The sequence below is a fragment of the Salvia splendens genome, chromosome 15, assembly GCF_004379255.2.
Source record: "Salvia splendens isolate huo1 chromosome 15, SspV2, whole genome shotgun sequence".
In the NCBI taxonomy this organism is placed as follows: Eukaryota; Viridiplantae; Streptophyta; class Magnoliopsida; order Lamiales; family Lamiaceae; genus Salvia; species Salvia splendens.
Genome location: NC_056046.1, coordinates 9814918 through 9927854, shown reverse-complemented (window position 1 = coordinate 9927854; position 112937 = coordinate 9814918). Strand labels below are relative to the sequence as shown.

Here is a 112937-nt window from a genome sequence, read left to right as displayed (position 1 = left end):
TTAAATGAAATGTGGGTAGAATGAGTTAGCGGAATTTAAAACCCTATTTATCGCAAACAAAGTAAATTGAAAAACAAGAGTGATATTTGGGGACGGAGGGAGTAATAGAAAAAAGAAAATAATGATATGTATCATACGGAGTATTGAATTAAATTATACTATATAATTATGATGGTTTTATATGTAGTACATATTAATTACTAGTAATAGTTTCGATACTATGTATAAAGCCTATTCGTGATGGGCCTACTGTACAGAATAGTTATTGGACCTGGTGAAGGCTTTTGAATGTCATCAGCTCGTTAATGTTTATGCTGGTATAAGCCCATATATAGTAGTGATAGAGATGAATCCCTAGTCTTAGTCCAACTTCAATCAGATCAAATTATCTATATATAGCATATAAGCCTTTTGTCCTATATTTTTATTTTAGAGAATGATTAGAATTCTAATTTAATAACTCGTAGTTGTATTTTAAAAAAAAGTTCGTACCTGGGAATACGGTCATTTTGTCTTTTGCTCTCATAACTAGAAGATAATGAGTTAAAGAGTTCCGCCAACTGTTTGCAAGTCAAATTCTTTAATATTGTCTGCTAAAAACAATAAATAAAATTACCTAAATATAGTTGTATTGACTATACAAATTTGATTTAGCAACAGAACAAACATACATGGATAATTATTGACCCGCTGCATATGTAAATATGTGTACATGGATGATGGGGTACGAACTAAACCCTAATGGCAAGCCCAATAACAGTGACGGCCCATCAGCCCAGAGCCCAAGAAAGAGTATCTGTTCGGCACCAAAGAGTTCGGCACGACCAAAGAGTTCGGACTCAGCCTACAGCTCGGTAAAAGCCGACCAGTCAAGCTCTCCTCTCAGATCGGCAAGAGCTGATCGGTAAAGTCCAGCAGTTCGGTCTCAGCATTCGACCGAACTAGGAGTTAGTGGACTCATGAAAGGCCTCCACGACCTCCGCTATACCCACGATCTATTTAGTGGTACGAAGCAGTTATTGAGCAGTTATTGCTCACCCACGATCTTGTTAGTGGGGCTGCAAACCACGACCTTAGTTCAATGTATAAATAGAACTTAGATCAGATAGAAAAGGGTTAAGCTCTCTAGAGATAAAATCATATAGCAAGTATGTGTTGTAAGCTGTAATCCCAGATCAAGCAATACAATCTTGCCCTCCTTTCTTCCCGTGGACGTAGATTTACTTCAGTAAATCGAACCACGTAAATTCTTTGTGTCGTAATCTTCATTCTCTACCAGAATTTACTAACATCAGAAATTCGCGGATCCATCACTGGCGCCGTCTGTGGGAAGCAGAGAACAAAATTTGTGATAAAGCGAATTTTTGATCCATTTTTTCCACCCAAAAAATGCATACCAGATCGCAGAGTACCCGTATTCCTGCCCGTGAGAACCAGGAGGAAGCCAATCCATCCCACAGGTCTGGAAAACAGCCTAGGGATAAATCCACCACCAGTTCTCATGGCGAAGGAACAAGCCGCTCCAAAAATCGTCCCACTGAGTCTTCCCAGCAGCCCGATTTGAATGAGGCTGTCAAGCAGTTTTTGGAGGCGAAGCAGGAGGAATTCTTAACCTTCCTGCGAAAAAGCCAAAAGCAGCCGGAGACGAAAACGGCGGATTCTCCTTCTCCCTCCGCACAAGAAAGTCACTACCGCAGTAGTGTCGCATCTCCCAGGAGAAAGAATCCCCGTCCCCCACATATTCCAGTTCCTCCTCGGTACCGGAATCACAGGAGAACTCAATCTCCTCCATACCGACGAGATATCGGATTCGCCGTGTACGGAGCACTGAAGACTCCGTTCTCGGACGACATCACCCGAACTCCCCTACCACAGAACTACCGAACTCCGTCGATGACTTACGACGGGCTCGTGGACCCTCACGATTTCTTGGGGCGCTATCAATATAACATGGCGAACCAGGGTCTCAACGAGGTCCACATGTGCAAGCTGTTTCCCGAGCTGCTCATCGGGAACGCGAGAAGGTGGTTCGATAGCCTCCCCCAGGGCAGCATCAGATCTTACCGAGATCTAATGGATGCCTTCCACAGGAGGTTCTTTCAGAAAGCGGAAGCCCGAATCACTTCGGCTCAGCTGCTTTCCATTCGTCAAGGTCGCGACGAAAAAATCAGCGACTTTATGACAAGATTCCACAAGGAATGCCTGCAAGTAGACGATCTCAACGATCTGCTTGTCATTTCGGCATTCCAAAATGGAATCCTGCCCGGAGCTCTCTATAGGAAGCTCGTTGAGTGCGGTCCGCAGACAGCTCAGGAAATGTGGGACATTGCGGACCAGTACTCCCGGGCCGATGAGGCAGACCGTCGCAAACGGTCGTTAGACAGCTCATCGTCCCGAGGAGACAGAAGGAAGCCCGATCATAGCGATCAGGGGCATCCTCGCCGGACTCCATTTGAAAGAATTCAAAGGGCTCCGGTGCAAGACAGATTGGGACCTCGTCTCAATCCCGAGAAGCCGCCCGCTCAGTTCGTACCGCTGAACAAGCCGAGAGCGGAAATTTTCGAACTGCACTCTGACCTATTCGAAAAGCCAAAGCGGATGACGAAATCAGCCGCGCGCCGACCACAGGATAGCTACTGCTCCTACCATCAAGACCACGGTCACGATACTGAGGAGTGCAGAAACTTGGCTGCAGGTATCGATGTTCTTGTGAAGGCAGGGACATTGAAAAAATACCGAAGCAAGCAGCCAAAGAAGAATAAAAAGCAGAGTGGTGCGAACTGCGCTCCTCAGGATCCGAAAAGGCAGCCGGATCCCGAAGACGATGACGAGCCGCAATATGATGGAGTAATCCAGACTATTGACGCGCTCCCTGCCGGGAAGACCAAGTCGTCCCTAAAGTCAGAACGCAGAGGCTCCAATCGAGAGGAGCCAACGCATAAAAGGCTGAAGCAGGACGAAGTGATTACGTTCTCGGCTGCTGATCCCGTCCCGGCTATCTCTCCTCACCAAGACGCCATTGTCATCCAAGCCGGAGTGGCAAACAAACTGATCCACAGGGTGTTTGTGGATACAGGAGCGTCGGTTAGCATTCTTTTTAAAGAGTGCTTCGACAAACTAGAAGTGGACCCAGCTCGGCTCAGTCCGGCTCCGCTTCCCCTGAAGAGCTTCACCCAGGAGGACACCCGCCCTGAAGGTATTATCAGCCTTCCGATCACGGTGGGGAAAGCGCCTACTAGCTCCAGTACGATGATTGAGTTTTTCGTGGTGAAAGCTCGGTCCCCGTACAACGTCATCCTGGGAAGAGACTGGCTCAACACAGTTCGGGCCGTTTGCTCCACCTATCACCTCACCATCAAGATCCCTACTAAAGGAGGGATAGCGGTCATCCGAGGTGACCAAAAGAGAGCAAAGGAATGTCTGCAAATTGCGCTTAGAAGTGCCGAGCAGTCAGATCGGCACCACCAAGCATAGCAATCACAGCAGCCGGAGTCAGAGGCGATGACCGAAGTCATACCGGAGCCGAACTCGATGACAGTTCAGCTGTACGAAGACAATCCATCCAGAACGGTTAAGATCGGCTTCGCGGGAACGCCCCTACTTCGGGAAAAAACCATCCAGCTCCTCAAGGAGTATAAAGACGTCTTTGCATGGTCTCCGTTGGACATGACCGGAGTGCCCCCCGAGGTAATCACTCATCGGTTAAATATTGATCCTTCAGTCCGGCCGATAAAACAGAAGCAAAGACTCTTTGCGGCAGAACGAAGTCAAGTCATCCATGACGAAGTCCGTCAATTATTGAAGGCGGATGTGTTATTCGAAGTGAAGTATCCTTCGTGGGTGGCCAATCCTGTCATGATCAAGAAAAAGGAAGGAGGATGGCGGATGTGCATAGATTTCACCGATCTAAATAAGCACTGTCCCAAAGATTGCTATCCCCTTCCGAACATAGATAAAAAAGTAGAAGCTTTGATAGGCTTTGAAATTTTTTGTTTTCTTGATCTGTACAAAGGATACCATCAAGTTTTAATGGATGAGATTGACGCTTCAAAAACGGCCTTCATTACTGATTTCGGCATTTTCGCTTATAAAAAGATGCCATTCGGTTTAAAGAATGCCGGAGCCACTTATCAAAGGATGGTAGACAAGCTTTTTCGGCACCTGATTGGAAAGGAGGTCGAAGTGTATGTTGACGATATAGTCGTCAAAAGCAAAAGCACTTCGGAGTACGAGCACAACCTCAAGTCCACTCTCAACGTGCTCAAGAAAGCCAACCTCAAACTTAATCCCCAAAAGTGTACTTTTTTGGTAGATTCGGGAAAGTTTCTGGGTTGTTGGGTTTCAAAGGACGGACTCAAGGCAAACCCCTCAAAAGTTCAAGTCGTTCAGAACATGGCAATGCCGAAGTCCATACATGACGTGCAAAGGCTAACCGGATGTCTAGCCGCACTGAATCGATTCCTTTCCCAAGCAGCCGAAAAGCAACTGCCGTTCTTCAAGGTGTTGAAAAAGGCACCAAAGTTCGAGTGGGGAGCCGAGCAGAAAAAGGCCTTTGACGAGCTCAAAAGTTATTTAGCCGAGCTTCCTATTCTCTCTGCTCCAACCGAAGCCGAAGTAATATTCTTATACTTAGCGGCATCGGATCAAACCATCAGCGCGGTGCTTGTACGAGAAGAAGGCCTAAAGCAGCTTCACATCTATTTTACAAGCCGAGCATTAAGAGGTCCAGAAACCAGGTATCAACCACTGGAAAAGATTGCTCTGGCATTAGTAAATGCAGCAAGGAGACTGCGGCCATACTTCTATGCTCACAAGGTATGCGTCTTAACTGATCTGCCACTTCGGCAAGTGTTGACCAAACCAGAAGCATCAGGCAGAATCGCCAAGTGGGCTATAGAGTTGGGAGAGCACACAATTGAATATCTACCTCGGAAAGCCATCAAGGGACAAGCCTTGGCAGATTTTCTTGCGGAAGCAAAGTTCGATCAAGCAATTCCTGTTATTGCCGAACAGAAGAATTCTGCCAATGCCGAACTAGCACAGCCCTTGGAATCCGAAGTAGAGCCGCCGGACTGCTGGAGCGGATTCGTAGATGGAGCTTCAAACAAGATGGGAAGTGGAGCTGGTATTCTACTTGTCGCTCCCGACGGACACGAGGTAACCTACTCACTTCGGTTCCTATTCCCCACTACTAATAATGAAGCCGAGTACGAAGCCCTCCTGGCCGGACTCCAGCTAGCGCAAAGTCTGCTCGTCAAATCTCTCAAAGTCCATTGTGATTCACAAGTCATAGTAAATCACATGTTGGGTACAAGTGAAGCTCGTGACGAGAGAATGAAGAAGTATGTGGACAAAGCGCAAAGCATCAGCCGAAGTTTCTCCTATTTTTGGATAATCCGCATTCCCAGAGCGGAAAATAGCCGAGCAGATACCTTAAGTAAGTTGGCCTCAGATCCGAGCTCAAAGGTGGAAGAATTAATGCATCGAAGCATTGATGAAGCCGAGGTACATTCAGTATCCAGCTCGCCGAACTGGATGACGCCGATCTTGAAGTATCTGGATCAAGGACAATTGCCCGAGGATAAGAGAGAAGCTCGGAAGATCACGTGCCGAGCACTTCGGTACGAACTTCATGAAGGAGTCCTCTTTAGAAAGTCTTACCTCCAGCCGTTATTGCGGTGCGTAGGACCAGAAGAGACGGACTACATCCTCAGAGAAGTTCATGAAGGATCGTGCGGTAGCCACATCGGAGCCAGAGCTTTAGCAAAAAAAGTTCTGAGATGGGGATATTATTGGCCAACCATGGTACAAGAGGCAGTGCAGCTCGTCAAGAAGTGTACGAAGTGCCAAATTCATGCAAATGTCCCAAGGATGCCGCAGACTGATCTATACACTATGCAAAGCCCTTGGCCTTTCATGCAATGGGGCATAGACATAGTGGGACCACTTCCTCAAGCTCCTCGGCAAATGAAATTCCTTATCGTTGCCGTGGACTACTTCACGAAGTGGGTGGAGGCGGAACCATTAGCTACGATAACGAGCTCAAAGGCATTGGACTTCGTCTGGAAGAACATAGTGTGCCGATTTGGCATACCCCACATCCTCATCTCGGATAATGGGACTCAGTTCACCGACAAGACGTTCAAGAATTGGTGCCAAGAGCTGAACATTCAACAGCGGTTCACTTCGGTCTCCCATCCCCAAGCAAACGGACAAACGGAAGTAACGAACCGGATTCTGGTGAAAGGGTTAAAAGCTCGGTTAGAACAAGCCAAAGGACAATGGGTAGAAAATCTCCCTCAAGTCCTATGGTCCTACCGAACTACGCCCAAAACCTCCAACGGTGAAACTCCGTATAGTCTGGTGTACGGCACTGAAGCCGTAATTCCGGTGGAGATCGGCGTACCCAGCCCCCGAACTCTAAATTTCTCCTCAGAAATGAATGACGACGGACTGAGAGCAGAACTAGATCTCGCCGAAGAAAGAAGAGAATTGGCGTGCATAAAAGCAGCCAAGTATAAGGAGCAAGTAGCCCGGTATTATAACCAAAGGGTGAAAAAGCTTCAATTTCAAGTGGGAGATCTCGTCTTGAGAAACAACGAAGTAAGCCGAGCAGAAAAGCTGGGCAAACTCGAACCCACATGGGAGGGTCCGTATCGGGTGTCAGAAGTCCTCGGCAAAGGGTCTTATAAATTGACTCACATGTCAGGAGAACAAGTACCCCGAACATGGCACGTCTCCAACCTCAAGAAGTTCCACTTGTAAGAGACAAAGTCCGGTCAGTCTGTCTTGTGTCTAGTTCGGTCATAGGGGTACATGTTTTTATTTGTTTGTTTTTACTTGTACCTTTTACTTGTCGTTTTATAAAAAGTTTAAAGTTTTTTTTCTTTCATCTTTTACATTTTTTCTCTATGTGTTTTGTCTCTATGTGCTTGTCGTCTCTTACAAATGGTACCAAGGTATATCGTTCTTTAAAGACTGATCCCCTTTTTAGATCGATTATTAAAGACTATTGTGAGTCCAAGCTTCTAAGGAGGATATAAGACCACAATTCAGCTTAACAAGCAGTCCGTCTGAAACGAACTGCAATAAGCCAACGATTGTGAGTCCAAGCTTCCAAGGAGGATACAAGACCGCAATTCAGCTTAACAAGCACTTCGTCTAAAACGAACTGCAATGAGGGAAAGTCCGATCCACGCGATAAACCTCGCCGAATTAGGACGACCAAGTTCGGTCAAAGAAGTTTACCTCATAAGACCGGGGACGACCACGTCTAGTCAAAGAGGTTTACTGCATAAGACCACTTCGGTTAACTGGGAAAGTCCGATCCACGCGATAAAACTCGCCGAATTAGGACAAGGGAAAGTTCGATCCCGGCGACAAAAATTGCCAAATTAGAACACAAACCAAGTTCGGTCAAAGATGTTTATTTCATCGGACCAAAGACGAGTCCGGTCAAAGATGTTTATTTCATCAGACCAAAGACGAGTCCGGTCAAAGATGTTTATTTCACCAAAGACGCAGGACTGCTGAGAGGACTGCGTACGAGGATTACATCCGTGTGCGCGGGGGATTGACCATATCAGATGTTCAGAGTCGAGTTGACGAACTGTGGGAGGAATATCATGTATTCCGGAGGAACAATGCGCTGGAGAGCTCGGCTTGCCAACAAGTTGTGAAATCATTACGGCGCTGGGCTTCTCGGTACGACATTGTTCTTTCTCGGCGCCCCTCCATAGAAAGATTCCTTCGGCATATCGTGCCAACAGATGCTCGCACTCCAGATCAAGCCTCTGGTTCCCTTGTTCAAAATCCTACTTCCAGTCAACAACGAACTCCGGAACAGCCGGAAACGTCAAGACGAGAACGGGCTCAGGAGCAACCGGAATCGTCAAGACAGGGACGGACTGAAATTCGCCGAGGAGTTGTGACTATGAGCGAGCAAGATCAGCAGATGATTATTGCAGAGACTCTTCATCGCCGAGGTGTTAGGACTTCTCGGGCTCGGGGAAGAGGCGTTGGGTCGAGGATAGCATCTCGTCGACCTGCTTATTCTTCATCTGCTCGGAACAACCGAACTCGGCTTCCAGAGGATTTTGCAGATAGGTGGCTTAACTTCAGCAACCCTGGACAGTAGAATAGTCCTTTGTAATAGCGTAACGCCATTTTGTAGGGTAGCGGAGTTGTATGCCGAACAAGATTTGAAAAATGAAATTTTGTTTTCGCTTCTAACACTGTATTTACAGCTTAGCGAAAAAATTTCATCGTACTTGTCCTCGGTCTTATGAAGTAAACTTCTTTGACCGGACTTGGTCCTTGGTCTTACGAAGTAAACTTCTTTGACCGAACTTGGTCCTTGGTCTGATGAAATAAACATCTTTGACCGGACTCGTCTTTGGTCTGATGAAATAAACATCTTTGACCGGACTCGTCTTTGGTCTGATGAAATAAACATCTTTGACCGGACTCGTCTTTGGTCTGATGAAATAAACATCTTTGACCGGACTCGTCTTTGGTCCGATGAAATAAACATCTTTGACCGAACTTGGTTTGTGTTCTAATTTGGCAATTTTTGTCGCCGGGATCGAACTTTCCCTTGTCCTAATTCGGCGAGTTTTATCGCGTGGATCGGACTTTCCCAGTTAACCGAAGTGGTCTTATGCAGTAAACCTCTTTGACTAGACGTGGTCGTCCCCGGTCTTATGAGGTAAACTTCTTTGACCGAACTTGGTCGTCCTAATTCGGCGAGGTTTATCGCGTGGATCGGACTTTCCCTCATTGCAGTTCGTTTTAGACGAAGTGCTTGTTAAGCTGAATTGCGGTCTTGTATCCTCCTTGGAAGCTTGGACTCACAATCGTTGGCTTATTGCAGTTCGTTTCAGACGGACTGCTTGTTAAGCTGAATTGTGGTCTTATATCCTCCTTAGAAGCTTGGACTCACAATAGTCTTTAATAATCGATCTAAAAAGGGGATCAGTCTTTAAAGAACGATATACCTTGGTACCATTTGTAAGAGACGACAAGCACATAGAGACAAAACACATAGAGAAAAAATGAAAAAGATGAAAGAAAAAAAACTTTAAAACTTTTTATAAAACGACAAGTAAAAGGTACAAGTAAAAACAAACAAATAAAAACATGTACCCCTATGACCGAACTAGACACAAGACAGACTGACCGGACTTTGTCTCTTACAAGTGGAACTTCTTGAGGTTGGAGACGTGCCATGTTCGGGGTACTTGTTCTCCTGACATGTGAGTCAATTTATAAGACCCTTTGCCGAGGACTTCTGACACCCGATACGGACCCTCCCATGTGGGTTCGAGTTTGCCCAGCTTTTCTGCTCGGCTTACTTCGTTGTTTCTCAAGACGAGATCTCCCACTTGAAATTGAAGCTTTTTCACCCTTTGGTTATAATACCGGGCTACTTGCTCCTTATACTTGGCTGCTTTTATGCACGCCAATTCTCTTCTTTCTTCGGCGAGATCTATGTTCGGAAGGGGATAGCAATCTGCGGAATGAAGACTCCTTTTGAAGAAGCTTTTTCACCCTTTGGTTATAATTCCGCACTTCCAACTTATTTGATGGCAATTCTCGATCCCTGGCTGGGGTCGAACAATTTTTTTATTTTCATTAAAGTTACTGTGCAGAAATTTTCATCCGGAAATGAAATTTTTGATAATTGAAGGACCAAATTGCAATTTTATAACCCACCAACAATCAGTTATTTTCGGTTGTGAAATGAAGGGATGCAACGTTTCATCCTAAACCTCTACATAATCCAACATCCCCGGCTCACTCCGCGTTGAAATGAAGTTCAACGAGCCGTATATAGAGTTTTTTTTTTTTAATAATAATTTTCGGACGTCCGACCCTTGCCACAGTGGCGGACGTCTGCCCGCCCGTCGCCGGGACGTCCGAGGACACCCGACGTCCTCACGGGACGTCCGTATCCGACCTAAACGCCACAATGGCGGACGTCCCGGTCGCCCGTCGCGACGTCCGACCGGACGTCCGCCATTGGAGATGCTCTAAGTGACTCGTTTATCTTTTTAGCAAAAAATTATCTCTCTTACTTATTCTTTATCTACTTTATTCACTTTTCACTCCTCTACTTTTCTCTCTTTCATATTTTATTCTCTCTATTTTAATTATTCAAATATCAATTTCTTAAATTCCGTGTTAAATGAGGTGTTTCACTTATCTTGGGACGAATGGTATACATATAAATTTTGTGATAGGGCAAAAGAAAAATTTGTATTTTTACGCAATATATAGTACTTCGATTCCTCCTTTCCCAATTTTATACTATCATCTTCGATTTCTTCTTAGTCTCTTTTTATTACAGCCATTCAATTTGGAATAAACGTAATTACTCTTTTTAAATAAAAAACCCTGGTTCTTCCATAATGCCTCATTCGAATATGCTCATGTAGTCGTCACTCAGATAAAAACAGCAAAAATCCTTCCAACCACAAAAACAAACAAAAGAACCCCATAAATAGAATGAATGAATAAATATAACAAAAAATAAAATAAAATGATAAAAGTGCCTTTTATGGGCTCACCCACACAGCTGATCCAGTCCAAGCCACTTCAGTTCCCAAAAGAGAATATTCCAGTCTTCAACTTCACCCCACATTTGGATGGACATCTGCTATTGGGCCGTGGAAGTCACGCGATAGCAAGACGAGTATGACAAATAGTAACTGACCCTTAGAGAGAATGAAAAGCCACTCAGTTTTCCGAAGCCAACCGACGAGAAGGCGTGTGAACTCACGCTCTCGGGAAAGATTCCTCCAACCCCTCTGATTCTTCCACCCTCTACAAGAATATTCCGACCTTAGAATTAATTTTGGAGAGAGAGAGAGAGAGAGAGGGAGAGAGAGGGAGGGAGAGAGAGAGAGAGAGAGAGAGAGAGAGAGAGAGAGAGAGAGAGAGAGAGCGAATTTGTTCTCTCTTTGAGGAGGTAGAGAGAGATCTCTAGAGAGCGTTCTCTCCTCTCTCGCTCTATCTCTCGCTCTCCTATCTCGATCGCCTCTGCTCTCCTCTCTCCTCTCTCTTCTCTCCTCGCTCTCTCTCTCTCTCATCCTTCGGCTCTCTCTTCTATCGATGAGCGCGCTAGATGAGAATCCTCGAGAGAGAGGTGTTTAATATTACTCCACTAAAAAGAATTACTCCACTAATCTTGTTGAAAATCTGTTTTATTGAACATTATAGGAAAATATTTTATACTGCATGAAATAGAAGAAGCAAGGTTGACATTTCCAACTTCTCCTTCTAGTGAATAAGTATGTGAATTTTTTCCTTTTAATTCGCTTTTAATACTTTTGCCAAAAGTTTGTTAGTATAAGATAAATTTATTAAAGACTACGCTAATAATTTTAAGTATTTATTTCACATCTGAATATCTAATTGAGTTGGTTGGTTTGGCATCAATTCAATTAAACAATGTCTTTCAATATTTTCAAATTCACAATTCTTATCAATTCGAGTACCTTCGACGAATTGAATTCTCTCAGTTCCACTATAAATATATATACTTATTCAGATGTTTCACTTAAATAATTTTTTTTAAATAATTCCACATCGTTTTTTTTATTTTATTTTGTGGATTCAGCCAATATAAACATAAACATAGTAGTACTATATGCGGAGTATTTTTATTTTACAAGTTTAATTTGTATAGGCCTATAATAATCAGTCGGAGAATAAATTTAGAATTTACAAAAGTATTAACGATAATATTTGTATCATTTCGAATTTTCATTATTAAAATAGTAAAGTATTTTAACCAATCAAAGTTGTAGCTATTTCCTCCTTTTCGAGTCAGATCTCATATTTGGATAATTGCAGTATAATTTTAGAAAAGGTTGTTTAATGCGTTGAAGAAGATAAAAAAGTAGTTAAATGCATTAATGAAAAAAAAAGTAATAAAATAATAATAAAAAAACATAAGGGTGCGGCGTTAATATCATATCATAAACCAATCAGGATTAAGTTGTGAGATTATTTTAGTTTGAGGAGAATAACTATGACTAATTATCTCATGATTATCTATCTAAGATCAAGTAGTGAGATTCAATCTCATGAACCAAATATAATAGTACATATTTAATTATGAGATATAATGTTTCAAACCCGAACAAAACCTAAAGTGTCGTTCATTTGTAGGACTTATTATCATATATTTATCCATCTAGGGTTAAGTTGTGGGATTATTTTAGTTAAATGGAGTGACTATGACTCATTATCATATGCTTATTCATCCTATATTCAATTGTAAGATCAAATCTCATGAACCATACATAATATGTATTCAATCATGAGATATAATTTTACAAATCGAATGACTCCAAGTATAAATATTAGTTAGTGTTAATTTTTTTTTAAAAAAAGAAAGTGTCATACTCCCTCAATCCTAAGTTAGTTGGGACATTTCTTTTTTACACAAAAAACAAGAAATTAAAGTGTTAAATGTTAAAGAGTCAGAGTAAAGTATGAGAGAAAAATAGAGTAAAGTATGCAAAAAAAATAAAGCTTTTGTCACAAAAGAAAATGACTAAATTATATTAGAACAATCTAAAAAAGAATACGACTCAACTAAAAAGAAAAGCGTAATGTCTATCTTGAAATGAAGAGAGTATTACTCCCTCCGTCCCACAAAGATTGTCCCACTTTGACCGGGCACGAGTTTTATAAAAGAGGGAATATCATTTTTGGTCTACAAACTTTGCCAAAGTATCATTTTAGGTCCGTGAACTTTGAAAATATTATTTTAGGTCTGTGAACTTTGAGTTAGTATCATTTGAGGTACTTTTTACTATTTCCAAGTTTTTTTGGACGAAAATACCCTCAATACCTTAAAGTGTATATATTTTTAATAAATTTATCATATACTCATAATTTTTTATAAATATCTTTACAATATATTTTTGACAAATTTTCTAAATATAATTTGACCTTAAATATTATCACTTAATTTTGTGACATGCAAGTAAAATTGCTTTTTCAATTTTTTATATTATTTTTTTTTAAATTGAATAAAAAACTTTTCTTTAATAATAAAAAATTGAATAAAGATCTTTTCTTGCATGTCACAAAATTAAAAGATAATATTGAAGGTCAAATTATATTTAGAAAATTTGTCAAAAATATATTGTAAAGATATTTATAAAAAGATCTTTATTCAATTTTTTATTATTAAAGAAAGTTCTTTATTCAATTTAAAAAAAAATTAATATAAAGAATTGAAGAAGCAATTTTACTTGCATGTCACAAAATTAAGTGATACTCCCTCCGTCCCGTGCTACTCGCACGTTTGCTTTTCGGCTCGTCACAAAGTCCTTACACTATTTATAATTTAAGTTAGAATTAATGCATTTAATTAATATGTTAGTTTAAGTTAAGAGCTCTTTTATTAAGTGATGTCTCATTACACCTAAAATTCTTTTTTAATTACACAAAAAAATCAATCTCAAATTTACGGCCTAAAATGAAAAGTGCGAGTAGCATGGGACGGATGGAGTAATATTTAAGGTCAAATTATATTTAGAAAATTTGTCAAAAATATATTGTAAAGATATTTATAAAAAAATATGAGTATATGATAAATTTATTAAAAATATATACGCTTTAAGGTATTGAGGGTATTTTCGTCCAAAAAAACTTGGAAATAGTAAAAAGTACCTCAAATGATACTAACTCAAAGTTCACGGACCTAAAATGATATTTTCAAAGTTCACGGACCTAAAATGATATTTTGGCAAAGTTCGTGGGCCAAAAATGATGTTCACTCTTTATAAAATGTAATGAAAAGTGAGTTGAAAAAATTAGTGGAATAAGGATCATACTTTTATATATAAGTTTTATAATAAAATGTGAGTAGAAATGCGTTAGTGGAATATGAGGTCCACTATAAAAAATGATAAAAAGTAAAATGAGAAAAATTTTGTGGGACGGACGAAATTGAAAAAATGAGACAATCTTTGTGGGACGGAGGGAGTACATTTGAATTCGATAACGGAAAATGGAGGCAAAAGTCGAGGAACAAAAAAGTCCAAGGACTAAAAAACAATTTAGTCCTAATGGACGCAGAGAGAAAAGGGCCCTCGATCTTATCTAAATTACAAAGAGTTACATCAATGGCAACCCCACACATGAGAATCACTCCTCGAATATTCATCCTCTTCTCTCTTTCACACGCGCCTCACACACAAACTCTCTCTCTCTCTCTCTCTCTCGCTAATGCTATCATTCAAAGATTCGTTTGTACGCGACGGCCCGACCTCGACAACTCACGCACCCCTCGTTTTCTCCTTCCCTTCAAAAACAAAGAAAATGGCAAACAAAAAGAAAAAGAAAAAGAAACAAGAGAGAAATAAATTCGCTCATAAAAATTTTCTAACTAAACCAATTTATATTCCTTTAGGTGATTCTACTTAGATACCTTTATTCTCGAATTTTCATTCGGATCTCTCCATGTTCAGACAAAACCAAAGCTTTCTCCCCCAATAAAATCTGGGTCCCCAGCTCCCTTCTCCCAAACTCACCTCAAATCCCAATTAATCAAAATCACAAATTAAACATGACGATCAACACCCACAATCATAATCACCATTTCCCTGTAAACATGCAGCAGTGCCAAGATCACATCCACGCCTTAGAAGAAGAGCGTCGCAAGATTCAAGTCTTCAGCCGCGAACTCCCCCTTTGCCTCGACCTCGTCACACAAGGTATTTTCGCCAAACCCTAATTTTGCTTATTTCGAAAATTCTGATTTTAATTTTGGGGGGATGGTGCAGCGATTGAGGCATGCAAGCAGCAGTTATCCGATACGACGACGGAGTACAATCTAAACGGCCAATCGGAATGTTCGGAGGAGACATCAAGCGACGCTCCAGTTCTCGAAGAGTTCATTCCTTTAAAGAGGGGTTCTTCTTCGCAAACCGACGGCGAAGAGCTTGAACCTAAGAAGCCAGCGCATAACATTGCTAAAGATGCCAAAATTTGCCAGAAATCGGACTGGCTTAGATCTGTTCAGCTATGGAATCAAACGCCAGATCTGCCCTCAGTAGAGGTGATTTTCATTTAATTAATCTTAATTTTATGCAAAATTGCTGTGATATGAGTTTTTAAATGGGGTGGGTTTTAGGATTCTCAGGCAAAAGTGGAGGTGAATAGAAATGGGAGCGGCGGTGCGTTTCATCCCTTTAAGAAAGAGAAAAGTCAGGTTGAGACTACTAAGGCGGCGGCTGTTGCTCCGGCTCCGGTGAATAGGTCGGTGGCGCCGCCTTCTACGAGCTCCTCGGCGGAGACAGGCGGCGGCGGCGGTGGCGGTGGGGAAAAGAAGGTGGATAAGGAAGGGCAGTCTCAAAGAAAGGCGAGGAGGTGTTGGTCAACTGAATTGCATAGAAAATTCTTACATGCCCTTCAACAACTCGGTGGCTCTCATCGTACGTACTAGAAACTTCCAATTCCAATTTGTGTATAAATACTTTTTAATTTTCTCTAATCATGATTATCTGTTAATTAATTTTTGCTTCTCACTTTTGTGCAGTTGCAACGCCGAAGCAGATTAGGGAGTTGATGAAGGTGGATGGGCTCACTAATGATGAGGTTAAAAGCCATTTGCAGGTAATTAATTTTGTGATTTAAATTTATTTTTGTACTAGTAGTATGCAAGATAAAAAATGGGATAATTCAGATAATTAATTTTGTGATTTTAATTTATTTTTGTACTAGTATGCAAGAGAAAAATGGGAAAAAAAGTGGATGGTAGTACAAATTGTCCGTGGCTGGCTAAAGATTATCTTAGATTTGGTCTATCTTCATTGGGGGTCCTAGCTAGATATAGATGTGATATACCACGAGAAAATTGCTTGTCAAATTCATAATGGTGGGGAATCAATATATACTCGAATAATTCCAATTTGAAATAATAATCGACGAATCAATAACCTTTAATTAGTTCCCTAGAAATAAGCTTCACAATCAAGATTGATCTCTCCTGTATTCTAGCATCCAATGCTTTCAAAATAATTCATGATAAAAAAATTTAACTTTTGATTGTTATTTTTAGAAATGCAACTCCCTATTTACACAATTGGGTCAATTTGTGCAGAAATACCGTTTGCACTCGAGGAGACCTAGTCCTTCAATCCAAAACAACAATAGCTCACAAGCCCCTCAATTTGTGGTGGTGGGAGGGATTTGGGTGCCACCGGAGTATGCCGCGATGGCAGCAACCGCCACGTCTGGCTCCGGGGAGGCGTCAGGGGTGGCCACGTCGAACGGGATCTACGCACCCGTCGCAGCGCTTCCGGCGCCATTCCGGGAGACGTTGGCCTCCCCGAAGGTGAGGCCACTGCCGTCGGATGATGGCCCATCCGGCGGTTGCCTTAGCGATGGCGGAGGACAATCGCATTCGCCTGCGACCTCCTCCTCCACGCATACAACTACTGCCTCGCCAGCTTACTGATCCTTTTTTTTTACTATATAAGTTTGTGAAGAATTTGTGTAATTGTAGAAATATGTTACAGTGATGGGTCGTGTAATTTCGATGAAACTATAGAGGGGAAGAAAAATGAGTCGATTTTTGGGTCACTTTCGTTTCGTCCATAATTTTGCTTGATAGAGGTTGTGGAGGCATGCACTTGATAGCGACAGCCCAGTTAATTTGATTAATTATGGATATAGTTTCCCATTGTGCTGGACCGTAATTAAATAAGGATTATTAATAAATCAAGTGGCTTATGTAAAAGAAATCAAATTGAAGTACAGATTGGGTTTGTGCGAGTGCCATGCCTTTTCATCAATTCTGTGTGCTTTTCATCAATTCTGTGAATGTTTGAAAGCTAACTTCTTGTGGGCGTCAAATACCTTTTTTTATACACACCGTGGTTTAGAAGAGTTTAAATCCATCAAATTCACAATAATTAAATAAATTATGATTCCTAGATAAATTAATTAAATAAGAATTTAACCCCTATTATAAAAGAGAATACAGTTGAGGTATTACTTTTGGTGCATGTAGATTAAAATATAAACATTTAGTAACATTAAGTATAATGATAATAAATTTTACTACTAAAAAAGAGGATAGAGTAGGAGAAAGAGAAAATAAATAATTGTGTTGAATTTTATTCTAAGAAAATAATAAAATACTACTTAACTATAAAAAAATGAAATTTATTATACAAACTTCATTACGTTTCACAAGTTAAGAAACGCTCAAGAATTCAGTTATTGCAAATTTGTGATAGTTGTATAGAAGGCGAAGAACTAGTATAAATAAAACTATAAATAATATTGATGTCGGTGTTGATACACTAATCAATAGCAATGGTATAATTTTACAACGTGACAAAAAAAAGGAACTCCGATCCATCCGTCGACAAATAGATCACAACAATATAGCTAGAGAGCTTAATTTTAGATATATTGACTAATTGGAAATTTAAAATAAAATTAAATATTTGGTGATTGATAATGAATGGATCCGTTTAACAAAATCCTCCTACTACACTCGTGGTTTGACAAGAAAAGCACAAATGGGATGTTGTATTAGTTTAGATGAATTTAGTATCTCTAAATACTAGGATGAAAATTTTGGTGGTGAAAAAAAAACCACTAGTAAATTGACTGGAAATGCCAGGTCAGCTTTTTAATTAAGAGCATCCACAGTAGAACGGATGTCCCTGCGGATATCCCGACGGACTTCCCAAAAACACATCCTGCCACGTCATAAGGACATCCCACTGCACAATGGTGGACATTCCCAAGGACATCCCGACGGACATCCCACAATAATAAAAATTCACAGATTCACCAAATTAAACAATTTACGGAATTAAAATTTTGACACGAATACGGAGAAAATGTAACCATTTTATTTAAAACAAAAAACATACATAATTATTAAAAAAATACATAGTTAAAAAAACAACCTCAAACTTCGACAAATGCGGCCCCCGTCTCACTCCTCGTCGTCCCCGCTGTCAGTCCCGTCAAAACAATCGGGCAGGGGTGGCATCCTCAAATCGCGCCGCATACTGTCGATGACATCCTTCAGCATCAACTTGTATAAGGGGCCAGTCGCTGCAAGCCACTTCTCCATGGTGATTAAAAGTGAATCATGCAGCTGTATGCGGGCGAGTGAGGGGAGCTCGGGATCGATCTGGGAAGGAGCTGCTGATTGGACCTCGGGTCCGGACCCGCTGGCGCTTCCCCTAGCCATCCGCATCGCAGACTTTTGCCCAACCGGGCGACGTCGGCGGGATTGAGGGGTTGGGAACTCTGCCTCAGCGTCAGGGAGTTCGTGGGAACCGACACTGTTGTTGTACTCCCCGGAGGCGTTGATCTTCGTCCGCTTCGGCCAGCCTGCTTCAACACCCAAACTAAACTTGGCGGAAGTCTGCACCACAAGATAGACCTCCTAATATTTGAATTCCTCGAAACCCAATTCACTGTCGGGGGACTGCAGGTGAGACAGAAGCTTGACATCATCGGCGGACATGCCGATGGTTGCCGTGCGAAGGTTGTTTTGGTAGATGCCGACAAATCGGCTGAGCTGCCTCCTTAGCCGCTCCCACTGTTTCCGGCATTGCTCTCCATCGTGAGGCTTCCCACCTGGCGGTTTGAATTGGAGGTAACTTCGGCTAATGCGCCACCACATTCTGTCGATATGCTGGTTAGCCCCAACGTAGGGATCCTCGACTATACTGATCCAGGCCTTCACCAGAGCAACGCACTCCTCTATGCTCCAGATGGTCCTCTTTCTCCTGCCGGCTTCCTCCCCCTCCCCATCAGCCCTCGCCCCACCCTCGTTCCTCGCATGCGCGGACGAGGTAGTGTCTTGTCCTTGCCCTTTCCTCTCCCTTGCCTCCGCGTCCTCCCTGCCGCCGATGGCATCTCAGTGGGAGACTCCCTGACCGGAGATAGCCCTAACTCCTTTAAAGAGAAAGTCTCGATGTCGGTGAACTGAGTCTCCAGAGGAGTACTCTGGGGGTATCACTTGATAATAGAACCATGTAGGGGCGATAGACATTGTCCCCAGGTGATTGGGGGACCGCCTGCCTCCCCCCCGCGCGCAGCGGCAAGCATGCCCTGCATCATCCCGGGCATTTGGGGCATCATCCCCGTTATCGCGGCACTCATTCCGGGCATTTGGGGCATCATCCCACACCAAGGGGGTACATATTGTAGTACCCGGGCATCATCCCCCCATTTGGGGTTGGGGCATCATCGGCGCCATTCCGGACATCATCCCGGACATTGGTACACTTCCGCCGGCATTTCCCCTAACTCTAACGGGAAAAGTCGGTGTTTGTGACTCGCTCGTGTCGGGTGAATCACTATCGAAGTATTTCATTTATCTTCAAAAGAAATGAAAGTAAAAAGAGATAAACTCGTTAAAATAAGTGGTGTGAATGAAATTAAGTTCAATGAGCCGTATATATAGAATTTTTTTTAAATGAAAAATCGGGACGTCCGTCGTGTCACCGCAATGGCGGACGTCACGACAGACGTCCTCGGAATGCCGCGGAACTCCGGTGTCCGCAACGCACGTCCGCGTCCTCCTTCCTGCTGCCTAATGGTGGACGTCCGCCGTCATGGATGATGTGATAATTGTGATGTTTGTGATGTTGTAACATGTTATGGACAGATTTAATAGAATGAGAAATCTGGTGTGCGTTTTTGGAAGCTTCACCTAATTATTTATAGCATATTTTATGCTTTTGAAAATCTAATCAGAGAAGGCAATCAGTGCATGCTATTTTTTTCATTTAAGCGAATGTGCATATTTTCAATTATTCAATTAAACACTACACCAGTTATAACCCAAGCTGAATTTGCCTGTATAAATATCGGCATTAATTCCTAAACAATTATTTCTTGCGAATAAATTAAAAGCGTGACACGTCGATTTATAAAATTTCACGTATTAATTGTTAAGTGCGACATTAGCTGTAGTCATTTATTCAATTTCGATGGATCAACAACCAAACCCCTGGCCTACAGGTACTTAATTAACACAAGGAATATTCACATTAATTTCACCGTCACGGCATAGGAGATAATGCAATGTACATCTATAACACATACCGGTCAGCAAATAGCAAAAATCATATTAATTATTTTTATTTATTTGTTTGGTCAATGCTGCTGATGCTATTCCCACTTTGTGGAATCTATTACTTGACGAATTTCTTATCAGATTATAATACTATAATTTTTCTCTCTGTCTGTGTGGAGAAAGCAAAGTGGCCGGATTAACAATAACGCAACGAATTTATTTGCATTTTATGTCTAGATGCACTACTTGAATAGAAAATGAAATCAGAACATTTTCTTGATTAATTAAGTTTTATTTGAGATTTTAATCTTTTTTTGGGGGGGTGGGGGGGTGTGATACGAGGAGGTTTATCCCATCAGGGTGTTGAAATTGTTTAGTGGAACGGGTGGTTTAGTTGTTATCGGAGATTAATTACTTAAGTCGAATTGAAAATACGATTAATTTCTTTCAAATAAAATTTAAATTGGGATTGATTTAATTTGATAATCTATTTGAGAATGTTGTTAATATTTTCAGATGAAACACTAAGCAAAATACCAGGACGGTCGTTGGACACCTAAAAGAAAAGGTGAAAAAAATATATGGAGTACTAAAGAATTGAAATAATTGGAAATAAATAAATTTAGACATGGAAGCTAGATTTCATTTCACCGTAACGTGAAGACAAATATTTGAAGGCAACATAACGTAAAAAGACGAAATTTGTTGTATATTGGTGATTAGGGCCTACCCAAGAATATTCTGGCTGCAGTAGAAGCATATTATCTCTAAATAATCTTTAATTAAATAATTAATTGGTTAAACTGTTGTTAGTGTGATATTAGTGAGCGATGATTTGATTGGAGGCTGTATTCAGCATTTGTTTATATTATCTTGTTGCTAACAGAAAAAAAGATATTCTGATCCCTAGAGAATCTTTTCTTCTCTAAGATACCAATTTATTGTCGGCTTATATAAATTAATTTTGCAACTTTGCGTCAACCACCGTGTTCATTAATATTCGACCTAATTTTTTTAAAAAAAGACTTTTAAAATTTCTACACACCCACACACAGAACAGTTTAATAATGTAGACACAATGCTGGCTATGGTATATTCAATTATTTTCCAGTATAATAGTAGTACCAAAGTAGATCATACATTTATTATGTATTTATGTGACCTTTAATTAAAAATCGTTTCCTTCTTTAACATAATCAATATATGTAGTATCAATTTTTAAATTAATTTAAGTAAAACATAAATTTTCCGATAAATGGGTTATTTAAATAATGAAAAAGGTAAAACTATAATAGTAATGAACTTTTCCATGTACTTTTATTATTTAATTTTCTCTCGTTAATGCGATACATACAGGCCAAATTTGTCTAGGTACATTAGTACCCTTCCAAATGTAGAAAGAATCGAATAAAAGCCTGAATTTCCATATTGAGATGCATATTTTTTAAAAATATTTTCAAGATCTCAAGAGTGCTAAATCATATTGGCATTCCATGTCAGGCCATGCTCCATTACAATCGGCTAAGCTAACGTGCGCTCATAATAAACTTAGTGTAACACTAGACATGCCACGTTTCGTATATAACCATCCCTATTAAAGTTATTTATTTATTAATCACGATCTATATGATAATTATAAGTTATTTTCAACTTACTTCTGTATCTTAAAATTTCAAAATAATTACATGTATCCGAAATCACCGAATGAATAAATTTATGTACTTCCTAGTTCCTAGGCTTGAAATTAACTTGATAAATTCAAGCCCGTGAGCATAATAATAATAATAATAATAATAATTAAATAATAGACACTAAAACGTGTGTGTGTGTGAGAGAGAGAGAGTCCAACTATAAAGTGGCCTTTGGAGTGGTGGTTGAGACATATGTCCCTTGCTGCCATCGAAACAACAATGTATTTTGAAAAGGACAACTACAAAAACGCCAAAGTTTGGAATGCATGTCTGAGAGCATCCGCAACGCGGTGCCGTCACCGTTCCTATGCCGTTCCGGAGGAACGGTTTCGCGGCGGCACGCGTTGCAGCGTGCGTTCCGTCGCCATTCCGTGCCGCCACCGTTCCCATGCCGTGCCGCGTTTCGTTCCTCCGGAACGCGGAACGAAACGTTCCGCCACGCGCCGAGGCGACGTGGCGGACTCCCATTCGACGCGTGAAGCCCACTCGCTGCCCCGCGAGTGGGCTTCGTCCCGATGACGCAATAATTCATTTTTTTTAAAAAAAATTCGAATTTAATAAAAAAAAATAAAATTTTTTTTATTAACGGTAATGAGACCGTTAATTTTATAGCCGTTTTTTTTTTATTATTATTATTTATTTACTCTATAAATACTCCTATTTCATACTCATTTCAATAAATATCCCCCGGAAGCTCAACCGCAAGTAGTCCGCCTCGAAGTGGAGCGCATCCGTCTATACAAGAACGGTTATCTATTCGTGCAAGGACACGCGACTCTAGCGCCCACACTCAACTCCAACATGATCTAATTGAGCACATTTGGGCAAACTTTGGCGGATGAAATTATTAAAATTGTGTACTTTTATTTTTTTATGATTTTAATTGTGTGCTTTTTATTTTTTTAAGTTTAAGTTGTAACTTTGTTTTAATGTTGTGTGTTTTTTAATAAAATGTGTTTGTTTTTTTAATTGAATTGAGTTGAAATTAAAAAAAAATGAAATTGAATGAATAGTAATTTAAGGAACGGTTAAGGAACGGTTAAGGAACGAGGGTTGCAGGTTCCGTTCCTTAGTTAAGGAATGGAGTAAAAAAGTACAGTGGGGCCCTCAAATAGTGGTTTAAGGAACGGTTTAGGAACGGTATAGGAACAGCGTTGTGGATGGCCTGATAATTCAAAGCTATTTTAGGAGTACAATTTATTTTACTAGTAATAATTTAATTCGACTAAGCTTCCCATGTATTGGTGCTTATCTCCCGGGGTCAACATTTTCCAAATAAAATGGATCTCATTTCTACATTTCCTAGATACTCCCTATTAGTACCTTCATGGCTAAATCCCTCTCCATTCTTTTCAAACCAAACAATTACGTTGCATCCAACTTTTTATGATAACATTTAATTGCAATGACACTAGAGAGATGCTTGGGAATATGCTTACATATTGGGTTTACATTGTGTGGGTCGGCTTATTTTCTTTTTCATACAACGACATGTTTTGAGCTCAAAATTGAATCAATAAAGTATTTAATATCTGGTTGCAGACAACTATTGTATATAGATATTTTATGTATTGGGTTGGTTTGACATTGTATATTTTAAAGTAAGACTCTCACCGTATTCATATAGACGTTTGACACAGGGGCGTAGCCAGAAAATCACGCCACAGGGGGCAAAATTATATCCAGAGTAATTTTATGAATTTTAATAAGGGGACAATTAGTGAAGAAGTTGATATATATTTGGAAATTTGTACCAAAATATAGAAGGATGAGTGGGGATGAGGAGGGGCAATTGCCCCATCTAGACATAGGCTAGCTACGCCCCTGGTTTGACACCACCTAAAAGACTGTATCGTTCTATATATTCTGAAAGACGCATCATGCTATTAAGTTGGCGATAATAAATTATTGGTTGTCAAGATTTAGGATCTAAATATCTTAGCTAACCAAGGATTGGTTCTAACATATGATCGACAGACAGCTAAGGAGTCATTAAATAGTGTTAACTTTGTTGTAGCATATAGTAGTATGACTTATTACATGAATAGACCTTTACTAGCACATCCGTACACATTCTTGTTGGTTGCCCATCATTAGTAATTTTTTCCAAATTGCAAGTGTTAACCTTGTTAGTATGACTTATTACGTGATTAGTATGGCTTTTGATAACTCCTACAGTCACTGTACGAAAAGACCCATTATCACACACATACACATATGTAGTACGTACTTTATCAGAGCTGACTTAGAGAAGTATGTCTCCCTCCATTTGGCTTTTGCAGTACGTACTTTTTCTAATAGCAATTTCTACAACCATCATTTTTTTAATATTGATACACACAGAAAAGTATATACGAATTGCGTAAATTAAACCGTTCATGAAAAATCGAAAGAGAAGTGATCTATTTAGTGCAGACAACAAATTCCACAGGATCATGGTGTTGTTAATTTAACTCGAAATTGTACCAAGAGAATACAAGAATTAGAATACTATAGCTAAATAAATTAATATAGAAGTTATTCAAACTTTGAAAAGCGGAACTACAAGCACCTCTTATAATCTGATATGTTCGTAACTATTTTCATTTAAATCTTTATGGACTAATCTTACAATATTTATTTATAACACGATTTATATCTATGTATAAAAAATTATTTTAACGTATTAATAATCCACTCCTCTGCCAGATGTGGATTGATTCTCATGAAGTCTAATCCCTGGCCCCAACTATGTGGATCTAGGCAAAAACTTAGTCTGATTACTTAATAAAAGTTAATTAGAGAAAATTAGATCTCATAAAGTCTAAAATCAATAATTATTGATTCTCTATCAGACTTTATTAAAATTAGATTTAACAAAATTAATGAGAATTAAAGAAAGGGGTCGAAATCAACAAAATGCAAGAGAAACCATCTCTTTGGTGTAGAACAATTTTCTAGATTTAGAGCATCCATAATGGCGCTCGTCCCGGCGGACGTCCGGCCGGCGTGCCGGAGTTCTGCACGGGACGTCCGCCATTGCGCAGCGGTGACGCGGACACGGACGTCCGCTGCGGACACAGGAGTTCCGCGGCGTTCCCGAGACGTCCGTCGCGACGTCCTTGTGAACGTCCGTCATTGCGTTGACCCCACGGACGTCCGCGCAGACGTCCCAATTATTTTATATTTTTTTTCAAAAATTCTATAAATACGGCTCCTTGAACTTCATTTCATTCGCACCACTTGTAATTTTTTTATTTAATGAAATTTTAATTCCGTAATCGTGGCGAAATTTTAATTCCGTAAATTGTTTAATTTAGTGAATTTGTGAATTTTTATTATTATGGGAAGTCCGTCGGGATGTCATTGGGGATGTCTGTCACTGTGCAGTGGGAAGTCCTTATGACGTGGCAGTGCAGTGGGAAGTCCTTATGACGTGACAGGAAGTGTTTTTTGGATGTCTGCGGGGATGTCCGCCGGACATCCGCACCACCGTGGATGCTTAAAAGTAAGAATCTTATGTCGAACAGTGTTGCATGTCAAAAAACTTACAAGTATGCCATGAAATTCGAGTTGAAATTGAAATATGAAATATCTCTAATGAAGCCCAAATAAATTACATCAATCAGTGTTTCGGCAGCCTGATGATAGTAGCTCACAAAAATATCTAGCTAATGGAGTACTAGCTTCCAGCCCATTTACATGAGTCAAAGATAGAAGTATAACAAAGAGAGATGAAAAAATTGCAAAAGGACGAGTTCCATAATCATTCGAATAAAGCTTCTTGCCCAATAATAGTCCATCTGAATTTATTCTCTTTCAGTTACAGCAATAGTACTAATTTACAACTACTTGATCTGTTCCAAAAATATCCCTATTCTATGCAAGAAAGCAAGAATCTATTGACAAAGTTACATTACCAAACCAAATAAATGAGTCCAAAAATCACCTTACTACTAGGAGACCACATGCTAACTGTTTGACAGATTTGCATGCTCCTACAACTTAAACATAAGCGCTCTTTCCCATTTTTGGGGATGATAAGGAACTGGACTAACAATTCTAACAGCCTGAGGCAGAGGCAGCTCATCATCTACATAAGGAATTTTTTCGTGCCAAACAAAACCATTCTCATGCTCATATTTCTGGAGCAACCCATCCAACTCATCAATCACTTGATGATATACTAATCTCCATGACTCTTCTTTTGGAATTATTTTCTTTGCTTTTGCTAAAGCCCAACGAAGAATTCCAATTCCTATGCCAATGTTACCATCGGTTCTTAGACCTTGCACGTGGTATTTGTAACTCGTCAACTCGTGCACTGTTTTGCAACATAACAAAAAATCCTGCAGGGGTAGCACCAAAATTACATATCTACTATATTAAATATCACCAACTAGGTGAAAGGCAGCAAATATTCATAAACACTTATAGTGACATCTATATCATTAACCTCAGGCACTTTATGCATTCAGTTTGTGAACTTGTTATCATGGAAAAAATGTTAAGAGCTAAACATGACAATATATTGCTTAATAATATACAAAATATTTGATTTGTCTCAAGCAAAGGACATCCTTACCAGAAATCGTGGTGAAATATCCTTGCATTCTTTGGCTGCACCTTGCCAGATATTAATAGCTTCAACTAAAAAGTCTGCCACACCGCAGTGTAATTTTGCCAATAAACCCCCCGTATTTCCATTTTCTTGAGCCTTCCTAGCAGAGACAGCCTATGAAATTCAAGATGAAGTTATAATACAAGACTAAGACTTTACGTGCACACCATTCATATCAGAGGCTGCTTAGTTCAGCAGTAGAGAAGATAATTGGAGCAAAAATCAAATATAACTTTCATTACCTGGGCATCTGCTAAGCAAACAAGACTCATAACAGACAACACACTAGATAAAGCTTCCGGTGGCCTTTCTTGGGTCCAAGATAAATTTGTATGAAGTTCGTGAGCTGCATAGCTATATACTCCAGCGGCTTTCCTGAAGCGAGTGGTAGATTGGACTAGATCTACAGCGACGAACAAGGAACTAGTAGAGTTTCAATACTTATGAATGTAGAATGATAGAGTCAAAGCTCTATGCGGAAGAGGTATGCTTACCTGATGATAGAACTTCAAGAGCATGCTCACGAAGCAACGATCCATAAAGGAAAAGGGACATCCCAAGCTCAAAATAAATATCATTAACCTGATATAACTTTGGACCCTGAAAGTGAAAAAGAGACGGTGTGGAAAGCACACTACTCCATCTCAGCTTAAACTCAGTAATCCAGTACATAACTTTACGGCTTTTGGCATTAACAATGATGTGATGAATGAGGTTATCCAACAGAGGTAAATACTTTTCCAGCTTTTGAATGTCCTGGAGAGTTGCCAACAAATAAACAAATCATGAAATTTGCAAAATATCAACAAAACTGCTTTAGAGCCTACATAGAACTCAACTCAATCAACCATAACCAATACTAAAGTTATCTCTAGCAGTTACATATCAGAACTCCTAACACAAAACACAAATAGAGGGGTCACATGTTCCATCCAGATTACTTCTCAATATTTTTTTTCCAAATGCATTATAATTGCAGCAGTAGATAGTCCGTAAGACGTATGAAGCTTCTTCGACATACTTAAAATCTAGTATACCTGTTCACAACGAGATGTCAGGCCTCCCGACATTTCCCTAGCAATGGCCTCTGTAATGAAGGTGCTAGCATTGATGGTGTCCTCGATTGCTTACGCTTGGAGCTCAACTCTTTAAGTTGTTCTAGTGTGCCAGAATCGCTAGCCGCAATCACATCTTCATATACCACCTAGCCAATTACAAGACGTATTTATCAATCATGAATTGATCCGGTTTTAGTCGGTTTTTAACTTCGAAACACCAACTCAGCCTATTAATAGAGCTAACTAAAAACAAAATGTATGACGCAGAGCTATTCACTAATTCATAGTCGTTTCCCCAAACGAGTTTGATCAGAACAAAACGAGTCTCATGAATGCACTAATATCAAAATACATTATCCTAATAGCTTGAAACATCCTTTATACCCTTAATTCGCAACAAGAATTATCCACAGCAGCATAATTAAACACTAGTATATGAAGATGTTGTTGTACATACCGGCTTAGTTTTCAGCTTTGAAAGGCCTGGATAACTGATCATCATCTTCACCGACAAAATTAACAATCACAAAGAAATTTTCTCTGCAAAGGAAGAGACAGTGCTGATTCCTCGGACGATCCCTATTCAGATTTGTCACTCAGATTCAGTACCATTAAATAGCGTTGATTAGAAAGGTCATCAAACCCAAACGCAATACGACGCCGTATGAAGGGGTTTAAGAATCAGATCATCAGCAATTCTGGTTGGCAGTTGAGACTCAGAACGGAGCGGCAATTTTTCAGGAAACGCCCTAGAAAATTATTAATGAAATATCTTCGCAATGAACTTGAAATTGAACCTCATATATTAATTAGTACCACATATTTTAATCATATCGATTATTGAGAGGATTATTATGGATTTTGGGTCGTTATCAGATTTATTTTTCCTTCTCAGCCAAGAGTTAAGAGTGTGGTGGAATGTGGATATTTATAGGATGAGGCGTTGGGCTCGGATTCTGATCTTATTGGGCTTAGTTTTGTGGCCCATTCCACCTTGTGGTAAACAAATGCATGCTTTTATTCCGATATTATTTTGTCGTAGATATACAAGATGTTTATCGCAATGTTTTATGGATACTATATCTCTACATATCCAACATACAAATTGTATAATAGTTATAAGCTTATTACACGTGTGCTCTGTATAATTGGAACGATTTATCTTTATGTTACTAGTTTATTTTACAATCAAAGTACACATCTTATGTTTCAAAATTATTCGTGAACAAAAGAAACAAACAAAAAATGATAAATAATCAGAACCTTTAATAGACTTAAACCCGACACCTTTGTCATTCTACCAGTAGATCAATGCAATCATATTATGTTATTGTTAATTGCATAAAGAGTTGATATATGTATTCAATTTGAGTATTTATATTTCCATTCACAAGTCACTTATATCTCGAATTTTGTTTAATCAGGTAATATGTGGAAACCCAAGTAAAATTATTTGGGCCTAGGCCCAATTATCCTGTTGTGAATTTCTGCTGGAGACTCTAATAGGGCAGTAACTCTTTTTTTTTTGTTAAAGAGTATTTTATATGATTGGGAGATTCTCTTTATATTTTGTTTTCGTACTTTTATAGTCTGAAATTTCAACAAATACTCTGTAAAAGTGAGTAATCAAGAATCTCAATTTGTTCACCCCCAACTAAACAATAAAATAAAATTCCAATAAAGGAATAAGCCCCTCTACACATCCAAGCCCCTTGGCCTAGCGGTAAAGGGTGCTGGATACCGCGTCCATCCTGGAGGTCTCGAGTTCGAACCCTGGGTGGCATAAAAATCGATATGGATTGTTCCATCAACTCGGAAGCCGGAATCTAATCCCTAATCTAGATAAGCATAATTTTGTTAACTTTCCAAACTGATCATAATTATACTAGCAAAATAAACACTTGTCACAAAAATATTGTTGCAATGATATTTACGATTTAATACTCGCTTTTAAAATTTTTACTACTAGTTTAAAATTCTAAAACCGACTCAATCCCATACAAAGTGTACGGCACATGTGCTGCACATAATCGTATGCTAACACGTGTGTAATGATCAAATATTTGAATGGAGTTAATGCCGTAAATAGTTAAAACAAACGGAATTATTTTTCTGTCAGTCATTAATTAACGAGACCACCATGCAACTTGAGCAAAGGGGCACACCACTTTTGCTATAATTGGACAATTTTCAACCACTAACGGTGCATAATCAATCATGATGAGTCCATCACCTAACTTATTGGTTAGTGACTTGCTATGTAAAGTCCATTCTTATTATTTTCAATTTCGTATTAAAAAAAATTGAATTGATTTGAAATTGAAGAAAATCTCCAATGATGAAAATGTGGTTTTGAGGCCTAATGAAGCCTCGAAACGTCGTTACAACTTTCATATAGTTGTTAGTGCCTAAATTCTTGACCTATGTATAGACAAGAATTAAGAATATCGTTAGTCAACTTAAATAATTAGCGCATTAAGTCTAAAAATCAATTAGTCTTTCTAACCACAATGCTCACTAACAATTATTAATCACCTTTTTAGATTATGTAATCTTAAGTTTTATACAAAAATAATCAAAAGGCGCGAATAAATTCAAAAGGGTTAACCGTCACCTTTACTCCACCAAGATTCTCAGTGCAAAATCTGTCACTATAAGTTTGTGCTCATGTTCACTAATTCTCCAACTCACCTTATTTTTTGTGTTTGCAGCTATGGTTTCTACTTCTCCTCCTCAGCCCAAGGTAATAATAATTACGACTATAGTCCATTTAAATTGTTCCATGATGAAAATCCAAATTGATAGAATTTTAATACTATGTTTTAGGAGGCTCCATATAGTGAAAAAAGTGGCGAAAATCATCGAGTTCGAGAGGCAAAATGGTGGTACTCGACTTTTCACACCGTCACGGCCATGATCGGCGCTGGAGTTTTAAGCCTACCCTACGCCATGGCTTACTTAGGCTGGTACTAAATTGACGATTATTATTATTATTATTATTATTATTATTATTATTATTATTATTATTATTATTATTATTATTATTATTATTATTATTATTATTATTAATTTAGTACAGTAGTAATTTATTTAAATTAATTTTAGGGGTCCGGGGACACTGGTGATGGTATTTTCGTGGTGCATAACGCTCAACACAATGAGGCAGCTGATCCAGCTCCATGAGTGTGTTCCCGGCGTCCGGTTCGACCGGTACTACGACCTGGGACGACATGCGTTTGGGCAGAGGCTCGGGAAATGGATCGTGCTCCCGCAGCAGTTGATCGTCCAAGTCGGGTGCAACGTGGTGTACTTGGTCACAGGAGGAAAATGTCTCAAGAAATTCATGGAGATTGCATGCACCAATTGCACCCCAATCAAACAATCTTATTGGATCGCAATTTTTGGAAGTCTCCACTTATTCCTATCTCAGATGCCAGACATCAATTCCATCTCTGGGGTCTCATTGGCTGCAGCAATCATGTCACTAAGGTTTAATTCAACCCTAGTCCAAGTCTTCGCAAATATCATATTATATTCACCACTACTTTTTAACGAGACGCTAAGTTGTGTGTCAAACTATACCATCAAAGCTTCATAAAATATTCATATTGTTGTTGTCTCAACTAAAATTAGCAGATACACATCAAAGCATCCCAAAAAAACAAAATATTAAGATAATTTATCTTCAACTTAGGGACGAATTATGATTATTTTAGAAAAAATTTAACCGCTAGTAATTGTGTCTCATTTTTGTGTTCTTAAAAGATAAGTTTTTTGTAGTGATTATTATATTTGGAAACTTCTGGCTTTGGCAGCTACTCAACCATTGCCTGGGTGGGGAGCCTGAGCAGGGGGCGGGCCCCGGACGTGAGCTACGAGTACAAGAAAACGAGCGACGTGGATAGCATGTTTCGAGTGTTCAATGCGTTGGGACAGATCACAACGGCTTTCGCCGGCCACGCGGTGATTTTAGAGATCCAGTCCACCATTCCATCGGCCCCTGAGAAGCCCTCGAGCATCGCGATGTGGAGGGGCGCCGTGTGGGCTTATTTCGTCAATGCCATCTGTTATTTTCCGGTGGCCCTCGTCGGATACTGGGCCTTTGGACAGGATGTCGCGGACAATGTGCTCGTAGCCCTAAAAAAGCCGGCGTGGCTCATTGCCGCCGCCAATTTGATGGTTTTTGTCCATGTTATTGGCAGCTATCAGGTCAATATTTCCTAGTCCAACATTTATAGCGATTCAATTACAGCGGGGACGAAGAGAGTATAATTTAATTTTGACTAGTCATTTACTTCAAATCCGCTATAACCTTTGTAGATATATGCAATGCCATTTTTTGAGGTTGTGGAGAAGACATTGGTTGCAAGATTTAAAGTAACACATGGGCTAGGGCTCAGGCTCTTTGTTCGTTCTACTTATGTTGGTAAGGGATTTTTTAACCAATTTATTCATTAAATATTTATAAATCATTTCATAACTTCATATAACAAACATGGTCAAATTCGTATTATTCATTATTTTTTGTCATGGTGTGCAGCTTTTACTTCGTTTGTTGCTGTGACTTTCCCATTTTTTGGCGACCTTCTTGGTCTGTTTGGTGGCTTTGGTTTTTCTTCAACTACTTATATAGTGAGTTTAAGCATATTTTTTATTCACTTTCTTGAATTTTTGTAAATATTCATCCTTAATTTGCAATGTAACTTTTGTGGGTTTTGATTCAGTTGCCCTGCATAATTTGGTTGAAAATTAAAAAGCCACAGAGGTTCAGCTTGTCGTGGACATTCAATTGGGTAATATTTATGTGTTTTTTTTTATCTTCATCTAATATGTATCTCACTCATTTATTATGCAAGAGAGTTTTGAAATATTGATACAAATAAAGAGGCGCTATTGGCATGCTAATATTTGATTTATGTTGGAATTTTCAGGGATGCATATTTTTTGGTGTGTTCATCTTGTTTACATCAACAATAGCTGGAGTGCGAAACGTCGTCGTCGATTCTTCAACCTATGACTTCTACTCATAAAATAAATCCTACTATTGTAGTTCGAATTAAGTCTTTGATTAGCTAATTATGTGTGGTGTTGAAATTTGAAGATCTTCAAGACTTCAAATGTGTCACAGTAATCAAAAGACAACTGAACTACTGAAAACTCCTTTTGTTAGTCAAGAGTAATACTTATATTTTTGCCTAACCTTTGTAATTTTGGAGGTACAAATATATAACTCTGGTCTAATAAAAATGATTTTGCAGCGATATGGTCGATTTGCTCTAGCTTTTCACCGGACAAAGAAAATAATTTTATTAAGTGCCCTCGGTCGTTAAATCATATACGTACGGAGAATATATAATAAGAGTAAGAATTTATTTTTATATGATTAGATGAGGATAAAATGAAAAAAAGTACTCCTTCCGTCCCAAGGTAGATGTCACACTTGAGAGATGACTCAGGATCAGTAGTGTCAAACAAGAAATTAAATTATTTGTATACTTGAATTAATATACCAAATATTATGACTAATGATAATTTAGCCATTTAAAACTAAATAATTTAACAAAAAATTTTACTATTTAAGTTATACTAACTATATACCAAACGAGGCCTTATTGGGGACAAGGTAGTATACGTTCCAAAACAAATGATTTAAAAGTTGAGTTGGTCGAATAATCATATAGTAGTAGTACTTTGTTTTAAATTTGTGTGTTCAAAATTTTGCATATGGAATGCACTTGAGATGGAAATAAATAAAGTACTATAATGTAGAGATGACATTGGTTGTTGCAGAGTGTGTTCAGAATCTTCAGATTTCATGCTCTGCATCCATAAACAGAGCTTTTGCTTAAATATATTATCTCTAGCTCGATTGAAATTTAAATGAAATGAAGTATACTCCCTCTCCCTCTGTTCCATATATATGTATGCTTAAATTGAAAATATCTTGATGCGTGTAAACTTAATAATTCATCACTAATAGTAAGATTTGTTTTCAGTTTTCACCAGCAGTGTCTAATTTTGATATACATACAACATCTTTACTCACTTTAATCAACAAGGATATAGTAAATTGTCCTTAAAAAGGATTTAGTAATTAGTAATATTATTCCTTTTAATAAAAAATAAGAATACTCTGCATCTGAAACTAGTATAATAAAATTAGTACAGTAATAGACTGTATCTTTGGTCAATTTTGTACCACTCTCGGTGCTAAACTAATCATTACGTATAATATTTTTTTATTAGCATAATCAAATTATGTATACATTATTATCCCAAGGTTCACACATATCATGATGGTTAACATTCAAAGGAAAGTTAGTTAATGTATATTATACGGTATTGAGGCCAAATAAAGACTGAAATTGCCTTTACTCTCTTGTAAGTTGGCAAAAAGTAATATAGCAAAATGTTATATGCGTTGGTATCTACCCCTTTTTCTATCTTTTTCATTATTATAACCACAAAGAAAAAACTTCCATCTTTTCATCAACCACAAAAAGTAGGTTATGTGTCAACTTTTAGCCATAATAATATAAGTGACGAATCGCTACAAATACATGATGATTGGCATTTCACTCCTGCATTCTTGCTGTCTTCACTGCTTAATTTCATTGCAAAAATGGGTTCTTCTTCTCCCCCACAACCTAAAGTAATTCTTTTTCAATGATGTTTCTCTGTTTTATTTGTCTGAGAAAATTATCAATGGCTAATTAGTTTGATTTTTTACTTTACAGGAAATTCCAATAGATGATAAATGGGCAGAGGAGGGCACCCGCCGTAAGGCAAAATGGTGGTACTCCACTTTCCACACCGTCACGGCCATGGTCGGTGCCGGCGTTCTCAGCCTTCCCTACGCCATGGCCTACTTAGGATGGTACACTACACTTTATTTAATTCTCACAATAACTTGACATAGTTGTAATTATTGTTTTCTGTTCCGTTGGCTTCTTTGATTCTGTCGATGCACATCTTAACTCCATATTAGTACTGATATTGTCCGTTTTTAGACAAAATCCTTAAGATTTTGTTTTCGGGACAATCCCTAAAATGTCTCAGATTAATGGAGTTGGGGTAGCCCTTATATATATTTTGCTTGCAACAGGGGACCAGGAACCTTTGTGATGGCACTATCGTGGTGCGTGACACTGCACACCATGTGGTAGATGACGCATCTCCACCAGTGCGTCCCTGGGGTGCGATTCGACCGGTACTATGACCTGGGGAGGCACGCGTTTGGGCCGAGGCTGGGGCCGTGGATAGTGCTTCCCCAGCAGCTGATCGTCCAGGTTGGGTGCGACATTGTGTACATGGTCACCGGTGGCAAATGCCTCAAGAATTTCGTGAAAATTGTCTGCACCAACTGCACCCCAATTAGACAATCTTACTGGATTTGCATATTTCCTCACCTTACCAAAGAGCCTATATTATAACTTAAAATAAAGACCTTTCAGATTTTTTAATTTAATCACATAAAGTAGATGAGGGATTAAACTTCGAGCAAGCCTATGGTAAACTTTGCATGTTGCATGGTCTGAGAGCATACACTTTTTCCAATATACACTTTGTGAGTGAGTGATAAACACACTTCTAAACACTTGTCAGTGCATGTACTTCAAGGTGATCAACGAGCTAGTAATGAAAATGCACTAATAAGCTTTGCTTGATTTGATTTGTATTCTTGTCAAACTCTTTATTTCTTGTTACAATTTTTGAGGCAACTATGAAGTTTAGTTCTTAACATCCGTGTTTCTTAATTTGTTTTTCTCTTGTTTTGTTTGAGGACAAACAAATAATTAAGTTTTGGGGAGTTGACAAACACGGATTTTGTATGTTTTTAAGGACTAGATTTGACTTGTTTTAAATGTCAATCATGCAAATCATGTTCTTAAATTGCATATTTTATACAATTGGTATTTTTGACGTACTGATCCATACTAGGTAGATTCATAGCAACAAGCTGAGATCCTTTCCAATAAGAAGAATCAGAATTATCTTCAACGCAATTAACAGACTTATACTTGTATGAGCTGGACTGAGCAAATCTAGTAGATTTAGGCTTATCTCGGCCATATCCTGGGGGAAAGCTGTAGAAAAAAACATTTATCCACATTGTGGTTAGTTTTACCATAATGACTGCATAGAAACTTGTTGAAGCCTCTTCCAAAGTTTGAAGCAGCATTAGCAAAAGGTTGTTCGCTTGTAACCGGAGTTGGAGGATAGGTTGAGGACATCAGATTTCCATCAATGCGCCGCTGCCTTTCTTCCTGATCAACTGAGGAAAACACCTTAGAGAGTGAAGGCAAAGTAGTAATAACAAGAATACTGGATCTGATCTGTGAAAACGAAGAGTTTAAACCGATCAAAATTGAATTGTACAATCATCCTCTTGACGCTGATGCCATCGAGCTACGCTATTGCAGGTGCACCAAGAGAGAGGCTGAGAATTTTTGAACTCATCCCAAACCGTTCTCAAACTAGTGAAATAGCTACTAACATCGGAGTTTCCTTGATTGAGAGTCATCAATTGTTGCCTCAATTGATACAAACGAGCAGAATCACCAAGTGAGAATCAATCCTTTAGATCTGACCAGATCTCATACGCATCATCCAAAAACATAATGCTCAAACAAATCTGAGAAGAAACTGAGTTGCGCAACCAGGCAACAACCATACTATTACACCTGATCCATGCTTGATAGAGAAGATCATCGCGATTTGGGCGAAGAATAGATCCATCGACAAAAACCAACTTGTTCTTAGCAAGTAGAACTGTGATGAAGGAACGACTTCATGTTAAGTAATTGGAACCAATCAACCGCTGTGGAACGAGAATTACCCCAGGATTATCACTAGGATGAAGAAAATAAGGACTAGAAGTGTCCTCGGCATGAGGAATCAAAGCGCAATTTCGTCCATTCGTGATGAACGGATTGGCAAAGAGGAGAAATCAGAGAGAATAGCGGAAGATCGTTTTATTCACTGATAACATAACAAGTTTGTAATCTTAGCATAATCATGCTAAACGAAGAGAGAACTTGATTTATTTATTGATTCAATTGAATTACAAATACATGTGTGCAAATCACCTTATATACTAGGTGAAAGCTAGAAGATCAAACTCTAATAAAAAACTAACTAATGCCAGCTAGGATGACAGCTCAGTGACAGCTGTATGAGCTAAGCTCAAGTCTTCACTTCAATCATCATCTCGAAGCTTCCATAGATGATCAGCTTCTCGGAGTTGAACTTGATCTTGATCACTTCTTGATCACATATCTAAGAGTAGTTTCTAAACAAATTAAACATTTTACTAAATCATTATCAAATGAATCGGTGTTTATTTAAGTTGGAACTGTGATTTCTTTTATATTTTCGATAATTAAAATGCTACAATTGATATGGATTAAAGATGATACTTATTGATCTACTAAAAAAATGAGTGAACTACAAAAATGGTCCATGTACTATAGGTTTATCTCGTCCATAGTCCTTGGACTTTAAAAATATCGCCAGTAGTCCCTAGACTAAGGGTTTATTTCAAAAATTGGTCTTTCTGGCTATTTTTAATCCGAAAATGCTCCTTTGAGCATTTGGGCAATTTCGTTTTTTCACATTCTAACTGTTTCAATATGATATTATTTCAGTGATGTACTAAATCTGATATTATTTCAAAATTATCTTCTTCTTCCCTTTGCCATCCTTCACTTTAATTTTTTATTTCAATATTAGATTTAATTTTATAAAATTAAATTTAAAATTTAGATTTTTAAATATCAATAAATTATTAATTTATGCATTTATTATAAAAGAGTTTTGTGTGAGTTGGCTGCATAGTTTTATTTCTATATATATAGCTATGAGACGAGAAAGAATACATAAATTAATAATTTTAATTAAAATAATTTATTGATATTTAAAAATCTAAATTTTAAATTTAATTTTATAAAATTAAATCTAATATTGAAATAAAAAAATAAAGTGAAGGATGACAAAGGGAAGATAAGATAATTTTGAAATAATATCAGATTTAGTACATCATGGAAATAATATCATATTGAAACACTTAAAATGCGAAAAGACGAAATTGCTCAAAAGGGCATTTTCGGATAAAAAATATCCAAAAGGACCAATTTCGAAATAAACCCTTAGTCTAGAGACTACTGGCGATATTTTTAAAGTTCAGGAACTATTAGCGAGATAAACCCATAGTCCATGGCCATTTTTGTAATTCACTAAAAAATGATAGTAGTATTATTCTTGATGACTTAGATATAGCAACTCCCAGAGAGAGACACTTGGATTGTAACTATGCAAGTTTCTTGTCATTTAGATCAGAGAGATGACGTCTCAATGATCTTTTTTTTTTATTATTGTAGTGGGACTATGTTACTGTCACATAGCATAAGAGTTGTATTCCGAGTTCATACATATTTCTATGCAAATTTAATTTGATGGGATGAGACCAACCATGTCTTGTACCCCGAAGAATTAATTTTCTTGAAAACTATATTTAATTAATTCATCATAGAGCAAGTCATGAGGGAAGACCAACCACAAAATCGAGGGTCTCAGCCTTATTGCAGGCCGTATTTTGAAGCCGCATCAATGATGAAGATGTTAGAGCCCACAATGAAAGTGTGGAAAAAGGCCGAAGATGAGATAATGCGAATTCAAGATTTGGTGACTAGAATTTGACTTTGTATTACTAATTCTCTTCTATTTGAGATATATTGAAATGCAAATAAAATGCAATCAATCTATTGAAATCCTGATCTGTTCCTTTCTTAATTAGACTCTAATTGTGGAGGAGATGTGACCAAATCTGCTCTTAATTCTTTCATTTTCATTCCAATAGTTGTAACCTTACTCTTCAATTTTTTACTTTAAATCCGGCATTTTTGCCTCGCTCCTTTTGACTGTTTAACCTTCATTTGTTCTTTTGTTGTTTTACAAAAGGAAACAAATAAAGCTAGGAAAAAAGTAGGAGTAAAACGTACTCCAAAAAGAAAGCAATGGAAGAAGAGAGAAAATACATGGATAAAAGATAAAAGTGGAATTACGAAAAACAGATACTCCATTTGGTAAACAAAAGTAACATGAAATTTATCATACTCCATTCAAAGCCATTCAAAAAGTCCTATCATTGACATAACATTCATTCCCTAAATAGAACACGTTATAGCAACACTAGACAGGTTTAAAGAGAGTGGAACTGTGACTGACTTGCACTAAAGCACAACTAACATGCATGCCATGCTCCCTCAAACCCACAAAAGTACTTCCTTTTCTCAGACACAAAACACTCATTCTCTTACCAAACTCTCCAATAACTCAATATCCATTATTAGTCGAAACTGGTAATGATGGTTATCCGAAATTAAGAGCTATGCAATACACACACACATACTGACGCACAAACTCTTTGGCGGAGAAAAAAAATAAAACTTCAAAAACTTATCAAACATTATAAGAGACAATAATGAGCTTAAAGAAAGTAAGAAACCAAATAAAATATCCCAACTCAGAAAAGTCATGAAATTGACACATCTGATAAGCTCCTTTTCTCAAACTTCTATGAAAATGATACACTGCAGCGAACTAAATCAAATGTTTATCGGGTCATAATACTAATGCAGATCCTGGTGTCACTGAAAGATAATCGGCAAATTCATAAAATGGAGAAAAATAGAACAATCTCCAACTTTTGAATGATTTCCAACTTCTCTTCTGATCAGTTAGATCTTAGAATAATTTGGTAGCACTGCTATAAAGACTAGCATTTCATCTCCTAAACTGTTGAACAATTACTCCACCTATATAATGCCTAAATGTGTCTTTAGCCAGAATGAATTACCTTCATCTTCTGCATAGGAACGACAGTAGCAACAATATTTTAGCACAACGTACGATTATGTCTGCTATATGAGTAATAATTTTGAAAACTTCTAGCACTTTGGGCTTGCCTTTAGGTAATTTTGGAGCCTTTACGAATCCACCGTTGAAAGAAGAGACTGAATCCCGAAAACAATGAAAAGAGCTCCCCCAGAGAGTGTGACCTGTATCAACCGTGGGTTAGATGTTTCATTAGGAGAGGAATTATACATACAGAAACTTACTATTTTTTCAGATATTTGAGTTGCTAGACTTTTTCCTCCCAGGACTGCAGCCGTAGTACACAAAGCTTGTCCACTAATACAAGGCAAACCAGTCGAACACAAATTTATTACACGGTATTGGGGAATTCAGATATCATATTTGGTCCTGAAAGACTTACAGGATTCCACCAAGAACAACACCCAAAGGATTCTCGTCTGCAGCCAATCCTACTGTGGCGATCTGTAAAAGGTTGAGAATACTGTTTAAGGAGAATGAAGGAAACTTGAACAGGGGATAGCAATTAAGTGTTTCCAAAAGATTTACTTGACTCTTGTCACCCCATTCTCCAAAGAAAGTAATTGAAAAGGCCTGCAGGAGAAAGGGAACAATGAGTTTTTCAGAAAAATAAGTAGAGGTTCCGAAAGAATATTGATTAAGACTGTTTCTTCGAACCTTAAGCAAGATGGGTGAAAAGAATTGAGTGAGAAAGGGCCGGTATTGCTTTTTCAGGTCATCTGCATCCTAGAACACCATTCCATTGGGGGGGGGGGGGAACCATTCAAGTGGGTTATAGTCAATTGTGAAATGGCAGGCAACAATAATGTTAAAACTATCATTTGAACACAACCAATTTCGATAAATAGTAGTAATAGTAATGCCAGACAACCATAAAAAGAATATGAACCCTTAAATAACAATATTTACTTCTCTCAAACATGACTAAAGAGATGTACTCCATCATCTAAAATAATTGGTATAGCGTTTTACAATTGAACATAAACCCAAGGTAGGCTAAAAAGTATAGCAGTGAAAAATCTCACCTTGTTATTCCCTTTGGTTGCTCCACTGTTACTTTTTAAATCAGCATTCTAGAAATCATTAAAGCGAAATAAGTGAACTGAGTGAGTCACAGTAAGTCAAGTTGTAAAACATGAAAAACCAACCATCTAGAAAGTATAGCAGTGAAAAATCAACCAAACATGACTAAAGAGATGTACTCCATCATCTAAAATAATTGGTATAGCGTTTTACAATTGAACATAAACCCAAGGTAGGCTAAAAAGTATAGCAGTGAAAAATCTCACCTTGTTATTCCCTTTGGTTGCTCCACTGTTACTTTTTAAATCAGCATTCTAGAAATCATTAAAGCGAAATAAGTGAACTGAGTCACAGTAAGTCAAGTTGTAAAACATGAAAAACCAACCAATTCTTTTTCAACTTCAGCAAATTCTTCAGCTTCCCTGTATAAGAAAGGGCGATTTGAGAACCTTAATTAATAAGGAACTGAAGTGAAATATATTTCTACAAGAAACAGAGCAAGTAAAGAAGGACAGCATTTCATTACCCGTCCTTAAAGGCTTCCCACAGAGACCACAGGCCAAACCCGAGAAACAACAATGTTGTGATGTGATGAGTCCACTTACGTGAGATCTGTAAGGAATTTTGCTTAGCAACAAGTCATATTGTGTTACAAACTTTAAAAATCAATCATCGTTGCCGAATATACAGAGGAAACATTTATTTTTTTGGCACTACAGCAAGCATTATAGCAAAGTGGTATGACTTATATATATGAATATGTATAATAGAGCTGAGTGAGTACCAGAAGCTAATTTTCTGTTTTTTACATATTTCTTAACACAGTATAAACTGAACAAGGACCATTATCAGTATTTCAAAATCTGATACCAAAATTGATTGTATCTCAAATAGCAGCAGTATCCATAGTTGAAAGTTGAAACTACTTACCAGATTTGGAGTAGCCCAACCAACAACAACTGATAAAATAGTCATAACCTAAATATTAAAAAAACATTAATTTTAAAAGAACATGGTGTATGAACAAAATATAAGAGGATTAACTCAGAGAGAAATATATCTTACAATCAGTGCTCCAAGGCAGCCTGACAATACAAGTCTTCTAGGGTGACGCATTGCCAAGATCTGATGAAATGCTAACATTAGATTTCATCATTATTCCCAAGCAAAGCCAAGGATATCTTACGAAAATACTGGAACAAAATAATGTAGCAGTATAACTGATTCTACTTGTCTTTTGCTAGGTGAATAAGGTGATAGGGGAGACATAACATCTTCCATCCCAATCCTACAGTTACAATGCTATCATACTATGAAGATCCAAGAAATACAAATATTGTACATGGAAATGGAATGCAAATGCCGCCCAAAATTAAAAACTAAACTTCCAAACCAGCCAAGGAGATTTAGATAAAAGAAAGTGGTCAAGATCCACAACCGATTTTGACCTGATCTCCTCAAATTTCAGTCTTCTTGGTTATAGAAAATACCTTTTGCATGTTCTACTTGGTGTAAACAGCAAATATAGTTTTTATTACATGGTACTCAACAGGGATCGAGAACAACACTCATAGCTGTCGAGGCATTTAAAAAACAAAAAAACAATTGGCTGAAGCCTTTATATAATTCTGTTCAGTCATTACTGGAAACGATTACATGCATCGATAAAGTTCATCGTGCACAAAAATTTAACTCTTTCAGAAAAATGGTGTGGCATGAATGCACATCTTCTCCCACTCTGATATGATTTACTACAGTATCTGCCATTTGAAAAATCCAAGACACACTATCTAGAACACCCCCTCCCAAACTAAAAGTCGACACAAAGAATAATATTTGAACTTCCATAAAAAAGTAACTATTTACAAAATCAATCCAAACTATATTCAGTGATCGAGTTTATCTGGCCAAGCAAAGTAATCAAAATTTTCATAAAGAGAGAACATGAGCATACATACTTCACAAAGTACAAACAGCACACACACAGAGAGGAATGCGGCAGGAATATATAATAACTTTTCAATCAACTACCACAAAACAAACTCACTAGAAAATCAATAGGAATCTCTCAGGATCCAAAACTTTGGCAGAACAAATTTGAAAACACAAAGAAGCTCCTACATATGCGAGAACTACTTCAGTCGATAGAAAACGAGAATTTTCCTATATAACAAATTCAGAATGGCACAGATCGAAGTTGCCAATACACACGTAACACCAACCGCCACCAAAATCATCCGAAATCAAATATCATAATCACTGCAATTATCAAACAATACTCTTATTTTAGATAAAATCATATCCCTGTTTTGGTTGTTTTTTCCTTTTTTCGGGTGGTGGAGAGCGAGACTGCTAAGTCAGAAGCTCAGAGCATTTCCAACAAACTCAACTGAACAAAGATATCAAACTAACAACACAACAAACAACAGCAATCAAGCATACACAACTGATCAACAATAAGCACCGAATGAAAATTGGCGTGAACACATGAATCAATCTTACAGCAGCTGCGAAAAAGGTTTTGTCACCGATTTCTGATAGCACCGTCATCGCGAGCGACTTCGTGAACCCCTGTTTGATTAACAAAACAAGCAAATCAGCCATCAAAAAACACAAAAATCAAACAAAAAAATACACACTATATGAAATGAAAGAGCGCAGTGCTTTACTTGAAGAACAGAGAGATCCATTTCTCGCCCTATTCCTACTGAGAAGGCCGCGTCGACAAATTGAAGGAGCGGAGCCTAGATTTCCGGAGAGGTCGAGGCACTCTTTTCTGGTGAAGATGTTATTGGATTTATAGGGGGTCTAAAATGCAATTTACTCAAAATATAGGGTAAATCGAATTAAGTATTTTCATGTAATAGTAATACTAAGACCATCCACAACGCGTCTCGCGCCGGGCTCGCGTCTCGTCTCGGAGAGACGAGACCCCCGCGAGACGCATTGCAGCGGCCATCTCGTCTCCAGCTCGCGACCGGCTCGTCGCGTAGCTCGTCTCGGAGAGACACGAGACGAGCTGTCTCGCCACGCGCCCGAGACACGTGGCACGTCCCCATGCGTGCGTGACGCCCACTCGCTGGCCCGCGAGTGGGCGTCGTCACTGATGACGCAATAATTCATTTTTTTTTTTTAAAAATCGATTTTTAATAAAAAAAAATTTTTTTTTTTTTTCAAACGGTAATATTACCGTTAAATATTTATTTTCATTTTTTAAATTTTTAATTTTTTTACTCTATAAATAATTCTATTCCATACTCATTTCAAACACAAACACACATCTATTCCTCTCAAATCCTCTCTATCACTCCAATTTCCATCTTCAATCAACTCAAACAAATGGATCCTTTTGAGCAAATGCGTCAATTAATGGAACAATCACTCGAAGAAGATCGACGACGAGAGGCGGAGGAAGCCGCACCACCCCCACGACGCTCCCGGAAGTACATCAATCGGAACCGGGAGGAAGCCGCCGCACGGTTAGTACGCGACTACTTCTGCGATAACCCGATTTGGGGAGATACCTATTTCCGTCGCCGTTTCCGCATGCGGAAACCGCTATTTCTCCACATAGCGAATACTTTGGCGGCCAGGGAGGAGTTCTTCCGAGAAGGGTTCGACGCGGTCGGTCGTCCCAGCCACACGACGCTGCAGAAATGTACTGCAGCCATCCGGCAGCTTGCGACTGGACAAACGGCCGACATATTCGACGAATACCTGCACATCGGAGACAGTACTGGGCGCTTGTGCTTGCTCAACTTCTGCAGAGGCGTCCGGGCAGCCTTCAGTGACGAATTTCTCCGGAGGCCAACCACGGAGGATTGTCAGTTCCTCCTCAACCTGCACGAACAAGTGCACGGATTCCCCGGGATGCTTGGCAGTGTCGATTGCATGCACTGGCAATGGAAGAATTGCCCGGTGGCTTGGAGGGGTTCCTACACGAGCGGCCACAAAGGCACCCACCCAACCGTTGTACTCGAGGCCGTTGCCGACTACCGACTTTGGATCTGGCACGCGTACTTCGGGGTCCCTGGCTCGAACAACGACGTAAACGTGCTCCAACAGTCCGACCTCTTTACCGAAGTTTTGGATGGTAAAGCGCCGGCCATCAACTTCGTCGCCAACAACCGACGGTATAAAATGGGGTACTATCTCGCCGACGGCATCTACCCGAAGTGGCCGACCTTCGTGAAGACGTGCGGCAGGCCAGCGAACCCAAAGCAGGCTCTTTTTGCGCAGAAGCAGGAGGCTGCGCGCAAGGATGTGGAGAGGGCGTTCGGGGTTCTCCAAGCGCGCTTCAACATCATCAAAGCCCCGGCTCGTTCGTGGTTCATGGAGAGCATGGTCGACATCATGTATACGTGCATAATCTTGCACAACATGATTGTCCGAGACGAAGGACCCGATGCCGGAAATTGGTTCGACCCCGAATCCCCCGGAAGCTCAACTGCAAGTAGTCCGCCGCGAAGTGGAGCGCATCCATCTATACAAGAACGGTTGGCTATTCGGGCAAGGACACGCGACTCTAGCGCCCACACCCAACTCCAAGAGGATCTAATTGAGCACATTTGGGAAAACTTTGGCGGAGAATATTAAATTATGTCATTTTTATTTTTTTAGAATTTTAATTATGTCTTCGCTTTTTTAATGTTAAGTTGTAATATTGTTTTAATTTTAATAAAGTGTGTTTGTTTAAATTGAATTGGGTTTTAAAAAAATTATAAATTAAATTGAATGAATAGTAATTAAGAGACGGTATAGAGACGGTTAAGAGACGGAGCGTTGCAGCCTCCGTCTCTTAGTTAAGAGATGGAGGAAAAAAGGACAGTGGGGCCCTCAAATAGTGCTCAAATAGTAGTTAAGAGACGGTTTAAGAGACGGTATAGAGACAGCGTTGTGGATGGCCTTATACTCTTGATTAGAATATTGGATTAACAATTTTTTACATCAATATACTTTTCTCCCTTAGATATGCAAAATTATACAGTTTTAATGATCATGATTGTAGATTTCATGCCAAACTATCAATACGAGCGTGTGTAAACATTGTTCACTTTTATAATTTTATGTATAATACATTGTTCACTTTTATGCAATCTTTGAGAGGATGATGCATTGACAAAACTAATTCCAAGTTAATACATTGTTCACTTAATCATTTTAATATTCAAGTAAGCAATAGTATTATATTTTACCAATCTCTCTCATTATACAAAGTAAACGTCTCACCAAACAATTGTACAGTTTAATTATATTCTTATTAAAGACATGGTAAGGTTTAATATGTAACATCTTAATATGAAATGAGGCAATGAAAAAGGAGAGGTGATAATTGAGGGTAGAGGTTTTGTGTAGGGTTGGAACTTGCAAGATTTCCTTCAACAGAAAATGGCAAAATGTTAATTTTCCATCCATCAAACATGTTTGTCTATATTCATTGATTTTTCTTATATATATCCATCATCAGCCTTCGCTTAATGATTAGTCAAAAATATTTTAAAAAATACAATATGGGTGGTCAATATTATTTAAAAAATATCTTGGTTAAAGTGATTTTGATGGGTGCAAAAGAAGTGGGTGTTGGAAGAAAATCAAGACGAATTTGTAGTCGGAGGAAATAATCAAATACTACTAACATAATTATGGGTGGCATATTCATTCATTAATTATTTGGTCAAACTCAATTTTCGTGGCACATTTTTATTAATGCTTATTGTTGCTGGTATAGTCGTGCTATGTAAAGTAATAATTTAATTAATAAAAAATATAATAATGCATAAACCAAGTCAACAAAGAAAACAAATAACAATTGAGCAGCACGTCTCAGTCACATTACAAATGTATGTAAACATTGCATAGGGGCAAAATCACATCATTTTATCAAAGAGAGGTGATTAAATAGAAAAGTATTAAATCAACAAACAGATAAAAATTAATTCGTTTCGTCACTCCATGATGAAAGCAATGGTGATTAATATACTTAGCAATAGAGTATGGTAGCAATTAATATCCAAGAAAATGTTTTAAAAAGATCATTGGTTATCGTCCAAATTAAAGTTGATGACCTGTGGTTGTAAAGTTGAATGCTCCTACTTGTCTGAAAATTTATTAGAGGCTGCAACAGTGAGCTCCAATCAAATATTTGTCAATTATTTATTTTATTCATTTAATTAGTTCTATCAATGTGTAACAAACATGATTCAACAATTTAGTAGATTAAACGATTTGAATTCGATAGTTCAGTATATAGGAGTACTACTATTTTTAAGTAGCACGTAGGAGTATATTGTATTCAATACATTATGTAAATATTTTATACTAACTTTCTCAAAAGTCTAAGTTTGACATGATATAAGAGTGTCCACAATGGTGGCCTTCAAAGGCCACCAAATGTGGCCCGGCCACCATTCGTGGCTCTCTTGTGGCCTTCACAATGGTAAAAGTCAATATTAACTAACAAGGGCTACCAAATGTAAAAAATAACAAGGGCCACCAAATGTGGCCCTCTAAAAAAAATTTAATTTATTTTCTTTTTGGTTAATGCTATTTTTTAATTTAACTATATTAAATTTTTTGTAGACTAATAATTTGTGGATCAAACATGATTTAATAAAGTTACGAATTATAGATAAATTTTCGTCGTATTTTTGATAGGGGAAATGGAAGTGTACAAAGATGTGGAAAAATGGAAATGGGAGGGAGTGTATTTTTATAAAATAATTTTCGAAAATTAAAAAAAAATAAAAAATTCGGCGACCCAGCCGCGTTTCGCGGCCCGCTGCAGTGGAGGGCCGCGGCTCACACGGCTCAGCCGCGTGAAGGCCGCGGCCGCGGCTCAGCCTCGTCTCTCGCCTCAGGGCCCCGGCTCTCGGCTCTCTGCAATGGGGGCCGCGTGAAGGCCACGGGCCGCGGCTCCCCCATTGTGGACACTCTAACTTACTTATATTCATAAATTTATAGTGAAACTTAAAAAGGCCTTTAATAATCTCTTTGGTAAATTGGACTAGAGAGATGGATACCGGCCCAATAAGACACTTAACATTTTAAGTTGTAACTGAAACGCACATGGACTTATGAGCAAATTGTATGTGATTATATAAATAAATAATTTTCAATTCTTTTTACCAACTAACTTTGACTTTTTTTTGCTAGAGTTAGTTTGAATGGTTCAGTAAATCTCAGTAAATATACGTAAGTCGTTTACTCAAAAGTTAATGTTTGAAGGGATTTGTTATAGTTGGTTATCTAAGTTGACAGTTCAATAATTTTCACTGCATCTGGATTTTATAAGACTAAGAGTATCCACGATAGAAAGAGAGAAGCACTATGCTTAACCACTACACTGTCACATCACTAAGACATCCAACTGCACAATAGTAGACAAGTACTAGGACATCCCAACAAACAAAATAAAAAAATCACAAATACGGAATTAAAATTTCGACACGAATACGGGGAAAATGCAATCATTTTATATAAATTAAAAAATACATAATTAAAAAAATACATAGTTCACGAAAAAAAATGAAGTGCAACGAGCCGTATATCTAGAATTTTGAAAAAAGAAAAACAAAATCGACAAAACTGCTAGTCCGTCCACTCGTCCGTCGGGAGCCCACAATAGCGGACTAGCGGACGGACTAGCACGTTATCCGACGGACAAGAGGTTGTCCGTCGGGCTCGTCCGTCACCCGCTAGCCGGTCGCAGTAGTGGACTAGCGGTCAGTCCACAATTGTGGATGCTCAGCTTGAGTTTGAATTTGATAATACTAAGCTTGACTCGATCGTCTTGGCTCAGTCGCAACCCTCATATATCCATTGTTAGAGTAAATAATTTTTCTGTACTCCATTTCATACTACTATCATGCGATAATTCTTTTTTGCACTTTTCTTTTTCATGGACTTGCAATCTCTTTACTTTTTTATACCCAGAACAGAAACCTCAACTACTACTTGAAGGTTTACATTGATTTTTTTCTTTTTTTTGTTATTAGACTAAGACTAAGACTAAGGCTGCTCAATTCCTAAATAGCGGGGTCGATCCCCTATCATTTGGTTAAGGATGGACGAGTCTTATCACACTCCTCCATATATACCTCTTCAGTTTGAAGGTTATATCTACAAATACTTTGTAATATAACATACACAATACGCTCAACTCATAACATCTTAGCAGAATTAGAATTTGATACTCCCTCCGACCCTCTGTAGTAGAGACGTTTCATTTTGAGCACTCTTTTTAAAAAAATGATAATAAATAGTTAAAATGGAAAGAGAGTAAAGTAAAATAGAGAATAATATAGATAAGAGTTTTATCTACATTAGTCTCTCTCTTACTTTACTTTCTCTATTTTAATTGTTTATTACTACATCCGTCCCCCAAAATTCGTCCCGGTTTGACCGGGCACGGGTTTTAAGGAATGTAATGGAAAGTGGATTGAAAAAGTTAGTGGAATGTGGGCTTGACTTTTATATATTAGTTTTATAATAAAATGTGAGTAGGAATGAGTTAGTGGAATGTGGGGTCCACTACCAAAAATGGTAAAAGTGAAATGGGACAAATTTTGGGGGACGGACGAAAAAGGAAAGTTGGGACAAATTTTCAGGGACGGAGGGAGTATCATTTTTTAATACGGGTGTTGAAAATGAAACGTATCTACTGCACAGGGAGAGGGATTACTTAATTTGCAATCCCAATGTATTTCATCTCTATGACCCTATGTAACCCAAGATTAGGCCAATCCACAAAGACAGAGTTTTTGTTGAAGATATATGCTAAATTATTGATTAACTTTTATGTATGAAGTCCCACAAGTAATTATGTGAATATGAAAATAGTTACATGTGTACAAAATTTAGTGTCCCACTCTATTTTGAAATTTGGATCCAGCATCCAATTGCAATGGCATGGACCATCCCAATAGAAAGATTGCACTATTAATTCAGATAGAGAGATGTACGTATGCCATTTTCACGTTATTTCGCTTTCCCATTTTCTTCCACAAATAGTTTTTTGACAACTCAGTATTCACCATTTCCCATTCTTACAATGAAATCGACACTTCACATAATGTCATCATTTTGTTTTCTGCATTTAAACAAAGATGAAAAATTAGTTTCATTTTTGTGGTTCTATTCGCTAAAACTAATCGTGAAAAAGCTCTTTCAGTTCTTCGTTAATTTATGCTTAGTTTTACCGTATTTTTCTTTAATGTGAACTTCAAATTTAATTCATCTGAAAAAATATCATCACAATCTACAAATCTCTGAAAAATCATTAATTACTATATTTTAGGTCGTTCTCAACTTTTTCTCTCATTATGTCGTTAATCACTTAAGACATAATTAACTTAAAGTCATTAGTATTTTTTAATCCAATAACATACTATTTGAAGTTTACACGTACAGTACTATTTATTAAAAAAATGTTGCTCGCATATATTTATATATTTTAAATATATATTTATTACATTTAATAATAATAATGGTAATAATTACTGTAATTTTTACAATTATATAAAAAATCATGTACAGTATTATCTTAAAAAATATGCGTAGTGATAATTTTTAAAGTGCAAGGTGTATTTAGCTTATTATCTGTATATATTATATTTTTGTATAAATTAATTTTTTTAATGAATAGTACATGTAAACTTTAAATGTCAAATGAGATTTCAAAAAATATTAATGAAAGCCAATTATGCCTTCAAAGAGTTCAGGGCCAAAATTGGTAAGTAAAAGTTGAAAATGATAATTAATAAATTTCCAGGAACACGTAGTGATATTATTTCTAGTTCAGTGACTTAAGATGTGCAAATCCCATTTTCAAAGACTTAATTTGAAATTCACTCCTTTCTTTAAAGTTTCATGTAATGAAGAACAAAATATGATTGTATGTTTTTATGCTCTTTAAATTCTTCGTTTCATTGTACTCAAAATGACATATTTTTGGAAAATATTCAGAAAAATCATGAAGTTTAATTTAGTTAAATTCTGATTAATCTTACGACTTTAAAAAGTAGTCAATTATATTGTAACTTTGACATTTTCTCAATTATCCCATTGCATTTAAACTTGAGGGAATTATATATGAGTTGGAAGTCAAAATACTCTAGTCTCTAGATTCCTAATCTTATACATTCTATATTTTTCATATTAAAGTTAATGGCTTTTGTTAGTGATATATAGTAGTATTAAAGTTGTGGATATGACCAAACTTCGCAGTAATTTTTTTTGGCAAGTTACCCTTTTTTTTTCAGGATTCTCCATTCAAAATCACACATTTCCAATAATGGAAGCACATCATTATTACTTTTTTTTCTCATATATTCTATAGGATGTTCCATTCAAAGTCAAACATTTATGAGTATATGGAAAGTGGAATACTTTTTTATCTCTCATACTTTACTCTTTTTGCATAAAATCTTATAACGAAAAAATTGTTTCCCTGTAGATGAGAGAAGTAACAAATTTATTTTCTTGTTTAATCCTAAATCTTCGAATTATCGAACTGATCCACATTTTTAATCTATATTTTGAATGGTCCCCCGTTTGTATGGCAATAAAATTTCAATTTTTTATATTTCTAAAATATGGTGGCTTCCGAGATCTTGGAATTACCTTTAATGCTTATATGTGAGTTCCAGAATTTAATTATACCGAATGTTACGAGTTTGAGTCCATTAGCTTTTAAATTTAAGTGTATTTATCAAAAAAGAAAAAGTTAACTATGCAGCTTCGGTTCCTTTTTTTTATCTTTAAGCTAATTTACTTGATCTGAATTTCATGTAATGAAGAACAAAATATGATTGTATGTTTTTACAAAAATGCAAATAAACATTGCTTTGAATACACACGATCGTCGATCAATACATGCATATAAGTTATAACCTCGCAATGATAACAATATTCTTTCATTTGTTAAGGACCAAAATATAAAGGCCACCATTGTCCTTTCCAACCTTTTTCTTGAAACCAGTGAGAATCTAAAATCAGTGTACATAAATACTAATGATAGTATTAAGTTACGTAATTGAGAATATAATATATTCTAGTTATACATACTTATGTACATAGGAAATTAGTTAATTAACATGATGAAGGTCCGAGGTCGAGGTTGTACAACTACTCAAAATCCTCGTTCCCTCTTCATGTTAGCTGCCCAACTTATCTTGCTCAAATGAGTGTTCCACCAACTTCTGTTACATACATCTCTACAAAAAAAAAACATTTTGATTAGACTTATCAGTGCAAAAATATATATACTTCATTCTTTCAAAATAGAAAAGTTTATATTATATGTACCTCAGTATACACTCGTTTCTTCTTCTTCTTCTTTGTTAAGCAATGCTGCAGCTTGCATTGAGGGTTTTTCTCTTTCATAGTTTCAAAAGTGTGTGCGTGTGTGTGTGAGAGAGAGAGAGAGAGAAAAGGGAGGAATTAGGGTTGAGTTTGTTAAGATAGTGAAGACAAAGGAATGGTATTATATTTATAGCAGAATGTATTGGTGTATTTAATTTGGTTGTTGGAATCACACGATTTCGGCACCAGCCACCTTTCTTCTATTTACCAACACACTCTCAACTCCCAACTTGACCACTCATAGACCTAAATCTTTGCCTCTCTTAAAAAGAAAAATTCTATATTAATATACTCGTTTAGTGTCCATTTTTTCACTCTTATAAATGTGTAATTAAGTGGGAAATTGAGGTATTCTACTATATATATGTGATCAAACAACGATAATTAATCAATGATTACTACAGAATATGTAATCATAAATGACATCATTTCTCCATGTTATTAAAATTATATGGATTAGAATAACATCCAATACATGGGGTTTAATATTAGTTGATTTCACACTGTTACTAAGTCGATTTATTATGCTAACAAGTGTACCTTTCTTTATTTTAATGTATTTACGAAAACTTTATCATAAATAGAATTAATATCTGTATCCTGAGGTTTAGGAAGATTGGTTGGTTCTGGTTCATATATAGTAGTAGTACTTTAGTTAACTGTCCAAGTTTGAATATAACGAATAAGAAAAGGGCCAATCGAGTGGCATCTTCTGATTGATATAAAATTGATTGGACTCATTAAACTATAAACTAAAAAACTAAAAGAAAAACTTAAGTTGTCATTAAATGATTATTGTGTGGTGTTTATTGATTATGGGGTATATGATTTGTGTGTTTAATTTTATGTTCTAACGTTATTTATTTTAAGGATATTTACGTCTAATATCCAAAACCTTTTTTTATAAATAATTCCACGAACTTTGAACTTGGCATATAATATTACGAACTTAAATAGTACTAGTTGTTTAATTTTTTCACAAAATCCAACTACATTAAAATGAGATGGGTAACCATATCTGTCTTTTAGAGATTTTGTAATCACATCACTATCATTTTCCAGTGATAACTATATCCTATGCGATTTAATAACAAATTAAATGACATTTTGTCGATGATAGGAAAAGCTACACAATTATTTAAGTTCGTAATATTATATGCCAAGTTTAAAGTTTGTGAGAAATTTTTTTTAGAAAGTTCTATGATATTAGGCTCCGCCAATATCCTTTTATTTAAATGTTCTAATTATCGGTTATTAATCACGAATTCAAATCTAATTCTTATATCACGCTAGTTGCTTATACTCCCTCCATCCCCTATAAATAGAAACTCTTTTCTTTTTGGTCCATCTCCTAAAAATAAAAACATTCTATTTAAGGAAATTTCTTTCTCCCTAATGAGACGAGACTCATTTTCCACTAACACATTTTTCTTTCTATCTCTTACTTTATCAATTTTGCATTAAAACTTATGTCGTTTCAAAAAAATTATTTTTGGAGGATAGAGAGAGTATGAAATAATCTACTAGTATTTCTTAGTGTGGTTTACGAGCTATCAGTAAGATAAATTTTTTTCCTACTTTAGCTCTGGAATATTTTCATTAAGATAAATGATTTTGTCAAAGATAGAACTTAATTATCACATAAGTTGCATCTGAATATCCGCTTTGGAATCTTGGATACTAGACAAATGCCTATATAAATTAATCAGTTTAAAATGTAATAAGATTAATCATGAATTAAGAGCTTGTAGTAAACCCTAGAAAGATGCAGAGAGAAGTAAATAGATCAAACCCTACATACCATTCATTTCTCTGCCCCCACCACATAATAATATATACAGATCTACTAGCCGTTTGATTGGAAAGATGACAACACATTTTAAATTAGATAACTTCTTTTTCTTGTACATAATCAAATACTAGTACATAATCCGATTAGTTAACCCCTATACGATCAATAAATTTATTTATGATAGCTCGATTAAACTACGATGAAATCTTTATTTAATTGACAGAATCTGATAATGTGAGAGTCTAATCCAACCCATAGTTAGGTAACTAAGTTGCTGTAACAAGAAACATATCTGACTAGAAAAGGGTTTTTTCTTTTTTTTTGTTCTAGACCACCGATAACATTCCTCGAGTGTACTGGACTTTTTTTTTATTCCGCCTTTGGGAGAGACGCATGACGGAGATGCGTCTTTTATAGAGACGCATGAGGGACATGCGTCGTTAAATTTTTTTTTCTTTATTTTTTTTAAAGACGCATAAGCGTCATGCGTCACAGCCTCACAGGCAAAGACGCATAAGCGTCATGCGTCTTTCATTTTTTTATTTATTTTATTTTTTTATTTTATTTATTTTTAATAGTAAAATAAAATAAAAATAAAAATAAAAAATGAAAGACGCATGACGCTTATGCGTCTTTGCCTGTGACGCATGACGCTTATGCGTCTTTCAAAAAAATAAAGAAAAAAAAATAAAAATTTAACGACGCATGTCCCTCATGCGTCTCTATAAAAGACGCATCTCCGTCATGCGTTTCATTAAAAGGAGACGCATGAGGGTCATGAGTCTTTCCCAAACCCGAAACAAAAAAAAAAAGTTCAGTACAAACACGGAATCTAAGTTCTATTCTAGAATAAAAAAAAAGAAAAAAACCGACTAGAAAAGCCTAACCCAAATGAATATGTTTTCAACACAAGCCAATATCCATTTATGGAAATAGGAAGCTATGCGAAAAGTTGAATTAAATCTTATTTATGAGGCGGTGTTGAGTTGGACCGCCGCACAGTGCACATCGTGGACGGCCCCCCATGCATTTATATACTCATTTATTTTTAATTGAGTACTTTAACAAGTTATTAGTATCATTTACGTACATTATAAAATTTAATTTAATTTAATTTAATTTAATTCATTATAAAATTTAATTTAATTTAATTCAATTTGTAATTTAACTTTTCTCTTTCATAGCAAACGCCAAACAACTGCTTTATCGACGACCTTCATTCTTTTTTAAATGTGTCTAAATGTAATCCAATCTTAATTTCAGTTGTCTTAATTTCTTTACTAAAATAACGATATTTAATGTTGAAAACAACAATGAAATAAGGACAAATAAATAGCCGCCGCATATAATTTCGCCAAATTTCAACATCTAGCACTTGCTTACTACAACTTCAAACTTGAAGAATAAGAGAACACAGACTGATGAAACCGTCAAGAAAGAACATTGCATAAATTTTGGTATGCAAAAATTGTAGACATAGAGTTGAAGATACAATGTTGTTAAAAATTAGTAAGATGACAGATTATGTGAGTAGAGGGGCAAACAAAAATTTAAGATACTGAGGAATGAAACACAAATCATGTTCCTTTCTATTATCCAAGACAGCAACTAAAATTGAATTGCATACCTTCAGGCAGTGGCATTGCATATCACACACTCGTTTAGCTCATCATCACATGATCAATTGACTGAAGCGCTTGATTGGCAAAAAAACGGACATCTACATCAGGGTCCTCGGCAAGCTCTACTAAGCTGGGGCGTATCGATTTCTCCACCACCTAAATAGTATGAAAAAAAAACTCAGCTGGAGGGAGGAAAGAGAGTAAGGTAAGCTAAAGAAGGCACTAGGCAGCGAAGGATGAGGCAACTCACAGAATGATCAACGATGGGGATCATTGACTGCAGCACCTTTGCAACGTTAAACTTAATGTTGGGTGCTCTGGATGATATTAGAATCGAGCACGTTAGTCATCAGAACCAGAATGTGTGCTATTACATCTCCATGGATGGGGTGGGTAGACAACTACCTGTCCTTTGATGCGGTGACCATAACAGGCAGCAAGTGAGAACATGTGATCTCAGAACCCATAATGGGAGCAAGCAAGGCAATTGAACGAAGAACAGTCATCCGGTACAAATAATGGGGATTGTTTACCATATCCAGAACCTGAATGAAAATGAATTCAGCTCATCAGCCAATCTGATCGATGGCATACATAGACAATGAGGTATTGTAAAATCAAACAAGGAACCGCTATCAGATAAAATCATGGATATATATCATATATGTGGGGAAGGGAATTGAGGTAATGTAGGAATCCTGGAGGAACATATATTTAGGTTACAAGCTTACCAAGCAAAGTTCAAGTAGTAACCTGCAGGACAAGAGTTGCACTGTATTCCAACAATGTAAAACCTTTTCTAATCTCCAGATAATTAAAATGCTACCGTGCCAAATATCAAAAGGTAAGGCGTAAGAAGTAAGAACAACTAGGTTCCTAACATAAAAGTTGACTGCTGGAGACAAGTAATAAGTATTAAAAGTTAAACTAAGTTACTCTTGTCACATCTTTGGTATAGTTTGTAGACCAAAGAGGCAATACAAAGCAATATATCTAAATTCGAAGATCGCATGTAACTAGCAACATTAAAAGGTGCATATGCTGCAACCAAACATAAAGCTTTTGGATATTGCCGTATACCAGCACAAGACACAAGCAACCCCTTAGTTTAAGAATCCCGAGGTTAGCAACAGCATTTTCATTTATTAGTGTAAGAAACATGATTATGATAAGTGGGTTGGATAATAAGGCACAATAAAAGCCAACATTGTATGGGTTTTTTCTCCCTGTTTTCTCAAAGATTCAAACTCTTTATTTCTCTCCCTACTTCAGATCAGTGCAAAAGCAGACGATAATATACCATGTGATTTCTAAGACTTCTGCAACACATTAGCCAAAACTTATAATCCAAAATCCTCATAGGAAAATAAATAGCCAGAGCAGAAGAGTTTGTATGAAAGGTTGGAGCATAACCAAGCTGGTAGCATTTTTAAAAGTTTTCCACAAACCTGAGGAATGATATGCTGCATTGCCCACTCTGGACCAAATTCTTCTGCCAGACGTTTCAGATTATTAGCTGCAGCATCTCTAATGGAGTACACCTGAACAAACGCCAAAGGTTATGAATGGACTAATAATATCTAAAGAAACCCAACCCACCCGGAAAAAAAGGGAATGGAAGAGCAGAAAAAGGTGTGCATATGCATGAAAAAACGAATAAATATGGAATATGGGAAAGAAGGAATCTTCATTTTGCAATTGGCTAGAATGCAAAAGAACAGTTGCTAATCATACTTCTGGGAAAAATAGAGAAATGCCAAGAGATGGGTGTTCTTTGGATGTCTCATCGGAGTCAAATTAAAACTCCAAAGCTCAAATACATATGCATATACCTTTTCACATGTTCTCCAATATATGGCATCTAAAATGAGAGTAGCAATCAATACAATATAACATTTAAACTTTTTCTCAAGAAGCTTCAACCTTGTCCTGTAGCCACTGCATGCATAGGGCACCTAGCTTTTCATCAAAAAATCCTACACCCAGTTGACTAGCCAATAAAGGTATATATTCTATGATGGCGAGCCGAACTCTCCAGTGCCTATCCTCTACCAGCTCAACAATAGCTGGTAATAGAGATTGCGAGAGCAAATCAATTCCAATAACCTGCAAGTGCCGAAAAAAACGATTAATTTGACACAGTAACCTCACAATACAACAATGAGTCGAGCACCACACACCTGATTGACTTGATCTAGCTTGCTGATGATATTAAGGCAAACATCAGGAAATTCATCTTTCAAAAGTGAAAGAAATATGGGAAGAAGTTGATCAATTGTTGCATCCTGCATTATGACATTAACAGCACAATGTCTATTAAATATCTAGTGACTAGTGAGCCTACTATTTATATTACCAATAATTACATTACATAAACATTAGCAATACAGTATATTTCAGAGAACTCATTCCAGATCCATCCACACATATTTACAACTGATTCGGGCCACAATGCAAACAAGCTTCAGTATTTTTGCTATGTGAAACAAGAAGCTACTAGTTCCGCATGAAAGGCTTCTGCTGTATCTAACAAACTGATAGCATTAATAAAAGAGTTGATATTCTGTGTACCAGATTCGGGAAAATGAGAGGAGATGCAAGGATCCAGCAAGTCGTGAACAACAGAGAAATGTTTTAGGAAATATCACTAACAGAGGTCGTTTATAAATAGAAGTTTATGACAAAGACAGCTAAAACTATACACCAGTAAAATGGACAAATAGGTACAGTCAATTGAACAGATCCCCCTATGTACCATTATTTGGAACTGTGATTCTTATAAAGCACAATGATGAGGGCATCTTAACATGCCCCAGCTATGCATCCATGAGTAAACATAAATACGATACCACTGTCAACTTAAATTTGATATATATGTTTCACCTTCCCTAAAACGGAAGCCATCCCCATAATGACGGATGCCAAAGCAGACCTTACATGCTGTGAAGAATCAGATGACAACTCCTACAAGCATTATCCCCCTCTTGTAAGACAGTGCCAAAAGACAGGTTCGTATATACATAGCAAAAAGATCAATCTTGATTTTTGCATCATGGTAGATTAGTAGTTACCTTTACACAGGGAAGAATATGTTGGATAGCCAGATTGGGGTTAACAATTCGACAAAACTTAGTCACTTTTCCCGCAGCTGCAATTCGGACTTCTGCTTAGTCACTAGGGTAAGCAATATGAAATAGTCCACAAGCCGAAACACGAGCTGTAAACCACTCACCAGCTGCCAGCCTCTGTTAACCAAAACAGAGCAAGATAAAAATGAAATGAAGAATTGCACATTCTTGAATTCTTCACTACCAGAAAAACAAGTTATACACAAATGCACGTGCAAGGAAGAAGAATAAGATGATACAAACAACATAGGACTAGCATAATTTTAAATAAAAATCCAAATTCAAACACCAAACCTAACTCAAAATGCATGCCATTTTAGGCGATAATCAAGAATTAATGATCAAAGCGATTTCAGTTGTGCTTCCGATATAATATATTAAGCTATCAAGAAAAGTTAAATAATTAGTAAATTTGGATACATGATGAAGACAAGGCTGATTATTATAAGAAAATTAATAAAATATACCAAAATCTACTCAAATGTTAAGCTCAAAAGGACCCTAGGAAACCATGAAATGGATTTCATACTTGCAAACAAATGTAATAAAAAAAATCCTAATAAGCTTCAAGTGATTATACATCTCAGCTAAAATTAAAATAAAATGCAGACAAGGTATATAAGAAAGGAAACAAGGGAAAACAAAAATTTGCAATCAGACATCATATATGTCTGAAGAACCATAATATCAAGAATGAATTTATGACATTTGGCTACAAACTAACATAGCTAAGCAGATTATTTCTAACCTTCACAAGTGAAACAAAAGAATCAACCAAATCACTTTCTTTCATCTGTGTTCCGATTCTGCACAATGACTCTACAGCTTTATCCCTCACACAGGTCTCCTCCATAGTACAAAGGGTTTCCAGTGGGAGGAGCAAAACCTGTGCATGCTCCACCCCTCCAACATATGGAATGAAAACACCCAATTCTTCAGCCATAGCAAGGAGCACCTCATCATCATCGTCATTGTTCTCGCTCAGAAATGGTATCACCTCTTTTCGAGTCCTTTCCTCCCCCAGTGCACGTGCAATGGTGGATAGTCTTCGTATAGAGTTCAGCCGGAGTTGAATGTCATCATTCTTGAGCTCATCTATGAGCACCGCTATTGGATACAGAGGCTCCTCCACCATCGCCATCCAACCACAATATTAATCTTCCTTGAAATTAAAAGCTTCACTGAAGCATCGTGAAATAATAAATGTATAAAAGAGCTGCTTCATAACTAGGGGATGGCATGAATGTCTTTAGAATCATTGAATTTTGTCCACAAAAACTAGAAAATGAAAGGAAACCTGTAAACTATGCACAAGATCTACTTCAACAATAAATGTTACAGAAAGAGAAATACATGATTTATGATAACTGAACGTAAAATTCCGATTACACTAATGGACATAATTTAAATGAAGATGTAACACTACGAAGCAGAGAATTTTTTCTGCCAGGGCTGATGAAACGTTCCCGAATGCGGAACATCACATTTTATTTCTGATTAAGATTTAAAATTTCCATAAAATTTCAGCTCGCCGCAATCTGTGAATTGGTAAATATAATTACTGTCGCCTCATCCTCCATGTAAAGAGAATCAAGGGAAAAACAGAAGGAAAATCGAAGATCTGGAAAATGTAAATCCGGACAAGGGCAAAATGAAAAAGAGAAAAAGATAAGAAGGATAGAGAAACATTTACTGTGCGTGTACAGTATGTATACATCCATGTGTAGAAGGGATGGGTAGGGTGAGAGAGTTACCGCTACCGGAGAAATGAGTTCCAGCCGGCTTCCCGCAGATTCGAAGGTTGAGAGAGACTGCGTGTGTTTTCGGAACCGGTCTAGTTATCGCGGGTCTCTTAATTTTGTTTTTTCTCTTTTGTTTGGAAGTCGCATTTCTAGGAGCTAAAAAACGGGTTACGAAGTTTTTTGAATCCCACGTAAATCGGATCCGTCCTTGGGCCTTGGCCCGTCATTTGTTATTTTATTTTATTTTATTTTATTTTATTTTATAACTCTATTGGATGGTTATGTGATAAGTATTTTGAATTAATTTTTTTAAGGGACTGCTAATTTTCCATTCCAAATTTATCGCTTTTCTTAAAGAAAATATGTTCAATTGTAAAATATTATTCAGTAGTATTTGATTTTTTTTTACTTGATTGAATATGTGGTACAGGGTTCAGGATTTTCAAAAGCTAGGTTGTACTCTATTTTTCTTATAAAATTCCTAATTTTTAAAGAAGAGGAGCCGTGGAGCTTAATTACTTGAAATTAAAAACTAGATTTGGATACAATTATGAAAATATTACAGGTTAATTAAACCATACATATAAAATATTTTATTAATATTTCAAATTAGTACAAAAAATTTTAAATTAACATATAATCATGTGACTAGTGTTTCAAATTAATATACCCGTAAAAAATCACTAATATTATTACTTTTTCTTATTTTCAATCCTATTTACTCTATATCCCTAATTTCTTAGTATTACATAATTCCATGTTGAAAAAATTAGGATATCTTAACACCTAATTTTTACACGTGATGACATATATTTATTTGTAGATTTCAAAATCATTTTGAATGTTAAAAATATTGAAAAGAAAAAATTAAAAGGAAAAAAATAATCAACGACCAATCATTCCCCTGATTTGGCTAAGATGGAATGAGAATTGTATTATTTAAAGAAAATAATATAATGCAAATATGATAAAAGTAGTAAGAAATAATTTTTGAGTGAATATGATGAAAATAAGAAAAAGTAATAGGGTTAGTGTTTTTTGACGGAATGTACTAATTTAGAACACTAATAAAACTTTTTGTATTAAAGAAATATGTGAACTTAAAATATTTTATACTAATTTAAAACATTGGTTAAACTTAAACATTTTGTATGTATGATAATTACTTCAAATATTCTCGTATTAGATTATTCAAATGTTTATAAATTTTTTTTCTTTTCCCCTTATTACTTTTTTTATTAAAGTTATATTTATCTATTATAATTTTAATGTTTTGTACATAAGGAGTATATATTAGAGAAAACATTCAATCATCAAATCGAATATCATAATTTTCAAATCGTATTACTTTGACGATTAATAAAAAAATTGAATATATAGTCGAATTACAACTTTCAAATCCGAATACAAAAAAGTGAAATTATTTGATTCGATTACATCCCACGATAATAAGTATTATTTTTTTTAATATTCATTTCACAAATATGGAATTGTTATATTAGCAACATTATAATGAAATATATGAAAATAATATATGTGAATTTTTTTATGTGAGCACTATCATTATTAATTCCTTGCATATTTAACAAATTAAAAAATATTATTGAAATGTTATTAATTTTGACATATTAAAAAATATTGTTGAAATTTTTTATTTTATAAAACTCATAAAAATCAAAGCTTAATTCACTAATTTTTTTTATAATTTCAAATAAATAAATAAAATAATATATAAAACTTTGATTTTTATAAAATCAAAATTTTAACGACATTTATAATGGGTTAAAAATTAAACTAATTTTATAAAATTATACAAACAACCATTTCAAACTATCAAAACTATGACTAAAATGTCACCATTTATACATGTCAAGCAAACACAAACTTTATATAAGCGTTAAAACTTAGACCAAAATTACAACTTACAAAATTAAACGGTGCAAAAGGAACGACATGAAAATTTGACCCAAACATATACACGTATTACAGAATAAAAATTCAGTGGTTCAAACACATGGCTATTGTCACGTGATATGTCCAATTAATCACAATTTCAAAAACTAATTTGACACACAGTGTGATAATATGTTCAAACTAATGAATTTTTACCTCACGAACCACACCCATGTCATTGTGCTCGTGCTCGTGCCCACGTGGTCCGAACCGAGATCGACCTTCTACTAATATCCAAAGGCTCTACACCTTCCTCATTCCTTGATCCATTCTCACCTTTTCCATCCGAAGCCATCTCTATCTCATCAAACACTTCATTTCCCTCAATCACTCCCCCTTCTGAATCCGAGCTCGATCCAGAGAATGACCTCCTAACCATATTCTTAGACTTCAATTCCGTACTAGTAATCTGCTCTTTGGGAGTGGTCGGATCCCCCGACTACGATCGAGACAGTTCCACCGCGATTCTGGCGGCCGCGGCGGCGTAAGCGGCCGACTCAAAAGCCGCTTGCGCCGCATCCGCCACGTCCTTGTACTTTCCCCTCAGGCTACCACTTTCTCTCTCATCTTCTGCTTTCTCCTCAGATGAACTCACACTTGTTTCCTGCAGCATTAAAAATTAAATCCATACATAATTGATTAGGATGGAAATTGAATCGTTTTTTTTTTCCGATTAAAGCTGGATTCATAATCATACCACTGGAGTTTCTGATGTAGGAAGCTCGATGCTGTTCTCCAAAGCGATCTCCTTAAGCACCTTCATTTTGTTCTCCAAGCTCGGCATCCTCGTCGATAGCTTCTGTATAACCTGCACTTGAAATTGATTAATTCAATGCAAAATCTACTTTGATTATTGATTCAGATTCAACCGCAATGTTACCTTGGGATTGACTCCACAATTATTGCTCAATTCAACGGCGCGAGCTGCGAATTCCCTCCCGAATCGAAGAGTGAAGATCGCTCGAAGCTCCTGCAGCTCCGGAAAATCTCCGCATCTCGTCGAAGCGAAGATCAATGTCGAAACCGCCTCGAGCAGCTCCTCTGGGCAAAATCTACCATAAACAGAAATTGAAATCAGTGTAAATAAATGCGTGCGATCGCGCGGATTATCAATCAATCACCAACTTGCTGTGTTCGAAGAGGCTGACTCTTTCCACAAGTAGATGGCAGTATCCTTCCAGCACCACGAACACATCCAACATGTTCTGCTCCTTTATAACTTGCTCCACCTATCAACATCATCAATTACGAGCCAATTGAGATCTAAATTATTCATAAGCCAATATTGAGTACTATTTTACTGTTACTATTTAGGAAGAGAAAGGAGTTAGGGGTACGTACCCTGAGAAGAGCTCTGTCGTGGGTGTTGTTGGTGAGGAACTGAACGACGTCGGATCGGGCGACGGAGCAGCGGGCGCGGCGCTGGTTCTTGAGCACGGCGAGGCGGGAGACGGCGAGCGACGCCGTGCCTTTGAATTTAGTGGCTTTGAAGCTTCTCCCGAGCAAAGCATCCAGTTTCTTCCCCATTCGATCACAAATTAACAAAAGCTAGGTGCTCCTTTGCACCTTTTGTTGATTACGCAGGCAGTGTGTGTGTGTGTGTTTATATATATACTCCATATTTTTAAGGTATAAAAGCAGAAAATCTTGACGTTTTCCGATAAAATTAAACGCGTGTGTGGAATTTCTTGGCGATTAAGTTTAAGGGATCTTTTCCATATGGGAATGGGAGATATGCATACGCGTTAAGTTCGAAAAAACTGAGGAGCTTTGCAAGCTGTCCGTACATTTTAATTTTAATGAATCTTTTACATTTTTATAGAAATAGCTAATGAAATTTAATGGAGAGTGACACTAATAATTTTGGCAGATCAAACAAAATTCGTGGGATATTCTTTCTTGCTTATGTAATAATGTCTGCGCTCAACAATAAGAATATATATTAGGAGTATTATATTTATACATGGCATATTCGGATGAGGACTTCAAGCTTTAAGTTTAACACATTTATATAAATTATAATCTTTAAATTAATAAATATAGGAACAAGTATACAACCGCAGTATTATGTTTGATTAACTAGTTGTGTAGTTCATGTATCATTAGTTGTATTTAAAGTACTGATAATTTTATGTCGACATGATGATTTAAAGCCGAGTGGATTAGATAATTGACCGGATTACACTGTTTTTTTATTAATATTTTATTGCGATTAATCATTTTATATTGAAGTACATGATTTACATTCATGTCATCAAAATAATATATTAACTTGAGCTTCATTCTATCATTCATATGTGAGAGCACAGTCTTATAAAGAAGCCCATATATAAATGTGAAGCTACACGTATAGTATATGTGTATATAAGTGTAGTGTCTGATTTAGAAATTGTACACAAATACAAATAAAAAAAAAAACTTAAACAAACATCAAATTGTTCCGCGCATATTGTTTTTTAGATCAAACCCTTATTAATTACATGTATCAATCAATCATCCATCTAATTGCCGTATTAGCAAGTTAATAGAATAAGCCAAAAACAAGTCCGAGTTTGGTGGCCAGCTTACATCAATCTTCAACATATGCATATAAATAGATATAGTATTAATCGACATACCCACCCAAAATAAAATATTAATTTCACATATAAACAAAAAGATGCATACACACTCTATTTAGTCCAAAAAAGTGAATGGTACAGTAGCAGCAAAACTTTAACTTAGAACACATGCTTTACCATTACTTACTAAAATTTTGCAGAAGCAAACACGAAAAGAATATGGCCTTTTCTAGTTTACGGCTAATGTTTGTTTTTCATTTGGGAAAATTGACTTACTATAATCATTAAAAGATTGTTTGAAGAAACCTCAATGCACAAAATGTCTAGAAGGGGTGGAAACGTTCTAGAGATCATTTCATTTGTTTGTGACGTGTGTGTTTAATTTGACACAAGAGTTCAAACGCATGTATATATACAAACTTTAGCGTCTCATTTCATACATAAAACATAGAGAAGAGAAAGATATTCATCCAAAGTGTTAAAACATAAGTGCATAACACAATAAATTGATTAACAATTGCATGTCCCTTGGAGTCAATTTGGAAGGATTTCACTAATTCCAATCTCTTTTTATTTTGTTTAAAACCAGGGTATCTACCAACGGTGACTATTTTTTGTTTGTATATTTATAGACACCTAAACAATGAGATAATTAGCCCATGAATTTAAGAAGGTTTCAAGCATACGACCCAATTTTAACCTTTTGATTTTATAATATATATGCACTTCTTGGGGAAAAGGTCAAACCAATAAAACTCCCACAGACCAATTACTATAAAATTACACGATGGCCGATTTATATGGACCACTCTAAATCATACCAAGGCAATGTAACTCATTAATTGGCCCAAATTCCACCTATAGTCCATACTCTATTTTGAGTAAGATACAGCTATAATTAAGTTAATCAAACCTTATTTTGGTAACATAATTTAAAGAAAGTGTAAGGTACTATAAACTTCCAAATTTTAAATAATTCTTATTTTCCTATAAATATGCTGTTTTTTAAAACGAGAAAATTCTGTAGTCACTATGTAAAGTGTAGTACACAATAATTAAGCAAACTCCGCTCATGTGCAATACCAACCACACAAAGAGATCTAGCTATTTGAAAATAATGCATTTCTGTTTTGTTCTCTCTTAACTTGGTCAGCTCCATCAATCATTGTACTACACATTAATTATGTAAATACTCTTCATTCTAAAAGAGAATCTTAAGAAACATGATGTAGTAGTATTTTTTTAATGACACTCAAGAGGGATCACATTCGTCTTGGAAAAATTGTAATCAATCTATAAATAATCATTCTTCATACATATATATACATAACGCCGCAGCTCTAAAAGAACCATGAATAAGTCGATGCTATATAGTCTTGCAACTTATAATTATATAGTGATAAGAGTTCTCATATAGTTATAACGTGTCAATTAATTTCGGGAATGATGAATGATTGCAACACATTTCTTTTTGGGTCAAGTTAAAGATGGATAGAGTGTGAGTTAGGATCTGTCTCCCAACAGGTGATGGACAGGTAGTTTGCTGTCCTACTCTTCCATAGTAGACTATGTATGTTTCATTTCTTGTAATCATGCAATCATCTATTTCTCACAATAATTTCATTTCAAGTTAGATTCGACTATTTGATACTCTATTAGAATTGAGATCATGATTGCAATCCTCTTGTTTTGAACCTCATAAACTCCAAACTAATTTTGAACCTGGTTTGGCTGAAAAAGATTAGATGCCTTTGGCTGAAAAAGAAAGGACCCACATTCACTTATTCGCCCATGCCATTTATCCACTGGGTCCCACCTAATCCATTATTCCTCCACACCACATTCATCTCATACTTGAGAGCTTGATTGTTTGGAGACCTCCAAACTGAATGTTCTTCCATTTAGTAACTTATCAGGTTCATATCTCAATTAGTATAACAGAACAACCACATATCACATATATTAAGATAGATAGATAGATAGAGGAGAACAGCATATAGAAGATAATATACTTTCTATAAGCCTGTAATCTTATCTACTACTGTCCAACACATTTACAAAATACATTTACAAACAGCACTCCTAAATCCCATCATCTTATTATTCTTCTCCATACCTTTAAATCCTGCCACCATAGGGATAAAACAAATAAGTAAATGCCACACTAAACTAATTTATCAAAAACAAACAATTCCTAAAACCCTCCTCCCAACAGAGAGAAAGGGTAGGATGGTGGAGGATTACCACTCTCCTCCGCCCCCAACCTTTCCAAATAACCAAAACCGTCAGCCGCCTCATTCGCAGCGCCACTACTCGACGGTAGCAAGCCTCCACTTCCACGGCTGGGGTCAACACCCCATGGACTAGACAAACTAGCGTAATTAGGGTGGTCTGGCATGATCATAGGCGTGACGCCTACATTAACCCGGCCATGGCTCAACCACTCCGGCGACAACATATCCAGCGACCGGCAATAAAAGTCTTGGTCGAAGTTTCCATCCGGCGACGAGATGGGGGTGGATTCCGCCATTGTGCTTGGCTGATCTTGATCATCCTCACTCTTGATGGAGGAGCCGGAGAGTGCCATCCCGGACAATGAGTTGGACGAGGACGTCGTAATCATGAGCTTCCTCTTCTTGTCGGATGTCAGGCGGCGCATCTTCTCCTTCTCGAGCATGATCTGCGGCAGGATCTCCGGGTCTTGCACGACTTTGCAGAGGAAAGTCATCATTTGTTGGGGTCTTCTCTCTGTTGCCTCCAGCCTACGGTTCATGCTCTGAAGCTCCTGCTCGAGGCTCTTCTGCTCCTGCTTCAGCATGGCGATCTCTGTGATTAGGTCTTCGTCTTCGTCGTCTTCCTGCTTGATGTGACTGCAGCCGCTTCTGCTGGTGTGTTTCCGCCTCGCGATGTTGCAAAGTAGATGCGTTCGGCCGCGTAGGAACCACTCGTTGGCGAACTCCCACCTGTCGGGATCCACCTTTCTGAAACCCTGATGCAAAACAATGGTAAAGGACAAGCCAATTTTGTCGTAAACCAATCATGAAATGAAGGGGAGGAAGGAAAGATGGAGAGTAGACAGCTGTCATTTGATACAAATCTTGATTAACTGTAAGACAAGCTAGTGTAATTGCTAATCGGAAATGTGAATCTCCATCAACATTTCACAATATAAAAATGATCAAAGCAAGTCTCATTAATTCTTAGTTTCAAAACTTGGATATTATTCAGAACCAACCATGCTATATCTCTCTCTTGTCAGGGGAAAGAATTAAACAGAACCAAATATTTGGATAGCACAGCAACTTCTGTCGACAGTATCTATCAACATATAACAGAAAATCTATAGAAATTCCCAATAATACAGAATGTGTATATTAATAAATGATGACAGCTGCTAGTGCTGAATGCTCTGGGAAATTTGTCTAAAACAGATTGATCTGGACTGGCCCCACCCCCACGCTCACACCCACGCCCGGGCTCGGCCTCCTAAAACTAGTAGTATTTCACTGGGAAAACCTTTCATCATCGACAACATAAACTAAATATTTAGGAAATGTTTGCTGTTTACATTATTTGACCAAGAACTCTTATATACGAACTTTATACTCCACCTAAGTACTTGTCTTTTCTAAATGGAACCATTCGCTTTTACTAATTAGTCCACCTAAATATAGCAATGCAAAAACTAAAACAATGAAGATTCCCACAATATCTCTCTCACCACCATTGCCGACGGCCTCCACACCACAGCACAATCGAATTTCACACTTTATGAATCCTTTTCGCTGCTCCTCCCCCAAAATTGTTCGCTCCAATACCTGAAACTATTGGAGTTGAGGACCATATTGATAGCCAATATCGAACCTTCATCTTAATTTCTTGCTGCCCGGGAGAGAGATATCAGGGGAATTTTTATTTCTTTTCATACCTAAATGGCTCAGGTGGAAGCAACCATGATTTTTGATAAATCCGCTAAAATAGAAGCTCAGACTAGGCACATTTAAACAGTAACAGATTTAACATATAGCTCTACCTATTCCAATACTAATTAAGTAAGTTTTATATGATCACAGATAGTTAGAATTTAATAGCCTAAACACATAATTATAAAGTTTAGTCAATTTAATTGAATACATAGATTTGTAGTGAAACTATTCTATATCTATCATAGTAGTACGGGCCTCTTTTATGATTTGTATTCATTGATTCAATAAATAACGCCAATGAATAAGCATTCCATTTAGGAGATTGATAAGAGTATTCACAATCACAAATTTAATTATACTAGATAATAAAACAAATTAGATAGATCATCTATCTTTCACTTTTACTCCACCGCAGCAGACCTAATAATTTCGTTGTCCATGCAGGAGAGAGAACTTTCACGCCATTGATTGACTTGTTGAATACGGTTACTCTCATCAACATACTGAAAATTACATTCAGAAAACAATTCTTTTTTCCCGGCAATATAGTTCACCCAAATTACTTTCCAAATCAATCTCAGAAAGGCAATTCATCAATAACATACACTCGTCGGCGTTAATTGTTTATACAGATTTCACCAAAATCGCAGCGAGACTGGAAAATTAATAAATAAAAAAAACTCACATAAGTATTGAGCTGGCGCACGAAGCTGGAGAAATTGTGATGCTTAAAGTACGCCGGCAAAATCCTCTGCGAGAAATCCAACGGCTCCAAAACGATGAAACTATTGTTAGCCCGCCCCCACGCGATGAGCCGATTCGTCGCCGGATCGTTCACCATTTGGTACGTTTTCATCACAAACGGCGCTACTGTATTATTACTACTGCTGCTGCTGTTATTGTTAATCTCCATCCCGCGCATAATGGCTCCGACCCCCACACACAGATAGAGAGAGAGAGAGAGAGAGAGAGAGACGGATAGAGAGATTAGAGCGAGGGAGGGAGGGAGAGAGAGAGCGAATAGAGAAGAACTACACCATAAGGAACAAGTCACTCTGCATTCAATTTTGATGGTGAGAGGACACCATGATATAAGGTGTGGGCGGGCAGGGCCCTACGGGTCGCGGGTCCGGGTCGGGCCATGCACAGTGAAGCTGAAAAAATGAAAATGTGGTACCGGGTCAGATATTTTGGGAGGGTCACGGGCTGGGCCCCACAATTTAACCCTTTTTGCATCGTGAGTTATGACACGTTATGGTCTCTCGTTTGAGGGATGGATATTTTGCGGGGACTTGCGCCTCACGCGCCTTCGGTGGCGCGTAGTAGTGGTCCCTCCCGGATACTGCAACGTGTCGAGTGTCGGAGGGAAGACGCCAAAAGCGTTAGGCTGGAGTTACAGCTACGCGAATCATGCTCGATATAGTTATTTCTATTTGCATTTTTCGCCTCTTGTTTATTGGTTTTTTCTGTTTTTGGACCATCTGTCTTTTTTCTTGTCACAGTTCAAAGAAAACATTACTTGATGAAAAGGATAAATTTCAACTCCTTATTTTATATGGAAAGTAAATGATATGTCCATGTATGCCATAGAAAAACATCTTCAGCATAATGAAATTATAACTATTTTGCACTCATCCCATCTCAAATAACTATTTTTTTAAAATTACAATTAATGGTTTATAAATTGATTATATTATTTATTATTATTATTATTATTATTATTATTATTTTCCGCTAATTGAATGTTGCTTAAAAATAGGATGAGAACAAGCAATGTGTTAGGAGTTGATCATTATATAGGAAAGACCACACGACTCACAAAGTGAGGTCGAGGGTACACCTTCATCCACAATCACAATTCTTAGTGAGAGAAATTAAGGTTTGTAGATAACTCTTCAGATGATCCGATTGTCAGAACAATCAGAAGCAAATGTTTTTTGGGAGAGAGTCGTTGAAACGTACAATCGGTCTCGTCCCGATGGGGTTACCACACACACTCACTAAAAGATTCTGACTCCTTTCGATTGAGTGAGCTCTGATAGCCCGACATCCAAAAGTTTTGAGCCATGTACAACAACGAGAAGAAAGAATGGGCTAGTACTGCAAGCGAACTGATGTTTCGCACGTCGACATGAAAATCACCAACTACAAGAAGCTTTCAAGTACGTTTGAACATGAGAGATGATTCATCACATCAACAAGTGGACATGTGGTATTGAGTCGAGATCGAGCTCAGGGGCGAACAACACAAATCAAGGATAAAATAGGGACCAAACTGAAAAGATGAGATAGTTTTGGGGTAAGAAATAAAATATGGTTTTGTTAAAGGGCTAGTTAGCCTTGAAAAATGATGATTGGACCAGATATCTGAGATTGGTGTTGGCATAAGGCAATTGGGCAAATTGATTAGTGGTGCTCTTCCATTACACAAATACAGCAACCTTCACATGGTCTAGGTTTCCTCACTTACCAACATTTTTAATTACGGGAAGATCCAAACTTTAGGCTTCGAGTTTTTGTATTCTTCCTCGAATGGGCAAAATATGTTTAAATAAGAAAATATGTTTTGTTTCTTTTTCACTATAGAATCCCAATTTCTTGATTTTGAATATGTAGTATTTTTAGGAGTAGAGGAGTAGAATTCATTTTGCCAATGCTCCACTTTTTTAAGTATTCCTCAGTCCCGTGCTTGGCCTAATTATAAGTGTTTTTTCATTAGTAAGAGATTACCTTTTACATTCAAACATACAGAACTTTCCTATGATCCATTTTCTTTTTCTTCTTTTATTCTATACCAATTCAAACTCATCTTCAAGACCCATTTCAAAATCATGCACCTACCTTAAATACTAAATCGAATGAGATTTTATAGTATGATAGATGTTAGTAATGATTCAATTTAATTGCAATAACCTGCAAATCATACAAAATGTGTAAAAGACCATAGCATCTAATAAATAATACTAGTACCATATAAGTTGGACAAATAGTAAGTTGTATTTAAATAAACCCATCGATTCTTGCTTTATGAGTGATTCACTTGTTTAGTAGTAGTAGTTATAAGCATGTCCAATTCTAATCCACACCATTATATTAGTACTTAATAACTTCCCTTTATACAATTATATATCATTCAATTACAATGCGTCACACACACAGACACGCACCCACCCACACACGCATAACCATGTTAGTTTATAATATAAACTTGAAAGAAAACAAGCATAATTAATATCATTAATATAACAATTGAGGAACAGTGTTAGATTTTGATTTGGTAGCTGAGAATCAGATTTTGCCTGCGGTTTTTCCTTCTTCTGAATATTGTTGGCGACACTTAGTGAAGCGTGGCTTTTCTGGTTAGTGACACCTGTGACATAAAAATTCATTAAAAATGCCAAATGTATTTATATTATATAGATATAGATTTAAGTGTATGAAAGTGCTTGGAGTATAGGAAGCATACTTATGGATTCCAAATCAAAATGTGTGCTTGTCTCCTTGTAGAATACTCAACCCACTCTCATTGGTGGACTCATAGCACAAATAGAAATGTGTATTATTTTAATGCTACTGTTATTACTATTTTATGATTGAGCATATGTTCTTACTTGCCATTATTGTCATTGCATCTATATTTTCAACATTCATATAATATTGATGCCTATGCACAAAACTGACCCACTAAGTTGACTAGAATGGAGATCCAATTTAAAGATGGAACTATTTTGAACTTTTGAATGATGTCTCTAATTATTTAACAGGTAAATAAAATTTGATGGTTTCATCACGATGAAATATTCAACAAGATTAGCACAGACAACACATTTATGATTATATATATATATTTTAAGGTGTATGGATTTTGGTTACAAAATATAAATTCAGTGAACTTAAGCTTTGGACCTAGTATAAAAGATGTGATCGTTTAGACCACAAGGTTCTAAAGGGGAAATACAATTTAGAGCAAATTAATCAATAATCAGCAAGTTTTGGTCAATTCCATAATTTTAAAAAATTACCAATTACAGTATATCATAATTTTGATATTTTTCTTAAATGTCTCGCGGTAAAAAATTATGACTTGTCATGTGTCTGAATTTTTATTATTGACGCAACATGTAGATGTGTAAAAATTAAAAATGTGCATGGGTGACTGGATATATTAAATGACATCGTTTAAGTAGTCAAATATTATGTTCACATTATATTTTCCGCATGCCACATCATACAATTATACTCCCTCCGTCCCGCACTACTTGCACTTATTTCCTTTCTGGACGTCCCAAGTTATTTGCACTCTTTCCATTTTTAGTAACAATTTATACCTACAGCTGTAATTGTTGACTTTGTCTATCACTCATTCCTTAATCTTCGTGCCCAAAAGGAAATGTGCGAGTAGTGCGGGACGGAGGGAGTATGACAATTGAGAAATATGTCAAAGTTATGATATAATTAGACATTTTCAAAAATTGTGAAATTGATTAGAAATTAATCAAACTTTATGATTTTTTTTGAGTAACCCTAGAATACATATTGTTATAGAAATCTGATTTAACTCAAAAAGTAATTATATGAATTAAAGTTCAAGTGTTGAATACAAAGGACCGAGTGGCGTTTTGGTACAAATCGAAGATGCCTTAATAAAATATGCACACCATACGTGTTAGCAAAAGAGTCCTATAACAGTTTCCACCTTTCATTTTGATATCCTTAGTAATAACCCAATTGAGAAAGCCACCTTAATTATAAAAATGTCACATGGCCAATTATAACTCAAAAAGTGGAAAGGTGAGGCATCAATGATACATCACAAACCCCACCAGAAATAAAGAAAAAGGAACACTAGAATCAACGCCCCCCTCCAATTAAGAGCAACAATTCTCGACATAATTTAGTCACACTCTATGTCATCCATATGCAAAAATAAAGTCATTTTCTCTAGCTTAAACATATAATAGCACTGTGGCAGCCAACCAAGCCTCAACATGTGTCAACTGCGTAACCACTCAATTGTTAGAAACACTTTTTAATTTGGGATTAGTTGCATCGAATAAAGACAAATAAGGAAATCAGTCATTGCAGCAAACAAGGCGATTCCGTCGTCTTGGCGGCCCCCACACTCTAGTCCGATATCATATGAAGGGGTTCAATCAGGGTACGCAGTGAGGGAGGCTTTAATTCACTGGCTGCCAGGCTGCCAGAAGCCCATCTCCCAAGGCCTCTTGTGCCTGAGAGATGGAAGCAACTACACGACAACAGTGGGATTCGAACTGTGCCTGAGAGATGGAAGTAACTACACGATAGCAGTGGGATTCGAACCCAGGCTCATTGCAGCAAGATCTGTCTCTCCGTTACCAACTGCGCTATGCCCCTGCGGGCAATAAGGAAATCAGTCACGTTATTAATACGGGGTCATAGTTAAATAAAGTATAAGTCGAGATTCTTTTGTAGCAAAATAAGTACATATTTTAAATTATCAATCCCCAAAAAAAATATTGAATTAATACGTAGCTGGAAAATATTTGATTCAAAATGGAAGTTTTCTAGTACTCCACTTATTTTGCTAGGTACTCCTTTATTATCCATATATACTGATAGTAGTACATTAATATATTAGTAGTGGCGAAATAGGGGAATTATTTCTGTGACTTTATTGCTGTCAATATATCTAATGTTAAGTTATTATTTCTTGGTCCCTCAGAAGTCAGAAGTATATAATATATTTATTATATTTGATGTCATGATACCTTTCATTGCTTTATATTTAATTTTTTTCAAACACTTTTTATTTACTAAAAAATCATTTTCTTTACATAGTGAGTCTTTTAGTGACATTTTTTCCCACTCAAGTCGTGTCTAACAATCGTCTTTTTAAAATCCGTGCAAATCAAATGTATTAGTAATGCTTTTGAGAAATGAACGGAATCATAGTATCATATCTAAAAAATAAATAAACACGTGAGGGAGGATGGAATAGTGAGTTTCTGTGACAACTAAACCAACTTCTTTAGTTGGTTTTTACAAAGACTAGATTAAATGCAAGTGCAACTGTAGAAATCGCAGTAGGTAAACATACTATAAATATAAAATAAAATTATTTAATTTGTCATATAATTTAACATATTTATAATGCCTGTTGGGGTATTTTAAATCTTGTGATTTGTTTTTTCTATTGAAGTAGGAGTATTATATTTTGCAGCTATACGATTATTGAAACTTGAAAGCATAGTGTGAACAGAAATTTGTATTATTACTCTTAAAAATCTGAGTTGTATGGATATTAATACTCACATTACGTGAACATGATTCGATGCTTGCTATCTTGAAATAGGATAAGACGATTTTATCGAAAAGTCTTTCAGGTACAAATCTTGTGAATTTTGGATATGAATCTAGGATTGACTCTTTGGTCAGTATGACAAGATAAATGATTATATTTAAAATTGAATCTATGTAAGTAGACTATAAGTAAAATATACTCCCTCTGTTTCATAATAGTAGAGTCATTTTGCTATTTTAGTATGTTTCATAGTAGTTGAGTCATTTCTTAGTAAAAGTCAACACATTACAAACTTTTTCTTAATTTGCTGGAAAGAAATGTCTCTACTACCAGGGAACAAAGGGAGTATATATATCATATCGTGAAAAATAAACTGAAAAATTGAGCACCAATTCTATCTTGTTTGCCTCCCCAAAGATTGATGGCGTGTTCGTTGTTTGGTTAGGTACTCTGTTACGAATGCATCCACACCAACCCCATTGGACGTGAGTGTAGCAGGGGAAACGGCTGGCGAGCAGTTGACGGAAGCGCCAGCCGAGGACGAGGAGCGAGCACCATCCGAGAACGAGGAGAGAGCCGAGGACGAGGAGCGAGCACCAGCCGAGAACGAGGAGAGAGCAGAGAGAGACGCGGAGCCGAGCAGGAGCTTGAGGCCAAGGGATCGGTTGAAACCTCCCAACCGATTCCTTTGATTAGTTAGAGTCTTTTGGTCATTTAATTATTTTTGTTATTTAATTATTTTGGTAATTAGTTAGTCATTATGTAATTAACGTTTTTATTATTTTCCGTCGGGTTTTCTTTGTTGGTTCTTTCCCGATGTAGTTAGGATAGGTCGAACCAACCCTAGGGTCCATAGATTATAAATAGGGCTCTTCATTGTTCCGAAAATCTTATGAATGAAGAATATTATTTTGCCCAAGAAATTGCGTAATACTTTGAACCTTTGTATTCTGCCGACGAAGAGTGAATCTTCGCGCCAGATTTTGTTTCAGCCGCCGATCTTCTTGTTGAAGACGCCGGAACGAGTGTTACTTGGTGGAATTGGTCAGGATATTCACGTTAAGAGCAGGAGCATCTTAACAAGTGGTGCTTTCATCCCGTACTCATGGATGTGTTGGACGTCAACAACCCGTCTCGCCCGCCGCTGACAGGGGGCAACGCGACGGAATTGGGAATCGGCTCATCTCGCCGCCAATCTGGGGTTGTGATTCGGGAGAACGCGGGTCAGCCGCAGGAGCAGGCGCGCGGGGTTAATCGTGAAGGGGACGTCGACCCTTTCAAACTAGGGTTTGATCGAATTATGTCTCGTTTCGATCAATTGGAGATGCGTATGGATAATTCTGATCGTCGGATGGATAATATGGAGGGTCGACCCATACAGGAGGATGATCTCTCGGTTGAGGAGTCCGATTCCGACGATCGCGAGTATCGTTCTTATCGCGATACGTACGGCCAGCCCAAGGATTGTAAACCTAGACGTCAGGCAGGTTGTCGCGGAGGGCGACCGCCACGGGGCGGGCGAAAGGACGTGTATAGAGGGCGTGATTCTTATCGACGAGAGGAGGGAGCATCGCCCGATACACGCCCGCGGCGCACGACAAGTTGGGACCGGCCCTCTGCGCGCCTGAAAGGGGGCCCTACTCGCCGCCCAACGGTGTGGGACAGTCCCCGACATCGGGAGCAGGGTGCTTGGAGACATGGAGGTGATGACAACACGGGCGTCACTATGCGGGCACCGCACTTCGACGGCTCAAATGCGACGAATTGGATATCACGCGTCGAATATTACTTTAATCACAAACTGATGCCCGAGGAGGACAGGCTACATTACACAGTTATGTTATTCGAACCTCCGGCGGCAGAATGGATTTTTAACTATCAGAAGAACAATCCCTACGTTACTTGGCCCGAATTTTTGGAGGACGTACGTCATCGCTTTGATCCTCAGAGTTTCAAGAATTATACGGGTCCCCTTGCGAAATTGGTACAAACGGGCTCTGTTACTGAATATCACAACACCTTTGAGAGGTATTTGGACAGAGTCCAAGGTCTTTCGGACGAGGCATTGATCCCAATCTTTATTGAGGGTTTGAAACAACCGCTCCAGGAGACGGTGGAGTTGCAACAACCGCAATCACTAGCCGAAGCAATGGCGCTGGCGCTGCGGTTGGGAGCAAGTCAGGAGCAGCGCGCGCAGCAGGCTGCTGCAACCCAGAAGCGGCAGTGGCAGAACAGGGACTCCCGGCTCGCTGCGGGGGCCCCGACGACCAGCTCCGCCCCACCACCGACTGGGGCGCCATCGACCAACACTCGCTTTGCTCCAGTCAGGGTTTCGCTGGCTGAAAAATCGGAGAGATCGAGGAAGGGGTTGTGTTGGCATTGCCCCGAGAAATATACCCCGGGACATGTGTGTGCGGTGAAATTGTTGTGTTATGTCGGGGAGGAGGATGACGAGGATACACGACCGGATACCGAGTGTCAATTACAGGATGATCATGTTATCACGACAGACCTATCTCACCTGCATTCGTTGAATGGGAACAGCCGGTCTAGGCCATTTAGGGTGACAAGAAACATTGGATCAACGGAGGTGGGCGTACTTATTGATACAGGGAGCACCCACGACTACCTGCACCCGCGAATTGCGGAGCGCCTCCAGCTCGCTTTGACACCTATTCGACCCTTTCGGGTATACGTAGGAAACAGAGCCTCGTTATTATGTGCCCACGTGTCTCGTCGCACGAAGTTGACTATACAAGGTGCTCAGTTTTTGGTGGATTTGCACATTCTGGAAGTGCATGGAGCGGATGTGATCCTAGGGATGGACTGGCTCGAATCACTTGGCAAAATCTCAGCGGATTTTGTTGGGAAAACCCTGGAGTTCCGACGGGGAGAAGATGCGATCGTGTTGAAGGGGGATAGACCGGGACCGCAGCAGCTGTCCTTGAATTCATTGATGATGCTGGCAGCTCACTCTCCATCACACGAATTTTATGAGATTGTGCCCTTCGATTCCGAACCGGGGACAGGCGAGTTGTTATCCGTCGAACCATGTTTTCCACCTGATCTACCGCCACAGTTTAGAGCAGTATTGGAGGCTCATCAGCAGGTGTTCGCGTTGCCAGTAGGGATGCCCCCTAAGCGAGCTTTCGATCATAAAATCCATTTGCTCCCCAACACCAAACCAATTAACGTGCGACCATACCGTTACCCTTACTTTCAGAAGAACGAAATCGAGCGTCAGGTTCAGGAGATGTTAGAACAAGGGATAATACAGAAAAGCCAGAGCCCTTTCTCGTCTCCAGTATTGTTGATTCGGAAGAAGGATGGTTCTTTCAGGTTTTGCATAGATTATCGTGCCCTGAACTCGGCGACTATTCCGGACCACTTCCCGATCCCGACCGCGGATGAACTATTCGATGAGCTAGGTGCGGCCAAGTTCTTTACGAAGTTGGACTTACGTTCGGGATATCACCAAATTCGGATGAACGGCGAGGATATTTTTAAGACTGCATTCCGCACCCATGATGGGCATTTTGAATTCCTGGTCATGCCTTTCGGACTGACGAACGCGCCGTCCACGTTTCAGGCAGCCATGAACGGAATATTTCAGCCCTTACTCCGAAAATTCGTCATCGTGTTCTTCGACGATATTTTGATATACAGTCCGTCTCTGGAGGCCCATTGCGAACACTTGTCCGAGGTTCTATCCTTACTACAGTCCCATCAGTTCTTCGTAAAGTTGACGAAGTGCGTGTTCTGCAGCACTACTGTCGAGTACTTAGGCCATCTCATTACGGAGGGCCTCTTGAAGGCGGATCCGGCGAAATTGGAAGCTATGACCGCTTGGCCTACCCCGCGATCGGTCAGGCAGTTACGTGGATTTTTGGGGTTGACCGGGTATTATCGCCGCTTCGTCGCGAACTACGCCATGATTGCAGCTCCCCTTACTGATCTTTTAAAAAAGGACGCCTTCGAGTGGGATGCCGGGGCAGCGGACGCCTTCGAAGCTCTCAAGTTAGCTATGACGTCGGCGCCGGTGTTGAGTCTGCCCGATTTCTCGAAGCCATTTTGTATTGAAACGGATGCCTCCGATGTCGGCATTGGGGCAGTGCTCATACAGGATGCTCATCCGATCGCCTTCTTCAGCAGGAAATTGGTGCCCCGTCGACGAGCTGCTTCCACTTATCACAAGGAGTTATTTGCTATTGTGGAAGCCGTCCAAAAATGGCGCCAGTACTTGTTGGGGAGGGAGTTTGTAATTCGTTCCGATCAAAAGAGTTTGAAGGAACTGTTCCAACAAGTTGTTCACACGCCGGATCAGCAAATGTATGTCCGGAAGTTGATGGGGTACAAGTTTAAAATTGAGTACAAGAAGGGGATATCGAACAAGGCGGTTGACGCTCTGTCGCGTCGTGAGGATGGGGTCACACCACCGGGTGAACCGGAGGCTTCTTTAGATGAAGATGCTGTCGCGGGAGCGGCGCTGTTGACGGCTGTGGCCCATCCCGTACCGCGCTTGCTGGAGGTACTTCGCTCCGAGACAGCATCCTTTCGCGATTTGGTGGAGCTGGCGGCGAAAATAAAAAAAGGCGAGGCCCCAGCGCACCTTTCATATACAGATGGTCTGATCTACTTTGGCCGCCGGGTCCTTGTCAGCCCGTCATCGGCCATGAAGAGGTTGCTGTTAAAGGAACACCATTGTACCCCACTCGCAGGCTACCCCGGTCATGAGCGTACGTTCCGTTTGTTAGCTGCGGGGTTCTACTGGCCCAAAATGCGGAAAGAAGTGCGGGATTTTGTAGACGCGTGTGTCGTCTGTCAATCTACGAAGTATTCAACCCAGAAACCGGCCGGCCTGCTACAACCGCTCCCGGTCCCGTCGCAGGTTTGGGACGATGTCTCCATGGACTTCATAACGGGTCTGCCGCAATCCCGGGGATATACGACCATTATGGTTGTGGTGGATAGGTTGTCCAAATATGCTCACTTTGCCGCTTTACCCACTCGGTTTGACGCCCTGCGCGTGGCGCATCTCTTCGTCAATACAGTGGTCCGTCATCACGGATTTCCAAGGACTTTAGTGTCGGATCGGGACACGGTTTTCTTGAATTCCGTGTGGGAAGGAATCTTGCGACTTAGCGGCACGAAGTTGCACTTCTCGACGGCCTATCATCCGCAATCCGACGGCCAGACGGAGAGTCGGAATAAGGGACTAGAGCAGTACCTCCGCGCATTCACCGCGGATCGCCCCTCGACGTGGTCGAACTTCCTACCTTGGGCCGAATTGGCGCTGAATTGTTTTCATCATGAGGGTCTCGGGACGTCACCATTCCGTGCTCTGTATGGCCGAGAGCCGCCACCCTTGATTGCTGCTCCCCCGTCGGCCAAAACCCCTCCAAACGTGGCAGATTTGATTAAGGAACGGGGTGCGCTCTTGGTGGAGTTACGCCGGAACCTTCAGAGGGCACAACAACGGATGAGAGCGTCGGCTAATAAACATCGCCGCCACATTGAGTTCGAAGTGGGGGATTTCGTGTGGCTGAAACTGCAGCCGTATCGTCAGCACTCGGTGGCAAAACCGGTTTCGGCTAAGTTGGCGAAGAGATTTTATGGACCTTTTGAGATTCTGCAGAAGATAGGTCCGGTGGCGTACAAGCTGCGTCTTCCCGAGGGGAGTCGGGTGCATAATGTTTTCCATGTTAGCTTGTTGCGCGCTTTCGTGGCGTGGGATGAAGTGGTTCCTCTGCCCGACAAGTTCAGCGGGGTCAGACCCATTGCTCATCCGGTGGCCATTTTGGAGTCTCAGATTATGTGGCATGAGGGAAAGGCGGTCGAGCACGTGTTGGTGCGTTGGTCGGATGGAACGGACTCACCCTCGTGGGAGCCGCTGACGGAAGTCCGCAAGCGATTTCCAGATCTCCCCCTTGAGGACAAGGGTGCTGCTAAGGAGGGGGGAGTTGTTACGAATGCATCCACACCAACCCCATTGGACGTGAGTGTAGCAGGGGAAACGGCTGGCGAGCAGTTGACGGAAGCGCCAGCCGAGGACGAGGAGCGAGCACCATCCGAGAACGAGGAGAGAGCCGAGGACGAGGAGCGAGCACCAGCCGAGAACGAGGCTGAGAACGAGGAGAGAGCCGAGGACGAGGAGCGAGCACCAGCCGAGAACGAGGAGAGAGCAGAGAGAGACGCGGAGCCGAGCAGGAGCTTGAGGCCAAGGGATCGGTTGAAACCTCCCAACCGATTCCTTTGATTAGTTAGAGTCTTTTGGTCATTTAATTATTTTTGTTATTTAATTATTTTGGTAATTAGTTAGTCATTATGTAATTAACGTTTTTATTATTTTCCGTCGGGTTTTCTTTGTTGGTTCTTTCCCGATGTAGTTAGGATAGGTCGAACCAACCCTAGGGTCCATAGATTATAAATAGGGCTCTTCATTGTTCCGAAAATCTTATGAATGAAGAATATTATTTTGCCCAAGAAATTGCGTAATACTTTGAACCTTTGTATTCTGCCGACGAAGAGTGAATCTTCGCGCCAGATTTTGTTTCAGCCGCCGATCTTCTTGTTGAAGACGCCGGAACGAGTGTTACTTGGTGGAATTGGTCAGGATATTCACGTTAAGAGCAGGAGCATCTTAACATACTCCTCCCCACGAACTTGATAAGAAGTATGAATATCTATGTTCTATATCATATTTTGGTCGATCTGGAACATCCACATAGTAAATGAACATTTCAAAGGTTTGAGTCAAATAGGGAGACCAACAAGGGAAAAAAAAACTTATTTGATTACTTTAGGTCATGTGTTAAAAGCCGGTGTCCGATTCTCTTTTTCCAACGGAACTGTCAATTGATCAAGTGGGCAGAGTTAAGATTGATACTAGATTTGCGACCCCTCAATCCCCCGCCATGTTTTTATGAACTTGCCTATTGTTCATGTAGAACCAAGTATCCCGTAGTTTGATTTATTGATATTGATACGAGGGTACTCGTATCGGTTCCGGCAGCGCGAAGTCGCCGGAGAAGGGTTAGGTTCGTTCGCGGGATCCTCCCTTCGAGCAGCCTAGGGTTCTCGGTCAATTAGGGTTTGACGAGATGACGATAAAGGATAAACTGAATTGATATTTCTTGAATGATGGAAAGGAATAACAATGTTCACTATTTATAATAGTGGATACCCTAACTTAAGGAACAAGAAAATAATCCTAATAAATATGAAAAGATATGGTAAATCAATAACTAACTAAACAATATAGATACGAGGATAATTTAGGAATATGCTCGTATCAGATATGCTTTTCTTTTGTCGGTTCCTGCTTTTGTTTGTTTCAATTTGAGTAGCTTACTAGCTTGTTTTACGTTTTCTGTTTGTTTGAGTTTTGATACTACTATTTTCTGGTAGTTGTTTATGCAGTGTGACCTGCTTGTGATGAATATCTTTGCTCAATGAAAATGGATAAAGTATTATATGTAGATGCATCTGGTAGTATGGAACCCGTGCAAATCCGGCAATTCTAGTGCAGTGCAAAATCTCTGTGATGTGGACCTTTTGGTTTGTCCTATTTCAAACCAAACTTAGCAGTTAAGGTCTAGATTGGCTGTTATAAATCATTTTTATTTAGTTATTCAAATGTGTTTGACGGTGACTACATTAATTTATTAAGGTCCAAGTTTGATGAGCAACTCAAATGCTTCGCTTCCGAATTAGTATATACATTAGTTTATACTATTACTCACTATGCTAATCTAATCATGGTGTGAAACACTCGACTTTGTCATTGCAAAGTATATCAAGTCCTAATGATAGAGAGCTTTTTGTGTTTAGTAATTGCATCTAGATATTCATAGGATTCTTTTTTTTTCTATTTATTTAGTTTTAATTTATTTTCATGGTGAGACATGTTTACAAACATTATTCATATTGAGTTCTGAAGAACTTTGTTTTGGTGCAATTTTTAGCAACCACTTAGGAAGAGATTTTTTGTGGACTCCATTTAGATTGTTCTTGTTCATGTAATTGTATAAAAAAAAGATTGTTCATGTAAAAACACATGAATATAATCATATAGGAAGTTTCCCAATAGAAACTCCAAATTATGCAGCCTTCTAAAAAAAATATGTTCCTCTCAGAAAAAATACTACTACTGTACTACTCCACTGTAAAAGAGCTTCTGAAATAATTTTGTGTTGCCAGATTGCTCTGTATAATCAAAGAAATCATACAGATATCAACAACTTAGTAAGTTCAACAATAAAAATGAATTATGTATTGACCATCGAAAATTGGTAAAATTAAAAAATGCAGATGTGCTTCCTCAATTGGTATACAAAGATTACGAATCGGATTGTGAGCAGCACTTTTCTGAACAGGTGGCATTAAAAGTGAATTACCCATCAACTACTTTTCATATATTTATTTCTATTTAGGGGAACCTAATCAAGTTATGATGTGGACATTATGCTAGTCGACCAATCTTAACAATGCCATTTTATTACAGGTGTATAATGGGCACCCACACTCTTCTCTTCAGCTGTCTTTTTTCCGTTGGGGACACATCAAATTTCTCTATTTGGATTTTTTAAGTGGAACTAAACAAGTGTTCGTTTAAGGGTAAGATTTAGCAAATAATCCACATTATGATGTTACTTTCTAGTACTCTTTTCAATTTCTCATTATCTCATCCATCTACAAAAACAATAGTAGAAAAAAAGTAGTAGAAGCAAATAAACTATATGTGCTTATTTTAAAAACTTTGTTCAATTTTTAGTCTTTCGTGTTTTAATTTTGTTTGTACTTTTTAGTTATGATTAATTTCATCCGTTTAAGAGTATTTAATTTTAATTTAAGTTAATTTATTACATATCGCATGGTTTCATAAATAGACAATAGGCATGATTTCCACAAATGAGTTTGACTAAAATGTCTTTTATCATTTACGGTATCACTATCTTGTTTTTGCTTATAATTCAACGTTTGGTTGGACATGTTACAATTAATATGTATTACTACATATCCAACATTTTGCTTATTAAGGGCCAAATACTTTGAAGCAAACAAAATATTAAAGTGTCATGGCATATTAAACACCTGAATAGAGTTGCTCAAAAACCAACACGGTTAACAGCATTCTCTCAACAAGCAGTCAATTCAGTGAAAATATTTAGTAGCTTAAAATAATTCTAAAGAGTAAAATTGGGTGAAAGATTCATGTCGGCAATGTCACAATGAAAGATCACAACCAGCAAAAAAAACTTAACACTAGTTTATACAATCTACAACTCTGTTTTACGAGAGATAATACACAGTCCACCCCTTATCTTAGACAAATCTATTCAATAACACATTTTATAACAGATCAACTAGGAAATTTGGGACATTTTTTAGTCATAAACGAAACAAAGCATATGAGAAGTGCAGCAGTGGATACCTAAAATGAGTTGGTGCAAAAGACTCCACTTATTTGAACTCTCAGTAACAATTTATACTGATAGTTGTTCTTTTCTGATACCTCAGACCTATTAGATAACATAAGATTCCCACAAAAATGAGCGCCAACCATACACTCCAACAAAAAACAAGTTCATGAAAGAAAGTAAAATGAACTAACATGACTAGGTGCACATACACTAATGAACCGTCATCACATAAGTCGCCATTTTGCTAGATCATATTGATTTTTATTACCTCTATCTCATTAGTGTCTTCTTACTCTTTCCCAGTGCTTGAGATGCCATCAGAGATGCCATCATTCGGTCGGACAAAACAAATCCCCGAGACTCCATTAACCCGTGCACCATTTGAGCATCTTGCACGTAGCCCCCACCAGCAAGTGAACCTATAATCCTCTCAAAGTCCTCCGACTCCAACTCATCAATCTTCGACTCCAGAACTCCTAAAGCTTGCAAGGCCTTCTTCTCAGCTCCTGACTTGATATACATGCCACAGAGGCTCACATGGAGCTTAAATGGTGGAGCTTCACCCTGTTCGGAAATCTTGTCCAATAGCTGTTGGGCTTCCTCAAGAAGGTCCAACTTGCTAAACCAATCAACCAGAACTGTGTACGTAGCAACCCCAGGCTCAAACCCATCCTTCTCAAGTTTCAATAGAAGCTCCAAGGCTTCATCCAACAAATTCTTCTTTTCATAGGCAGCAATCACATTTGCAGTGCATCTATCATCTGGCTTGAGCCCAAGGTTTGTCATTTGAGTAAAATAGTTCAAAGCACGGTCGGGATTACCAGCTCGTGCACATGCCTCAATCATTAATGTCAAAGATTCAAGGTCCATGCTAAATCCTCCGGTAAATTGCATGGCAGTGCGAATTCGTTCAGCTAAGTCAGCATGGCCAGCTTTGGTATACAGGTGAAGTAAGGCCATGTATATATCCTTTGGAGGCTTAATACCCAGAGTATCCATTTCTCTCAGTATAGACTCAGCATCTTTCGGTTGGTTTGCATTCACATAGGCCATGACCATAGAACTGTAGACCTTAACGTCTGGTCGGAACCCATGTGCCTTGCAGCTATCAAATGCTTCTTTTGCTCGACTAAGATTTCCTACTTTACAATACATTTTGATCAATGTTATTGATGTGATAACATCAGGAAGAATGCCCATGTCATTCATTTTCTTTAGAATTCTCTCAGCATCTTCTAAGCGGTTCTCCTTGGCAAGAGCATCAATCAGTTTTGAGTAGTCCCGTTCACTTGCCTCAAAGGAATCTTCAGAAAGTAGAAATTCTGAAACCTGAAACAAACAAGTTGCCATTTAACATTAAAAACATCAGGATATTAACTTTAAAAAACAACTCTGTCAATAAAATTGCATAAATTATGATTATGAAATACCTGAAGTCAATAAAATTCTATGCAATTGTTTATCAAAGCATTAACTAATAATAGTAAATTATTATGACCGAATGCTCCTCCTACACCCTTCTAACATGGGATGAATGTTTCAATTATGCTTCCCAGAACTGACTGAAAAATGGTTGCCAGATTTTATACAGAAAGCTTTTATGCTCTTCGAAGCATTTGAGACATATATCTAGATTATGGTTCAGCATAAATAAACAAGTGTCAATGTGGTAATCAGTCGTCTACTGAACGCGGAGTTGTAAATTTGGAAATATAAAATCAAATCTTACCTTGCAATTATTATTTGAATATCAATGATGATAAAAACTTCATTTATACATCTAGTCAGAGTTGTATTGTTAATATTACATGTTCAACAGTTTCATGTCGGATTCACATCTTTAGATCTGGTTATTTATCAATCTAAAACATTCAATTCTGCCAAAATTACCAGTAATGGATGGGCATGTGAAAGAAATATCATGTAAGAGGATGATTTGGTTAGGGGATAGTTTGGTTATACCAAAAAATAGGAATCTATATATCAAAGCTATCATTTCAAACAAAATCATCACTCTTCTAAAAAAATGTCCAGATAAAATTTGCATGAAAGACCAAAACACCATACCTTGAAATGTATATTAGAATTCTGCTCTTTCAATTTATCAAGAAGACCAACCCAATCAATCCTGCTAGGTTGGAGAAGATCTTTCCATTCTCCTAAAAGTGGAGCAGGATCATCCTCATCTTTCAATGAGAGGATCTTCTCAGTAACAAGTTTGCACTTGTTAGATATTGGCTTTGGCTCCTCGGGCCACATAAATTTGCTACTCTCATTAATTTTATCCGCCACCTTAGCCCACTTTGGATTGGATAAATCAAGCCCATAAATCTTATACTTGATCTTGCCATGTCTTTTAGGAAGTGAGACACCAGTCTGTTTCCCTTCAAGCAGATTACCGTCCTCATTAACGACTTTGTTTCCCCGTTGATCTTTTTCTTGGGAATCATTTTGAGCAGCCTCTTTCCGCATGCGTTCCAAACTCTCATAAAAATCACTTTTCTCCATCTTTTGACGAGCCCACTTGAACCTAAACTCTCTCAGCATATCTCCTCGAATGCCCACTTCACCAGCAAATCTGTACATTTCCTTAACTTCCTCAGACTGAAGAAATGTCTTCATTTTCTCTTTTTTCTTTTCTTTCTCCATGTTTCGCAGAACTATATTGCTAACGTCCCACACAGTTCTCCACAAATCCTCACTGAAATCTCCTGAGGGCGTAGAAGCACCAGACCCCATCACTTGCTGAAGACCACCCTTTTCCATCTCCGATACAACATTTTCAACAATGATCACTAGCATGCCGTTAATTGTATCCTTTTCACACTTGGGATACGAGGCAGCGAGTTTTTTCCGCATCAGCCAAACAAACCGGGACAAGAACTCATTCATTGTAGCATCATCTTCTGACTCACATTCCAAATGACTTGATGAGTCATCATCTAACTCAACTTGTCCCGAAGTTTGAATGCATCTAGAAAACTGATTATAAATTCTGTTATGCTTAGGGCAGTTCATGAAAGATGAGCCATGGTATGCTCCTGATGGATGAAAAGTAGGGGGCCTAGGGATGCTAGCAGCTGCTACACATATATAAGCAGATGAATGCTGGTTGAATGCTCTGCCATTGAGTTCAGCGATTCTGTTCACCGTGTTTTTGCTAAAGAAACGCCTCAAATTCATATCTACCTTTTCACGTTGCCTTTAAAGAAAAAATATCAGACCAACTGAAAATAGCACGATCCTGAAAGGGTCTACTGAAATAACATCTAATACACAGAATTAGATCCATAAATTCCAACCAAAATAAATAACTGACTATAATCTTAAAAATCAACTAAAATCCACCCAAATCGAAATATAAACTGTAAAATCCATGTTTGGCGCCTAAACTCATCCATCATCCACCAAACATTTGCTCAACGAGTGATGATACATTTTTTATTTGTAAAAGCCATGAGTTTTTGGAAATCTATCGGATAACAGCTGTAATTACTCATGCGATAAAGCATTGGAGCTTAAGATTTGGATTCCAAAAAACTTTTGTTTTCTATAAACCCTAAACCCTTAAACCCTTAAACCCTAAATACATGTATAATCCAGACGTTTTCTCACTCATTTCTGCTCATCGCTTTCTTCAATAAACATGTAAATCTAGATTTTTCTCACTCATTTCAGCTCATCACTTTCGTTAACAAACATGTATAATCTAGACTTTTTCTCACTCATTTCAGCTCATCACTTTCTTTTACAAACATATACAGATCCCAGTCAAATTCAGCACATTACAAAGCTTCCACCAAAATACGCAACATCACTTAGTTAATTATAAATCAAATCATTGGACTTCGAATTGCAATATCTCACAAATCTTAGTATTCCAATTTTTAGGTATATAAATACCAATTTAGGAAAAATGAGCAAATCACATCACGAAAAAACCCAACAAAGGAGACGGTAAGAAGAAAAATCGCTGCCGGAGAAGAATATGCAACATCAATGAAGAAGAAGTACCTGATGAACAAATAGTATCAGGCTTCTTGATGTTGTTGAGTTGAATTCAATTCCACTGCGGAGGCGCCGAGAGCAGCCGTGCTGATCCGTCGGCCGAAAATAAGGAAGAAATGGGGACTGGGGCGGCGGAAGTGGTGGTAGATTTGTTGGTTTCACCGGAAATGTTGTAAAGAGAGAGAGGGAGACGAGGGAGGTGGCCAAGCCCAAGATGAAATTTATTTAATACTTGTGTTTTGATTTATTAATTATTGGGCCGGATTTAGCTTACTAACAGATATTGGGCTTTTCGAATATGTTCTAGATAAGTGGGCCGAGAATAGTTTAATTATTGATTTTCATTCTTTCAATTTCATCTTAATATCTTAAGAAATTGTATTTATGTTAATAAATAGTACTTCCAATTTGTGATTCCAAAGTTCCTTTTTTCTGAGATACACAATATAGTGATATACATGCAGAGGGGCTTATTATCACTTATGGTATGGAAGTAACAAGACTAGTTGTCATTGGTCAATTTAAAACTATATCTTTTGTGGAAGTAAAAAAAGAAATGGTAGAGCAGAGCATGAGCATGGGTGAGTTGAATTTACAGAGAAACAGTTATGGGCTTCTCCATCAAATATCATTTCACCCTTGGTCCTCAATATGAGGAAGTATGAAAAAAGACTTCTTTCTCATTGTGTATACATTAGTTTAGTTTTATGCTTTCTCCCTCTAATAGAACTTGTAGTCTTACTACTTTACGGTAGAATTTTATTTTTTTGTGAGATTTGATGATCTATGTGTTGAAAATGCTGTATAGTCGATTTGAACTCTCAAATTTGTATCTGGAAGTAGTTTCAGTTCTTGATGAAGAACATCACTTATTCAAACCGTATGGCTTCCTTATTTGAATATTTAGTTTGGGAACTAGTAGATAATTTTGATATTTGTTTACATATACCTCAAGAGCCTGGAAAATCTGCTTTCAGCTTATACATGTAACTATCAAATTAGCACTAGATATATTAAGCCACAAAGTGATCGTTATACAGCAAAGTCAATTTGCTTGGAATTCTTGAGACCATAAAAGCATAAGCAGTCATATCTCCTTTGAAGTATTCATGTACTAGAGCCTAAAGCTTAGATTTTATATCCACAATTCAAATCTGGGGTGACTCGGGATCTTCACTGGAACAAGCTTACCAATCCAAGCTGATACGTCTCAAAATGTACAGATTATCAATGTACTCGATGACTGGAAGCGAGGCATTTATGTATCTGATCATTTCCTTCTCAGCGGACTTCTCTGTCAACATAGAAGATGGAAATCAGAGCATATGATTAACGTAATCAAGAACTGAATATACACATCTAAATGTTCTCAAAATTAACCTCCAGCGAGCCAACAAAACAGTGTTGAGTAAGTATCTATGTAAATGACATAATGCGATAGCGATACAATCTCAGCTTACCAGTTTCATTTAGCTTCACTAGCAACTGATCCCTCGTTGGCAGCGCATACATACCAGCATAAGCAGCAGTCTTCACCGCCCAAGAGTGATAAGGGGCACATGTTTTTGCATAAGCAGCTGAGGCAGCATCTTTCAAGCAATAATCACTGTGAGCAGCACCATAAGTGTAAGTTGCATTGTCAAACAATCTGTCACAGCAAGGCCCTCAGGGATACTGACTGTTAAACAAGTTTGAGGCTTGGAAGTCACTAGAAGCTTCGGAGCTATTTCTATAGTAGATTGTTAACTATCGAAAATGTCTTTCCATTTATAATCAATGTGAAGAGCAGGTGTGATAGCCCAACGTCGGGACAAATGCAACTAAGAAGTTGTGTAAATCTATCAAATGGAGTACTAATATGTTGGAAATGCTAATGTACACTAAGATGTCATTCAATTGTATGACTATTTATCATATGATTATCTATCTAGGATTAAGTTGCGAGATTATTTTAGTCGGAGGGGGTGGTTATGACTTATTATCATATGATTATCCATCTAGGATTAAGCATCTAGGTATGTCCCGTAAAACATACCTTACCAAGAATTTCATGAAAGGAAAACAGTTAAATCATCAAGCAAGAGAATATGCAAAGAGAAACTGACTTACTTTGAAGACAAAAAGTTTTGGAACAGAGCTCTAATGAGATCAAGGCCCTGCCTGACTCTACGCAAATTACGCGAAAGACTCCCTTGAGTCCTGACTGAGTTATTTTGTGTGTCGTAATCAAGTACGCTATTCAATGTTCTATATCTTTGTGATGCTTCCGCGAGATCATTTACCTGAAAACAATGAGCTCATACCAATTAGTCAACCTTTAGGTAGTTTGGAGTCAATCTGCAACAAGAAGAAGATATAGATGCCACAACTCAACTAAATGCTTGTTGCAAATAGTTCAGAGGTATGGGCGTTAACCAACCTAAGATTAAGTTACACGATATTTGTAACGAACAAAACAGTTTCGACGAAAACCTTCAAGCAGAGACTTGATACTTCCGTGGACAGAAAAATGCTCTTCTTTCGCGAATAACATCACAGTGTTACTACATGTTTGTGTTGTGATTTAATCCAAACATGAGTAGAAATATCATCTACGTTTGGATATAATTAACAAGCTGTCACCAATCAAAGTGGAAAACAAACTATAGAAACCTTTTTCAGTTTGTGAAGATGTTGATGTAAAATCAACTAAATTACTTCCAACAATGGAATTTCTACTCCATCCCTTATATATCAAGTAATTTTTGTCCAAGTAATTAATTCTCCAAATTTTACTGCTCCAATCCTTCAAATACGAACAAAAAACATTCACATAGAACACATGATTTCACAGAGAAGGCGGCATCCAGATGAATTCAACATCAAATACATGAAAACCCTAACAAATTGGGGATGATTCAGAATGAAATTAAACCGACCTTGGAAACATACTCCATCTCAGCAAATTTGAACGAGATGCCTAAACACCCAAATAACACCGAGACGAGAGAGCACGCATCGCAGAACGTTTTCAAATCGAGATCGTGATGAAGCCCCTTCGCCTTGAGCACCGCCGAAATTTGCTCAAACGCATCCACCACTGCAGCAAGCGGCGTAAAATCTGTTTTTTGGTAAGATTCATCCGAAGAGATCGGAATTCCTGAAATCGGAATCTCTCTATCAGTTGTTGAGAAAAAAGATTGGAATTTGAGGGGAGGCATGGCTTCTCGCCTCGGGAGATTGTTGCGTTACTGTGTAATAAAATTATGAGTGGAATTGATGATTTACAGAGGCGCGTTTGTTTTGACGACTGATGGGATTCGGGTATTGAGTGGGTATTTTGCATATTCGCGCCAAAAGTAGTTAAATGACCGACCTTCATCTTTTGCATTTATTCCATTTTTATTCTGCAATTGACATGTCTCACTTTTTTAGAAAAAATACTACTACTACTATGTATTCTAGATTTGGATTGAATAGCACGTCAATTTTTACCTATAGTTATGAGTTATGACATGCTCTATACCAATAGGTCAATTTTATGGGGCACCACTCATAGGAACAATGATCCTACCGAGAGTTTAGAGCACACGTTGTAGCACAATTACGAAGCAAAAAAGAACCGAGAGTTTGAAGATGAGAAAAAGTGTTTATTACTTTAATTCTCAATGACTCCATCTATGGGGGTTCTATGTTATTTATAGAGACCCAAAAGACTTGACTCGATCTTAAAAGGAAAAGGATTAATGAAAAATAAGGAAATAACTCAAAAAGAAATAAAAAAAGAAATAAAAAAGAATTCCACGCATGTCTATCTCTAATAGCTGACGAAGTCCCGATACTTGGCGGGCCGAGAAGCTGCCCTCTTTGGTCGATCTTTCTTGGACCATCGGTTCTTGGATCGGCCTCGTGCCTTCGTCTCCCTCTTCTCTCCTTCTTCGGACTCGTCCAGCTGCATGGGCTCATGCAGCTCTGCTTCTTCGTCGTCGAGTGGAGCTCTATTGGTGAAGGTCGTATGAACCACTTGACTATATTATCATTGTATAACCAATCATAACGTAACACATTTCACATTGTACATTTTACTATATGTAGGAATTAAAATTTTGCATTGTAAATTTATATTAGGCTTTGATTTGGTGGTATGTATTTTATATTATCTTATTATATATATAAATAAAAATTAAAGAAATAAATTTATGAAATTCACGCGATAATCTTAATTAAATATTTTTCATATACTCCATTATTTTGTCTTACTAGTGTTAAATATTTCCTCCAAACTATATATATTAAAAATCAAATGTACGAGGGTGTGTTATATTGTTAACTCACCCTTAAATTGCTAACTACAACTACATGATAGGCATTAGAAGTTCAAATCAAAGGCTAAGATCATTCAACTCCGAATATCAATAAAGTGAAGAAAAAAACGTCAATTAGGGTATTTAAGTCAATTAACAAAAAAGTAGTTATAACTAACTTTTCAAAAATATCTCAAAACTTTAAATGCATATAACTATCTCAATTTAAATCATTTTTTCACACAACATATATCAAATTAAGGATAATTTTATAAGGATTCCAACGAGATCCTACATGCATATGTTTCGAAGACAAAATTTGAAAAAAAATTCTAAATTTTTTGTATTTTTGAAGATTCAGATTTATATCAATATGACTTACATATTATGTCAATATAATGATCGTAGAATGTCAATATGAAATTGTGTTGGTATTGCCATGTCTTTGTGTTGATATACTATTTAATACACTATATTGACATTGAGTTTCTAAACCCTAAATTTGATGGTTGTTATTATTTTTTTATATTAAAAAAATAAAATTACATATGGCAAATTATAGACCACTAGATCTCTAGAATTTCATAGTCTTAAATTAGTTGTAGTTAGCAATTAAACGATGAGTTAGCAATTGATCACATCCCTACGCTTCTATATATATAAATCTCCTAAACATGGGCGGACCCAAGGTGTAAGGGGTGGGGCTTAAGCCCTCGATGAAATCATTTTTTAAAAAAAATTCTATTAAATTTTTAAAAAAATTTAGTCAAATTTAGTGTAAGTTATAATGTAAAAGCCCCTATAAATAATTTAAATTACTCAAAAATATACATCAAAATAAAATTTAGAAGTCTCAGCCCTTATCGATAATTATTTCTGCGTCCGCCCCTTCTCCTAAATCTTTTCCATACATTCCATTATTTTATTTTATTAAATATTTTGCCAGAATTATATTATAGATTAGTCTAAATACGCATTCTTAGAATGCCCAACACTTATTTTCAGAATAAAAAATATACTAGAGTATGTCCCATTTAAGAATACAATTTTACATATACGCCTGGATCGAGAATTTTGCCATATAAATTAGATATACATGTTCCCCCAAGACTCCGTGGACGAAGATAGTATAAATATCACAAATGAAACTCTTACTACGCATCATGGATCAACTTGGCTATAGTTTGAATTTTTATTACATAGGTTTATGAGAATAGTTAAAAATATAGTAGATATTAATAGGGTTGATAAATTTTGATACGATACGAACATGCACAAAATTAATGGATTAGTGTCAAGTCTTATTGAGTTCGTATTCTTATCAGATTGACCCATTAAACTTGGTAATTTCGGGTTGGGTTGGATTCGGACTACCCTGTTAAAATTTTTTATTAGAGGTTAGTGTAAATCATATTTAAATCGTGTAAATTATTATGCTTAATCGTGTAATACCTGGTTCTTATCGAGTAAAATTAGGTTTGTGTTGTTACCATATTGTTATTGTGTCGAGTCAACCCGTATTATATTTTGTGACATTAACAGATTCGTGTCGTGTTCGGGTTTGAATGTAGCAGGCCAAATTCGTATTCAGATTGAGAATTTCTTCACATATCAAGTTCAAGCTAGGCTATATTAGGTTGGGTTATTATCAAGTTCATTCAATAACGCTCAACCTATATGATTTGCCACCTCTCAAATAAAATAAAAGTTCAAGACGGTAGTCGCAGTGTCGTATTATAATAAGTTCGAGATTAGTTAAGGAAAATGGTTGAAATCATAAAAGATTAATATAATTGCTGTAACGTAAGTTTTAACGCACCTTCATATTTTATTTGTAAAACGCCCATTAAATTGGCCCATTTCAACCGTTCAATTGTGTGGCCCTAGGGCTTTGGCAACAATCCAATCCAAAACTAAATTAACCGTTTCATGTCAGCGTCGGTTCGATTAAAGGAGAAAAAAAAAATTTGATTTTGATTTTGATCATCACCATCATCATCATCATCATCATCAATATGGTGGTTGTCGTTGGGAAGTAGTGTTGTTGATCCTCAAAGAGAGATAAAATTTCCACCGGTTAGATATAAGAAAGGGGTGCATCCGTGCATATGGAGTAGTATTATTAAAAACTAAACATACTTAAGCCTGAAATCAATCTCCTAAACACGCCCCGTCAGCTCAAAGCAATCTTCCTCAGCCTTCGCATCATCATCGCCAACCTTCACCGGCTTAAGCGTGTAATATTTGGCGCAAATCAAGTAATAAACCAAGTTAACCAGCTGCAACAACGTGATCAACCAATAGAAATACTCCAATTTCCCCCTATTCAGATTCCTATCCGGCAGCCAATCGCTCACCCTGTGCACCACCGTCACCAGCAGCGTGCTCGTGTAGCTCCCGGCCGAGATCGACAGCCAGAACAGCGCCGTCGCGGTGCTCCTCATGCTCTCCGGCGCCTGGTCGTAGAAGAACTCCAGATGCCCGATCGACATGAACGCCTCCGCGATCCCATGGAGGCAATACTGCGGCATCAGCCACAGGGCTGAGATCGGGATCACCTCGTGGGGGCTGTCCATCAGTCCGGCGGCTGCGGCGGCCTGCTTGCGGCGGATCTCGATGAATCCGGCGGCGAACGTGGCTAGGAGGGAGATGAGGAAGCCGACGGCCATGCGGGTCAGGAAGGATACGCCGCGGTCGAGGCCAGTGAGGCGGCGCGTGGTGGGGACGAACAGGCGGTCGTAGAAGATGATGGTGGAGAGCATGGAGAGCTGTGTGAAGACGCTCATTGATGCGGCCGGGATTTGGAAGGTTTTGGTGATGTGGCGGTCCATGGACTTGGCCTGCTGGAGGGAGAAGGTGTTTTGCTGGGCAGACGCTGTGATTAGGAGGATTCCCGCGGCCCATATTGGCCCCATTCGGATCAGCGATTTCAGCTCCTCCACGCGGTGGACCGTGCTCAGCCGCCATGTGTTCGGGGCTTTCAGGTTGTCTTCTTCAGTTGCCACGGCAGCCTTGTCCAAAAACCTGTGTGTGTGGTCGTTAAGGATCTTGTTGTTGGCAATTGAAACAAAAAATAATTATAATAGTAATATCAGCAAGATCTGCCCCTCCGTTGCCAACTGCGCTACGCCCTGCGGGCTATAATAGTAATATCATACATCAATGTAAAGAGAAGACTGAAACAACTATATAAGTCTACCATCTACCATGCCTATTACCAATTGAATTTAGGTCTTGGTATTAGGTTGCTGACTTTGGACTAAATTTAACTAACTCTGAGAGTATATTTAGACTGAAACTGAAAAATGACTGGAAAATTTTTATATACTTACTTCATGCTTTGGGTATGGAGTAGCTTCCCACCAATTGATATAGGAACATCTAGCTCCCTATTCTCGTACAACATCGTGCCTTCCGAAACAGGCACGTGCCTCTTTCGGAAGGCAGCGACCGCGACTTGCATTAGGCGCGTGAAGGGGCTGCCAGCGGGGTCGAGTTTCCGGTACAAAGGGTATCCGGCAACAAACGCCACAACAGAGAGAAACATGGCGGCAGTGGGGATTCCGAGGCCCCAGCCCCACCCGATGTTGTCTTGGATGTAGACGATGACGGTGTTGGCCACGAGGATGGATGCACCCATGCAGAAGTAGTACCAGTTGAAGAACTTCCACGTGCTCGTCTTCTGCTCCGGCTCGTTCTCATCGAACTGATCGGCCCCAAACGACACCACGCACGGCCTTATCCCACCGGACCCCAGCGCCGTCAGTAGGAGCGAGGCGTAGAGCACGCCCAGCTGCCCAGAGCTCGCTTCTTGGCAGACTTGGCCGTCTTTGCAAGGGGGTGGCCTTAGCTTCGGCACAACTGCTGACACTGTTAAGCTTATCATCCCCTGCTTCCAATCACACAAATTGTGTTTTAATTAGCACCAACATTGTAATAAGTGGTGTAAAGTGTCCATATTGTTGTGTTTTAGTTATTAGAAGTGGTCGGATAATAGCTTGAAAGTTGTTGTCTAAACTCTACTTTCTGTCTTTCCCGGATTCCTTTAACATTATTGGTTATTAGAAAAATATCGTTCGTCCATCCGAATTTCACATTAGACTCTGGAAAATTGAGTATTGATCAATTAATGAAATTTGTAATAGAAGCATATTTATTTACCAAAATTTAGAGGTGGTTAAAAACGCAAATTTAGGTATAGTTCATATATGAGAAGTAGGAAACTCAACGATTTGGTATATGATTGAAGCGAATGTGATGGTCCAGAATCTTCCGGCGAAAGAGTCGGCGATAAAAGCGCCAAGGAGCGGCGTCATGGCGGAGGTGCCGCCGAAGTTGGTGAGGGTGTTGGCCGCCTGAGTGAGCGGGAGATGCAACTCGCTTGTTAAGTAGCTTAACATGTTTGTACCAAATCCGACCACAGCCAGTTTCTCACATATTTCATTTGCTGCAAATAAACATATATACTTAAAACATAGGAAATGCATTTATACTATGATGTTATGTCTTGAATCTTGATTATTACTAGAGGATTTATGTTTACTAAGAAAAAAAAATGTTGCTTACCAAAGATGAAGGGCATAGTGATCATGCCACCTTGTTTCCTTCGGGAAATTTGCTTCGTCATTTCCATGCTGTGAGTGTTGGGTATTTTTGAGTTGGTGTTAGCCACCTATTTATAGGCATTACATAGTTTTCTATGGATGCACGCAGCCTAGCTACTAGGCCTAACCTTTTCTTCATTTCATTAATTTTTTTTATGCACTTTTTTCTCTTACCATCAATTACCATTGTAAATAGCTTCTTTTTATTTTATGTGGTGGTAAATGGTAGTTGGAGTTGCATTCAAATTGGTATATATACAAGCCGCGAAGCAACAAAAGCAAAACAACAAGATGTAAAAGAGAACAAAAGTTGAGAGGAATGGGAATGGGAGAGTGATGCAGAGATATATGGTTTCATGAAAGAGAAGAAATCGTGAAAAATTTTGCTTGTGAAAGAGAGGAGGACAGCAGTGAATTCTTTTGGAAATGATTTCTGTCGCCATGCCGTTTGCGGCTGTGTTTATTTGTTGTTCATTTTTTGGGGGATATTTCTTTTCGTTTATACTTTACTAATTAATTGTATCAATTACTATTATAAATTAACTGTATTTACTCTTATAAAATGATATGATTATAATTATATGCTTGCGTAGTTTAATTTGTATGAATAATTTTAGAATGCGTCTCATGTGTCATTTTGTAAGTACAAGTATAGAGAGTTCTTGCAGCCATTACTGAGAGTAATATGTAAAATAATTTTATGCGTATAAAAATTTAATCGTATATTACTACTAACTCAATAAGTATTTTCATTTCTGTCTTATAATTCTTAAATTAATCGTATATAATACTAGTAGTAGTATGAACTATACTTAAAATAATTTTATGCGTATACAAATTTAACTATATATGGGTAGACTTTGAATGGAGTTTTTGTCCATAATTAACTAACTCAATTGTTAAATTACCTTAAATGTGACATTACCTGAAGATAGTATATTCAATCTGAATTTGGTAATAAGTAATAATACATCATAGTGAGTTAACAATATTCGTTCCACAGAACTTGCGTCTAGTTCTTTTGTTATCTCTATTTGGTCATTATTGTCTATTTAACCCCCATTAGTTAATTTAGTTTAAGACCACATGCTTAACTATTTCAAGGTGGTGGATGGCACACTTTCACCGATTATGAATAAATGATTTATTTTAAATACTACTATTATAAGTTTATATGTAGTTAGGTCATACAAAAAATCGAGAATTCCTGATTCACCTAAATCATTATCATATATATTATTCCTTTACAATATGTTGTTGCATCATATATTATAAGTAGTTGAACTTTTTGAACATAATACAAATTCAAAGCAAAGTGAAACTTGCTTTCAAAGTGTGACTTGACATAAAATCTCGAGTTAACATGATTGAGGAAGATTCCATTAATATCATTACCCGTAAGCAATATTCAATTCGTGTAATGCATAATTGTTTAATTTGGATTCAACAACCTCTAGAAAGGCAGAAAGAAAGAAAACACACCGGTTTTATTTATAAGAATAATTAGGCTGCATTATAATTCGGATGTTTAGGTGATCATCTCATGAGATCTTTATCAATATTCAAATTAAAAATTAGAAGCATTTACTAAAACGATTTTTCTATGTGGCAAAACTACACGGTCACACATACTGTTTACTCAAATCATTTAGGCACACTATAAAAGTTTCTGGTCACAATTGAAGACTGATTCTTCCCTACTTCTCTCCCTCTAATGAGATTTTAAAGGACGATTTTGTGTTGTAATCGAAAGATAGTGGGGTGGGCTGTAGAAGACGACTGATCTTGACAAAAGTGGTCACACTTCTGGAAAATATGGATTTAGGTCCTTAAACGTGCATGCCGGTGGCTCAAACCAATCACTATAACAGTTTACGTGTCAGCATCGCTGTGATGAGAATTCTCTAATCCAATATTTATAAAATATTTAAATAGATAACTAAAGAGACAAGAGATTACATGACCCATCTCTTTGAACTTGATCTTACTCGTTAAAGAAAGTAGGCCGTCTCCAAACTCCACTTAGCTCCACCCACGAGTTTCTTTAACTTCATTACAAAAGATGCTTTAACACGTCCTACAAAATTAGGCCCTAATACATGTCTATGATCCCATGCTGAGGCTGACTTAGAACAACAATGCCTTTTGCTTTCTCTATAAAATGAAAGGGGCCATTATAGCTCACTTAAATTTAGTAGTAGCATATTAACTTTAACCATTTAGCAATAATAAGTTTAACCAATATTACCGTGTCGATTTGAGGCATCGACGCGTGCAACACATCATTATGTGTGAAGTTCTCATGAAAGAGGCCACATAAATTTTCATGAAAACTTTTCCAAATTAAAAGGATCAATATGTAAAAGTAGTGGTAAATAGGTGAAATCAAAAGGTAGCAATCATGCTGACTGTGAACCTTGTGACGCTGAAAATAGAATTTTCATAAACAGCAGTCTATAATTACATTTCTCTAAGCATCAAGTCTGCTACGCCTAATAAACCATAGTAAGATGCTAAAGTAGCTCAACTATAACCGCATAGAGTAGTTATATGAAACCACAACATGAAAATACGATGGTATTAAAGGGGACACATTTGAGACTGAAAAAGGTAATATATATTCACATTGATGCCTATTGTTACTCTTCAAACTCATGAATGTGATCCAAGAGGTAATTGGCAGCCAACTCCTCATTCTTGTTGCAGGCAAAGAACACCTCCAGGACAAGTTCTCGATCAAATCCCATAGCTTCAAGCTGTAAACGAGATGCTAAAAAGTAAATGAAACAGTCCCATTTCTAATCGTTTACTACTTCAGATATTTATAAGTGAAAATACAATGGTTGAATGATAGTATAATAAAAGAGGACGGCTAACAAATACACTCAGTCTATTTGTGTATCAATGTGTGTGTGTGTGTGTTGTGTGTTGGATGGTGGGTGTGTGGGAGGAGGAGGGGAGTGGCTTCGTTGCATCTAAACCAACTAGGTAACCGAAAACATTCTGTGGCCCACGATAAAGGCACATCTCATTAAAGATTTCAGAAAGTGTTGCAATCTTCAGAAACACTAAGAATTGAAATTTAGTCAAAGCGCTTACCCTTTCTATAGCTTCACGTTCCTCAGGAGTAACTGATATAGCCTGTGGCATTGATCCTGCAAGCTGGCCCAGTATGTTGTTAACACTGCATCGAGAAAAGAAGCACATATTTAGGACCCAATTATATAAACTCACAGCTGCAACTATGTCTTCAGCATAAATAGAAAACTTATTGTACCCTTCCCCGCCTTCAGCTGCTGGCTCATTGATAAGACGGAGAAAATCAGCTTGGTGTTCTTGAATCAATCTTACTAACTGGGGATTTTGCTTTCCTAGTTCCTGAAGCATGGGCTGCCAACAAATAACGATATCCCTCAAGTCTTAGCAAACAGAAACGTGTCATAAATAATTGATAGAGCATAGATACTCATAATAAGAGTGCCTCCATACCTGCAAGATCTGAGGGTTGGCCTGAACCATCGCTCTTAAGGCTTGAAACTGCAGCAGAAAATATGAGCAAAATGCTTTCACGAGTGATATGTTGAGACATGAAAATAATTAATTTTGATTGGGGTACTCAGATTCACACAACTGTACCTGGGGACTGTTACGTAGAAAATCTAGTGTATTCGCACCACCAGCATTTGCGCCCATACTTGGAAACCCCTATATAATATTACCATGATTCTATGGCCCAAATAATTTTATTAAGATCTATGTAAAGCAAAACCTAAAATATACAAGAACCTGCGGAAAAAGATCCAGTGGATTAGCATTGGGGCCAGTTGAAGGTACAGCTGCTGGTTGAGCTGCTTGAGGTTGAGAAGGAACATTAACAGCCTGCCTACTTGGAACACTGGCGGATGTAGGAGGAGCTTCTGCTGATTCAGGGATCCCCTGGGACAAATTAAAAGCTAGTAATAAGGACAGAGATGCCAACAACAGTAATAGTTAACCAGGAAAAGCATGAATAAAATAGGCCACCACATGGCAAAAACTCTTAATTAATAGGTCAGGTTGAGAACAACATAAGAACGAATAAGAGTGATGTCGCCTAGTTCCATGAATGCATCCATATCGTGAAAAACATAAACATCCTTTTTTTCATAGTCAGCTTTACACATTAGGGCATTATGTGAAAACTCCCCACTATCACCAAAAACATCAGACCAATTTTCAGTAAATATTAGAAATAAACATCACATGCTTACAGAGTATAAATATTCAACTGCTCTTTCTGGATTGTTGAAAGCAGCACGGAGGGCTCGAACAACTGTATCTCTGTCCCAAGTTCCCCCGCCCATATCAAGAATCTGCTGGATTGTTCCGTCAAGGTTGCTACCAGCAACTAGATTAGATGCAGCTTCACCATACACAGCTGCACTGTGATAAAAAAAAAACAACAATCAATACCCACAACATACCATTTATTCAGATCACATTCATTAAATAGAAAGCTATGCTGAGCAGAGCCTAATTGACAACAAATCTCATTTGACAGATACTCACACTTCACTGGCAGCTGAAGCAGGAGCAGAAGCGGCCACAGGCGCAGCAGCTCTAAAGAAATTTAAGTACCATTCAAGGCATATTAGTTAGAAAGGAAACATATCTACTCACTCGCAAGCATCCACGCAAAATATACAGGAAAGTGTGGCGAGGTGATAAATGGAACTCCAAGCAATATCAGAACACATAAAGACAAATCTCACACTTCTGAAGGGGGCTGAGGAGTATTGGATACTGGAGCTGAGGTTGGCGCTGCACTAGTTTGTGGTTCCTGTCAGACAACTTTGATTAATCATTACTCGTGCCACTCTCACCAAATGATCACAATGTAAGCAAAATTAGATGTGTTCAATCATGCATATGTAAAGAGAGTGGGCACTGAGAAGGATATTTCACTGTGCAATGATGGGTAGCAGATTTATAAAGGAAAAAATTAGATCCTAGAGAAACAGAGAGAACCAGTTTGTTCTAAACAAGATTGAGCACATTGGATAGAAAAAAATTCAAATAGCTTCATATACTGTGATTCCAGGGAATAATTACAAGGTTTACAAGGCAATGATAGCTGCCAGCAGTACAAAAGGTTGGCAATGAAAACAAGGGAAGATACTATAACCATTAAAGTTTAATTTAGTCCCTCTGGCCACATCTAAGAGGCCATCTAATCAAGATTTCATTTGATAGTGCTTGGGCCGACTTTGCACATGACAACAATTCCAAAGGAATGAAAGTAAAATGTTTTTAATCAAACCATTTTCACAAATTTAAAACAAGTTCGAAGTTATAGAATTCCTTTCCCAGAAAGATACACACCACCTTGAACATTATTAAGTAGAGAAAAGTTAAATCAATTTATCCGAATAGGCCAGTCAACTATTCCTTAAACTTCATAGTATTCATATGTGGAATTGTGGACGCTCTGACAAGATCACCAAAAGATAAAGCTACTGATTCCACATTCTCTATCTAGAATCAAACAGAATAAATTAAATAAAAAAACAAAAGCATTTAACTAAATATGTAGTAAACCCAGCTTCACCTTTATGGTAGGTGCACTCGATGTTGTTGACCCTTCGCCTGGAGATACTTTGGTCTACAGCATTTAACAAAATTTATAAAATGTACTAATACACATAAAATTGTAGCATCAAAAGTTCTATAAGGATACAAAATACATGACAAAAGAAATAATTTATACCTTGATAGGGGAGACATGTACTTTTGAAAGATCTAGGTATCACAAGCTTTAGCTAATTATTAAATCAATTAGAAATAGATCAGATCTTACCTTGGCAAGCATAACAACAACAAAACTACTTTCAGCAACTTTATTTTCTTCGAGTGTTGTGCCATCTTTTAGAACTTCCCCCTGATAAATGATCATTTGTTGAGAAGCAGGATAGACATTTTCCCCTTGATTACTTTCTATGACCTTTTTCACATCTTCAACCTGCCAAGCAAACAAACATAAGCTAACGGAAAGTCCAACTCAAGGCAACAAACTCAACTCTATAACTCTGAGGTGCAAACTACATGGGGTAAAAGACAGAAAGCATATTTCAGTAGATCCAGTCAGTGGTTTGCAGTATAAGCTATTAAGCTACATGGGGTAAAAGACAGAAAGCATATTTCAGTAGATCCAGTCAGTGGTTTGCAGTATAAGCTATTAAGCTTTTACAGGACATGCACAAGAAATCAAATACTGTACATACTATTACTCATTATTAACTGGGATTCTTTCTTTTGAAAATATGATTGCATCAGTAACCATATCATGAGTCCAATTCAATGGAAACGCAACATATGTCGATATACATTTATGGTAAGTAATTGCAATCCATTCATACTCATATGTGAAATATCTACAATTTCATTAAGACCACACAAGTGAGCATATGTATCCATACAATGTTCTCCTTATACTTCCAACTCTAGGACAGGTTTGCCATGTAAATCTAATGAAATTTTTCTTTGTGCAATTTTGAATAAGAAATTGAAAGTTTGAAACGCATTATAATAATCTGATCAGCACAACCAAACTGTTAGGGTAATTACATACTGTTAAGTATGAAAGAATTTTAACACTAACAAAGCCAAGAAATAAGTTAACCACTTCGGCAAGAAATATCGAACTCAAGCAAACCCTACATAGGGAATTTTAGAGGCAATGTAATCAATTCCTCATAGAAATTAGAGATTTTTTATGCACTAAAAAGACAATTATCAACAGTTTTATGCATGCCAATTTGATCGCTTTATCGTACTGTCAGGATCTATGTCCAAAAATACTAGTCCATCCCCGTATAGCCTATTTGCTTGATCACATATTTCTTAGTCAATGGATAACTTCATGGAACATGACAAATGCAGCTTCCTTCCATACAACACGTAAAAGAAAATACTACTTCATTTATCCTCATGAGCAATTTTAACACGCAATTTAAGAGAATTTCACAAAAGTCCACTCTTGACCCCCACACCACCATTCACCAATTGGTACACTACCAAATCAACCACCCAATACTCTCAGGTTACATAAATATCAATATTCCTAACTTTGATAAATAAATTGCATAGCCTCAGATGAGAATTCATTAGTCATAACAGCATTGGTAGCCTAAATCAATCCAGAACATATCATAAATTGCCAACACAAAATTGAGTAATTGATACTCAAACAACGAACAAAATAAAACATCAAATCAAACAAATAGACATACCCTTAACATCACAGCTACTCAACTAAGCATAGCAAACTGAAACGTCGTCACAGAACAATCACACAAAATACTCCCACAACTTAAAATTACACATGAATCCGCAAAAAAGAAAATTAACATAAATAGAAAAAGGCTCGCACATAATTTAGACGAAAACTTGGCATCGATAGAGATTCATTCGAATAAACACAAAGACGAAAAGCGAATAGAATCGAACCCTGTCTTCGGCTTTCACTTCGATTTCAAAATGAGAGCCCTTGAGCGTCTTCACGAAAATCTTCATCTTTACAAAATTTCACCCTATTTTTTGTTGAGTAATTCTAGCAGCTACCTGTATTTTCTGCAAATTGGGATCGGTGAGAAAATATAGGAAAAAAGGTGGGATACAAGATGCACGACGGTGCAAGAAACGAATTATTTATTTTTCAGATATAATATTTATTTTGCTAATCTAATTGATGCTATTATCTCACGCGCCTTGATTACCGTGAATGGCCCAAATAGCAAGTGCGTAGATATTATTGGAAGGTGTAAAGCACGATATAAAATTGAGGGTAGGATATACATTGGGAATAAGAAACTATAGATTTTTTCCCGACGGAATAGAAATACGCTATTGTTTTGTGTGTTTTGGGCTGTTCATGGAGGCCCCAATACACATTATTGGGCCGACCCAGTTTAGATTAGGATAGGCCCACATTTAATTTCGTTTTTAGGATAATTTTATGTCCCCTAAATAATTGGTCAAAGCTTATTTCCTTTTTCTTTGTTTTTCAAATATAGTAAAATGAAACTGGCTAAGAGAAAAGAAGTGAGGGCTAAAAAGAGGGAACTTGTTTAAATTCATTGTGTATTATTAAATTTGGTTTAAACAATTATCGATGTTAGTACATATGAGTGATGACCAAGTACTCATGTAGTTAGATTATAGTTGGTTTGGTAAGATTTTTTCCTTTCACTCACAATAGGGGGCAACTAAATCATAATTGTGTTAGGTGTATGTATTGTATCAAAAAAATGAACTACATGCTATGGGTAAATCGACATATATTCTATGGGTAAAGCGACAAATTCAAAGTGGCTTTGAATTTTGATAGTGAATGAGAACCAAATGGAAAATTCACAAGTGTGTGTCTACGAATGTTCAAGTGGGTCACCGTCCCACATTAAAAACATCTCATCTAGATGCATTTTGCTTTCCCACTTTCCACGCTATCCACGAACACATACATTTTGCCCATTTTATCTTTCATATTTATAAATTCTAATAGTTGTGATAAATATTCTTACTGATTTCTGAATATATTTGTACGAGTGGCCGGTTTAATATTATTCCGGTCTCATTATTTCATTTAGAAGCGTTGAAAAGTAAAGTGATAAAATATATACTCCCTAAAGTTTTGTGAACGATGTTAAAAATTAATTGTCACGTTATATGGGAGTTTGAAAAGTTATTATTAAGTAGAGTAAGATTAAAATTGGTTCTAAATATATAGTCAGAATACAAATTTGGTCTAAAATATTCACTTTTTAAAAATCGGGTCCTAAATATTTGAAATAGTTGTCGAAGTGGTCATTTTTTAACGATTCCGTTAAAAACTAACGGTCATCGTCCAATTAATGATTTTTTTAACTTAATTAATATACTAATGCATAATTAATTAAACAAAATTAAATATTTTTTTTAAAATGCTAAGAAATTCCAAAATCGATTCTCTCTCTCTTCTTCCTTCTATTCCATCTCTCTTCTTTCTTCCCAAATCGAACTCACTCTCTTCTTCTCTTCGGCGCTCAACGCCATCGCGTCTTTCCGTCTCTCTGCTCGCTCATCCACAACTCGCCGTCATTGTGTGTTTCTCCGCATTATTGTTGTCCACCATTCTTGTTGCCATCAACCCCCATTCATTTCGGTCCTCCTCATCTCTCTCTCAATTTTCTTTCTCAGGGGTCAGGCGTTGTTATCTCTCTGCCGACGCCATCGCTGTTGGAAGATGGTTTCGTTTCCGTCGCCTCTACCTGCTCGTTGTCAGTCGAGCAGTATTGCTGCTCCACGACCTCATCGCCACTGCTCTTGCCTCGGTCCAGCCCATTGTCATCCTCTCCCCCGTCTCCCAGCTCCACCATGAATGCCCTCTCGTCTCTTCCTCCTTCTCAATCAATCTTACCCAAATTCATATCTTTCTCTAATCATTTTCTGGAACCTTAACTGTCCGTCGCAGCTCAACAATTCAATCTCTCTCTCTCTCCTTTAAATTTCCGCTGCGGTGCTGCCTTATGTGTAGGATGTTTGTGGTTGATTTTGGCAAGTTGAGGAGATAGAACTTGAGGGTGGTTTTGACTTTTCTTCAAATCCAGGCCCATTTGAATTTTTGGCCTTGGAAGTAGTCTGTGTTCTCCTCGCTACGTTCCATAGTGTTATTCATGTGTTTCTCCTTTTCGGGGCTTGCTGATCTTGAGGCGGCGGGTGCTGGGGCTAATTTGGAAGCCGAGATAGGCGGCGACGGCATAGATTTCTGGAGCGGAGGCCTCTATTTTGATTTTATGTTATTAAATTATTATGCATCATCATTATACTAATTAAGTCAAAAAATCGTTAATTGAGCGTTGACCATCAGAAATTAACAGTTCCGTAAAAGAAAGACCACTTCGACAACGATTTCAAATGTTTAGGACCTGATTTTCAAAAAGTTAATGTTTTGGACCAAATTCGTATTCTGACCCTAATTTTAAGACTAATTTTGACTTTTATTCTATAAAGTAAAGTGGGAAATATATATTATGTGGGTGAATAATAAAGGTGCGTTAAAAGGAAATATATAATATAGTGTGAGACAATCTGAAAAACTTATGAGCCACCAATACATCATAGTTATGAAATAAGATGTGATAAATTTGAATAGACATCATTTTTATATATATTATTACTAAGGAAAAAATTGATTATATATAACATCGTATCACGCACTACAATGATAACGTATGGAGTATATAATTATACTAATATTTTATTACACGTATTTTTAATAATTAATTAGTCATAAACTTATAGTAGTCTCTGATCGCAATCGTGATTCATGACTAATCAATCTATATAAATATGAAGCTTGAATTACCTAGAAATTCCTCTTCCCCTGCCTGCAAACGAAGGTACTTCACGTAGTAGTAATATTAGTTTTATAAAGAAGTATAGTAAATATTAGTTTTAATGCACGGTTGAAAAAAGTAAAGATGTAAAAAGAGAAATAATTAATATATTAGTGTTGAATAGGTTTCACTTATTAGTGAGAAATAATTGAGATACGGAAATCTTTTGGCCTGTGGAATATGTTCGTTCACAACGTTAGGTACCTAAGCCTTCTTCAAACACTCTTTTAGCTTCATTGTGAAATTCAATTAAAAAGCATTTTTTAACGCCAAATTCGATTATTTCGACCAAATTGTTTAGATCCCAACTTACGAGTTAGTTCGCCTAATTAGACAATATTTCCATAAAGTATAAAAAAATAAAGAGATATTAACAGTATAATGTTGGCCTAATTTTCAAACTAGCATCATAGGGTGCTATTGGGCCGGTAGTGTTTCGGGTGTCCATCCAAAATCACCCGACCCGAAACCCAAATCCGAGTAATCAAACAACCCGTCTATCGCCACGTATTCACCGTTGCCGCTCCCATAGTTCGACTCCGACTCCCCGAGTCCCAACTCGAACGAGTCATAACCCGGCACCTCCCAGAACTCGCTCCCGAGTTCAGACGAGTCAGACTCAACATGGACCAACTCAGTCACCCCATCACCCTCCAAAGAAGAGGAAGAAGACGCTGTCGGCGGAAGCCCGAGCTCATCATCAGAAGCCTCCAGCAAATACCCTAGATCCGGCCGCGAATCACCGGAATCCGACGTGAGATCGACCAATTCGACAGCTTCCCCACCGACGGCGGAAGGAGAAGCGATGATTTCCTCCTCGAAGCTCTTAATGAACAAGTCGAGATCCTGAGCTGCGGCGCAGAACTCGACCTCGTCATCAAATCCATCTAGGAGATTCTCCCGGAGCCGCTTCACCTCCGGCGAGTAAATCTCCAGCTCCGCCTCCTTCGATTCACATCGCCCCCTCTTCTTCTCATTCAAGCCCTCCATCGATAACAGAAATAGTGTAGAGAGAGAAACAAATGCGTGTGGTGTGATGAGAGAGTAAAATGGGTGATGGAATATATAGGGGGTGAAAATGGGGGTAATGATGGTGACGTGGGAAATCAGAGGGGGCAAAATCACGGGCGCCGTGTCTGCTTAGGGACAAAAGGTGATTCGCTAACCCCAGGTGCCCCATAATCCGGCCCGACATCGCTATGGAGGGGTTCAAACACGGTACCTTTGCGGCCCATTAGGTGGGAGGAACTTACACTGGTAACCAGCACACAAGGAGCCACCACAGTGGTGAAACTCCCACACTGCGGCTGCCAGCATTCGATCCTGTCTGCTTAGGGACAATCTACCACCCAGGAACCAACTGAGTTAAGCCCGTGCGGGCAGGGGCGCCGTGTCTGCTCATCTGCTGTCTCGTAGTCTTCGTGTTCACTTTTTCTTTTCTCGTTTCTCTGGAATTTATGACTCGGGACTCATTAACTGGATTTGAATGTGTATTTGGCGTCCGGCTCTGTGGGGCGACTGTGGGAATAGTCAAATTCTTTTTTCCTTTTTTAAAATTTGATGTGAGTTGGGGCGTAAACGTAAATGAGGTTGGCCGTCCGCACCGATGAGAGCGATCCAACGCGAAAAATGTGACGTGTTTTGTTTTTTATGAAAATTATAGGGATATTTCGCCCACTCGATTTAGGATTTTTAGATGGGAAACGGTTTGAGGAATCCGCTACTTTAAATGTGAAGATGGAAATTTCATTACATTGCACTTAACTTATTCACTAATAAATATGAGATGGATGTAACTCGTCGCCTTCCATTTTCTTTTGTCACGTTTGATAACTAAATTTTCGATAATTACAATTCATGACCATACGTTTGTCGGTTGTATTTGACAGGTTTATAAGTTTACAAAAAAAAAATTTGAACTTTGCTAAGGTATAATTTTAATTCGTACTCCCTCTATTTTTTTTATTTTAGTCCGTCTGCGACTTTTACCATAAATGGTAATAGGGTCATACATTCCACTAATTCATTTCACTCACATTTCATTTAAAACTAATATATACAAGTGGGACACTTACTTCACTAACTTTTTTCCACCAACTTTTTTTAACATTTCTTAAAACTCGTGCCGCCCATGAATGAAACTCATAATGGCGGACGGATGAAGTAATATTTAAAAATACTTATCGTTTAAAGTCCATTAAAATAAATAATACCTACACAATATAAGACATCTGAATTAAAGATATGAAAATCTTATGACAATGTTTTAAAAATCGGACCGGTAAGTGAACCGGTGAAGCTACTGGTTCATGGTTCAACCGGTCGGACCTGTTTAAACACTGGTCGAACCGTTTTACTGTTACAAATATGTATAATTCAATTTATAATGTAAAATATAGTGTCCAATATAATAAATAATAAAATATGATCAATAATGTATCACAAAAACATTCAACCTTACAAATAATTAGTATATATACAAATATAATGTAAAAATCATGGATTAAATATGTCCGGTCAATGGATTTTGACCAAATAATAAATGTGACGAGACATTTAATTTTGTGAAATTAAATGATATAGCGTCGATCTACATTTTACGTAGATAAATGTAGTATATTCACTTTCTCAAATCCGATTTCCGGTGAGTGAGAAATAGTGGATTAAAGTTGGGCATAATTAGCTTTTAATTAAAGCTTGGCGTTTGAACTTAGGGAATAATTGACTAGTGTTAATTATCCCACATAGGAGAAGTAACACATATTTTAATGTGCTTAAATAAAGTGACTTTATGTTACTTAATAATTATAGTGGACCAAGATGGGTGAAAGAGCTCACACGCACGCGCCGCCCGCCCGCCCGCCCGAGCCCGAGCCCATGCTCGAGGTCGCGGTCGCGGGCCTCGGGCCGGGGCCCGAGTCGGTCTCGGTCTCGGACTCAGACTCGATCTCGGACTTGGATTTTGGCAATTGGTCTTTAGGCTCGGGTCTGGACCCGTAATAATCTTTTTATACCACCGCTGAGTCAGCAATCCAAGTGGCTTGACACGTCGTCAAGCGTGGCACAGTCAAAGCTGCCACGTGAGAAAAGCACACGCTCCACACGCGAATGACACACTCCTGCCACACGCTTGTAACCGCCGAAGGTTACGAATCTGCCATGATGAGCCTTCATGGCTTGGTTGACCCTGCATGGTGGCTTGGCCTATAAATAGGCTAGTCATTCCACTGCATTAGACACACATTTTACACCATTCACAAGCATAAGCTCTCTCCCTCTCTCTGCATTGTTTTTCTGTCGAAAGCTCTGCTCTCTCCTCCATCCAGTTCGCCGGAGCTCTGTTGATTGCGGTGCTGCTTCACCATAGACGTAGCCGTTTTACCTTTGGGGACGACACGCCAAACCGAGAGCACTACCGGGGCGTATCTCGTCTTGCGGGAAGAGGACTCCTCGACTCGGCTAAACACTGTTCACGGTTCTTTGTTTCGATTCTTTCATTATAATTCAGTTTCAGTTTTCCATTCTGTATTCCTTCTTTTGGGTTGTATTACGCCCTGTTGTTATCTCTTGTAATCCCAGAAACCAACAATCGCAAGACGAGATATAACTTGCCTTTGAAGGAATTTGGACCATAAAACTGAACTAAAACTTTCGAAACTAAAAACACCTTTTGCTGGAGATGTCGACTGAATCCAACACCGCTGCTTCTACCTCCGCCGCCGCCATTTCCTCCAACATGGCGACCACTAGACCTGTCAACATTTCGTCGATTCCGACGATGATGCCCACTCCCGGGCACTATCCATCTTCATCAACAACCCTGTGGGAGTTTATTAACCCCCTTGGGCACACTGGTGGATCCACCTCGAGTGGATCGGTTGGTTCCACTTTTAGTGGTTCCTTCGGATCCTTTAATGGATTGAGTGCTGGGGCCTTCGGGTCTCACACGAATATTGGGGCCTTCGGGTCTCATGCGGGTGCTAGTCTCTTCGGGGATAGTACTTCGGGGATAGTACGATCATGGCAGACTCTATGCCCAACATGAATGGTGGGGGCTCTATGCCCAACCATGTTGTTGGCTCCTTCGGGGGCAACGGAATTGGTTCTTTCCATGGACCAAGTGCGGCACCTTTGGCACCAAGAATGATGCCACCTGCCGAGAAGCCACCAAAGTTTGTAGGATCTAACTTTAAGTGGTGGTACCAAAAGATGTTGTTCTACTTGACAACATTGGGCGTCGCCAACTTCCTCATGGAAAACGAGCCGTCTGCGCCAAGCGACCAAGAGACTAGGCTCGAAGTCATGGCGGACTATGAAGCTTAGAGGAAAGAAGATTATCTTTGTAAAAATTTCATTCTAAGTGTTTTAGATGATAGTTTGTACAATGTATACTCCAATGTAACCACATCTAAACAAATGTGGGAAAGCCTAGAAAAGAAGTATAGCATAGATAATGCTGCAGGTACTGAACAAGTTGTAGCATCCAAGTTTATGGACTCCAAGATGGTCGACTCTCGACCCATTATGGAACAAGTCCAAGAGCTCCAAATGATCATCCACGCATTAGAGGCTGAAGGGATGACCTTGCCCAACAAATTCCTAAGGTGCACGATCATTGACAAGCTTCCTCCTAGTTGGAAGGACTTCAAGAGCTATCACAAGCACAAGCGAAAGCAGATGACCCTTGAAGACATGATCGTGAAATTGCGCATTGAGGCTGATGTGCGCAAAAGCGACAAAAAGGCTAAGGGCTTCACCCCACTTGAAGCCAAAGTCAATCTGTTGGAGCGGGGCTGTCCCTCCAACAAACGCCATCGCCCAAATCATCCAAGCGACAAAGGGAAGGGAAAGCAGCCTATAAAGAAGTTTGAAGGCGATTGCTACAAATGTGGCAAACCGGGCCACTTTGCAAAGGACTGCCGCAGCAAGAAGAAGAAGCCGACTGCCCACGTCGTTGAGAAGGAGTTCAAGGACTGGGATGAAAACGACCTCATTGTTGTGGTCACTGAAGAGGTTAACCTTGTTGATAACAAGGGTGGCTGGTACATCGACACCGGCGCTACTGCTCATGTCTGCTCAGATAGGAGCAAGTTTGCCTCCTACACTGCTGTTGAAGGGAGGAAGATCAACATGGGGAATCAAGCATAGTCCGAAATCCTCGGTGTTGGCAACATGATTCTCATGATGACGTCTGGCGTCACAATCACTTTGAAGGATGTGCTGCATGTCCCGGACATCCACAAGAACCTAGTGTCAGGATCAATACTAGTTAATAAGGGGTTTAAACTTGTATTTGAGTCTGATAGGTTTGCATTGTACAAGTTTGGAAAGTCACTCAGAAAAGGTTATTTGACCGAGTCTTCAAATTTATGGCATTGTAGATTGGGACATGTAAATTCAAAAGCCATCAAAAGATTAGTAAATTTAGATTTACTAAAGGCTAATGAAGTGGATACTCAAGATAAATGTGAAATTTGTCTTGAAGCAAAAATGACT

General features: G+C 38.0%; 12 protein-coding genes and 1 long non-coding RNA gene across 20 annotated transcripts; 3 read left to right on the top strand and 10 right to left on the bottom strand.

The window, feature by feature from the left end:
• Positions 1 to 14311: 14311 nt before the first annotated feature.
• LOC121768990 (transcription factor HHO2-like) lies at positions 14312 to 16605 on the top strand. 2 transcript variants are annotated; one of them, XM_042165626.1, is made up of 5 exons: positions 14312 to 14735; positions 14805 to 15079; positions 15164 to 15455; positions 15560 to 15636; positions 16124 to 16605. In XM_042165626.1, the coding sequence occupies exons 1-5, from the start codon at positions 14588 to 14590 to the stop codon at positions 16478 to 16480; spliced, it is 1149 nt and encodes a 382-aa protein (XP_042021560.1). In that variant the 5' UTR covers positions 14312 to 14587; the 3' UTR covers positions 16481 to 16605. The 2 variants fall into 2 exon arrangements, with proteins under 2 accessions (XP_042021560.1, XP_042021558.1); XM_042165624.1 differs by having other exon boundaries at positions 14315 to 14735; positions 15155 to 15455.
• An 8900-nt stretch (positions 16606 to 25505) lies between these two features.
• LOC121766526 (BRO1 domain-containing protein BROX-like) lies at positions 25506 to 28291 on the bottom strand. Its single transcript, XM_042162782.1, has 6 exons — positions 27884 to 28291; positions 27406 to 27572; positions 26863 to 27124; positions 26611 to 26771; positions 26333 to 26482; positions 25506 to 26096 (listed from the first exon to the last, which is right to left on the bottom strand). Exons 2-6 carry the CDS (start codon positions 27436 to 27438, stop codon positions 25746 to 25748), a joined length of 957 nt encoding a protein of 318 aa, XP_042018716.1. The 5' UTR covers positions 27439 to 27572; positions 27884 to 28291; the 3' UTR covers positions 25506 to 25745.
• Positions 28292 to 30026: 1735 nt separating this feature from the next.
• LOC121769529 (lysine histidine transporter-like 6) lies at positions 30027 to 32687 on the top strand. Its single transcript, XM_042166364.1, has 8 exons — positions 30027 to 30169; positions 30253 to 30392; positions 30532 to 30915; positions 31242 to 31635; positions 31747 to 31852; positions 31967 to 32058; positions 32151 to 32219; positions 32358 to 32687. The coding sequence occupies exons 1-8, from the start codon at positions 30140 to 30142 to the stop codon at positions 32454 to 32456; spliced, it is 1314 nt and encodes a 437-aa protein (XP_042022298.1). The 5' UTR covers positions 30027 to 30139; the 3' UTR covers positions 32457 to 32687.
• A 1094-nt stretch (positions 32688 to 33781) lies between these two features.
• Positions 33782 to 35230, top strand: LOC121767957 (lysine histidine transporter-like 6). Its single transcript, XM_042164297.1, has 3 exons — positions 33782 to 34078; positions 34164 to 34303; positions 34532 to 35230. Exons 1-3 carry the CDS (start codon positions 33836 to 33838, stop codon positions 34590 to 34592), a joined length of 444 nt encoding a protein of 147 aa, XP_042020231.1. The 5' UTR covers positions 33782 to 33835; the 3' UTR covers positions 34593 to 35230.
• Positions 35231 to 38914: 3684 nt separating this feature from the next.
• Positions 38915 to 43146, bottom strand: LOC121766361 (GDT1-like protein 5). Of its 2 annotated transcripts, XM_042162634.1 has the most exons (14): positions 43014 to 43146; positions 42847 to 42915; positions 41410 to 41469; positions 41275 to 41322; positions 40871 to 40956; positions 40730 to 40766; positions 40611 to 40658; positions 40347 to 40394; positions 39979 to 40047; positions 39850 to 39894; positions 39704 to 39765; positions 39546 to 39618; positions 39393 to 39485; positions 38915 to 39292 (listed from the first exon to the last, which is right to left on the bottom strand). In XM_042162634.1, the coding sequence occupies exons 1-13, from the start codon at positions 43032 to 43034 to the stop codon at positions 39414 to 39416; spliced, it is 738 nt and encodes a 245-aa protein (XP_042018568.1). In that variant the 5' UTR covers positions 43035 to 43146; the 3' UTR covers positions 38915 to 39292; positions 39393 to 39413. The 2 variants fall into 2 exon arrangements, with proteins under 2 accessions (XP_042018568.1, XP_042018570.1); XM_042162636.1 differs by lacking the exon at positions 40347 to 40394.
• A 7989-nt stretch (positions 43147 to 51135) lies between these two features.
• Positions 51136 to 51794, bottom strand: LOC121768039. The gene is made up of 2 exons (XR_006043267.1): positions 51649 to 51794; positions 51136 to 51557 (listed from the first exon to the last, which is right to left on the bottom strand). It is a non-coding gene; the product is annotated as an uncharacterized LOC121768039 (long non-coding RNA).
• A 3125-nt stretch (positions 51795 to 54919) lies between these two features.
• LOC121769362 (serine/threonine-protein phosphatase 2A 65 kDa regulatory subunit A beta isoform-like) lies at positions 54920 to 60108 on the bottom strand. Of its 3 annotated transcripts, none has more exons than XM_042166146.1 (11): positions 60002 to 60108; positions 58996 to 59428; positions 58352 to 58364; positions 58191 to 58267; positions 58003 to 58083; positions 57300 to 57404; positions 57043 to 57225; positions 56568 to 56660; positions 55525 to 55664; positions 55370 to 55436; positions 54920 to 55275 (listed from the first exon to the last, which is right to left on the bottom strand). In XM_042166146.1, exons 2-11 carry the CDS (start codon positions 59386 to 59388, stop codon positions 55159 to 55161), a joined length of 1269 nt encoding a protein of 422 aa, XP_042022080.1. In that variant the 5' UTR covers positions 59389 to 59428; positions 60002 to 60108; the 3' UTR covers positions 54920 to 55158. The 3 variants fall into 3 exon arrangements, with proteins under 3 accessions (XP_042022080.1, XP_042022081.1, XP_042022082.1); XM_042166147.1 differs by having other exon boundaries at positions 58996 to 59405; positions 60002 to 60100; XM_042166148.1 differs by lacking the exons at positions 58003 to 58083; positions 60002 to 60108 and having other exon boundaries at positions 58996 to 59991.
• A 1748-nt stretch (positions 60109 to 61856) lies between these two features.
• Positions 61857 to 63737, bottom strand: LOC121766350. Its single transcript, XM_042162621.1, has 5 exons — positions 63284 to 63737; positions 63068 to 63171; positions 62823 to 62994; positions 62640 to 62750; positions 61857 to 62546 (listed from the first exon to the last, which is right to left on the bottom strand). Exons 1-5 carry the CDS (start codon positions 63467 to 63469, stop codon positions 62382 to 62384), a joined length of 738 nt encoding a protein of 245 aa, XP_042018555.1. The 5' UTR covers positions 63470 to 63737; the 3' UTR covers positions 61857 to 62381.
• A 2763-nt stretch (positions 63738 to 66500) lies between these two features.
• LOC121767226 (heat stress transcription factor C-1-like) lies at positions 66501 to 69477 on the bottom strand. Of its 2 annotated transcripts, XM_042163452.1 has the most exons (3): positions 69115 to 69244; positions 68225 to 68321; positions 66501 to 67492 (listed from the first exon to the last, which is right to left on the bottom strand). In XM_042163452.1, the coding sequence occupies exons 2-3, from the start codon at positions 68228 to 68230 to the stop codon at positions 66698 to 66700; spliced, it is 801 nt and encodes a 266-aa protein (XP_042019386.1). In that variant the 5' UTR covers positions 68231 to 68321; positions 69115 to 69244; the 3' UTR covers positions 66501 to 66697. The 2 variants fall into 2 exon arrangements, with proteins under 2 accessions (XP_042019386.1, XP_042019385.1); XM_042163451.1 differs by lacking the exon at positions 68225 to 68321 and having other exon boundaries at positions 69115 to 69477.
• Positions 69478 to 84047: 14570 nt separating this feature from the next.
• LOC121769483 (pentatricopeptide repeat-containing protein At1g63080, mitochondrial-like) lies at positions 84048 to 88339 on the bottom strand. 3 transcript variants are annotated; one of them, XM_042166304.1, is made up of 3 exons: positions 88149 to 88339; positions 86202 to 87403; positions 84048 to 85463 (listed from the first exon to the last, which is right to left on the bottom strand). In XM_042166304.1, the coding sequence occupies exons 2-3, from the start codon at positions 87315 to 87317 to the stop codon at positions 84405 to 84407; spliced, it is 2175 nt and encodes a 724-aa protein (XP_042022238.1). In that variant the 5' UTR covers positions 87318 to 87403; positions 88149 to 88339; the 3' UTR covers positions 84048 to 84404. The 3 variants fall into 3 exon arrangements, with proteins under 3 accessions (XP_042022238.1, XP_042022239.1, XP_042022237.1); XM_042166305.1 differs by having other exon boundaries at positions 86202 to 87391; XM_042166303.1 differs by having other exon boundaries at positions 86202 to 87336.
• A 672-nt stretch (positions 88340 to 89011) lies between these two features.
• On the bottom strand, positions 89012 to 91442 carry LOC121767542 (ACD11 homolog protein-like). The gene is made up of 4 exons (XM_042163830.1): positions 91061 to 91442; positions 90252 to 90424; positions 89603 to 89748; positions 89012 to 89436 (listed from the first exon to the last, which is right to left on the bottom strand). Exons 1-4 carry the CDS (start codon positions 91340 to 91342, stop codon positions 89330 to 89332), a joined length of 708 nt encoding a protein of 235 aa, XP_042019764.1. The 5' UTR covers positions 91343 to 91442; the 3' UTR covers positions 89012 to 89329.
• Positions 91443 to 94380: 2938 nt separating this feature from the next.
• On the bottom strand, positions 94381 to 97060 carry LOC121769539 (protein NRT1/ PTR FAMILY 3.1). Its single transcript, XM_042166379.1, has 4 exons — positions 96992 to 97060; positions 96655 to 96872; positions 95758 to 96314; positions 94381 to 95449 (listed from the first exon to the last, which is right to left on the bottom strand). The coding sequence occupies exons 1-4, from the start codon at positions 97056 to 97058 to the stop codon at positions 94585 to 94587; spliced, it is 1707 nt and encodes a 568-aa protein (XP_042022313.1). The 5' UTR covers positions 97059 to 97060; the 3' UTR covers positions 94381 to 94584.
• Positions 97061 to 99449: 2389 nt separating this feature from the next.
• Positions 99450 to 104690, bottom strand: LOC121769439 (ubiquitin receptor RAD23d-like). The gene is made up of 12 exons (XM_042166241.1): positions 104515 to 104690; positions 102866 to 103027; positions 102617 to 102670; positions 101781 to 101848; positions 101578 to 101628; positions 101280 to 101451; positions 100816 to 100965; positions 100666 to 100734; positions 100519 to 100566; positions 100307 to 100419; positions 100129 to 100213; positions 99450 to 99785 (listed from the first exon to the last, which is right to left on the bottom strand). Exons 1-12 carry the CDS (start codon positions 104578 to 104580, stop codon positions 99669 to 99671), a joined length of 1155 nt encoding a protein of 384 aa, XP_042022175.1. The 5' UTR covers positions 104581 to 104690; the 3' UTR covers positions 99450 to 99668.
• Positions 104691 to 112937: the final 8247 nt, after the last annotated feature.

Bases quoted from the DNA above. Each gene is read 5' to 3' on its own strand.
- LOC121769362 (XM_042166146.1), bottom strand. From the start codon at position 59,388: ATGGCGATGGTGGAGGAGCCTCTGTATCCAATAGCGGTGCTCATAGAT. The intron at 58,084-58,190 runs GTAACTACTAAT...TAATGCTTGTAG, and splicing joins ATATTCTTCCCTGTGTAAAG to GAGTTGTCATCTGATTCTTC. The intron at 55,665-56,567 runs GTTTGTGGAAAA...ATTTTCATTCAG, and splicing joins TGCAGCATATCATTCCTCAG to GTTCTGGATATGGTAAACAA.
- LOC121766350 (XM_042162621.1), bottom strand. From the start codon at position 63,469: ATGGGGAAGAAACTGGATGCTTTGCTCGGGAGAAGCTTCAAAGCCACT. The intron at 63,172-63,283 runs GTACGTACCCCT...TGATGTTGATAG, and splicing joins ACGACAGAGCTCTTCTCAGG to GTGGAGCAAGTTATAAAGGA. The intron at 62,547-62,639 runs GTATGATTATGA...TTAATGCTGCAG, and splicing joins CTACATCAGAAACTCCAGTG to GAAACAAGTGTGAGTTCATC.
- LOC121768990 (XM_042165624.1), top strand. From the start codon at position 14,588: ATGACGATCAACACCCACAATCATAATCACCATTTCCCTGTAAACATG. The intron at 14,736-14,804 runs GTATTTTCGCCA...GGGATGGTGCAG, and splicing joins CCTCGACCTCGTCACACAAG to CGATTGAGGCATGCAAGCAG. The intron at 15,456-15,559 runs GTACGTACTAGA...ACTTTTGTGCAG, and splicing joins ACAACTCGGTGGCTCTCATC to TTGCAACGCCGAAGCAGATT.
- LOC121769539 (XM_042166379.1), bottom strand. From the start codon at position 97,058: ATGGAAATGACGAAGCAAATTTCCCGAAGGAAACAAGGTGGCATGATC. The intron at 96,873-96,991 runs GTAAGCAACATT...GTTTATTTGCAG, and splicing joins CACTATGCCCTTCATCTTTG to CAAATGAAATATGTGAGAAA. The intron at 95,450-95,757 runs GTAAGTATATAA...CCACACACACAG, and splicing joins CTCCATACCCAAAGCATGAA to GTTTTTGGACAAGGCTGCCG.
- LOC121766361 (XM_042162634.1), bottom strand. From the start codon at position 43,034: ATGGATCTCTCTGTTCTTCAA. The intron at 40,659-40,729 runs GTTGGTTTTTCA...AATGATTTCTAG, and splicing joins CTGAAGTTGAAAAAGAATTG to AATGCTGATTTAAAAAGTAA. The intron at 39,766-39,849 runs GTAAATCTTTTG...AACCTTTTACAG, and splicing joins AATGGGGTGACAAGAGTCAA to ATCGCCACAGTAGGATTGGC.
- LOC121769529 (XM_042166364.1), top strand. From the start codon at position 30,140: ATGGTTTCTACTTCTCCTCCTCAGCCCAAG. The intron at 31,636-31,746 runs GTCAATATTTCC...TAACCTTTGTAG, and splicing joins ATGTTATTGGCAGCTATCAG to ATATATGCAATGCCATTTTT. The intron at 32,220-32,357 runs GTAATATTTATG...TGGAATTTTCAG, and splicing joins TGTCGTGGACATTCAATTGG to GGATGCATATTTTTTGGTGT.
- LOC121767226 (XM_042163451.1), bottom strand. From the start codon at position 69,351: ATGCGCGGGATGGAGATTAACAATAACAGCAGCAGCAGTAGTAATAAT. The intron at 67,493-69,114 runs GTGAGTTTTTTT...GTTTTGCATCAG, and splicing joins TGCGCCAGCTCAATACTTAT to GGTTTCAGAAAGGTGGATCC.
- LOC121767542 (XM_042163830.1), bottom strand. From the start codon at position 91,342: ATGCCTCCCCTCAAATTCCAATCTTTTTTCTCAACAACTGATAGAGAG. The intron at 89,749-90,251 runs GTAAGTCAGTTT...TGCTGCTCACAG, and splicing joins CAAAACTTTTTGTCTTCAAA to TGATTATTGCTTGAAAGATG. The intron at 89,437-89,602 runs GTAAGCTGAGAT...CTATGTTGACAG, and splicing joins AGTGAAGCTAAATGAAACTG to AGAAGTCCGCTGAGAAGGAA.
- LOC121766526 (XM_042162782.1), bottom strand. From the start codon at position 27,438: ATGTCGGGAGGCCTGACATCTCGTTGTGAACAG. The intron at 27,125-27,405 runs GTATACTAGATT...GCAACTCTCCAG, and splicing joins TGACATCTCGTTGTGAACAG to GACATTCAAAAGCTGGAAAA. The intron at 26,483-26,610 runs GTAATGAAAGTT...TGAATTTCATAG, and splicing joins TTTGCTTAGCAGATGCCCAG to GCTGTCTCTGCTAGGAAGGC.
- LOC121769483 (XM_042166304.1), bottom strand. From the start codon at position 87,317: ATGAATTTGAGGCGTTTCTTTAGCAAAAACACGGTGAACAGAATCGCT. The intron at 85,464-86,201 runs GTATGGTGTTTT...TGTTTGTTTCAG, and splicing joins ATTCTAATATACATTTCAAG to GTTTCAGAATTTCTACTTTC.
- LOC121767957 (XM_042164297.1), top strand. From the start codon at position 33,836: ATGTTATATGCGTTGGTATCTACCCCTTTTTCTATCTTTTTCATTATT. The intron at 34,079-34,163 runs GTAATTCTTTTT...TTTACTTTACAG, and splicing joins CTTCTCCCCCACAACCTAAA to GAAATTCCAATAGATGATAA. The intron at 34,304-34,531 runs GTACACTACACT...TGCTTGCAACAG, and splicing joins GCCATGGCCTACTTAGGATG to GGGACCAGGAACCTTTGTGA.
- LOC121769439 (XM_042166241.1), bottom strand. From the start codon at position 104,580: ATGAAGATTTTCGTGAAGACGCTCAAGGGCTCTCATTTTGAAATCGAA. The intron at 101,452-101,577 runs GTGAGTATCTGT...TTTTTATCACAG, and splicing joins GCTTCAGCTGCCAGTGAAGT to TGCAGCTGTGTATGGTGAAG. The intron at 100,966-101,279 runs GTAAGCATGTGA...AATTTGTCCCAG, and splicing joins CAGTTGAATATTTATACTCT to GGGATCCCTGAATCAGCAGA.